The following is a 141,797-nucleotide window of genomic DNA, read 5'->3' as shown; positions in this document are numbered from 1 at the left end:
ATTGGCGAAGGTCACATGATTATGTGGACACCTATACAGAAACGGGAGAAGACGACGGCAGCCCAGTCCGCAAAGTTAAAATGAGACGACACTGAGGCGGCCACTTTTCTGATCCCAAGAAGTTCTGACTTTTTCAGACTTTCTGATTTTTTGTTTCTCCCACTCGGCTCTCCACCGTTTCTCTGATATTGCCCCGTGGCTATGGGGGTGCATTGTAAATGATGGTTCCCCGCTGCTCGTGTTTATACCACCCCACCCGGGTCTGATTGTCCTCATCACACAACAAAAATTGGAGGTGTGCAAAAGCCAAGGGGTACCATGAATACTGTTGGAGGGGGACACAAGTTACCCTGAATACTGTTGGAATCGGTGGCTGCCAGGAAGTCTGTCAGCGCTGTGAGTTAAAAGCTGCACCTTGGCGTATAGTAAGGATCCCCATTGCTTGCTTGGCAGCTGCAATGAGGGACCAGAGCGCGTCGGAGTACAATATACAAAGACTCCCGTGGAACAGTCGGTTGATGTTTCAATGTTTTGTTTAGCACAGTTTCTCCAACCCTCACCCCTTTCTTCTGTTTCCCCCTCCCCCTAAATAAAAGAAACCATTCTAATCACTAATCAGGGGAACAACCCATAATTATTGATGCAGTTCTGCTTAGGCAGATTTCTGTGTGTTTAACACCCCCTCACCCCCCAGCTGGAAGATGCTGTATGGTTGTGACAAGGTGCCAGGGGGTTTATGGATTGCTGACTTGAGAATACAGCTGGCCAAGTCACTCACTCTCTTCTGCATCCTTTAAAGGGAAACTACAAGTTCTTTATATGAAAAAGCACTCCCTGCCTCGAGTGTACACAGTTGGATGTGGCACTTTTTTCATATGGGAATATTTTTTAAATTTCACCTCGGACTCCATTCTGCCCGTTTCTAAGCAGCACGCGGTTTGAGCATGTCCGATTGGCCGGGTAGGTCCAAGGGTACCCACCTCTGTGCTACATTTGCAGTTTGGAAGCTGCCGCTGCTTTCAGGGCCAATGGGCAGGTTTTACAAACCACTAATGGCTTTCTATATTTTTTATTACCTTCTTTTCGGTATGCTAGCCACGTCTGAAAGGCTTTAGTGCTATAAAAGTCATTATTCTCGCCCTTGTGCTAAGCACTAATGCTATACAAGCAGAATTTTTTTTTGCAGTGAGCAGAAAACCTGCTGCCCCCCAGCAGTAAGGAAGACAGGTACATACTGGTGGCATTTAAAGGCCCCCTTGCTGCAGAAATGTGCAATATATGTGGCCACTGTAGTTCAGCAACATCTATGGACCCTGAGATTTGGCATAGCCCTTCTCTAGGCTGGATGACTCCACTCTGTGTAATGTTCATGACATTTCAATGGTCTCTTGGTTTCTTCCCAAATGTTTAGGAATATATATTTGCATTTCCATTAGCTCAGGGCTAAAGGAAAGTGAGTGCTAAAATAATCATTGGTTTTGTATAAAACATTTGATCTTTGGCTCAGTTTAGAGTGTAAAACGCAAGGTTTACGGTATTGTAATGGCGGCTTTCAGCAGGATGAGGGCGTTTATTTCCTGTACAGATCTTTTTCCTATTCGCTCGACTTCTGGCATAAAAGTACCAATAAATTCTGTTTTTCACACCTTGCTGGAAAACATCATCTACATTCCTCGTTCTTTTATATTACAGTGGCCTTTGCCACTCATTATCGCAGGCCTTCATTTAACTAATACAATCTGCAGGTATTTTCTTGGTTGTGCCGTAAAGCAACATTGCCCTGCTGGGATGTCAAGGAAGGAGGAGTAGACGTCATGTGATCCTTGGAATAACATGCAGGAGTACGTTTCAAACCTTGGAGATCAAGCATTCCTTCCAGCATTGCCTACCCGAGGGTGCAGGGAGTTGTGCCATGTGATTGAAATGATTGTCGACTTTGGGGGCTCATTTATATACACTGGGCAAGTTTACACCTGGGCAGTAACTCATAGCAACCAGTAAGTATGGCCTTTTCAGCCAGCTTCAGGTTGAACACTGAAAGCAGTCATCTGATTGGTTGCCACGGGTTACTGCCTAGTAGCAAATTTGCCCCGTGTTTATAAATTACCCCTTGTGTGTTTTACAGATGCTACTCCCGTACTACATTTGTTGTCCCCCCAATTTGTCTTCAGTGTTCCAATGGGTACAGTTAAACTGTCCATGGTTAAAGGAGAACTAAAGCTCAACAAAGTATTAGGCTAGAAATGCTGCATCTTTTATTATATGCAGGAAAGGTCTGTACCTCTGAAGATGCCCCCAGTAGCTCCTCATTTTCTTTCTCTAGGCTGGTCAGTTGCCCTTTGGGGGCAAACTCTCGATATACAGTATAAATATATCATATGAAAGTTGTAGGCTTATTAGCCATTACTAAGCTGCTTAGAACAGCTCACTGACCATGTGCAGTGTCACTGACACACAAAAAATGGGTGAACAAGATCCAAGATGGAGTGCTGCTGGGGACAACACTGAGGGCCTGTTGCAGTCGTGTCTTACAGTGACTAGTGCAGCTGTGCTTCTAAATTATACAGCAAGGCTATGGCCCTTTACTATCAGCGCTACTGCAAGCCTTCATCATCAATCATACAGGTTCATCTCTGCTTGTAGAACAGAGCTGCTAGTGAAGGCAAATTCATGTAGCCAGCAGGTGGCGCTGTTTCCAATTCATTTTTATCAGCAGTGCAAAAAGTGCTAATAGCTTGAAACCAAGACAGGGGGAGCAGTACTAATACGAATATCAATTTACATTCTTCTTAGGGTGCAGAACAGTATACTTGCTGCGTTTATGCACCCCTAAAATGAGACAGCTGTAGAAATACACATAGGTGGGCCCCCATGGGGGCCCACCTATGTGTATTTCTACAGCTGTATCGTTTTAGTGGTTTAGGTGATAGTGGAGAAGGGTTAAAGGGAATATAAACCCTGCATTTTGCCTGATGAAAGAAAATAGAATACCATAAATCCATGCCCTGCCGGTGGGTGCTGCCCTATTGCTTGCTATCGAATGTGCCCATCTGTAGTAAGGTTCCGCAACAGCCATTGCTATTTGGCATCTCAGCTGCTCAGTCTATAGTCTTAGGTCCTACCAAGGATCCTTAACCCACGAGTAACTGTTAGAAAGACTGTGGATCCTTCCTTTATGCTATGAATACTGATTTGGCCCATGTCTGCTAAACAACATTATTCCTCTGGGGGGTTTCTCTTGTGTGTTCAGCACTTTGCTATGATTCTGATTACTTTTTTTTTTTGCTTTAAAGAATAAATCATGTAATATATTATTTTGAAACAACCCGGCTTCGGCGTGGTGCTTTAACAGCAGGCAGGGAGTTAATGTCTAGTTTGCTGCGGTCATTGCAATATCCGGTCACTAGGTGGCGCTCGATAGTTTAAACAATGGTAGTACAGTGAACCCAGGGGATCTAATATAAAGGCTAGGATTAGAGTTCTGTTTCCTTCCCCCTCACAAAACAGGACAGGTTGTTCTAAACAACCAGCCATTTTATGGTTAATGTATATCCCTGCCTTTAAAGGTAAACTTATATTTATGGAAACCGAATTATCAAAATATCCCTAAAAATAACCCCTTACACCTGTGCAAAGCCGGCTTGCTGTGAATGCTCCAACAGCTGCTTTAAGACGAATGCTGATACCCCCCACCACCACTCTTCGGACCTCTGGTTGGGCCGTCTGTAGCACTGGGGCTGCTGGGAATGCTATACCAGGTGACCAATTTGTCCCTTGTTAATGCCCAGCGAGCTGCTGATCTACACCAAGCACCCACACCAACACCCCAATAAAAGGATTCAAAGCAGTGTTGGTTCATTAAAGGGGAAGTTAACTTTTAGTATGTTACAGAATTACCAATTCTGAGCAACTTTTCAATTGGTCTTCATTATTAATAGTTTTTGAATTATATGCCTCCTTCTTCTGACTCTTTCAATATTCAAAATGGGGCTACAATGTTATTATTGTTTTTTATAACTTATTTTCCTGTACAGGTTCTCTTCTAATCATATAGCAGTCTCTCCTTCCAACCACACCCTGGTTGCTAAGGTAATTTGGACCCTACCAACCATATAGCTGCTGAAACTCCAAACCGGAGAGCTCCTGAACAAAAAGGGGAATAATTTAAAAAAAAAAAATAATTAAAAAAAAATGAAGACCAATTGCAAATTGTCTCTGAATATTATTCTACATCGTACTAACAGTTAACGCAAAGGTGAACAATCCCTTTAAAGCACGTGAAACATAATTTTAGGAGAATCGCTTCCAGCTGGAACTCACGGACCATTCCCCATGATGATAATGTCCATGTTTATTGTTACTGAACTCGGGGGGATTGTGGGATTTGTAGTCCCAACAATAACAACTTCGCTGGGAAGGTGTGTAACATTTTTTCTCCCCCTCTCCTTCCCTCGAACACTCAAAGTAGCAAACCGCCAACCCACCAGCCTTGTGTGCCATAAAGGAGTTAATCCACGGCCGGTGAGGCCCACGCCTGGTGAAATTCCCATGCACCCCAGAGGTCAGCTGACCTAATCAGAACCCCCTCTTGTGCTATTTATTGTGGCTGCACCCAATGGCTCACTTGTTGTCTGCACCAAGCTGGAGACTTGCCAGGGTTTAGAAACCTATATGCCCTGTGGGTTATGCCAGTGTGCCCTACAGGTTATGCAGGGTACATAGGGCTGGTTATGTGCCCTGCAAATGGGACAAATGCATTTGCTGCAATGCCACTTTTGCCCAGCAGATGGTGCTGTGTATACACTGTATTGGTGCACTAATCAGCATTGTGATTCATACAAACTGGGGGTTATTAAAATAATAGATAAATTATACAAAGTATAACAATAAATACAAGGTACAGTTGCTATAAGGGTTAGACAACATGCAGCCTCAAATATTCCCTTCTCTACTTTGCTTGTTGGTGGGGTGGTGAGACTCGTAGTTCAGCAACATCTGTTTGGTCTCTATATATGAAGTTATACAGTACAATGTGCATCTCTTTGGAAGCAGTCTTTATGGACTGGCGGTGTGAATATACTGACATTGGAGCACACAAAGGGCGCCGGCCCATACCCTAGAACTGGATATTAGGGGTCCGTTATTACTATGAGCCCCTAACAACCAATGACCCCATGCCACACTTGCTGGTGGAGGAGTTGGCCCCCGACAGACCTTTGGCACAGGAGTTGTGCTGGGATGAGCAGGGCCATGGATAGATTTATGGGCCTTAGGCATTGTAGGGACCCCATTCTAAAAGGAAGGGGGGAATGCAATTTTGGGAGATACCACAACTGTTGCTGAACTACAATTCCCAGCATTCTACGGCAGCCTGAAGGCCGGGGTTTGAGGCAAATTTCTACCCTAAATCAGGGTGGGACTGGGCCAGCGGGACACCAGGAAAAGACCTGGTGGGCCCCGCTGACCCAGACCCAATACCTGTAAGTACTGTCGATGCACCGCTGCTTTTCCTCATTGCGGCAAAGTAAGTCTAGGTCGGCATTGGGGGGGCATGAACCAGCAGCCAGGGGGGCCCCTGAGTGGGTGTGGGAGCCCCTGAGGCAGTAGCTGTCCTAACACCACCTCTGAGACTAATGTAAAAGGCATGAGGTCTAGTAACCCATAGCAACCTGTCAGATGTTTATTTTTAAACAGGTGACCAATACACGATTCGTGCAGTCCAGCCGCCCATGCAGAGACTTATGGCTAATAGAAATATATGCCCTGTAGGGCCTCAAGCTAGTCCTTACATGATCCTAGAGAGGGGTCCAGGTAGATTGAGGGCGTGTCTAGGCGTAACTGGGTGTGGTCTGGACAAAAAGGGGGTGTAGCTTACATTTTCCTGGGGGTTTTTTTATTTATTTTTTTTGCAAAAGTCACATGACCAAGTGGCTGAGCCTTTGTTGACTCCAGATACAACAGTGGAATAAATAGATTTTTAACTTTTATTGCCGCTAAAAATGCAAACACGGCAGTCGTGAAGCCGCAGCGGGCAGCGTGGAAATGAAACGCAACCACAAAGAGTCCTCGGAGCTCGTTAAGTCTCTGCCTCTCCTACAATCAGATGCAGATGTTGACCTCAGCCTGCAGGAAGCAGGGGGGCTCCATTCCACAAGCCAAATGGGTCTCACATTCAGCATTAGAATATTCGGCCAATCAGAAATGATCTCATTGGCAGACATGGGCGCTCCTCTGGCGCGTTGCACCAGCGGCGGAACGTTCCAAAATGCAGCAAGGCCATTGGCCGGTGACGTTGGCATGGATACACTAAAACGGAGACCTTTTTTCGATCCCCGGTTGCCTAGACGACGCCTGGAATGTTACAGTCCCTTGCATCCACAGGGGGTGCGGGGAGTTCAGATTGTATCTGTAGCTCTTTCTACAACAGAACAAGACTATCCCAAGAGCAGGGGAAGCAACCGAAATCCATATTATTGCTATTGGGTCATTTCTGACTTTCTCCAACATTTAGTGCCGCCGTTCTACACATTCCACTGGTTTTAAAGTTATTTGTAAATGTAATTGCTATTGAAATCAGGTTCCGACTCCTGAAACAATGCAGCAGAAATCAAGTTCTCCCCCGGGCCTGTTTATCATTTGGCTTCTGCTACATTGTTTCAGGAGTCGGAGCCAGCAGTGCAGGGAATGGAAACAGACACTGTACATTTTTCAGTTCTGTGACCATTATAAAGCAGCAGAATGACTTCCTAATTATCGTAGGCGGTGCCTGGGGTGGGTATTGGCACATTAGCACTTCCTGCGCACGCGGCTATCCCAGACATTGTTCTTTATCATTGTCATGTCACGCGCCTGCTGCTTCGACACCCAGACCGTCGTGCTACTGATTCACACGCCGCGTGCAAGGAAATCACAAGACTGTTGTTCTTCTCACTGTTTCCTACAAGTAAATAACAGATCTCTGATACGGAATGTTGGCTTTGTTTGGTGGGTTCTGCCTGGTGCTTATAGCTGGGCCGGTTGCCCTCGGCACAATGGCAAGTACAGAAAGTGGTATTGGCCAGGGTAGGACTGGGGGGTGCGAGGCCCACCGGGGCTTCTCCATGGGCCCCCACAAACCCCCGTGGGGCCCTTGCAGCCAACCTCCTTACCCACTACCAGCCCCTACCCCCTGCCATGATTGGAGGAGGGAGGGCAGTGGGAGATGGGTTCTGTCCCGGTGACCCAGGGGCCCAGTCCGACCCTGCTATTGGCACCCAATCAACCCCTTGCCACCCCTGCTGTGGGATCTTTTATTTACCATCTAGGCACCCAAGTGCTACCCCCCCCTAAAGCTGCTGCCCTCGAGTGCCTCTATAGCAGGTACAGCCCTGGGCACGGGCCCTCGAGTGCCTCTATAGCAGGTACAGCCCTGGGCACGGGCCCTCGAGTGCCTCTATAGCAGGTACAGCCCTGGGCACGGGCCCTCGAGTGCCTCTATAGCAGGTACAGCCCTGGGCACGGGCCCTCGAGTGCCTCTATAGCAGGTACAGCCCTGGGCACGGGCCCTCGAGTGCCTCTATAGCAGGTACAGCCCTGGGCACGGGCCCTCGAGTGCCTCTATAGCAGGTACAGCCCTGGGCACGGGCCCTCGAGTGCCTCTATAGCAGGTACAGCCCTGGGCACGGGCCCTCGAGTGCCTCTATAGCAGGTACAGCCCTGGGCACGGGCCCTCGAGTGCCTCTATAGCAGGTACAGCCCTGGGCACGGGCCCTCGAGTGCCTCTATAGCAGGTACAGCCCTGGGCACGGGCCCTCGAGTGCCTCTATAGCAGGTACAGCCCTGGGCACGGGGCCCTCGAGTGCCTCTATAGCAGGTACAGCCCTGGGCACGGGCCCTCGAGTGCCTATATAGCAGGTACAGCCCTGGGCACGGGCCCTCGAGTGCCTCTATAGGAGGTACAGCCCTGGGCACGGCCCTCGAGTGCCTCTATAGGAGGTACAGCCCTGGGCACGGGCCCTCGAGTGCCTCTATAGCAGGTACAGCCCTGGGCATGGGCCCTCGAGTGCCTCTATAGCAGGTACAGCCCTGGGCACGGGCCCTCGAGTGCCTCTATAGCAGGTACAGCCCTGGGCACGGGCCCTCGAGTGCCTCTATAGCAGGTTCAGCCCTGGGCACGGGCCCTCGAGTGCCTCTATAGCAGGTACAGCCCTGGGCACGGGCCCTCGAGTGCCTCTATAGCAGGTACAGCCCTGGGCACGGGCCCTCGAGTGCCTCTATAGCAGGTACAGCCCTGGGCACGGGCCCTCGAGTGCCTCTATAGCAGGTACAGCCCTGGGCACGGGCCCTCGAGTGCCTCTATAGCAGGTACAGCCCTGGGCACGGGCCCTCGAGTGCCTCTATAGCAGGTACAGCCCTGGGGCACGGGCCCTTCGAGTGCCTCTATAGCAGGTACAGCCCTGGGCACGGGCCCCTCGAGTGCCTCTATAGGAGGTACAGCCGGGCACGGGCCCTCGCGTGCCTCTATAGCAGGTCAGCCCTGGCACGGGCCCTCGAGTGCCTCTATAGCAGGTACAGCCCTGGGCACGGGGCCCCTCGAGTGCCTCTATAGCAGGTACAGCCCTGGGCACGGGCCCTCGAGTGCCTCTTATAGCAGGTACAGCCCTGGGCACGGGCCCTCGAGTGCCTCTATAGGCAGGTACAGCCCTGGGCACGGGCCCTCGAGTGCCTCTATAGCAGGTACAGCCCTGGGCACGGGCCCCTCGAGTGCCTCTATAGCAGGTACAGCCCTGGGCACGGGCCCTCGAGTGCCTCTATAGCAGGTACAGCCCTGGGCACGGGCCCTCGAGTGCCTCTATAGCAGGTACAGCCCTGGGCACGGGCCCTCGAGTGCCTCTATAGCAGGTACAGCCCTGGGCACGGGCCCTCGAGTGCCTCTATAGCAGGTACAGCCCTGGGCACGGGCCCTCGCGTGCCTATATAGCAGGTACAGCCCTGGTCACGGGCCCTCGAGTGCCTCTATAGCAGGTACAGCCCTGGGCACGGGCCCTCGAGTGCCTCTATAGCAGGTACAGCCCTGGGCACGGGCCCTCGAGTGCCTCTATAGCAGGTACAGCCCTGGGCACGGGCCCTCGCGTGCCTCTATAGCAGGTACAGCCCTGGGCACGGGCCCTCGAGTGCCTCTATAGCAGGTACAGCCCTGGGCACGGGCCCTCGCGTGCCTATATAGCAGGTACAGCCCTGGGCACGGGCCCTCGAGTGCCTATATAGCAGGTACAGCCCTGGGCACGGGCCCTCGAGTGCCTATATAGCAGGTACAGCCCTTGGCACGGGCCCTCCGAGTGCCTCTATAGCAGGTACAAGCCCTGGGCACGGGCCCTCGAGTGCCTCTATAGCAGGTACAGCCCTGGGCACGGGCCCTCGAGTGCCTCTATAGCAGGTACAGCCCTGGGCACGGGCCCTCGAGTGCCTCTATAGCAGGTACGCCCTGGGCACGGGCCCTCGAGTGCCTCTATAGCAGGTACAGCCCTGGGCACGGGCCCCGAGTGCCTCTATAAGCAGGTACAGCCTGGGCAGGGGCCCTCGAGTGCCTCTATAGCAGGTACAGCCCTGGGCACGGGCCCTCGAGTGCCTCTAGAGACCCTGAGCCAGGTAGCAGCCCCTGGGCACGGGCCCTCGAGTGCCTCTATAGCAGGTACAGCCCTGGGCACGGGCCCTCGAGTGCCTCTATAGCAGGTACAGCCCTGGGCAACGGGCCCTCGAGTGCCTCTATAGCAGGTACAGCCCTGGGCACGGGCCCTCGAGTGCCTCTATAGCAGGTACAGCCCTGGGCACGGGCCCTCGAGTGCCTCTATAGCAGGTACAGCCCTGGCACGGGCCCTCGAGTGCCTCTATAGCAGGTACAGCCCTGGGCACGGGCCCTCGAGTGCCTCTATAGCAGGTACAGCCCTGGGCACGGGCCCTCGAGTGCCTCTATAGCAGGTACAGCCCTGGGCACGGGCCCTCGAGTGCCTCTATAGCAGGTACAGCCCTGGGCACGGGCCCTCGAGTGCCTCTATAGCAGGTAAGCCCTGGGCACGGGCCGAGTGCCTCTATAGCAGGTACAGCCCTGGGCACGGGCCCTCGAGTGCCTCTATAGCAGGTACAGCCCTGGGCACGGGCCCTCGAGTGCCTCTATAGCAGGTACAGCCCTGGGCACGGGCCCTCGAGTGTCTATATAGCAGGTACAGCCCTGGGCACGGGCCCTCGAGTGCCTCTATAGCAGGTACAGCCCTGGGCACGGGCCCTCGAGTGCCTCTATAGCAGGTACAGCCCTGGGCACGGGCCCTCGAGTGCCTCTATAGCAGGTACAGCCCTGGGCACGGGCCCTCGCGTGCCTCTATAGCAGGTACAGCCCTGGCACGGGCCCTCGAGTGCCTCTATAGCAGGTACAGCCCTGGGCACGGGCCCTCGCGTGCCCTAATATAGCAGGTACAGCCCTGGGCACGGGCCCTCGAGTGCCTATATAGCAGGTACAGCCCTGGGCACGGGCCCTCGAGTGCCTATATAGCAGGTACAGCCCTGGGCACGGGCCCTCGAGTGCCTCTATAGCAGGTACAGCCCTGGGCACGGGCCCTCGAGTGCCTCTATAGCAGGTACAGCCCTGGGCACGGGCCCTCGAGTGCCTCTATAGCAGGTACAGCCCTGGGCACGGGCCCTCGAGTGCCTCTATAGCAGGTACAGCCCTGGGCACGGGCCCTCGAGTGCCTCTATAGCAGGTACAGCCCTGGGCACGGGCCCTCGAGTGCCTCTATAGCAGGTACAGCCCTGGGCACGGGCCCTCGAGTGCCTCTATAGCAGGTACAGCCCTGGGCACGGGCCCTCGAGTGCCTCTATAGCAGGTACAGCCCTGGGCACGGGCCCTCGAGTGCCTCTATAGCAGGTACAGCCCTGGGCACGGGCCCTCGAGTGCCTCTATAGCAGGTACAGCCCTGGGCACGGGCCCTCGAGTGCCTCTATAGCAGGTACAGCCCTGGGCACGGGCCCTCGAGTGCCTCTATAGCAGGTACAGCCCTGGGCACGGGCCCTCGAGTGCCTCTATAGCAGGTACAGCCCTGGGCACGGGCCCTCGAGTGCCTCTATAGCAGGTACAGCCCTGGGCACGGGCCCTCGAGTGCCTCTATAGCAGGTACAGCCCTGGGCACGGGCCCTCGAGTGCCTCTATAGCAGGTACAGCCCTGGGCACGGGCCCTCGAGTGCCTCTATAGCAGGTACAGCCCCTGGGCACGGGCCCTCGAGTGCCTCTATAGCAGGTACAGCCCTGGGCAGGGCCCTCGAGTGCCTCTATAGCAGGTACAGCCCTGGGCACGGGCCTCGAGTGCCTCTATAGCAGGTACAGCCCTGGGCACGGGCCCTCGAGTGCCTCTATAGCAGGTACAGCCCTGGGCACGGGCCCTCGAGTGCCTCTATAGCAGGTACAGCCCTGGGCACGGGCCCTCGAGTGCCTCTATAGCAGGTACAGCCCTGGGCACGGGCCCTCGAGTGCCTCTATAGCAGGTACAGCCCTGGGCACGGGCCCTCGAGTGCCTCTATAGCAGGTACAGCCCTGGGCACGGGCCCTCGAGTGCCTCTATAGGAGGTACAGCCCTGGGCACGGGCCCTCGCGTTGCCTCTATAGCAGGTACAGCCCTGGGCACGGGCCCTCGCGTGCCTCTATAGCAGGTACAGCCCTGGGCACGGGCCCTCGAGTGCCTCTATAGCAGGTACAGCCCTGGGCACGGGCCCTCGAGTGCCTCTATAGCAGGTACAGCCCTGGGCCCAGGGCCCTCGCGTGCCTATATAGCAGGTACAGCCCTGGGCACGGGCCCTCGAGTGCCTCTATAGCAGGTACAGCCCTGGGCACGGGCCCTCGCGTGCCTCTATAGCAGGTACAGCCCTGGGCACGGGCCCTCGCGTGCCTCTATAGCAGGTACAGCCCTGGGCACGGGCCCTCGAGTGCCTCTATAGCAGGTACAGCCCTGGGCACGGGCCCTCGAGTGCCTATATAGCAGGTACAGCCCTGGGCACGGGCCCTCGAGTGCCTCTATAGCAGGTACAGCCCTGGGCACGGGCCCTCGAGTGCCTCTATAGCAGGTACAGCCCTGGGCACGGGCCCTCGAGTGCCTCTATAGCAGGTACAGCCCTGGGCACGGGCCCTCGAGTGCCTCTATAGCAGGTACAGCCCTGGGCACGGGCCCCTCGAGTGCCTCTATAGCAGGTACAGCCCTGGGCACGGGCCCTCGAGTGCCTCTATAGCAGGTACAGCCCTGGGCACGGGCCCTCGAGTGCCTCTATAGCAGGTACAGCCCTGGGCACGGGCCCTCGAGTGCCTCTATAGCAGGTACAGCCCTGGGCACGGGCCCTCGAGTGCCTCTATAAGCAGGTTACAGCCCTGGGCACGGGCCCTCGAGTGCCTCTATAGCAGGTACAGCCCTGGCCAGGGCCTCGAGTGCCTCTTATAGCAGGTACAGCCCTGGGCACGGGCCCTCGAGTGCCTCTTAGCAGGTACAGGCCCTGGGCACCGGGCCCTCGAGTGCCTCTATAGCAAGGTACAGCCCTGGGCACGGGCCCCCCGAGTGCCTCTATAGCAGGTCAGCCCTGGGCACGGGCCCTCGCGTGCCTCTATAGCAGGTACAGCCCTGGGCACGGGCCCTCGAGTGCCTCTATAGCAGGTACAGCCCCTGGGCACGGGCCCTCGAGTGCCTCTATAGCAGGTACAGCCCTGGGCACGGGCCCTCGAGTGCCTCTATAGCAGGTACAGCCTCTATAGCAGGTGCAGCCCTGGGCACGGGCCCTCGAGTGCCTCTATAGCAGGTACAGCCTCTATAGCAGGTGCAGCCCTGGGCACGGGCCCTCGAGTGCCTCTATAGCAGGTACAGCCCTGGGCACGGGCCCTCGCGTGCCTCTATAGCAGGTACAGCCCTGGGCACGGGCCCTCGAGTGCCTCTATAGCAGGTACAGCTCTGGGCACGGGCCCTCGAGTGCCTCTATAGCAGGTACAGCCCTGGGCACGGGCCCTCGAGTGCCTCTATAGCAGGTACAGCCCTGGGCACGGGCCCTCGAGTGCCTCTATAGCAGGTACAGCCCTGGGCACGGGCCCTCGAGTGCCTCTATAGCAGGTACAGCCCTGGGCACGGGCCCTCGAGTGCCTCTATAGCAGGTACAGCCCTGGGCACGGGCCCTCGCGTGCCTATATAGCAGGTACAGCCCTGGGCACGGGCCCTCGAGTGCCTCTATAGCAGGTACAGCCCTGGGCACGGGCCCTCGAGTGCCTCTATAGCAGGTACAGCCCTGGGCACGGGCCCTCGATAGCAGGTACAGCCCTGGGCACGGGCCCTCGAGTGCCTCTATAGCAGGTACAGCCCTGGGCACGGGCCCTCGAGTGCCTCTATAGCAGGTACAGCCCTGGGCACGGGCCCTCGAGTGCCTCTATAGCAGGTACAGCCCTGGGCACGGGCCCTCGAGTGCCTCTATAGCAGGTACAGCCCTGGGCACGGGCCCTCGAGTGCCTCTATAGCAGGTACAGCCCTGGGCACGGGCCCTCGAGTGCCTCTATAGCAGGTACAGCCCTGGGCACGGGCCCTCGAGTGCCTCTATAGCAGGTACAGCCCTGGGCACGGGGCCTCGAGTGCCTCTATAGCAGGTACAGCCTGGGCACGGGCCCTCGAGTGCCTCTATAGCAGGTACAGCCCTGGGCACGGGCCCTCGGTGCCTCTATAGCAGGTACAGCCCTGGGCACGGGCCCTCGAGTGCCTCTATAGCAGGTACAGCCCTGGGCAACGGGCCCTCGAGTGCCTCTATAGCAGGTACAGCCCTGGGCACGGGCCCTCGAGTGGCCTCTATAGCAGGTACAGCCCTGGGCACGGGCCCTCGAGTGCCTCTATAGCAGGTACAGCCCTGGGCACGGGCCCTCGAGTGCCTCTATAGCAGGTACAGCCCTGGGCACGGGCCCTCGAGTGCCTCTATAGCAGGTACAGCCCTGGGCACGGGCCCTCGAGTGCCTCTATAGCAGGTACAGCCCTGGGCACGGGCCCTCGAGTGCCTCTATAGCAGGTACAGCCCTGGGCACGGGCCCTCGAGTGCCTCTATAGCAGGTACAGCCCTGGGCACGGGCCCTCGAGTGCCTCTATAGCAGGTACAGCCCTGGGCACGGGCCCTCGAGTGCCTCTATAGCAGGTACAGCCCTGGGCACGGGCCCTCGAGTGCCTCTATAGCAGGTACAGCCCTGGGGCACGGCCCCTCGAGTGCCTATAATAGCAGGTACAGCCCTGGGCACGGGCCCTCGAGTGCCTCTATAGCAGGTACAGCCCTGGGCACGGGCCCTCGAGTGCCTCTATAGCAGGTACAGCCCTGGGCACGGGCCCTCGAGTGCCTCTATAGCAGGTACAGCCCTGGGCACGGGCCCTCGAGTGCCTCTATAGCAGGTACAGCCCTGGGCACGGGCCCTCGAGTGCCTCTATAGCAGGTACAGCCCTGGGCACGGGCCCTCGGTGGCCTCATAGCGGTCAGCCTGGGCCGGGCCTCGAGTGCCTCTATAGCAGGTACAGCCCTGGGCACGGGCCCTCGAGTGCCTCTATAGCAGGTACAGCCCTGGGCACGGGCCCTCGAGTGCCTCTATAGCAGGTACAGCCCTGGGCACGGGCCCTCGAGTGCCTCTATAGCAGGTACAGCCCTGGGCACGGGCCCTCGAGTGCCTCTATAGCAGGTACAGCCCTGGGCACGGGCCCTCGAGTGCCTCTATAGCAGGTACAGCCCTGGGCACGGGCCCTCGAGTGCCTCTATAGCAGGTACAGCCCTGGGCACGGGCCCTCGAGTGCCTCTATAGCAGGTACAGCCTGGGCACGGGCCCTCGAGTGCCTCTATAGAGGTACAGCCCTGGGCACGGGCCCTCGAGTGCCTCTATAGCAGGTACAGCCCTGGGCACGGGCCCTCGAGTGCCTCTATAGGAGGTACAGCCCTGGGCACGGGCCCTCGAGTGCCTCTTATAGAGGTACAGCCCTGGGCACGGGCCCCTCGAGTGCCTCTATAGCAGGTACAGCCCTGGGCACGGGCCCTCGAGTGCCTCTATAGCAGGTACAGCCCTGGGCACGGGCCTCGAGTGCCTCTATAGCAGGTACAGCCCTGGGCACGGGCCCTCGAGTGCCTCTATAGCAGGTACAGCCCTGGGCACGGGCCCTCGAGTGCCTCTATAGCAGGTACAGCCCCTGGGCACGGGCCCTCGAGTGCCTCTATAGCAGGTACAGCCCTGGGCACGGGCCCTCGAGTGCTCTATAGCAGGTACAGGCCCTGGGCACGGGCCTCGAGTGCCCTCTATAGCAGGTACAGCCCTGGGCACGGGCCCTCGAGTGCCTCTATAGCAGGTACAGCCCTGGCACGGGCCTCGAGTGCTCTATAGCAGGTACAGCCCTGGGCACGGGCCCTCGAGTGCTCTATAGCAGGTACAGCCCTGGGCACGGGCCCTTCGATGCCTCTATAGCAGGTACAGCCCTGGGCACGGGCCCTCGAGTGCCTCTATAGCAGGTACAGCCCTGGCACGGGCCCTCGAGTGCCTCTATAGCAGGTACAGCCCTGGGCACGGGCCCTCGAGTGCCTCTATAGCAGGTACAGCCCTGGGCACGGGCCCTCGCGTGCCTCTATAGCAGGTACAGCCCTGGGCACGGGCCCTCGAGTGCCTATATAGCAGGTACAGCCCTGGGCACGGGCCTCGAGTGCCTATATAGCAGGTACAGCCCTGGGCACGGGCCCTCGAGTGCCTCATATAGCAGTACAGCCCTGGGCACGGGCCCTCGAGTGCCTCTATAGCAGGTACAGCCCTGGGCACGGGCCCTCGAGTGCCTCTATAGCAGGTACAGCCCTGGGCACGGGCCCTCGAGTGCCTCTATAGGCAGGTACAGCCCTGGGCACGGCCCTCGAGTGCCTCTATAGCAGTACAGCCCTGGCACGGGCCCTCGAGTGCCTCTATAGCAGGTACAGCCCTGGGCACGGGCCCTCGAGTGCCTCTATAGCAGGTACAGCCCTGGGCACGGGCCCTCGAGTGCCTCTATAGCAGGTACAGCCCTGGGCACGGGCCCTCGAGTGCCTCTATAGCAGGTACAGCCCTGGGCACGGGCCCTCGAGTGCCTCTATAAGCAGGTACAGCCCTGGGCACGGGCCCTCGAGTGCCTCTATAGCAGGTACAGCCCTGGGCACGGGCCCTTCGAGTGCCTCTATAGCAGGTACAGCCCTGGGCACGGGCCCTCGAGTGCCTCTATAGCAGGTACAGCCCTGGGCACGGGCCCTCGAGTGCCTCTATAGCAGGTACAAGCCCTGGGCACGGGCCCTCGAGTGCCTCTATAGCAGGTACAGCCCTGGGCACGGGCCCTCGAGTGCCTCTATAGCAGGTACAGCCCTGGGCACGGGCCCTCGAGTGCCTCTATAGCAGGTACAGCCCTGGGCACGGGCCCTCGAGTTGCCTCTATAGCAGGTACAGCCCTGGGCACGGGCCCTCGAGTGCCTCTATAGCAGGTACAGCCCTGGGCACGGGCCCTCGAGTGCCTCTATAGCAGGTACAGCCCTGGGCACGGGCCCTCGAGTGTCTATATAGCAGGTACAGCCCTGGGCACGGGCCCTCGAGTGCCTCTATAGCAGGTCAGCCCTGGCAGGCCCCGGGCCTCATAGCAGGTACAGCCCTGGGCACGGGCCCTCGAGTGCCTCTATAGCAGGTACAGCCCTGGGCACGGGCCCTCGAGTGCCTCTATAGCAGGTACAAGCCCTGGGCACGGGCCTCGAGTGCTCTATAGCAGGTACAGCCCTGGGACACGGGCCCTCGAGTGCCTCTATAGGAGGTACAGCCCTGGGCACGGGCCCTCGCCTACAGGCCCGCCCTGGGCACGGGCCCTCGCGTGCCTCTATAGCAGGTACAGCCCTGGGCACGGGCCCTCGAGTGCCTCTATAGCAGGTACAGCCCTGGGCACGGGCCCTCGAGTGCCTCTATAGCAGGTACAGCCCTGGGCACGGGCCCTCGAGTGCCTCTATAGCAGGTACAGCCCTGGGCACGGGCCCTCGAGTGCCTCTATAGCAGGTACAGCCCTGGGCACGGGCCCTCGAGTGCCTCTATAGCAGGGTACAGCCCTGGGCACGGGCCCTCGCGTGCCTATATAGCAGGTACAGCCCTGGGCACGGGCCTCAAGTGCCTCTATAGCAGGTACAGCCCTGGGCACGGGCCCTCGAGTGCCTCTATAGCAGGTACAGCCCTGGGCACGGGCCCTCGCGTGCCTCTATAGCAGGTACAGCCCTGGGCACGGGCCCTCGAGTGCCTCTATAGCAGGTACAGCCCTGGGCACGGGCCCTCGAGTGCCTATATAGCAGGTACAGCCCTGGGCACGGGCCCTCGAGTGCCTATATAGCAGGTACAGCCCTGGGCACGGGCCCTCGAGTGCCTCTATAGCAGGTACAGCCCTGGGCACGGGCCCTCGAGTGCCTCTATAGCAGGTACAGCCCTGGGCACGGGCCCTCGCGTGCCTTAAGCAGTACGCCCTGGCACGGCCTCGGTGCCTCTATAGCAGGTACAGCCCTGGGCACGGGCCCTCGAGTGCCTCTATAGCAGGTACAGCCCTGGGCACGGGGCCCTCGAGTGCCTCTATAGCAGGTACAGCCCTGGGCACGGGCCCTCGAGTGCCTCTATAGCAGGTACAGCCCTGGGCACGGGCCCTCGAGTGCCTCTATAGCAGGTACAGCCCTGGGCACGGGCCCTCGAGTGCCTCTATAGCAGGTACAGCCCTGGGCACGGGCCCTCGAGTGCCTCTATAGCAGGTACAGCCCTGGGCACGGGCCCTCGAGTGCCTCTATAGCAGGTACAGCCCTGGGCACGGGCCCTCGGTGCCTCTATAGCAGGTACAGCCCTGGGCACGGGCCCTCGAGTGCCTCTATAGCAGGTACAGCCCTGGGCACGGGCCCTCGAGTGCCTCTATAGCAGGTACAGCCCTGGGCACGGGCCCTCGAGTGCCTCTATAGCAGGTACAGCCTGGCCGTATTAGCAGGTGCAGCCCTGGGCACGGGCCCTCGAGTGCCTCTATAGCAGGTACAGCCTCTATGCAGGTGCAGCCCTGGGCACGGGCCCTCGAGTGCCTCTATAGCAGGTACAGCCCTGGGCACGGGCCCTCGCGTGCCTCTATAGCAGGTACAGCCCTGGGCACGGGCCCTCGAGTGCCTCTATAGCAGGTACAGCTCTGGGCACGGGGCCCTCGAGTGCCTCTATAGCAGGTACAGCCCTGGGCACGGGGCCCTCGAGTGCCTCTATAGCAGGTACAGCCCTGGGCACGGGCCCTCGAGTGCCTCTATAGCAGGTACAGCCCTGGGCACGGGCCCTCGAGTGCCTCTATAGCAGGTACAGCCCTGGGCACGGGCCCTCGAGTGCCTCTATAGCAGGTACAGCCCTGGGCACGGGCCCTCGCGTGCCTATATAGCAGGTACAGCCCTGGGCACGGGCCCTCGAGTGCCTCTATAGCAGGTACAGCCCTGGGCACGGGCCCTCGAGTGCCTCTATAGCAGGTACAGCCCTGGGCACGGGCCCTCGAGTGCCTCTATAGCAGGTACAGCCCTGGGCACGGGCCCTCGAGTGCCTCTATAGCAGGTACAGCTCTGGGCACGGGCCCTCGAGTGCCTCTATAGCAGGTACAGCCCTGGGCACGGGCCCTCGAGTGCCTCTATAGCAGGTACAGCCCTGGGCACGGGCCCTCGAGTGCCTCTATAGCAGGTACAGCCCTGGGCACGGGCCCTCGAGTGCCTCTATAGCAGGTACAGCCCTGGGCACGGGCCCTCGAGTGCCTCTATAGCAGGTACAGCCCTGGGCACGGGCCCTCGAGTGCCTCTATAGCAGGTACAGCCCTGGGCACGGGCCCTCGAGTGCCTCTATAGCAGGTACAGCCCTGGGCACGGGCCCTCGAGTGCCTCTATAGCAGGTACAGCCCTGGGCACGGGCCCTCGAGTGTCTCTATAGCAGGTACAGCCCTGGGCACGGGCCCTCGAGTCCCTCTATAGCAGGTACAGCCCTGGGCACGGGCCCTCGAGTGCCTCTATAGCAGGTACAGCCCTGGGCACGGGCCCTCGAGTGCCTCTATAGCAGGTACAGCCCTGGGCACGGGCCCTCGAGTGCCTCTATAGCAGGTACAGCCCTGGGCACGGGCCCTCGAGTGCCTCTATAGCAGGTACAGCCCTGGGCACGGGCCCTCGAGTGCCTCTATAGCAGGTACAGCCCTGGGCACGGGCCCTCGAGTGTCTATATAGCAGGTACAGCCCTGGGCACGGGCCCTCGAGTGCCTCTATAGCAGGTACAGCCCTGGGCACGGGCCCTCGAGTGCCTCTATAGCAGGTACAGCCCTGGGCACGGGCCCTCGAGTGCCTCTATAGCAGGTACAGCCCTGGGCACGGGCCCTCGAGTGCCTCTATAGCAGGTACAGCCCTGGGCACGGGCCCTCGAGTGCCTCTATAGCAGGTACAGCCCTGGGCACGGGCCCTCGAGTGCCTCTATAGCAGGTACAGCCCTGGGCACGGGCCCTCGAGTGCCTCTATAGCAGGTACAGCCCTGGGCACGGGCCCTCGAGTGCCTCTATAGCAGGTACAGCCCTGGGCACGGGCCCTCGAGTGCCTCTATAGCAGGTACAGCCCTGGGCACGGGCCCTCGCGTGCCTATATAGCAGGTACAGCCCTGGGCACGGGCCCTCGAGTGCCTCTATAGCAGGTACAGCCCTGGGCACGGGCCCTCGAGTGCCTCTATAGCAGGTACAGCCCTGGGCACGGGCCCTCGAGTGCCTCTATAGCAGGTACAGCCCTGGGCACGGGCCCTCGCGTGCCTCTATAGCAGGTACAGCCCTGGGCACGGGCCCTCCAGTGCCTCTATAGCAGGTACAGCCCTGGGCACGGGCCCTCGAGTGCCTATATAGCAGGTACAGCCCTGGGCACGGGCCCTCGAGTGCCTATATAGCAGGTACAGCCCTGGGCACGGGCCCTCGAGTGCCTCTATAGCAGGTACAGCCCTGGGCACGGGCCCTCGAGTGCCTCTATAGCAGGTACAGCCCTGGGCACGGGCCCTCGCGTGCCTCTATAGCAGGTACAGCCCTGGGCACGGGCCCTCGAGTGCCTCTATAGCAGGTACAGCCCTGGGCACGGGCCCTCGAGTGCCTCTATAGCAGGTACAGCCCTGGGCACGGGCCCTCGAGTGCCTCTATAGCAGGTACAGCCCTGGGCACGGGCCCTCGAGTGCCTCTATAGCAGGTACAGCCCTGGGCACGGGCCCTCGAGTGCCTCTATAGCAGGTACAGCCCTGGGCACGGGCCCTCGAGTGCCTCTATAGCAGGTACAGCCCTGGGCACGGGCCCTCGAGTGCCTCTATAGCAGGTACAGCCCTGGGCACGGGCCCTCGCGTGCCTCTATAGCAGGTACAGCCCTGGGCACGGGCCCTCGAGTGCCTCTATAGCAGGTACAGCCCTGGGCACGGGCCCTCGAGTGCCTCTATAGCAGGTACAGCCCTGGGCACGGGCCCTCGAGTGCCTCTATAGCAGGTACAGCCCTGGGCACGGGCCCTCGCGTGCCTCTATAGCAGGTACAGCCCTGGGCACGGGCCCTCGAGTGCCTCTATAGCAGGTACAGCTCTGGGCACGGGCCCTCGAGTGCCTCTATAGCAGGTACAGCCCTGGGCACGGGCCCTCGAGTGCCTCTATAGCAGGTACAGCCCTGGGCACGGGCCCTCGAGTGCCTCTATAGCAGGTACAGCCCTGGGCACGGGCCCTCGAGTGCCTCTATAGCAGGTACAGCCCTGGGCACGGGCCCTCGAGTGCCTCTATAGCAGGTACAGCCCTGGGCACGGGCCCTCGAGTGCCTCTATAGCAGGTACAGCCCTGGGCACGGGCCCTCGAGCGTCTATATAGCAGGTACAGCCCTGGGCACGGGCCCTCGAGTGCCTCTATAGCAGGTACAGCCCTGGGCACGGGCCCTCGAGTGCCTCTATAGCAGGTACAGCCCTGGGCACGGGCCCTCGAGTGCCTCTATAGCAGGTACAGCCCTGGGCACGGGCCCTCGAGTGCCTCTATAGCAGGTACAGCCCTGGAGCAAAGTGATGGGTTATGCTGAGATCCTGTACCTTTGGGAACATTACAGGGGGCCTTCCCAGGCACCTCAGGGACTTATCTGCCAACTCAGCTCCATAGAAATCAACCTCCTCCTCCTCCTCCTCCTGGGAACTGAACATTTTGGTTCATGCCAAGTACACACCCTGGCCATGCCCCTTACTCCACCCATTGTTATAAATATGGGTAACTCCCAAAAAATCAATCTGTTGCCTTCCCTTTGCCATAGGCTACATATAGATGGCCACTTATTGGCTGTGTTCCTAACATGTGCCCATCTGGGGGTCGGACTGGGGTGTCAGGGGCCGCCTGGGGCCCCCCCAGCCCAGTCATGAGCTCCTGCTCTGCACCACATACTGCACCCATCTGAACCGGTGCACCCAGTTCCTAGCAGGAGGAGCAGCCTGGGTCAGTGGGGGCTGTGGGGCCCCATTGGGTCTGACGGCCCAGTTCAACCCTGAGCAAAGCTTCCTCTAGTTATAGAGAACATTGCTAATAATCAGCAGAGAGAGCTCTATACCCATTGGGGGGGGGGGATTCTCTACAGAAAAGGAAACAAAAAAAGTCCCTTTAATCTTCATATTTCTCACATGATCCTGTTCTTCTTTCTGATGCCCATAGCTGCCAGCCATCATGTCCCAGTACCCTGAATCCCTGGCCAGGCCCGGACTGGCAATCTGTGGGTTCTGGCAAATGCCAGAGGGGCTGCTGTAAGATGCCATAGGGAGTCACTATTTATTGGGCTGGGGGGGGGGCTGTTTGGGCCTCTGTGTACTTGGAATGCCAGGGCCTATATTGTATCACAGTCCGGGCCTATTCCCTTTGGGAATCATCAGCACCCCTCAGACATCATGAAGATAAGTGGTCTGTATGGCTGTGAATATGACGGGGAGGGGGGGTCTCAGTATTCAGCGCAAAGTTCCCCTGTAGAGAGTGAAATGTAAGAGGGGCTCCAAGCTCTTGTTTTCTACTGAACCCCCAAAGGAACATTCAGTAGTTGAAGCAGTAGATAAGGAACAGCCAATATAGAAGGTTGTTTATGAATTGCTGAGATACCTGTAACCATGCAAGAATATTATGGGATGCAGCGCTGCTGCCTGGGGAAACCCCTGTCCTAGTTTAGCCGTGGGTGTAGAATCCATAATTAAAATTCCATTTTTCTATTTAACTTGTGGAACAAAATGAACACTAAATATAAAGTAGGGGTGTTCCTAGACACCTGGGACTTTACTGTTACCATCTTATGGCCGGGAGTTGCCATGTTGGTTCCTTCTTTCATTGGGAGTTAGCTGCAAGATGGGCAGTTGGTCCCTTACGATAATGGAACATGGGGAGATTAGTTGCCCACACCAGCAGAAATAAGGGGGGCCCGCGTCAGCGTGAATAAGCACATAAAGCTGTCTAGCCCACCCCCAACCACGATTGGCCAATAATGCTGCTATGGGTTCTGGGAAATGAAACACAAAGGGGGCGCTGTATTCATACTGCCACCCCAGGGTCTCGATGTGTATAGTGTGCTTGAGGGGCCAATAATCAGACTCTATATAGTCAGTGTGTCAGTGCCCAGTGCCTGGGGGCCACATTGTGCCATGAAATGTTGGGGGCCAATGGAATGGGCGAAAGAGAGGGGAAAGGGAGGGTTACAGCATCAGGCACAGAGCGAGGGACAGGGACTATTTGCCCACCCAGCCCTGGGACCCTGTGCCAACTGCCAACACCTTGTGTAGGGGGCCCCACCAAAATGGTCGCAATTGGGTCCCGCAGTTTATAAGATGGGCCCTGCTGGGGAGCTCATTGGCCAAAGAAAGCAGTAATAATAACATGGAATGTTAATGGCAAGGCAATCTAGTAGAGCCCAGATATCTCTGGATTGGACTAAGCTGTGCCCCTTTCTGTGCCCTGTGCCACTCCCCGACATATGTACAGTATGGGCAGCAGTTCTGCCCGCGCCGTTCCTTCTGATCCATCAGGCAAAGCAGGTCCAGCAGCTGTTAGCTCTCTAACCGAGTGGCAGAACTACAGGGGGGGGCACAGCCACTCACCGCTACGGGTGCCACCTGGCAGGTGTTTAACTGACTTGGCTGCTGAAAGTGATGCCTGATGCCAATGTGAGTAATAGGGCAGATAAGTACATAGGAAAGCCGGTATACTTTGCAGAAAAGGTAGCAGAGAAAGAGCTGGGGGGCTGAGCGTGTTTCCCCCATTCCCATCCATGTCCTGACCCCCACCCCTGGATATAAATGGATAACGGGGGCACTGAGGAGGCACAGGGCTTGCAGGGGTGAGTGATGTGGGGGGCCTGGGGGCCCAAGCTGGAAATCACATGGGCATCTAAACGCAGCACTGTCGCTCTAAATGTAAAGTCAGTAATGTTTGGGCTCCTCTCGGGTACCCCCAGGCTAAAGTGGCGCAGGATGTACTGATCACATGGTACTGGCACCCACATTTATATAGAGTGCAGTTATATATTATATAGGTATATATGCATCATTTGTATATCTCACTCTAATTCCATGCCTGGCTGCCCTTCCCAATGCAATTGCTCCCCTATCACTGTCAGTTTTCCCTCTCACCTAGCCATCTCTGCCCCCCCACAGCCGGCCCGGGGGCCCCAGTCAGTTTATCAGTAGGATTGCATGGCAGGTCTGCCTTTCATACATCTCCATCTCTGGGGTTATAATGTGCTGCCATACTGATCTCACTAAATAAACAGCTCTGCTGACTCCATGCAACACTTTCTTTCATTTTAAGGAGGATGTAGGGAGCCTTATTTGCCTTACTATACACTCTTTCCCACAGTTACATACCACTTCCGCTGACACCCAATTTGCCTTACTATACACTCTATCCCACAGTTACATACCACTACCGCTGACACCCATTTTGCCTTACTATACACTCTATTCCACAGTTACATACCACTTCCGCTGATACCCATTTTGCCTTACTATACACTCTATCCCACAGTTACATACCACTTCCGCTGACACCCAATTTGCCTTACTATACACTCTATCCCACAGTTACATACCACTACCGCTGACACCCATTTTGCCTTACTATACACTCTATTCCACAGTTACATACCACTTCCGCTGATACCCATTTTGCCTTACTATACACTCTATCCCACAGTTACATACCACTTCCGCTGACACCCATTTTGCCTTACTATACACTCTATTCCACAGTTACATACCACTACCGCTGACACCCATTTTGCCTTACTATACACTCTATCCCGCAGTTACAACCACTTCCGCTGACACCCATTTTGCCTTACTATACACTCTATTCCACAGTTACATACCACTTCCGCTGATACCCATTTTGCCTTACTATACACTCTATCCCACAGTTACATACCACTACCGCTGACACCCATTTTGCCTTACTATACACTCTATCCCGCAGTTACAACCACTTCCGCTGACACCCATTTTGCCTTACTATACACTCTATTCCACAGTTACATACCACTTCCGCTGATACCCATTTTGCCTTACTATACACTCTATTCCACAGTTACATACCACTTCCACTGATACCCATTTTGCCTTACTATACACTCTATCCCGCAGTTACAACCACTTCCGCTGACACCCATTTTGCCTTACTATACACTCTATCCCACAGTTACATACCACTTCCGCTGATACCCATTTTGCCTTACTATACACTCTATCCCACAGTTACATACCACTTCCGCTGACACCCATTTTGCCTTACTATACACTCTATCCCGCAGTTACAACCACTTCCGCTGACACCCATTTTGCCTTACTATACACTCTATCCCACAGTTACATACCACTTCCGCTGACACCCATTTTGCCTTACTATACACTCTATCCCACAGTTACAACCACTTCCGCTGATACCCATTTTGCCTTACTATACACTCTATTCCACAGTTACATACCACTTCCACTGATACCCATTTTGCCTTACTATACACTCTATCCCGCAGTTACAACCACTTCCGCTGACACCCATTTTGCCTTACTATACACTCTATCCCACAGTTACATACCACTTCCGCTGATACCCATTTTGCCTTACTATACACTCTATCCCACAGTTACATACCACTTCCGCTGACACCCATTTTGCCTTACTATACACTCTATCCCGCAGTTACAACCACTTCCGCTGACACCCATTTTGCCTTACTATACACTCTATCCCACAGTTACATACCACTTCCGCTGACACCCATTTTGCCTTACTATACACTCTATCCCGCAATTACAACCACTTCCGCTGACACCCATTTTGCCTTACTATACACTCTATCCCACAGTTACAACCACTTCCGTTGACACCCATTTTGCCTTACTATACACTCTATACTACAGTTACAACCACTTCCGCTGACACCCATTTTGCCTTACTATACACTCTATCCCACAGTTACAACCACTCCCCTGACACCCATTTTGCCTTACTATACACTCTATCCCGCAATTACAACCACTTCCGTTGACACCCATTTTGCCTTACTATACAATCTATTCAACAGTTACAACCACTCCCCTGACACCCATTTTGCCTTACTATACACTCTATTCAACAGTTACAACCACTTCCGCTGACACCCATTTTGCCTTACTATACACTCTATTCAACAGTTACAACCACTTCCGCTGACACCCATTTTGCCTTACTATACACTCTATTCAACAGTTACAACCACTTCCGCTGACACCCATTTTGCCTTACTATACATACTATCCAACAGTTACAACCACTTCCGCTGACACCCATTTTGCCTTACTTTACATACTATCCTGCAGCTGCAGCCAGTCCCAGAAAGGAGAGAAATCTTTCCATTCAGGGAGGTTCAGGTATTCTCCCCAGTTTGCAGCCCCAGAGAGTCCAAGAGGAATAGAGAGTAGATTACTAACCTGCCCAGAGCCTGCCCTGCTCATTGTCACTTACCTGCGTGCCGGGCCAGCTCCAGTACTGACAGTTTATAGGGCAGGTGTGTTCATTTGCCTCATAACTATGTCCCTGGCTCCCCCCTGCCCATATACTTGGCCTCGGTACCTCCAGTGTATATACATTATCCAACCTATGGCCCTGTTGGCCCCACACTGGGCCCCAATCACAAGTTAAACTGTCTGTGAGCACGAAACTTAAAAATATGAGTTACAGAGACAAGGTGATTTATTTGTCAGTTATCTCTCAGATACTCTGCGCTCTCCTCTCAGCCATCAGTTCTGTCTTTGTTATACTTGTTTTTCTGGAATCCGCTCCCACCATAAGTCATCTGAGTGCCCAGACTATTGTCTGTCTCCCATCGTGACCTGGCACTGGGGAATATGTAATGTCTAACGGTCGCTGCTGAGTAACAGGGCAGGGAGTCTGATTGCAGGTACTCCCCAAATATCCCACAAAATTGTCTCCCATTAGGAGAATAGCTTCTAATATCCTTATCATTTACAGTAGGGGGTACATTATCCCTTATAATACATGAGTGATACTCAGAGTTCCCTGTATAACTCAGCCTGCAGCCTTGTGCCTTTATATGGGCACAGAACCCCTCAGTGACTGCTAATATCCTTATCATTTACAGTAGGGGGTACATTATCCCTTATAATATATGAGTGATACTCAGAGTTCCCTGTATAACTCAGCCTGCAGCCTTGTGCCTTTATATGGGCACAGAACCCCTCAGTGACTGCTAATATCCTTATCATTTACAGTAGGGGGTACATTATCCCTTATAATACATGAGTGATACTCAGAGTTCCCTGTATAACTCAGCCTGCAGCCTTGTGCCTTTATATGGGCACAGAACCCCTCAGTGACTGCTAATATCCTTATCATTTACAGTAGGGGGTACATTATCCCATATAATACATGAGTGATACTCAGAGTTCCCTGTATAACTCAGCCTGCAGCCTTGTGCCTTTATATGGGCACAGAACCCCTCAGTGACTGCTAATATCCTTATCATTTACAGTAGGGGGTACATTATCCCTTATAATACATGAGTGATACTCGGAGTTCCCTGTATAACTCAGCCTGCAGCCTTGTGCCTTTATATGGGCACAGAACCCCTCAGTGACTGCTAATATCCTTATCATTTACAGTAGGGGGTACATTATCCCTTATAATACATGAGTGATACTCAGAGTTCCCTGTATAACTCAGCCTGCAGCCTTGTGCCTTTATATGGGCACAGAACCCCTCAGTGACTGCTAATATCCTTATCATTTACAGTAGGGGGTACTTTATCCCTTATAATACATGGGTGATACTCAGAGTTCCCTGTATAACTCAGCCTGCAGCCTTGTGCCTTTATATGGGCACAGAACCCCTCAGTGACTGCTAATATCCTTATCATTTACAGTAGGGGGTACATTATCCCTTATAATACATGAGTGATACTCAGAGTTCCCTGTATAACTCAGCCTGCAGCCTTGTGCCTTTATATGGGCACAGAACCCCTCAGTGACTGCTAATATCCTTATCATTTACAGTAGGGGGTACAGATATGGTAACTATTGTGCTTGTACAAGGAAACCTTCCTGTATTTAACAAAGCAGCATTTCTTCCACACTTTATGGTAGAGGTTCAAGCCCTCTATAACAGAGTACAGAGACGCAATGGTCCTTTCTGAAACCCATTGTTAACATCATTCACCTCATAAATCTGAGCTTTCACAGAAACCGATTGGGATAAGAAAGCCTAGCTAAGCAAAGGAACCAATTGCACAGTGTAAATAAAAGATATTCGGATAAATTCACAAAATCCAGCCTTGATTATCCAAAAGTTAAAAAAGTTGAAAGAAAACTACAAACGTAAGAATTTTCCCACAAAGAACTACAACTCCCAGCCTCCCCTGCTCCATTCCGCGCAGGCGCGATGCCTGTACTGATGCTCTTAAAGAAAAGGGGCAAAGCGACGCTCCCTGGAGAGTTCTGTGATTGGTCGATAAGAACGCCAATCAAGCGGCGGGCTGGATCAAGTTCCCCAGCCGCCTGTGTGTGTGTGCGCTAACTGTGGCTGCAGAGAGGGGAGGCTGCTGCTGTACGGGCAGCGGCTGCGTCAGCTCCGGGCCGCCGGCAACATGATGAAGTTTAGGTTCAGGCGGCAGGGCCATGACCCGCAGAGGGAGAAGATAAAGCAGGAACTGTTTGCCTTCAACAAGGTGGGTGTTGTTGTGCGGGGAGCCCTAGTGCGGCTGTGTGCTTTGTGCTGCACTGGCTCTGTATGGGGCTCAATTATTAACCCCCCCCCGTGTAGTACTTCATGGTATCTCCCTTCCCCTAGGTCTATGGGACCCCGTTTTCCCCTCTGTGTATGGAACCCCCTCCCCATTTACTGGGGATATTACTCTCTGTATGTCCCCTATACACCCCCTAATTACTGTAGGTATTACTCTGTATGTACCCTATACACCCCCTAATTACTGTAGGTATTACTCTGTATGTCCCCTATACACCCCCTAATTACTGTAGGTATTACTCTGTATGTACCCCTATACACCCCCTAATTACTGTAGGTATTACTCTGTATGTACCCTATACACCCCCTAATTACTGTAGGTATTACTCTGTATGTCCCCTATACACCCCCTAATTACTGGTGTTATTACTCTGTATGTCCCCTATACACCCCCTAATTACTGTAGGTATTACTCTCTGTATGTCCCCTATACACCCCCTAATTACTGTAGGTATTACTCTGTATGTCCCCTATACACCCCCTAATTACTGTAGGTATTACTCTGTATGTACCCTATACACCCCCTAATTACTGTAGGTATTACTCTGTATGTCCCCTATACACCCCCTAATTACTGTAGGTATTACTCTGTATGTCCCCTATACACCCCCTAATTACTGTAGGTATTACTCTGTATGTAGCCTATACACCCCCTAATTACTGGTGTTATTACTCTGTATGTACCCCTATACACCCCCTAATTACTGGTGTTATTACTCTGTATGTACCCTATACACCCCCTAATTACTGGTGTTATTACTCTGTATGTCCCCTATACACCCCCTAATTACTGGTGTTATTACTCTGTATGTCCCCTATACACCCCCTAATTACTGTAGGTATTACTCTCTGTATGTCCCCTATACACCCCCTAATTACTGTAGGTATTACTCTCTGTATGTCCCCTATACACCCCCTAATTACTGGTGTTATTACTCTGTATGTCCCCTATACACCCCCTAATTACTGGAGTTATTACTCTATATGGCACCCCCATCTTCAGTTACTGGGAATATTACTCTGTATGTTGCCTATGCACCCCCTAATTACTGGGGATATTACTCTCTGTATGTTGCCTATGCACCCCCTAATTATTGGGGATATTATTCTGTGTATGGCACCCCCTTCCCAATTACTGGGGATATTACTCTGTCTGTAGCCTGTGCACCCCCTAATTACTGGAGTTATTACTTTACTTTGTGTATGGCACCCCCTCCCCAATTACTGTGGATATTACTCTCTGTATGAAGCCTATGTGCCCCTAATTACTGGGGATATTACTCTCTGTATTTAGCCTATGTGCCCCTAATTACTGGGGATATTACTCTGTATGAAGCCTATGTGCCCCTAATTACTGTGGATATTACTCTGTATGAAGCCTATGTGCCCCTAATTACTGGAGATATTACTCTCTGTATGAAGCCTATGCGCCCCTAATTACTGGGGATATTACTCTCTGTATGAAGCCTATGCGCCCCTAATTACTGGGGATATTACTCTCTGTATGAAGCCTATGTGCCCCTAATTACTGGGGATATTACTCTCTGTATGAAGCCTATGCGCCCCTAATTACTGGGGATATTACTCTCTGTATGAAGCCTATGCGCCCCTAATTACTGAAGTTATTACTCTGTATGGCACCCCCTTACCAATTCCTGGGGGTGTTACATGCTGGTTGCTGAGAACTAAAATCCAGTCATGTACAGGAATTGCTTGTGAGCAGCTCCCCAATACTGTGAGCGTTTGTACTTTCCCAATCCTTCTATGGTGACACCCCAATCAGATGTGCATTGGCTGCTGTTATGTTAGGGCCCCCCCTTTAGTGCCGGATTCTGATGTGTACGAGGCGCTCCTCTCTTCTGTATCAGCCCCATGTTGTGTGTGTGACTCCCCCCTCCTTTAGCAGTGGAATGGAAAAGAGACCCCTCCGCTATTGCTGAAGTATGTGCAGGAGATCCAGTTAGTACTGATAAGTAACTGTCTGTGATGATATTGTGTAACTAGTATTTACACAAGGCACCAACTAATTCCGACGGGGTGGATACATGAAACAGATAACCTTTGTATAACAACTAATAATGGGGGCAGTGAGGGCCATGCTCATTAGGGCTCTTTCCACCTTGTTACCCCCAGATACCTCATACCTAGTGTCGTACCCCCAACCACCTTAATATGTAAGCCTGATACAACCCAAACTTAGAGCAGTGATGGGTAACAATTGTAATTTCAGGGGCCTCTTATGTGGCCCCCAAAAGGGCTTGAACATAATTGGAGTTGAAAGCTGTATCTGCACTGCTGGTCTCCACTGTTGAAACAATGTAGCAAGCACCAGCTGATTTACAGACAAGTTTATTTATGGGTTAATACAAACTTTTTTGTTGTTGTTGTGAAATACGTGCAGGGTTGATTGGGGGGAGGAGTCTCATGGAGCTGCAAATGCTTCCGCAGCCCCATAGGGGTTAATGCTAACTTCATTCACTGTTGTGTTTTGTACTCACTGGGGAAAAACAAAAGGCATTGTGTGCTTGCACTAATGCGTCACATATTACCCTCTACTAATAGTGACTTGCACAGTGCCCTCTTCCATGAATGGATACCCCCCCTGCTGTGTTGTTATTCACTGGGCTGGCTCCTATTGTCCCCCTCTTATCCTGTATAACCCATTGCTATAGTTGGGTCAGTATGGTGCTTTTATTTGCCCCCTCTTTCAGGCTGTATGGGGGGGGGGACGACTTTGCATCTTCTGCACAGTACAGTAGATTATTTTAAAGGGACAGTAAAGTTGGCCGATTGTAGCTGCTGATATCGCTCCCTTTGGATCTATTCGGCAGTTTATCGGCCCGTGGAGGAGCATGCCCGACCGTAATCGGCCCTGAAATCGGGCAGATATCGATCGGGCAGGTTAAAAGATTTAGTTGAATCCGACTAACCGACTGCCCCATTGCCGCCATTATAATTTGATCGAATTAGCCTACATGTTCCCCGGTATCACCCACCCATAGGTGGGAATATCGGGTGAAGATCTGCTTGCTTGGCGACCTCACCAAGCGAGCGGATCTTCACGTGTATGGACACCTTAACGCCAAGAATGAAAGTGTTTAAAAGTAATTAAAATATAATGTACAGCTGCTCTGCACTGGTAAAACTGGTCTGTTTGCTACAGGAACCCTACTATAGTTTATATAAACACAGCTGCTGTGTAGCCACGGGGGCAGCCATTGAAGCTGGGGAAAAAAGGAAAAAAAGGCACAGGTTACATAGGAGATAACAGATAAACTTTCTAGACTATAATGGGGTTTTATGTGGTATTTGCTATGTAACCTGGGCCTTTTCTCCTTTGAATGGCTGCCCCCATGGTTACACAGCAGCTTTTGTTTATATAAACTATAGTAGTCTCTCTGGGGCAACAATACATTATATTGTTATTACTTTTAGACTCTTTCATTTTTTTTGGTGTTACTGTACCTTTAAGAAAGCGTCGGATGCCTATTTTTGTCTGTTAAAATTGGCACAGTGGTGTAAGCCCTTTCCCTTACTACATTAGCGGTGACTGACAGCTAAGTACACAGCAAGCCCCCTCATTAGCACAGGAAGTCGTTAGTCCCTTTTAATGGCAGGAGCTTCTTTCCCACACTGTATCCAGAAGCTCCTGCATTTGTAGCCGAGTTGCTGGATTTGCTCAGGTCCCGAGACAGAGATTCGCTGTGGCCCCGCCGCCCATTGTCGCTGCCGTCACTCCCTGCGCAGAATAAGACCTTCACCTTTCTATTAAATCTCATTAGTAAGACTGATTAAAGGCACGCCGCTCCTGGAAGGTAACCTGCGTGGCTTAAATCCCCTCCTCCTCCTCCTCTGTCTCCGTCCTTCAGTAATAAATATCGATCTGTGTGTAACTGCAATCCCCTGACTGCAAATCAGACTTTAGAAACCATGTAGCAGAAGCCAGCTGATTAACAGGCCTATGTCTGTGGGCCGAGCTATGGCTTCTGTAACGTCGTTTCACGAGCTAGAACCAGCAGTGCAGAAATGGACCCATGAATATTTGTAATGAACGTTCATTGGGTGGGCATGAGATTATTTCTGGGTTTATATTGCCCTTTAAAAGCCCCGTGTAACGTTTCCGGTATTCGCAGTACAAACTGGTTGGGGAAAAATCGGATTTCGATTTATCATGTGACTGACGTTTCCTTCTGGTCAATAAATAGCGGCCTGGTTATGCTGCATGGCAGAGCTGTGCGTTGGTTTACAGCCAGCCAATAGTTATTGACATGCATTGCTGGGCTGCGCTAGCGGGTCTAATTAGTGGGAATAGTAGGGATATTGAGTGCAGATAGTGCTTTTATATTGATATGGCTGCTAGTCGGGGGGCCAGTGCTTTCCCACCAATAAGCTCAAGGGCCCAGGAAGTGTACAGTACAATGTAATAATAATAATATTATAGCATTGATATACTTGTCTGGGTCAGTGGTCCGATCAGAAGTGAGTTGGAGCTGCAGCCCCTCTCCAGCTTTCTCATTAGCCAATGATTGGTACAGGATTCAGTTTGGCCAGACTGACTGCAATGTGATTGGATAGCTGGTTGGCCTGTCAGATGGTCGGTCCAACCCCCGTCACAGCACTATATGGGTGAAGATACACGGAGCTACTTAGTAGCAATTACTTGTCACGGCTACTAAACTTCAGAAAATCCCCTGCCATAGACAATACTGAGAATTGCCTCTGCTAAAACACACGTAGAGACAATTATTAGTAAATGATCAGCATTCTGTTTCTGTAGCCGTGACAAGTAGTTGCTACTAGTAGCTCTGTGTGTCGTCGCCCTATATGTCCACACAAAGTTGCCATCAGGAATTACCCACCTGGCTGTGCCTGATCCACCCAGATCCTTCCCCTTTGGCAAAAATAGACCCAATCACCGTCTCACAATATACTGGGCCCCTGACCGGATTCTTCCCTTTTTCTCCGCCCCCAAGCTGAGCCCCTCCTCTGATCAGCCCTACCCTGCCAGCCCCCAAAAGCAGGCCACTCCCCTCCAGTCTACCAAATTACTGCCACTTAAGCAGAAAGCCCCACCCTTTTCCCAAACTTCCATTTGATACGCCATGACTGCGTGCCTGCAAATACTTCTCCTTCCTTTCTCCCCAAGCAGCAGTGCTGTCACGCTTTACGGCCAAGATTCTCGCTATTTCAGTAAAGCTGGCCATACACATTAAGATTTTTAAAAGATCTTTCAGTTATCGAAGTAAGGAAACTTTGGGCGACTTCGGAGAACCAAAGCGATGCTTATGCCATCCCACGGTCTATTTAAATTCTTGCTGGTGGGATGGCATTTCGGGGAGATTAGTCGCCCGTGGTAGCGAAGATTTATCATGGGCGACTAATATCCCTGTGTGCCGCCTCCCTAGTAAAGACGTATGGGGTAATTAGTCGCAGCGGCTAACTCTTTTTTAAGTCACAGCGACTTTCCCAGCATAGGTTGCTGTATAAGCCGATGCGCCAGTGTGCTGGCGGATTAGTCCCTGCAACTTTTTAAAAAGTTGCGGCAACTATTCGCCATGTGTGTCTTTGCCCTAACCGATCACTCGGAGATCCTATAGGAAAGCCACTGTTTGCATTGCTGCGGCCCTTATCATTGGGCTCATTAGCAAGCAGGCTGAGATCAGAAAGCTCAGCAAGGGAAAAGGAAACGGTTCTGCTGCGTTTTTTTTTTTAATTTTATGGGAACTGATGTATATATATATTGTACACATAGGAATAAGTTGATGAGAGCAGCTGTTGTATAGAGGGTGTGTGCGTGTATTTATGCATTTATGGGGGTGGGAATGAAGGGTTTGGCTGGAAACCATCCCTGAGTGTCCCTAGACTCCCTCCAGCTGCAAGGTATTAATGGCCTCGGCTCTTTAAAACTGCAAATCATGTCAGATTTGGAGAACATGAAGAAATCCCTCTGGCTGATCCCGTGACTAATCATTTCCCTGGAAACACGTGCTGCTGCTGGGGGCCCCTGGGCCGGGGAAAGGGTTAAGCTGTGACGGCAGAGCCCCCTGTACTTGGAAAGGTTCCCCCCTTTGCTTTTGTTTGTGGGACCCTTTGTTTTATTTATATTGCTTTATAAAACCCATCTCCTCTGTTCCTTCCCCCGGTGCCGCCGCTGCTGCCCGACGCGTTTCTACTCCCTCCCACACTCCGGGCCTTACTTGCCCCAATCTGCACTGGGAGCTGTAACCGATATTTACTAAGCAGCTGGGAAGTTTTTCTGCCTTTATGTACCTGGTGCCCCAGACAATGGGAGTGGGAACAAAGCAACAGATCATTTCCAGGCCTCCCTGTTTCCTGTGCTCTATATTAGGGATTGGGCGCCCCGGCAGGGCCAGGTGTAATACTGAGCTGGCTCCATATCTGGTTTCCTTTTGTATGCATCACACCTCGGCTGCTTGCAAGCAGGAATTTAAGGGGTTCCCCCCCCCCCCCCCAAAAAAAGCGAAAGTTCTTCTTACATTAACTTTCTAGTGTCTTAGAGATGGGACCTATTCTAAGCAATGTTTCAGTTGGTCTTCCTTATTTATCTTGAGTATTTTTTGAGTGATTGTCTATCCTTTTCTAGTTATTTCCTGCCTGCAGCTGACAAATACTGTCTAGTTGTTGGTTCACTGACCCCGGCTTGACTGTGACGCTTCATATTTGTTGTTCTTATCATTCTCTTCTGGCTTTCTCCTATTCCTCTTCCATTCTTAATTCAAACTTTCCTGGTTGCTAGGGAAAGTAAGCCCTGGCAACAGAACGTTTCCTAACGGCTGCCTAGAGCAGGTGTGTTATCTGGCTGTTAGGTTAACCAGTCCATAGCAACTGCCCTGCTGTTTTGAAGTTAAAATAGAATAGACTCCTAGGCATCTTTTTTTATTTTTGTTTTATTTTTCTTATTTTATTTAGTTGCTGGGATCAGTGACCCCCTTGACCACTGTAAAGGTCCCCATACACGTTAAGATTCGCTTGCTTGGCGAGATGGCCAAGCGAGCGGATCTTCACCCGATATCCCCACCTATGGTTGGGCGATATCGTGGAGCGTGTAGGCTAATTCGATCGTTTGGCCCTGGCAATGGGGCAGTCGGTTCGGGGACCGCATCAACGAGTCAGTGCGGTCCCCGATCCGACTGAATTTTCTAACCTGGCCGATCGATATCTGGCCAATTTCAGGCCAGATATCTGGCCAATTTCAGGCCAGATATCTGGCCAATTTCAGGCCAGATATCTGGCCAATTTCAGGCCAGATATCGGTCGGGAATGCCTGTTGTTGCTGCCCCTACACGGGCCGGAAAGCTGCCGAATCAGTCTAAAGGTGGCCATACACGCACCGATATTATCGTACGAAACCTCGTTTCGTACGATAATCGGTGCGTGTATGGCATGTCGGCGAGTCGACCGATATCGCAGGAAGCTGCCGATATCGGACGACTCGCCGATCGGACAAGTTTGAAAATTTTGATCGGGCGCCATAGAAGGCGCCTGACCAAAATTCTCCCTTCAGAGCTGAATCGGCAGAAGGAGGTAGAAATCCTATTGTTTCTACCTCCTTACCTGCCGATTCAGCCCTGAATGGTGTGTGGCGGATCTTACGATGTTTCGTGCGACCGATGGTCGTACGAAACATCGTCGGATCGCCACGTGTATGGCCACCTTAAGGGACCGATATCTGCAGCTAGAATCGGCCCGTGTATGGGGCCCTTTACAGTTTCAGCTAAAGACTGTGTCCCAGTTTATTAAAATGGGAAGCCTTTGCTTTCATGGCCTGGGTTGGCCAACATATGACCCGATGCTATGTGAATCGGCCATGTTCTGCTGCATTGTTTCAGGAGTCAGAACCAGCAGAGAATATAAGCAGCCAGAGAGCCGTTACCATTATGCATTCACTGAACTTTTGCAACAGTTTTAGAAGCTCGTTTTATTTCTTTAGGCAAAAAAAATGTTTTTGGGTAAAGTTCCCCTTTAAGTGGAGAATGAGCACTCCATCACCTGCTTTTTTTCCCCCCACCCCAGCTGTATATCTGCCACCTCCAGCACATATGGAGGCTGTAAATCCTTTTTTCCAGTAAAAATGTGTAAAATGTGGAGCTGCCAGTGTATTTTCCTCTCCCATCTGTCCCTCACATTATGGGCGAACGCGCACACAATAATGCGTGCCGCCTATTAAGGTCTCGTGGCAATGCCTCTTCCTGGGGCCCTCCGCCTGTCTGTACACTTTGGAGAACTTTTAAATGCTCCCTGGCTGACGCAGAAGGAGCGGTGACCCATGGACCTACTTGGGAAAACACGTCCAACTGTCGCCTCTCTGTGCCCACATCATCCCCATGGGATATTGCAGACTGATTGGACCTTTAAAGGGGCAGATTTCAGCTGGTTCTGGTCCTTCAGACTGATTTGGCAGCTTCTCTGCTTGTGTATGGGCACCTCCGACAGGCCCACCTGACCAATATTTGGCCTAAAATTGTCCAGATCTTGTTCGGGCAGGTTTGATTATCCGTTGTTGAGGTGACCCTATGGCCACCTTAGCTTTTGGGGTTGTGCCATTGGCCTCCCCTACAGTCCAGTTAATCACAGTACAGGAATTGCTGCCTATCCCATAATCCTCCTTCAGTGACTGTGGGCCCCCATCTTTGTTCTGCTCCATGTATAGGGAGCCTCCTCCCTTCTTTACGGTTTTGTCTCGCTTTTTTTGTTTTTTTTTTGAAGACAAAAGCCCCCTTTTCCACAGCAGCGGATTAGATGCTCCGTGCTAACAATAGCCGACCCTTCCACCCCCCATCCTCCTTCCCTAATTTATCCATTGTTTGCTTGGGAAGTTGTAGATAAATGGGGCCCCGGCTCTCTGAAGTCTTGGTCAAATACCCAAGTGTTTGTAATGACTGGGGGGGGGGGGAGCCGCAAAACCTGTGCACGTCAGAGCTTCCTCGCTGTTTTGGTTAAAGTTTGCACGCCGCATCCTTCCATTCTTCTGTTGAATGGTCGGGGGTTTGTGTTTATATGAATGGGGAGGCTTCCTTCTATAAACAGGTGGCCAGTGCGGCAGTGTAGTCGGGCATTCTACGTGCCTCGGCACTGCATGGCTGAAAAGGGGGTTTGTTTATTTTTGCAGCTGGAATCTGGGGATAGGCCCTCCCTCCTCTTATGGACCTGGGGGGGAACAAAAAACGGAAGGGCAGTAAAAGTAAAATATATTGTGTAATGTGCCCCAATGTTTGGGTAAAAATTTCTTAAACTTTGTTGCACTGCATGGAACTAGCCAAATGCGTGAGTACCAGCAATTCTCTTACTAGCCGTCGGCATAACAGAATAGCCATCCCATAATGATGCCACAGGGGGGGGGGGCACCTGCTGCCCCTCTCTCCCACAGTCCAGTCCCTCTGCCAGTCTACCTGCTGGAAGAAGTTGCCCAGCCAATCCAATCATCGGCTAACTCTGATGTATTTCATTAACCTTAACTGCATGTAAGGAATTATCTTATTGGCTGCTGCATATACAGTGTTGGTGCCCCCTCCCGTGGGTCCACACAGGGCAGCTGCTTTAGGAATTTTCTGTTTAAAGGATAACTTCTTCAATTAGCCTCCCTCTTTCCAGCTTTCAAATGGGGGTCAGTGACCCCAGCATCCAAAAAACTATTGCTCTGTGAGGCTACAGTTTTATTGTTACTTTTTATAATTTTACTTTTCTATTCAATTCCTCTCCTAGTCATATACGGGTTCTTTTTCAAACCACTCCCTGGTTACTAAGGTCATTTGGACCCTAGCAACCAGATAGCTGTTGAAATTCCACGCTGGAGAGTTGCCAAACAAAAATAGAAAGAATTTAAAAACTACAAATAATAAAAGTATTATATTATCAGAATATTAACTTTTAGTACGATACAGAGGCCAACACAAAGGACCCGTTTGATGGAAGGATTCTGCTGGAGACCCTGGTATGAATCCCAGCTTGCTTTGGATAAGTCATTGTTGGAAAATTATATATCTAATATAGTGGGGACTGTAGGAGTTTCAGTGCTTGATTAATTTTCCTACTTACAGCCACATATTGGCGGTGCTGTTGGCGCAGGAAGTTGTTGCTTTGCGTCCTGTTGCAGGGAGGGTGCCGAGCTTGCCGGGAGTAGGATGGGAGCGCAGCGAGCCGGGAGTAGGATGGGAACGCTGCTAATTAGAATCAGATTGAGAGGGAGATCATTGATTCCTAGCGGATGCAGCTGTTATGTGATCTCACCCAACGTGAGGATAGCATCGCTCGGCTCCCACCCCGACCCATTCAAATGAGCCCTTCTGCTTGTGCTAGGGTGGCCCCTACCAGAACCGGAGGGGGGTGGGATCCCACAATCCTCATTTATGGGACCGCAATATATCCTTTTTTTGGCCAAAACCCCCTGGAATGTTTCCATTCCTCATTTTCTCTTCTTGTTTAGATCCTTTAGTGAGGGAAAACAACACTTTCAGCGATGGGAACGCAGCCCTAGCAGATGGGGCGCGCCTGTTTGCTTGCGCGGGGGCAAAGGGACATCTGCTCATTAGTGGCAAGTAGCGCAAACTGCCTCCCCGGCCAAGATAAGAGACCGCTAGATAACACTTTGGCCTTCGCATTCTCAAGCGGGTTTCTTTTTAATATGGAATATGGCGCGTGGGGGCAACCGGTTGGTAAGCGAGCAGGTGCTTTATTAGTGGGGGAAACGCTAACTGAGACTGACCTTCAGTTTAATAAATTGTGTAACCTTGTTTCCCCCTTGCTGGGTTCTGCCAGCCTTCCTCTCCTCGCATCAATATATATATATATATATATATATATTAATATACAGTAACACTTTACAGTACCGCCACCAGTAACGAAACTAGGGGTTTTCCAAGTCCTGTAACCCATAGCAACCAGATAGAAGTCCTAGTGCCAGACTGATCAGATAACAGTTGATTGGTTGCTTTGAATCTTCTATGACCCTTCTTTGTCCAACATAACTCATATTGGGGGCTTATTTGGTAAGATTGCGTGATTTTGCCACCTACATGTTGGGCCAGACTGGGCTGAACAATCACAAGGCCCCTGGCCCAACCAGCAGATTATGGGGCCCATTGGGAGAGAATAACGTCATTGAGCCAATAGTCCGTAGGGGAGGGGGTATTGGGTAGGGGCATTGGTACCCAGGGTGACTTGATTGCAAGCGTGTAAACAAGGCCAGCCGTGCCCTAAATAAGACTTTTCTTTCTTTTTTGCAGACCGTAGAACATGGATTCCCCAACCAGCCGAGCTCACTCGCTTTCGACCCCTTACTCCGAATTATGGCGATTGGAGCAAAATCGGGAGCTGTTAAAATGTATCCTTCTTTCTGATTGGTGCTTAGATGCCCAGAAGATAAGGAATGGGGGCTACGCATGGGTTTGGTCTATTCCAGGGCTGCTGTGCCATTGCGCTGTGTGTATAGAAACTGCCACTCCAAGTTGGTCTTTATTTGTTTTGGGTTTTTTTTCTTTCTATCCTACAGTTTATTTGTAGTGTAATTTGCCTAAACTTGTGCTCATTCTCTGGTTTCATGGGTAATTGGTATCACCTTGGCTGGGGGAAGGAGCCACAACAATAGCAGCTCCCTCATTTTCCCACGATGTGTCGGGGGCAGGGCTATCTCACTGCTAGGGATTATTAACCCATTTAGGCATCACCCCCCCCCCCCATATGGGCTGATTCCTTGTTGCACTGTATCCAGTGTTGTCTGTGGGGATCTGAGTATCCCTTTCCAATACTTGCCATATGTGTGATAATGTGTATAATCCACGTTAGGGCCGACAGGGGGAATACTGCCCTTGCCCCCATTTATAGTAGAGGGTGACCCTCAAGGGGGCCACACACGTGGCAATCTGACGATGTTTCAGTCGCACGAAACATCGTCGGATCCGCCACACACAGTCAGGGGTGAAACAGGCAGATAAGGAGGTAGAAACAATAGGATTTCTACCTCCTTCTGCCGATTCAGCCCTGACGGCAGATTTTGGTCAGGCACCTTCTATGGCACCTGATCAAAATCTTTTAACCGGTCTGATCGGCGAGTCGACCGATATCAGCAGCTTCCTGTGATATCCGTCGACTCGCCGACATGCCATACACGCACAGAATATCGTACGAAACGAGGTTTCGTACGATAGTATCGGTGCGTGTATGGCCAGCTTTAGGATGAGCTGGGGAACATAGCTTTAAAGGGGATGTAAACCCTGCTGCACTGCCCTGCTCAACCAAACTTAACTCTGTTGTTGCTGGACTACAAATCCCAGAATAATGTAACCTAGTGCACTTAGAGGCATGCTGGGAGCTGTAGTCCAGCAACATCAGGGTTGTAGTCTAAAATCAATATTGCACAATAAAACTTTCCCTAAACTTTTCCCCAAATCCCCACAAACAGCAACTTCTATTAAATGCAAAAAATCCCCCAATGAGAATCCCAGCTGATCTGTGTAAATCCGGCTCCCTGTTCTCTGTTCCTGCAATTGGAGTTGGGAGCATTAAGCCCAGTTTCCCAGCACTGAACAAGTCTGTCCCTTTATCCCCATGTCTGATTCCTGTGCCATATAATGAGGGGAAATAATGATATAATTATCTCTATATGTAAGGTACCAGCAAGATGCCTGACACAGTGCTGGGAATCAGCATTCTCATTGGTCAATTCTCTTGCATTTATAATGAAGGTTTTGATCAGTAGAATTCTCATTGGTGAATTTTCTTGCATCTATAATTGTTTTTCAGCAACTTCTATAGCAAAACTAGGGGGCACAGTGGGACAGTGTTATGGTTGGGTTTATAACCCCATTAAATACAAATAATATATTAAGTATATTTAGATGTTTTCACTATGATACATACAAGACTGGAATAACCAGTAAAATATGCTTTCTACAGATTTTGCTTAGTGATGTCATAAGTTATAAACGGTGCGTTATGATGTCACAAGTGGCACGTGACTTATTGCTGCTTGAAATAATCTACTGCCCTGTTACAATATGGGGTTGTTAGAACTTGCGAGTAGAATTTACGGGCACATTTATCAAAACACGAGTTTAGAGCTCTATACATAAAAACTCACCCAAGTTCTATTTATCCCTCTAGGATTTTTGGAAGCGTATTTATTAATGGGGGGAAAGTATTAACCATTTGATAAATACGCTTCTTAAGATCCCATAGGAATGAGAACATTGGTGAGTTTTTACTGTAATGTATTAAGATTGTAACTCAGATTTCTATGAATTTGCCCCTTAAAGTTCATTAAGAAGCCATCGTAGAAGTAGCATATACGGTATAGCTCCATGTGGTTTCCACGGCAACCATGACCATGGGTCATGGTCATGTATTGATCCCCAGTCTCTCTTATTCCCATTTATCCATGTGACTGATTGCTGTGGCCCCGCCGGCCCTGTATTTAGCTGTGACACCCTTGTAACATTTTCATTGGCTCTCGGCCTGTTCTCCCTCACGTGAGGTCATGGAGTGACAAATTGTAGATGGCTTGACGGGATATTTGCCATGCTGCTATATTTACCCCCCCCAGTCAGGGTAATTGCCGCAACAGCCATTGGTAACTTTCTGACCTTCCTTTCTAATTGCGTTGGCTCCGGGGCAGGGTTACTGTGGGGCCCCAGGGCTCAGCTTGGACCGGCACCAGTGGCCCTCTACACTCCTGGGCTTTCTGTGTACCCTAAAGGAACCAAGTTGTGGCATTTATATGGATCCTGGTGCATTGTGGGAACTTACTGCTTAGCTGCAAGCTCTTTGTTAGGCAGAGGGAAGCAATGCCCCCCCCCCCCCCCCCCAATAAAAGCTACTGTCTTTAACCCTTTGCATGTTGTATAGTGTTTCGATCATGCAGAACAATGCTTGGCCGGTCCTGTTTATCTCCTGGCTCGGGTAAGGATGGCAGTTTTAGAGAGGGGAGGGGGGGGGGATATAGCCGTCTCCAAGCAACCTCCCCTCTGAATAGCCACTCTATGCTCTAACATAAGGGATGGAATGTGCCCCCTCTCTCGAGCTGTCCAACTGAGTGCAGTTCCCATGGCGATGCCTAGAAGTATGGGCTGAGGGGAGCTGGGTGAGTGGAGTCCCTTACCCACTGCTTTGCTTTGCCTGGGAGACTTTATTATTACTTCTGGGAAAAGGGGGCAGGGGCAACTATTTAGAACTTTGAATTTTAGACTAGGCCTCCTGCCCCCCCCCCCTTCTAAAGTTGCAAAAGTATAATCCCAACTTTTCTTGGGAAGGGGGTTGGCAGTTGTACAACTGCTGCAGTGATTTCTTACCCATTTTTATTATGCTGCACCATCTAAATAGCTACACAGTTGCTATGATACTGACCCTAGCAACAGGCAGGAGCTTTGCATCCATATGAAAGCTCAGAAGGTGTCCATTTGTTCCGCAGCCTTCACATTTTCTAAGAGGCTGTAGCAGATCAGCAGGTGGCTTCTGGTAGGCGGCTAATCCATGTCTGAGGCGCGCAGGGAATCCTCCAATGGCCGGCCTGGGATTATTCTTCTTTAGTATATTGGCTGCCCTGTTGCTGGCGTAACGTGGCAGCAGCATCTGTCTATACTTCATATAGCACCAACATATTCCGTAGCACTTTATAGAGGTGACATATCAGTCAGTCCTTGTACTGGTGGAGCTTACAATCTAACCCTGTTACACAAAATATGGAAGGGCCAGTTCACTTTTGGTGGGGGACACTGCTCAGGGCCCCATTTTATATACAGGAATTACTAATCTGTAGTAGGATCCCAAATATCGGGTGGCGCTGGATTTATATAATCCCCAAATATCTTTTTTTTTTGTTTTTTAATACAGGTATGGGATCCCTTATCCGGAAACCCTTTATCCAGAAAGCTCCAAATTACGGAAAGCCCATCTCCCATAGACTCCATTTTAAACAAATAATTCAGAATTTTAAAACTGATTTCCTTTCTATCTGTAATAATAAAACAGTACCTGTACTTGATCCCAACTAAGATATAATTACCCCTTATTGGGGGCAGAACAGCCCTATTGGGTTTATTTAATGGTTAAATGATTCCCTTTTCTCTGTAATAATAAAACAGTACCTGTACTTGATCCCAACTAAGATATAATTACCCCTTATTGGGGGCAGAACAGCCCTATTGGGTTTATTTCATGGTTAAATGATTCCCTTTTCTCTGTAATAATAAAACAGTACCTGTACTTGATCCCAACTAAGATATAATTACCCCTTATTGGGGGCAGAACAGCCCTATTGGGTTTATTTCATGTTTAATTGAGACTTAAGGTATGGAGATCCAAATTACGGAAATACCCTTGGTCCCAAGCATTCTGGATAACGGGTCCTATACCTGTAAAGGCCTTTGAAGGGTGCTGGGAGCTGTAGTTGAACAGCAAAGCGTATTATGGGCTGTGTGAGCAGAGGATGAATGAGTGCTGCGGTGCCAGAGTATCTGCAGGATTGGTGCAGTGTGTAAACCTTTTTTTTTTTTTTTTTTTGGATCCAGAATTCTAGGTCGGAGTGCGGATATTTGGAAGACAGGGAGTTAGGAGCCGTCCAATAGGAGCTGAGCAGGTGGGCGGGCACACAGAGCTGCCTGTGTGCTGGGAATATCCAGGTCAGAATTCCTAAGCACGTTCCTACCCTGGGCACAGCCCGGCTTCCCTCGCACAAAAGGGGAGATTGTGTTCTTGCAGCTGGGGCTGACAGTGTGTGAGTAATGGGGCCTCTGTGTCGGCTCATGTCGGCTCCAGGGCCCCTGGCTCGGCCGCCTTCTGCTGGCGCGGGGCCCTTACTCACGTACAGCTGAGCCGCACTCTGCCCAACTGTATTGGCCCCCGTGCACCATCCTATCATCCCCAGTGAGTAGGCAGAAATGGCTCAGTGGCAAGCACTCTTTCTTAAAGGGGAACTGCACTCACAAACTATCTCTTGGCTAATGAAGGAGAATCTAATTGTAAGCAATTTCCCAATATACATTCCCATTGGCTTCAACATTATGTAACTTCTATTGAAAGCAACTTCCTGTCTGGCCATTTATATTCTCTGGTTCTGTCTCTCGGAGGACAATGGACTTTTCTGGTTCTGACCCTTGGAACATTGTAGCAGGAGTCCGCCCTCCTCCGGGCCTGATAAATCGGCTTCTGCTACATCGTTACATTGTTCTGGGACTTCATAAGGCACCTGCAGGATGGAGGGAAGATACGGGGCATCTGTTTACCGAAAAAAGTTTGTTTGGCGTGATAACAAATCCCCAGATTTCAGTATGACGCTACCTACAGCCTCCGCTCCAACTCCCTGGTCTGCTTTAACTCAGCAGCTGCTATTTATTGGTGTTCTTCCCTCTTCTGGCTCCCCATCAGAATGGCTGATAAGTCATATTGGCTCATACTTGGTGCAGGCCCAGTACAGGGTGGGAGCAATTTGGTACGGGTTCTGCACAGGGCACTGAAATTTGGTACGGGCCAATACAGAGTGCCAATATTTGTTACGGATGTAGTGCGGGGCCGGAGGCCGATGGCTGCTGGAGACCGTTGCCGGAGGCCGATGGCTGCTGGAGACCGTTGCCGGAGGCCGATGGCTGCTGGAGACCGTTGCCGGAGGCCGATGGCTGCTGGAGACCGTTGCCGGAGGCCGATGGCTGCTGGAGACCGTTGCCGGAGGCCGATGGCATGTACCTGGCTCTCTGCTGGATTTTCCATACTCCCACTCTCTGCTGGATGAATCCCCTCCATTAACTGGTCCTTGTTGGTGCTAGAGGGTGCTGCACCCATACCTTGGGGTGTATCCGTATCTCTTTAAAGGAAGCATCAGTACATACATATAGTATAAAGGGCCAGTAAGGCCAGTGAGGCTGTGTGTGGCACCAAGTCTTCCCCTTAAGACTGGCAGATAAGACTAATGCACAGTGCTGAGTAAGTGGGACCTGTGCCTCACATGGATAACTGCCCTCATTTAACCTCTGTGAATGTCCTGCCATCAGCGTATTCTACTGCTCAGTGAGGAACGTGTGTGAGACGATGGGGCTATTAATGCCCCCCCCAGCCGAAAGCCTCATTTGTCTTTTTTTATACAGTGCATTTCTGCTACAGTCCCCCAGTATTCACATACTGTGAGATCAATAGTTTTTTCGCTACTGGGGGCGGTGGCAAAGAGTTGGAAGAAGGCAAATAATTCAGAAACGATAACAAAAATAAATAATGGAGACCAATTGGCCATTCTATAACATACTAAAAGTTAACTTCAAGTTGAACCACCCCTTTAAAGGAAACTGAACTTAAGGTGTAGTGTATATAATGGCAGGTAAATTGTGCTCCTTTCTGCTGGTTGCTAGGCTGCCTGGCCCTAGCAGCCTGGTGGGTGTTACAGACATATATTGGGAAGATACAATTTTCTACTAGCAGTTTGTTGGTATCTGACCCGTCGCTGGCTGGAGTCCTAGCCGGGTATCCCTAACACTATTTCTGGTACAGAGGAGCCGGTGCCTCCTTTTCTGCTTGTGCTGGTCGGGCCCCGGCCCCGCATTGCTGAGGAGCCCTCCCACTCCATTCTTTTTGTCTGGATAATTGCCAGAAGCGTTTGAAATTCCATCGGGGCCTGGAATCTAATCTGGGCCCTTCCTTACAGTTAAAGGGACGTTGGATTTGGGGGGGAAAGGATGAAATGTAACACTAGCAGAATATAAACCTCCCAGGCTTAAAGTAAACAGCGGCGTCATCCCCGAAATAATGTCGTATATCAAATAATAGTGGGTGGGCCGGCACAACTGCCTCTCTCTGTATCAGCCTTGCTGGCCTGTAGTAGTTCCCATATCCTGTAAATGGCATTTATATACTGTCTGCAGGTATCTATAGAAGTGTGAGCTGCCAAATTGCTTGCCTCGCTTGGGACACCCCCAGGCAACTGCTTTTTTTGCAGTTTTTTTCCCTTAACGTCTGCCTTTCGTAGATATGGCGCCCCAGGCGTGGAGTTTACAGGTTTGCACAAAGACACAGCCACCGTGACCCAGATGCACTTCTTACCCGGACAGGTACTGGGTCCTTACAGCCTCACTGGGGATTTTAAAGGGCATGTAAACCCCAAAAGTTTAACTACCCCCCCCCCCCCAATTAAAGCAAATGTAATCTTTCTGTTTTACTGGTTATGACCCTTGAGACTGTGTGGGGGGGTAAAGCTCTTTCTGCAACATTGTTTCAGGAATGAAAACCCACAGTGCAGGGGAAAAGATGACCAGTTTGGGTTTGTGCCGTCACTGGTTAAATAGCTTGGCTCTTGCAAATGTCATCGTATTTTTTTTTTTCCTTCTATTGAAGGAAATTTACTGACAGGGACTAAATCTCTTGATGGCATGGCACTGCTATGTGTTTATTGCCTGAGCCTTAAGGGCAAGGCAAGTATCCAACACTGTGTATTGTAGTAGTAGTAATAATAATAATAATAATAAAAATAATAATAATAAAAATAATAATAATAAAAATAATAATAATAAAAATAATAATAAATATAAATAATGTTTGTCTCGCTGCCCCAGGGTCGCCTCCTTTCTCTGCTGGACGATAACACCATGCACCTATGGGAGCTGCAGCAGAAAGATGGCAGCTCCCACCTCGAGGAGACCCGCAGCTTCCTCCTTCCTGGCAAGCCAGGGTTCGACTGTGCTAAGTACTACGATGCCCTTCTTTCTCTCTCACGCTTGTCTGGGGACGGGAGGGCTCGGGGGACTGGGTTGGAGTAGGGAACTATGGACTGGGTATTCCTATAGCAACCCAAATGGGCCCCACAGAATTGAAGCTGTAACGTTACCCCCTATGAGCAGGAAGTTACCTTTGGGGACTTGGTGTCATTGGATGTGTTTAGCACCGTACATGGGCCAGTAGGTCTCCGACTCAATGGGTACCTACATCATTCTGTGGGTGCATTTCTCTCCGCAGTTGGTCCCCAATTGTGAAGCAGCCATTGAGCCAGGGACCAAATGATTTAATCAGTCCCTGAAACGGCCAATTAGCTCATTTGGTGGTTTTGCCAAATGTTCTTCCTGTGGGTACAGAGCCACATTCTTAGGAAGAGCAGTTTAGCCGCTGTTTGCGCTCAGCCGCGGTCACGGATAATTTTCCCATTAGACTTCTGGGAAATACTGGAATGTTTGACCTTTTTTCCCATATGAGGGAGTTGTAAGGCTTTGGAAGTTAGTAGTTACTCAAGCGTGGGGGTGAAAGGCGCACTGTGGGTTGGGTATGGAGGTGGCTGGAGAAGGGCTTCGCTTCCGTTTGTGGCACTGTGGTGGTTGGTAGCCCATTGTCTCCCTCACCAAGCCAACAGCAATCTATGGAATGCACTTGCACCTACTGAGCTGTATATCAAGAGTAGGACATAGCCGAGATGCAATAAATCCATCATTCTTCAATTCTGGTTGACTACCAAACTAGAGACTAGAGCCTAATCAGCCCAACTGCGCCACCTATGGACAAAAATATTATTGCCGTTATGAACATGGCGTTGTAATGGTGCCGAGTTTGCTCCACTTCTGGTAACTCATTGAAATCAACAACTAGATCTGCTGGTCTATTGACACCTACATCATTTATTGTCACATGACCATGCTTAAAAAAAAAAAAAAAAAAATGGGTGCAAATGCTGACCAGAACTAATTATTTTTGGTGGGTCAAGGGCCTTAGATATCTGACGCTCTTTTTAATGCATTTATTGCCATTTGCAGCTCTCCCCCGAGTTTTACACGAGTGACTGTCATACTGATAACTGCCTCGTGCGAGGTGGCCGGCCTCGGGACAGAAGGAGGAGGGGTGTACTTTATCCAGATCCCCAGTTTAAAATTGCTGGAGGAGAAGACTTTGCTTCAGGATGAAATCGTTAAAAGGTATAATGGTAGTTACCCCCCCCCCCCCCCCCCCCGGCATGCTCTGGCACACTGTACTTTATCCCTGCCCCTTTGAAAGTGGCTACTGGGTGCCATATTGTTTCCTCTGTTTTGCCAGCCTGCCGGAGGAGTACAGGTGCGGGAAAACTCTAGGACCTGTCGAGTCTTTGCAAGAGCATCCGTGCCAACGCGGGACGATCCTGATTGGCTACAGCCGGGGGCTGGTGGTTTTGTGGGACCAGGAGGGTCGGAAAGTGGAGCATCTGTTTCTTGGGAACCAGGTCAGTAGGGTTAGGGGCTCTGCAGGGTATATGGCCACTTACAGGCTGTTCACAAAACAAAACCAGAGACGATGCCATGTAATTTTTGGTGTTTTTTAGCCATTTTCAGGGAAAACAAGCCCGTGGGGTTCCATGGTTCAGTAGAATGTTGCAAAACCCTTGATATGCTCATTAGGAGGTTCTTGATTCCTTGCTGGTATATCTTCATTCCTCTCATGCTATATCCTTTGGCTTGTCTGTACCCTACAGCAGTTGGAGAGTGTCTTCTGGGGGCGCAAGGGGACTTCATTCATCAGCTCCCACAGCGACGGAGGGTATATGGTATGGGAAGCGGCTAGTGATTCCAGCACCACGTCGCAGCCAGTCACCTCTAAAATACCATATGGTGAGTAGCCGGAGGCTTTGGTTACATCATCTTTTGCTAAGGGCCAATGTACACCACACCCCCTAATCTGTAAAACTGAGACACAGGCAGGAACTTGAGCTAGGGAGGGTCTCTTGTAGGGTAAATGTACACAGGGTGGTATAGAGTGTGTCCAAGGTGTATATTTCCCCTTTTATATAACTGGTCCTAATTTCTATCTACACATTGAAAAGCCAATCTAATCATGTCTGCCTCCTCTCAAGGTCCATTTCCCTGCAAAGCCATCAACAAGATTCAGTGGAGGTCCAGCAGTTCTGGGTAAGTGTCTGTCGCACGTAGGGGGTCTGTGGAGGTGCTAGCGCTCCGTTGCCTAGAGACAAGGTGTCCTCTGTGTGGCTATTGCCCCTGACTGGTCTTCCGTGTCCTTCATCAGGAACCCATACATCATATTCAGTGGAGGAATGCCCCGGGCCAGCTACGGAGACCGTCACTGCGTTACTATCCTTCAAGGGCAGAACCTGGTTACCCTGGATTTCACTTCTCGCGTTGTTGACTTCTTTACAGTGTGCCCTCTCAAGAGTGAAGATGGTAAGCCCGGGCTCTGTGTGCTTGTGTGCCCTTAATGGCTCGCTAACGGCAAATACATGGAGCTTCCAAGTTGGGAAAACTAACGAACTGATGAATTTTTCTAAAGACTACTTCCCCCCTCTTTGAGCGAAGCTGGCGCCTGCTTTATTAGCCATGGGTGCCCCCCCATGTTGCTAGCATTCTTCAGCATATAATAAGGGGTTTATGTATGCTGATAGTTCATTGAACACTTCCCCGGGCTGCTCTTTGTAGGTTTTGCCGGTGTCCTGTGCAGTCTTGGTCTTGGCCCTAATTTATAAGCACTTGTTTTAAAGCTATTAAATGATTCTCATATCCTGAGTTGACTTCAAGAATTGAGGGGCCCCAGTGCCTGCCTGACCATGCCCTGCTCAATGCCACCCCTGATCCACCCAAACTCTGCTCCATTAGCATTAGCCCTCCCCACTTGTACTGGGTCCCTGATAGGACTCCTGCCTCCACAATGATGGTGTTGCCCATTTTCCATCTCTGCTGGGATTGGACTTCCTAGGACCTTTTGAAGATCCTGACACTGAGGTCTCAATCTCATTGTCTGACTGGGCCTCTTAGGGCCCACCGGGGAAGATACCATTGAGAGCCTACACGTAACAGGTGTCCTATAGTAGTATGACTGAGCGAAAAGGGCTGATATCCTAGGCTGCTTCATGGAATCTGCTTATGAACGTCACCCCTTATGTTCTGTGCTCCCTTTGCAGACTCAGACAATCCCACTGCTCTGGTAGTGCTGGTGGAGGAGGAGCTGGTGGTGATTGATCTGCAGACCCCTGGCTGGCCGACCGTTCCCACCCCTTACTTGGCCCCCCTCCATTCCTCCGCCATCACCTGCGCCTATCACATCTCCAATGTCACCACCAAGCTGTGGGAGAGGATCATCAGCGCGGGGGAACAGCAGAACCCCCAGTTCTCCTCTGTGGTGAGTAACATGCAGTGGTGATATCTACCATGGAATACCCTTAGGGGGCGCTGCTTTGATAAGTAGGTGGCCATTGGCTTGGAGTCTGACTTCTGTAGTCACTATGCTATATGTCCCCTAACTGCTGTGTGCTCACTTATGCTCTGTCCTGTTTCAGAACTGGCCAATAGATGGAGGAAGGAATTTAGCGGAGGAACCTGCACAGAGAGGGCTGCTTCTTACAGGGTAAGTATGGTGGCCCAAGTACAGTATCACTGAAATCGCTATACAGCTTAGTCTCTTGCTATATAGATAGCCATCACAATATGCTGCAAAAAGACACACCTTGAATCCCACAACTTTTCTTGGTGGAAAATTCTATAACCTGACTGCCCTTACAGCAAAGGAACCTTTTATATGCTGATTGTGAAATCTCCTTTCCTACAATGTTAATGGATGTCTTCTGGCTTGAACTGGATCGGAGATTGGATAAAATTTATTGTACTTTAGTGTTGATAACATCTCCGCCAGAGGTCTCTCCCTTCTATGGTTAATTAAGCCTCTTCTCATTTGAAGTGGTCCATTCCCTTATTTAATTTGGTTGCAGTTTTCTGTACTTTTTAAAATCCTTCCACACTGTGAAATTGTTATCTTCGGCACTGATGTTCCTCTGCTGTTTGGTTAGGAGGGGCGTGCATGCAAAGATGATGTTTCTATATACAAATGTAAGTGTTGCAGGAGATGGATGAGTAGTGAGTCTCTCTGTATCTCCCCAGTTGGGCGTGGGATGTCTCTCCTGTTTCATTTGGCCTCTACTGGGAGGAAGAAAAACAAAAATTGGAAGGATTTTGTTTTGGGAGGGGGAATCAAATCCAAGCAGTGGGATTCTGGCAATACCCAGGAGCGTGATAGGGAAGTGTGAGAGTACAGAGCCGTGTCAGCACAGCGCCAGATGTGTGTGGGGGGGAGCGCGGGGAAGGTTATCCTCCCTCACATTGGCCCTTATTGCTGGCTCTGTGTATGAGGAGAATTTTCCCTGCATGCATTGCAGCACATTGCTCATTCTGACTCTCACACCATCATGGATGAGAGATTTGATTGGACAGTCTGGATAATGAGGACTTAACCCCCTTTGGTATCCCCCTTAGGACATGCAAGGCCTTGGGGGGCTGATATAGGGCAATGATACTTTGATATTCCCTTTAATCATTCTCACATATCCACAGACTGCGTTGGCTCATTGCACAAAGTAATCAGACTTGAGACTTTTTTCTTAGTGTTAAGTCTGTTCCACCCATCTGCTCTCTCTGCCTGGCCATATGGACAGAGATAACCTCTTAAAGGTGGGGCTGTTATGACCCTGGTGCTCCCAGAGACTGGGGCATATAGGGACCGGCCTGTTTCAGCGTTTAATTATATGGCACCAGTTAAGCAATATTTAATTGTCCCTGGTTTCTAGATGAATGCCGTTGAAGGGGGTCAGTGACCCCGGTAACCAGGGATTCCTGAACAGAGCTCTGAATATAGAGCCAAACAGATAAAATCCTAAGGGAAAAGTGTATTTCTCACTACAGAAGCAGCACCCTTTGCTCCCCAGTCACCTAAAGGAAAACTATACCCCCAGAATGAATTTTTAACCAAAAGTTTATATTATATATTATATTAAAGAATCTCTTCAAACTGGAATAGATATATAGATATATAGATATATAAATATTATAAATAAATATTATAAATAAATAATATTATATATATAATATAGAGAGATATGAGAGATAGATAGATATGATATGGGTAAATATTGCCCCCTTGATCCTCCATTTAGTGATGGGCTGTGTGCTCCCTCAGAGATCAGCTGACAGGAAATAATGGGAGTAAAAGGCAGAACTCTGCCCATTCATTGGCTGATGGGGCCTAGCATGTATGTGTGCCTTGGCTTGTTTGTGTGCACTGTGAATCCTATGATCCCAGGGGCCCTTTATTCTTAAAATGGCAGTTTTCTATTTAGGATTACCCAATGGCACATACTGCTAAAAAAGTATATTTTTATGAAAATGGTTTATTTAGATGAAGCAGGGCTTTACATATGAGCTGGTTTATTCAATACAGTTTTATGAAGACCTACATTGTTTAGGGGGGTATAGTTTTCCTTCAATACTCTATTACCTAGCCTAGTATGGGCACTAAGTGGCTTGGTGTGGATGTGACTATGAAGCATTCCCTGTATCCCAGGCATGAAGACGGCACGGTGCGCTTCTGGGACGCCTCCGGCGTGGCGCTGAGACCGCTGTACAAATTAAGCACGGCTGGGATCTTTCAGACAGATTGCGACCACAACGAGAGTTTCAACCAAAGCAACGACGAAGAGTGGCCCCCCTTCCGCAAGGTACGGACCAGGTCTCCTAGCGCAAGCGTGCAGGGATATTGTATCAGGGCCTTGGAAGGGTTAAACGCACTCAGTGTTCAGTTCTGGCATCTGCTCCGGGGAACTTTGGCTGCACTCGGGCTGGGGATCCTTTACAAAATCTGTGCTCCACCCGAAAATCCACGTCTTGTAGGCTGACTTGTGTTTGGCTCCATTCTCTGCCCCCAGTGGCCCTAATCCATTTACAGAAAGCGCAGTGTGTTTAATCACGCAGAGGGGTGGATAAGGTTGTAACTGTCCAACAATCATTAGTTTTTTTACCCTTCATTGGAAAAGCCTGTCGTTCATGGGCCAGTGGTTCGGCATCACCCATTGGCCTATACGTTGCCTCAGCTGATCTTCAGGTTCCTCCAAAAACAGCTGTTGCCTGGGGGATATGTAAACCTCTGCTGAGTTGCCGTATGGCTTGCTCCCATTTATATCCATAGATGATAGGAATGTTCTGTATATGGAACAGTCCATTCAGACTTGGGTGCCCCCCCCCGCCTTGCATACAGATATTGCTGTGCCTTTTTGGGTGCAATTTAGGTTTCGGGCATTTATGCTGCTCCTGTTCTGTAGGTCGGCTGTTTCGACCCTTACAGCGATGACCCGCGCCTGGGCATACAGAAGATTGCCCTTTGCAAGTACAGCGGCAAGATGCTGGTGGCTGGCACTGCCGGGCAGGTAAGTGGGGCCTGTGCCTTTTTGTTATAAAACTGAGAAACTGCTTTTCCACCCCAATCATAGCTGCAAGTGGAGCTAATAAAAAGTTGTGACTTTCTGCATCATGTTAAAGGTGCACTTTCCCTTTAAAGGGGTGGTTCACATTTACGTTAACATATGTTATAGAATGGCCAGTTTTAAGGAACTTTTCAGTTAGTCTTCATTTTTTTATTTCTTATAGTTTTTGATCTATTTGCCAATTTCTTGTAACTCTTTGCAGCTTTCAAATAGGGGTCACTGACCCCGGCAGCCAAAAACTATTGCTCTGTGAGGCTGAAGTTTTATTCTTATTACTTTTTTTTTTTTAACTTGTTTTTCTATTCAGGTCCTCTCCTATTCATTTACCACCCTTTCATTCAAACTGCTCCCTGGTTGCTAGGTTATATGGACCCTAGCAACCAGATAGCCGTTAAACAAAGATTAGTGTGAGATGTTGAGCCTATTTCCTATGCCCCAGGGCCTTTTGTCAATATCGCTATTCCCTTCCTGCAGGTTCTGGTCATGGATCTGAACGACGAGAAGGTGGAGCACACCATCAACGTGGCCACAGTGGATCTGTTACAGGAAAGGGAGGGATTTACGTGGAAGGGCCACGATAGGCTGACCCCAAGGAATGGCTCCCTCTTCTTCCAGCCTGGTTTCCAGACCATCACGTTGGTGCAGTGCATGCCCCCGGCCGCTGTCACTGCCGTCGCGCTGCATTCAGAGTGGAACCTGGTGGCGTTTGGCACTAGCCACGGCTTTGGGCTCTTTGATTATCACCGGAGGAGCCCTGTGCTTGCCCGGTAAGAGAGGAAAAATAATTGCACATAAAGGTTAAAATAAGGAGGTTTAGGGTAAGAAGGTATCCATCTTCCCTTTTGGATTTTGCTGGAGAGAAAGTTATGTAATCATTAATTGAAGTGATACTGATAGGTTCAAGATTTGATAGGAACTTGTTGAAAAACCTGCCCAGGGCCAAACTAGCTGCCAGCATAGGGATTCCCCTGTACTAAGCACAATTCAGCAGGAACAGCCCCCTAAGTTTGCCCATAGCCTGTACAGAGAGATCCCATAAAACTATGGCAGCATAGGTATTCCCCTGTACTAAGCACAATTCAGCAGGAACAGCCCCCTAAGTTTGCTCATAGCCTGTACAGAGAGATCCCATAAAACTATGGCAGCATAGGGATTCCCCTGTACTAAGCACAATTCAGCAGGAACAGCCCCCTAAGTTTGCTCATAGCCTGTACAGAGAGATCCCATAAAACTATGGCAGCATAGGGATTCCCCTGTACTAAGCACAATTCAGCAGGAACAGCCCCCTAAGTTTGATCATAGCCTGTACAGAGAGATCCCATAAAACTATGGCAGCATAGGGATTCCCCTGTACTAAGCACAATTCAGCAGGAACAGCCCCCTAAGTTTGCTCATAGCCTGTACAGAGAGATACCATAAAACTATGGCAGCCATGTCTGAGAAATGATCCATTCATTAGTGCTTTGGAGCAGAATGAAACCCCCTGCAGAGCCAAGGCCCTATGAATTCTAAGTGAATGTATAAATGTTTCAGTGATTGGCAGCACTAAGTGTATAATTTATGAATGCCATATGCAAAGCCTTCAGTCTGCCCCAGGGGCTGCCAGCAGGGCTCCTTCTCCCTCTCGGGGTGCTGTGTGTTTATCCAAAGGCTTTTTCCAGTGTATAGAGATTTAATTGTGGTGCGGGATGAGCGGTGTGTGGGATGTATCTGGCACCGCAATCCTAATTCCACTTGATGGGAAGTCAGTGTGTGTACAAACCTGCCATGATCGTCTCCGGATCCGATCGATGGACATGAAACCCTGGAATCAATTGGTTACTCATTAATAATGCAGGGTGATGTCTCTGGGATTGTAGTTGGCAGTCTCTCTGTAGCCTGATACCCTCTGGGTTGTACAGGGGGGTGCTAATGTCGTTTGGCTTCCCCTGCCGGGAATATCACTGCTGCCGGGAGTAACTGCCATCCTTCCCTAGATATTGGGGGGGGGGGCACCATCACTCTGTGTGATTTGCCTGGAAGTGGGGCTGAAATGTCGTCTTTCTCTAGGTGCACTCTGCACCCCAATGACTCGCTCGCTATGGAGGGTCCCTTATCCAGGGTGAAGTCCCTGAAGAAGTCCCTACGGCAGTCGTTCCGCAGGATACGGAAGAGCAGGGTCTCTGGGAAGAAAAGGCCAAACACAGGCAGCCCCCCCAGCAGGGTAAGGAGCAGTTAATGAAAAATGTGCATATTGGTGAAATTTGGGCTAATCGGCTTATAAAACTGCTACTGTTTCTTTGTTGCTATTAGCTACAGGAGGCCAACGCTCAGCTGGCGGAACAAGCTGGGCCACATGACCTTGACATTGCCCCCGTGCAGAGAAGGATTGAGCCCCGCTCGGCCGATGATTCCCTGTCGGGTGTCGTGCGTTGCTTGTATTTTGCAGACACTTTCCTACGGGACGGTAAGGAATTAAGGCTCATCGTGCACCGTACAAATTCTCCCCCATAGTTGCCTGTCAGTGGATTTAGGCAATGGTTCATATATTGGGGATGGGGTCTGGAACATGAACCCTGGTACTAGTATCGATCCTCTTCTACTCCATCAAGTCACCCCACGAGCCAATCAGATTGTGGTGTGGAAGTGTTGGGTGCTCCTGTCTTTCACTGTCAGACTAAACACCCATTTTTGTTATTTAGCGATCCATCACGGCCCCACCATGTGGGCAGGCACCAATTCCGGCTCTGTATTTGCGTACGCTTTAGAGGTGCCTTCGAGGGAGAAGTTATCGGACCGCTCGGCAGAGGCTGTGTTGGGCAAGGAGATCCAGCTCATGCATCGGGCCCCGGTAGTGTCCATCGCAGTGCTGGACGGGCGGGGAAACCCCCTGCCTGAGCCCTTTGAGGTTTCCCAGGATTTGGCCAAAGCCCCGGACATGCAAGGGACCCACTCGGTGCTCATCTCTTCCGAGGAACAGTTTAAGGTCAGTTTTGGATGAAGCTGCATTTGCCCTGCTGGCACCACATGGGCTTCATGGTGCGCTGTGACCGGCAGAACTGCACTGCTCTAGTGGCCTGTGGGCTGATTGGCCAGATTGCTTAAGGGTGAAGACACACTGAGCAGCTACTTTTTCACGGCTACTACACTCTAGAAAATCCCCTGCCATAGACAATAGAATAGCTCTGTGTGCCTTAACCCTAAAGGAACAGTAACCCCCAAAAAATAAAAGTAATTAGAATATAATGTACCATTGGCCTGCACTGGTAAAACTGCTGTGTTTGCGTCAGATTACTACCTGCTGTCCAGAACCAGAATCACCTCAGATGGGAGTAGGGAGAGTTGCATCTACGTTTGGGGTGTCTAATTCGGACAGCTGGGGGTTTGTGTCTCCTTTAAAAAATAAAGTAACCCAAATTTGTACCTTGTACAACCCTCCTTTACTCCAACCAAACAAAGGAAACCTGACCTGAAAAGACCAAGCTGGATAACTGGGTTGGTGCAAATGGGGCAGACTGGCTGCTTGGAGCATTCTGCTTCATTATTGGCAGTGCTTTGCCTCACTGCAGCCTTGCCTTACATTCTGAGCAGCTGCTGCTTTGTTATAGGAAGGAAGTGGCGCGGGCTGTGATTCAGCGGAAATGAGCTTCCCACAGCAGTACACACACACACACACACACACACACACACACACACACACACACACACACACACACACACGGGTATAATATTGTACTGGCAACTTAGTTACTCTGGTACACAGGCGGGTATAGTATTATGGTATATATGGTTTATGTATGTGAGGGGATAGATAGGTCAGTGTGGGTCTGTATGGGAGTGGATAGATAGGTCAGTGTGGGTCTGTATGGGAGTGGATAGATAGGTCAGTGTGGGTCTGTATGGGAGTGGATAGATAGGTCAGTGTGGGTCTGTATGCGAGTGGATAGATAGGTCAGTGTGGGTCTGTATGTGAGTGGATAGATAGGTCAGTGTGGGTCTGTATGTGAGTGGATAGATAGGTCAGTGTGGGTCTGTATGTGAGTGGATAGATAGGTCAGTGTGGGTTTGTATGTGAGTGGATGGATAGGTCAGTGTGGGTCTGTATGTGAGTGGATGGATAGGTCAGTGTGGGTTTGTATGTGAGTGGATAGATAGGTCAGTGTGGGTTTGTATGTGCTAACTATGTAGTGACTTGGTTACTTGGGTGCTGGTGCACAGGTGGGTGTAATGTACCTGTAACTTGCAATGCACAACATTATGGCATCGGGAAAGTAACTAAGAGGAAAACCCTGGTTTATATTTTTTTTACCTTCTGCGCTCGCCAGGTATTCACGTTGCCCAAGGTCAGTGCCAAGACAAAGTTTAAGCTGACTGCCCACGAGGGCTGCCGCGTGAGGAAAGTCGCCCTCGCCACCTTCACCAGTGCCACTTCCGACGACTACTCCGAGAACTGTTTGGCGTGCTTGACCAATCTGGGGGACATCCACGTGTTCACTGTGCCGGGGCTGCGGCCTCAAGTGCGCTACGACTGCATACGGAAGGAGGACATCAGTGGCATCGCCTCCTGCGTATTCACCAAGTACGGGCAAGGTGAGGCCAAGGCAGAGGGGTAACCTGATTGGCAGATGTAGAACAGTCATGGCTGAAGGACATAAGTGGCATATCCCTGTAACCAGACCTAATGGCGGTTCTTTGCTGACCCCCAGGCTTTTACCTGATCTCCCCCTCGGAGTTTGAACGCTTTTCTCTGAGTGCCAAGAACATCACAGAACCCGTGTGTCTGGTGGAGTTTGATCGGCCCCACGATCCATTACACTTCAGGTAAGAGGGCTCCGCAGTTGCCCTTGGTGGCACAGGGGTTGCCATTGCTGCCCAGCACTACACTGGTCTGGTTAAACTACAGGCAAGTTTCCTTCCATGGGCCAGAAGCTTTCTAGTTGCTTCATTGGTCAGGGTTTGCTGGTATTCCGTGGGAGGGTCCGTGGCCAGGATTGGCTGTAGATGCTGATTATAACTTTTCTGTCGCAGCAATAAGATGACTCCATCTCCGAAGGGCAACCAGGCCAATGGGACGCACATACTGAGGGACTCTGAAGCGAGCCAGCAGGCAACAGAAGGTAGTGAGCTGTAACCAATCATATATAACTATACTGTGAGGCCAATGCAAAAGGGGGATATTTAAAGTCTGTTGGTCCTTAAAGATTCTCATGAAACGCCTCACTTCTCTCATGCAGGGAACGGGTGTGAGCGTATGGCAGAATTCTCGCCCTCTCCTCTCGACTCGCCGATGAACAGCATGGATACCACTCTGGACACCACGGGAGACATAACGGTGGAGGACGTGAGGGATATACTGGGGTGAGCCTTGTGGGGGCCGCTCCGAAATGATGGCTGCCATAGTAGTATGAGCATTGCAGTTCCACGGGGTGGGCAGGATCCATTGCAGGGTGTGTTGTCTGTGTCTCAGGCTTACAGAGAAGGAAGAGTTTGTTTTAAGGCGGTGCTTATCAGTGCAATTGCAAAAGGAAGAGAAGGCAGATGAAGAACCAGTTGGGATTAAAGTACTTTTCAATTGTACTGTTCGGTTGAATATACAGTATAGTCGACACAGGCCCCATTCATTGATCTCTAGTCCCCCATTTTAAGCACCTTGCATGGCCTGTAGGGGGTGTGGGGTGGAGCTTGTACATCTTGAGGGCATTAAGCTGAGGGCGGGATTTTAATTATAATGTCCTCATAACGGCTTCTTTCTATAGATCAACAGAGGAAGCTGAAAAGAACATGAAGAATTCCGCAGACGACCCCCTGCCCTCTGAGATACTGATTAAATAAGGTAAATGGGTGGGGCTTTGCTTAAGCAGATACAAAATGGCTGAACGCAGACCAGATTGCAAAGGGACTTTATCTGTACCAGATGGCAAACAAACTACAATAATATTCAGGGCTTCTGCTGCATAAGATCAGTGTACAGGACTTCATTTTGGGGTTTCACTGGTCTTTATAAATATTTTATTTATTTTCTTTTAACCCCAACATACACTGCAAAAATGAGTCTGGATGTAAGTGTGCGCCACTTTCTCCCGTTTGCAGGGACTATAGCCTTTCAGAAGCCCCTCCTGTTCCTACTACTGGTTCTTGATGCTGATTTTGGACCATTTCTGGAAGAAGTGATGTTCTTGGTTGAATCCACCTGTAGAGGGAAATGGATTGTTCCAAGGAGGCCGCAACCGCAGACCAGTTGGCTTTTCTACTAAATCTAACGAAGTTTCCATCTGCAGCCCCACCCGTTCCTCTTGCTATAACCACTGGAGCACCGATGGGCCTTCCCACGGGCTCTTCTGTCCCTTCACGTCATGACCTGGACGGTTCTGCTACCAAGAACGACTTTCGGAAACCCCAAGTCTGTCGGTTGAGGGCACCAAAGGCTCACTGATATGCAAAGGGCTCATGGGATTATTTTTTTTTGTATATTTTATAGAACACTTGTAGGACAGATTCTCTTCTCTGCAGCAGAACCCTTTGGTGCTAGAACCCTAGAACTCTGGCAGAGACTCATTCCTTCTGACCAAACCCCCGTTGGGTTTGCACTTAAGATGTTGTACAGAATTCCCGGAGGACTCGCTCGTGGGCGGAGCAAGCCGGCCGGCCATGAATATAAAGACACATGTTGCACGAATAATTCTTTGAGTGCCTTTGGGGTGGGGCAAAGTTAAGGGAACAGCACAATTATTCACAGGCAGATACTGCCCCTCCCAGAATGCTTCAGTCATTTGGTTTTTAATGTTTTTTTTCCCCACAATGGTGGTTGGTTTCCCCCACCTCGTTTCCAAGACTGGTGAAGAAAAACAAAAATGGAGCTCTGATTTACAATAGGACACGGTTAAACTGCAGTGATTGGCTGTGGCCATGATACAGCCTAGGCCCCTCCCTCGAGGAGCCATTCCTGAGTATTCGGAATGTTTGTATCTTGCACGTCTGTTTTCTTTTTTTTATATCCTTTTGTTACCACTGGGGCCAGAAAGTGTATTGCACCACTATAAAACCGTTTCCTACAGAGCTCCGCCCCCAAGATGGAGGAGTTCTTATTCCGGCTGTGTCGTTGGGGGTGGGGTTGAATGCAAACGCTGCCAGTTATTGTCTTGCCCGCTCTGCTGCAAACGAAAGGCTGAATATTAGGCTAGCTGACTCCTGTCTATGCCCATCGGGGCCACAGACTGCTTTCTAACACAAACTGTGATTGGCCGATTCCTGCTGCACTCTAGGGGGCTCACTCTGAACATTTATAGCGACTATGGCGTGTTTAGAGATATTTTTGTATGTTTCTAAGGCTATTTTGGTACTTCCCCCCCCCCCCCCCCCTTCTCCCCATGTAACTCTGTTCCAGGGGGGCGGGGCCAGAAGCAGAGGGTGGGGCTCGCTAACAGTACGGTTTGTCTCTGACAAGTTTATCTTTGAAGAATTATCCAGTTTACATGGATTTTATTTTTCTGTTTAGAAGTTTTTCATTTTTTTTTTTTTTTTTTTTTTTTGTTAGGGGGTTTTGTTAGGTAAAGAAAAAATCACTGTTTTATTAAAAAAAAAAAAGTAAAGAATAAAGTATTTACTTGTCCGTCACTTTATTGCGCTGTCTTGTCAAACTCATTGCTGTTTTGTAACTGGCCTGCGGGGGGCGCCAAAATCCATCAGCTCCTCAAGCATTCTGGGAGAAATAGACCTTCCCTCTCGGGTTGTTTCCAGTTGCCATGTTACACACACCCTTGGGTGGGTCGGCCTTAATTTGTGAGAAACATTAATTAAAGCAGTCGCCCTGCTATAATGTCGTAGATTGTATTCTGTAAAACTCACTCAACTCTCGAAATTATCTGCCAATGAAAATCTGGCTTACTAACTGTATGGCGGCCATATTGCCGTTACCTTGGATATAGAGCTTGTGATAAAGGCAAGTTAAAGGGGATGTAAACCCTGCTGCGCGGCTCAGTCAAACTTTAGTTCTTGCTGAACTACAAATCCCAGAATAATGTAACATATAATGAAGGTAGAGGCATGCTGGGAGCTGTAGTCCAGCAACATCAGGGTTGTATTCTTAAAGCAATATTACACAATAAAACTTGTATCCAGCCAGCGACTTTAAATGCAAATAATCCTCCAATGAGAATCCCAGCTGATCTGTGTAAGTCTGGCACGGGGAGTGGGCACTGTCCTAATGTTGGATCTCAAAGGTTAGGGGGATGCCCCATGTTACTGCTGGATGTCGACCCACAACGACCCCTAACCGGCCCCTCCTCAACCCGAACTGTCCCATGCCCCCCGGCTATGATGTCATGGAGGGGAGGGGCACCTATAAATACATACCATTGAAGCAGGGCTTATTTAAGTTGTGGATGGGGAGGGAGGCAGAAGGCCTGGTTGCGCTTTTGATGGGCAGATGTTGGCCCCAACCTGCCCGCACATCACTATTATCCAAGGACCCACCCCCGCTTTTCCTTTAAGAAGTCAGGGTTGGACTGGGCTGGTGGAACCGGAGAAGAAACCCGCTTGCCCCACCAACAAAGTCCTGCGTCCTGTCCCAGCCAGGAGCCGTGTGGGTGCTTCCCACTCTACTATTGATCATGGCCATAAAGAGGCAGGTGTGAGTATGGGGGAGTGGGTGCAATTAGCACTGATCCCTGGGGAGAAGCTCATGACTAGAATGGGGGTCCCCTGAGGTGGCCATCCCCCCGGCACCCCCAGTCCCACACTGGATGAAATTCAAGGTGATTACAAAGGTTGTAGCTAATAGTCTGAGGCTTATTACTGATTGATTAACCTTGACCAGCCACGTTCTGCGCCTAATGGACCCACCACTGTGTGTATTCACAGGCTATCAACAAATATCCACTCCGACTGCGGCGCCCACTTGGCTATTGCTGGGTGCAGATAAAGCCTTTGATGACATAAAATGGCTTTGATGGAGTTCAGTTTGGGAGAGCCAATGGGTGGGTCTCTTGTGTCCTGCTTCCCGGCATGGGTAAAGGTCCCACCAATTAAATGTTGCTTTGATACATTATTTTTCTATGGACCAATTAACTTTCAAGGCTTGCTAAAGACTCTCAAAAAAGGGGATGCGGCTCCCAAGTGGCCGCCCACTCTGTCTGGCAGTCCGAATGTGCTTTATCAGCCTTATCCCTGTTCCTTCAATTGCAGATTTTGCTTTTCAAGCCACAATAGTGGGCTCGTTGGATCCCTCACCATAAGCTCTCTGATAACTCCACCAAGTATGTGGCCGTACTAATGCCCTATAGAGCATAGATGGAGGCCCTGAGCTTGCCTTATCGGATCGGAGACCTGCCATATTTTCCAGAAAATGTCCACTCAGGGCAACCCCAGTCTCTCTGTTGCTCTTCAAATGGATAAATATGCTTGAATCCATGAATCCGCCCCATATGGTGAGAGGATACCCATGGATATAGATGTTTGGCATGGCTGGATAGATCCCACCTCCTCACCTGAATTGTCCTTCTATGTTAGAAACAAACACCAAAACTATATATCCTGAAAGCTGTTTCATGCCGGGAGAATACTCACCTTGCTCTGGTGGAAGTACCAGGCACCCCCAAAAACCCAAGAATGGATAAAGGCTATGGATGAGACAGCTGCGCTAGAGGAAACTATCCTGGACAAGAAAGGCAAAATGCTAACCTTTATACAAATTTGGAACCATTGGACAGACTGCCTCAGCACCCCAATTCCCTTCCCCCCAGGAGACACCCCCCCACCCAGTCCCCAGCACTAACAGGAGTACCCATGGCCTAGACCCAAACAAGTACTAGCCTACAGGAGCTGGGAAGAAGCGGCATCTCTGGTCCAAGTGCCTCAAGCTGAGAAGCCTTCCTCCTGGCTGCCCAGAGCCAACAGATATACTAAACCCCTACCCACCAGGCAGGCCCCAACACAACAGCTAGTGAGGACCTCACCCTGTGAATCAGAGTTCAGTTAATGTTTTTTTAGGCACCTAATGGGTGGCCATGGGTCCCAGGCAGGCACCTATAATAATCTGACACCGGAGAGGGAGAATCTGCTCATTCAAAAATAAAGAACTCCAGAGAAGATCTATGTGAAGTGCAAATTTATTAAAATAGTATAAAGCTCATACAGTAAATATCTGTCCCCTCCCACAGCCGAAACTGGACCCGCCTCCCACTCCCCTTAATACAATGCTATCCAACCAGAGGATCCCCCACACCTGCCCTGAGCATGGGAGGTATTTAGCCGGGCACCCACAGTAGGATAAGGTGTGACCCTGATAGATTGGAGGCCAATTCCATTGCTAACCACGAGGCATAGGCTGTATTTAGTGTGCTCTCAGGGCAGCAGGGTCATTAATGGACCCCGACTGCCACAGTCATGACTGTAAATAAGAACCTGCTGCTTTGTGAGGTCGCTCTCATCTTTATTGAGTTGGTCCAGCCCAAGGCCCAGTAGCCATCTTCAGTACTAGGGGCAGAATGATGGGGGCTAAAGGCTGGGCAGCACCCAGGAAGAGGCAAAAAAACAATCCAAACTATAAATCACTGAATCTCATGTGATGTTGGTGCGAGTGGTGATAGCCCTATCGCTGTTCTACAGTGCATAAGCGGTAAAAGCAAATGCAACCCACCCTCGGTTTTAAACCTCTCTCTGCCACCCTAGGGGGCGCCACTGTGCCACACCTCCTCCTTTTCATACAGGCGAGTATTTAAGATCATTGTAGAGAAATATATATGTGTATGAATAAAACAGTATATTGATGACATATTTATGGTTCTTTTGAGCTGCTCCATTGCCTGAGGGGGGATCATTCTATAGAGACAAGTGTTTCTTCATGGCCTGATGGAGCGAGAGGTCCTCTGTGATTCACGTCCACTAAAGAACACCTACCTACCTACCTAGAGTGAAGGGCCAGTGGCGACCTAGTGCTTTTTGGTGGCAGACACCATACAATCAGGGTTATAGAAATGGCTATAGAAAGGGGCCACTTTACACTCTGTATTACAAACCTGCAGCCCTAGAGCCGAGATGTGCAGCCGCCTCCCTCCAGATCACATTGAAATACAACTCCCAGCACCTTCGGCTGTTGGGGTATACAGGGAGTTGTAGCTTAATGTCATCTGGAGAGCCTACCCTCGTATAACTACCAACCAGGGGGAACGTAGAGTGCCCCCCAATGGTGTAATAGTGCTTTACAGACCAAACCACGTTATATTATGAAACCACACACACAGTAGCAGTGAGTGCCAGTGCCGTTTGGAGAGTCGGACTTGACGGTATATAAAATATTTTCCCCACTAAGGTGCAGACGCCTTCAGAATGAGTCTCTGATGGGAGGTGCCATATAAACTCCCGCGGGGGGGAAGAATCACTTGGCAGAGCTCCATACAGCGAGGGCAGACACTCATCTCCATCAGGCGCTAGGACAACTTGCTATAAAGTCTCGTGTATGGCGGGACGGATCTAGGATGGCGGTTTGCGGAAAGCTCCCCAGGCGTGGAAGCAGCGCGTGAAGGCGTGAGGCTCGTTTCCCTTCCGGACCAGACGCAGTTTGCGAGGGTGCTCGGCGTCTTTGGCTCTCATGTGCTGGATATAAACCTGGGGAGAAGGCAGAGTTGTTACAGTGCGGTCAAATGATGTGCCCAGTGGGACCCGACCCCTTTATTCTCCCATTCCGACCTCTGTCTATCTGCACCTTAATGAACAAGGTCATAGCTTACTGGGCGCTCACAACATTCTATAAGAATTTGTGTTTATATGCAGGAGTGGGAGCTGCCATAATGCTTAGGCCTCAAGTAAGATATTCTGCACCACCTTCAATAAAACTGCACCCCCTGGTGGTAAAAAAATAGTAGGCGCTGCTCCATGAATGAAAGGAAAATAGGTCAGAACTAATGAACAGAACATGGAGGTTTCTATGTATGAATAAAATCCCTCTCACGTAACTGTATAGTAAAGGGAAGATCAAGCAAAACTATAATTAAGTTTAAATGTGGGACATAAAACTTGTAGATTATAAGCTCTTTTGGGCAGGGCTCTCTTCCCCTCTTGTATTGGTTATTGATTGCTTTATATGTTACTCCTTGTAGATTGTAAGCTCTTTTGGGCAGGGCTCTCTTCCCCTCTTGTATTGGTTATTGATTGCTTTATATGTTACTCCTTGTAGATTGTAAGCTCTTTTGGGCAGGGCTCTCTTCCCCTCTTGTATCGGTTATTGATTGCTTTATATGTTACTCTGTATGTCCAATGTATGTAACCCACTTATTGTACAGCGCTGCGGGATATGTTGGCGCTTTATAAATAAATGTTATTAATAATAATGAAACTGTCCCAGCTCTGATTGGTCAGCAGCAGTGCTGCTATTAAAAGCCACTTCCTACATGATAAAGAACGGTATTGGGGAGGTGCGCCACCTGCAGGACACTTGCAGAATTTCGTATTGAAACAAAAAATGACCGTTTTCTAGGGAGATGCCATTAAAATGAATGCACTAAAAAAATCTAATGGCAACACATAAACACCCGGGGCCACGAGGGCACTTACCTGGCAGGCCTTTAAACTCAGCTTGATCTCCACCTGACTGGTCTGTGTTCCCACCCACATGTAAACCTGGAAAGGGAAAGCAATGGAGTTAGAACAAGAAAGCGGCCATTGTGCAAACCCCATTGGTTTGCTTGACGGCAAAGGAAAGATTTGCCAATTTCATTTTACCTCCTTGCCGTTGTCCAGCAGCATAATGTCATCGTCTGCGAGGTCGTCCTGACAGAAGTCTGAGCACTTCTCCGACACTGAGAAATAGCCCTTCTCATTGGAACACCTGGGGGGGGGCAAGAGGGAAGGGTTAATGGCAGAGCCCACCATGTCAGATACACAGTCCTTCTATGAGGCTGATGGCTGGAACCAGGCGAGGAGGCAACAGGGAATCTACTCTGTGGTTCTGATGGAACCCCAGGCTCCTGTGTTTGCTACAGATCTAGCAACCAATCAGAAGTTAGCATTTATTTGGTAGCTGTCTGAAAGCAAATACCTGGTTGTTACAGGTTACAAGATCTGTGCCTCCTATTATATTACCCCATAAGGGTTTCTGGAACACAAATTGCCACCTACCGGAAGAGACGGGCGTGCTTCATGTAATCGGCATCCTCATCGTAGGCTTTCTGACCCCCAATGCCCACCCAGAAAAAGTTCTCAGGTTCTTCCCCTTCGTTTATCACCTAAAAAAAAAAATGATAAAAAAAAAAAAAAATCAGAAAATTAAGATATCTGTGAGAATCCAGTGCTGGGTCAGAAGGTCCATAGAAGACGGAGTACAAAAATGGTTTGTCCCGTGGACAGGGAGCCATGTTACACTGGGCTGCCTCTGATTGAAACTAATTGGCCAATAACAGACCCTCAGCTCTGGCCGAGAGCACAAACGTGTGCTGCCTCCTAGTGGTGGAAGATGTACATTGCATCTACGGAATAATACTCAGGGTACAGGAGTATTTTCCAGAATCCTCGGCCTTTGGGTCAGTCCCCACCTGTTTGCTGTAGGTGTCATCGAACATGTGATTCATGATGTCTTCCGAGAGCTTGGCTTCGTCCGGATCTGCGGCTCTGCCGACCCATGTGTACACTATGCCCTGGTTGTCGATGCTTTCAAAGGGGACCTGGGAACAGTGATGGGTTTTATGCATTAAAGCAAAGCAGAAGCGGAATGAAACCATATGGGGAGGAATAGTACATATTGTAGATTTTCAGACTCACTTTGAGGATGAAACAGAACTCTGAGTTCAGCAGGCTGCAGTCTGTATTAATCTGGATGCACCTAGAGAGAAGGGAGAGCGGGATGAGCGAGGTATGACACGGTGGCCCCCGGCAAATACAGGACACGGTGGCCCCCGGCAAATACAGGACACGGTGGCCCCCGGCAAATACAGGACACGGTGGCCCCCGGCAAATACAGGACACGGTGGCCCCCGGCAAATACAGGACACGGTGGCCCCAGCAATATCTTCCCATCCATTTTTCTACCTGGTGCAGAGGGCACTCCCATTGGTGCGCACGTGGTACAGGCTTGGCTGAAGCCCAACGTCCTTCGATTTCCTCTTCCCCTTGTGAATTATAAACTTCCTCTTAAAATGGGAGAGGAACTTTGCATTTTCCTGCTGCTGGGTCATCCTGACCACCTATAGAAAGGAAAAGCTGGTCAGTTTGTGTGGAAATACATGGCACGGTGGCCCCAGCAATACGCGGCACGGTGGCCCCAGCAATACGCGGCACGGTGGCCCCAGCAATACGCGGCACGGTGGCCCCACAATCACAGGGAAGAGAGAGCCGGAGCTCTGAAGCCAATGGCACGCACCTCCAGCTTTCCTGGGAACAAGCTCTCAAACTTCTTCTGAAGGCTGAACGTGAAAGTCAACCAGCCCATATTGGAGGCCTCTCTGCCCTGCCAGAAATACACCACGCACTGGAAGTCTTCTTCTGGCTGCTTGTCTTCCTCGTCCTCCTCGTCTTCATCCTCTTCTCCGTCTCCGTGGATTTTCCTCTTCTTGCTCTTCTGCTCCTCCTCTTCATCCTGCTCTATTGGAATCCAGTACCTGCAAGGGCCTGAGTGTCAGTAACTATACACAAGGCTTCATTTGTGCTACATTGGATCAAAAGGAGGTGACTGGTGTTATCCTATCACATTCTTCCTTTAATAGGACTTCATCAAAAACTTAATCATACCTGGCCTTCACATTGGGCCCACCCTTGCTGTAGCTCTAGGCACCACTAGGGGGAACTACTGGGCTACAGAGAAAAAGCTCACAGCCACACATCCACAATGAGAAAACTAAACACCTGAGCCAGGTCTGAACTGAGACTCAAAATAGACCCTGGCATTTCCAGTACCCAGAGGCCCAAACAGCCCCCACAGGCCCAATAAATAGTGACTGTCACCTGAATGGCACCTTACAGCAGCCCCTCTGGCATTTGCCTGAATCCACAGATTGCCAGTCTAGCCCTGAGTCTGCACATATACTTGGTTAGCTGTGCTAGTAACACAAGCCGCTCATCCTGCCCACCCTTTGAAGAACGTTACCTGCACAGGAACACGTAGCAGTCCTGGGTGTTAAAGTGCCCAAACTCTTCCTCGGGTAGGCGGGCAAATTTCTTTCCTTCCAGTACGAAACCTTCCATTCCATCCAGATCTTCATTCCACTCTTCGGTCAGCTGCTCTGCCTGTAAGATTCCTGGGGTCAGCACTAGCCTACTAGTTGTATAACCAAGCCTGTTAGGGACCCCAAGACAATTCTCACCTCGGATATTGGCATCGGCGGCTGACGAGGGAGGAAGAGTGCAGTTAGGTCAGCTTTCATCTGGTCCTTTTCTGCGTCTTTCTTGACCTTGCCCGTCAGGCCACCACCCTGTACCACGCTCTCAGCGTTCCTTGTGTAGTCAACCTTTAGAACGTCATCCCAGTTCCTGAACTTGGACTTAAACACCTGGTTGGAAAAAAAAAGTTACTTCAGAATATCTGCCGAGGAGTTCAGGATGCAAAGAATAATACCAGGCAGCACCGGGCACATTACCTGGCACTCCGTCCCCTCAAGGTTCCGGATCACCATGGCATGTTTGGGTCTGTGGAGCATACTGCATAGCTCTTGTCCCAGCTTCAGAGCCGCCGCCCGGACCAGCCGGGAAGATTTCCTACCGATCCAGATGAAGATATCAGAATGGCAGTCCAAGATGTAGACGCTCTTTGTGTCCAACAGGGTGTGGAGCTGCAGTGCAGTAAAGAGATTCACAGGGTTACCTGGGGGAGCCAAATTACACTCGGCCTAATTTAACTCAGGAAGGGTTAAAGCTCTCACCAGCCTCATCTCTGGCATTAGTTCAATCTTGGGCCTCTTCTTGTGCTCCACGGAAATCTTGTAGTTAATCTGAGGCAACTCCAGGTAGCCCAGGCCGAGCCCAACCTAGGGGAAAGCAGTAGTTTAGGTGCCAGACAGGGGGGCACAGAATACATTGCCAAAAGAAAGACTACAGATCTGGTCAATAGTATGGACTGCAGTCAGTACCACACTCATCATAGAGGCTGTGCCCACAACCTGGCATACGGTACCTTGTAGAGTTTGGGACGCGGCGGTTGGAAGTCATCCGGAACACAGGGTTTGAGCTCCTCAGGCTGCCCGCCCAGCAGCTCCCAGAATTCGGCCGTCTCCATTTCATGGGTGAGGAGTATGATCTCTGCCTTCCCCTTTCGCTCATTCTTATTGATCTTCTCAGCAAACAGCCTGAAGGAGAGAGAAAGGGAACAATTGGTGATCCTGTGGCTCTCCAGGAGGTTGTGGGGTGCTACCCAAGTCCCCAAGCTTGTGTGAGCGCTGTAAGTGCAGCGACCCAGGCCTGAGTTCCCTTCCCCGGGCCCCCCCTTACCTGGCTTTGGTAGTGTTACTGAGAGTGGCCTGAGTCCCCTTCCCCGGGCCCCCCCTTACCTGGCTTTGGTAGTGTTACTGAGAGTGGCCTGAGATCCCTTCCCCGGGCCCCCCCTTACCTGGCTTTGGTAGTGTTACTGAGAGTGGCCTGAGTCCCCTTCCCCGGGCCCCCCCTTACCTGGCTTTGGTAGTGTTACTGAGAGTGGCCTGAGATCCCTTCCCCAGGCCCCCCCTTACCTGGCTTTGGTAGTGTTACTGAGAGTGGCCTGAGATCCCTTCCCCGGGCCCCCCCTTACCTGGCTTTGGTAGTGTTACTGAGAGTGGCCTGAGTTCCCTTCCCCGGGCCCCCCCTTACCTGGCTTTGGTAGTGTTACTGAGAGTGGCCTGAGATCCCTTCCCCGGGCCCCCCCTTACCTGGCTTTGGTAGTGTTACTGAGAGTGGCCTGAGATCCCTTCCCCGGGCCCCCCCTTACCTGGCTTTGGTAGTGTTACTGAGAGTGGCCTGAGATCCCTTCCCCAGGCCCCCCCTTACCTGGCTTTGGTAGTGTTACTGAGAGTGGCCTGAGTCCCCTTCCCCAGGCCCCCCCTTACCTGGCTTTGGTAGTGTTACTGAGAGTGGCCTGAGTCCCCTTCCCCGGGCCCCCCCTTACCTGGCTTTGGTAGTGTTACTGAGAGTGGCCTGAGATCCCGTCCCCGGGCCCCCCCTTACCTGGCTTTGGTAGTGTTACTGAGAGTGGCCTGAGATCCCTTCCCCGGGCCCCCCCTTACCTGGCTTTGGTAGTGTTACTGAGAGTGGCCTGAGATCCCTTCCCCGGGCCCCCCCTTACCTGGCTTTGGTAGTGTTACTGAGAGTGGCCTGAGATCCCTTCCCCGGGCCCCCCCTTACCTGGCTTTGGTAGTGTTACTGAGAGTGGCCTGAGATCCCTTCCCCAGGCCCCCCCTTACCTGGCTTTGGTAGTGTTACTGAGAGTGGCCTGAGTTCCCTTCCCCGGGCCCCCCCTTACCTGGCTTTGGTAGTGTTACTGAGAGTGGCCTGAGATCCCTTCCCCGGGCCCCCCCTTACCTGGCTTTGGTAGTGTTACTGAGAGTGGCCTGAGATCCTCTCCATACATAGATGTCCATGCCATGGTCCAACAGGAACACAAACCTGGGAGAGAAGGGCAGAGTCAAGCCACGCTCGCTGCTAAAAATGTATAACCGGCTCTGGGTTCTAATGGGGCTGAGAGTACAAACCGGGGATCCAGGGAGGAGGATTTCAGAGGCATCGGCTCCAGGCGGATATTCTTCTTGCCGTAGATTCTGTAAAGCCTGAGGGAAGAGAGGGCCAAAGTGATACCTGAAGGGCTGCCTATATTGGGGTGGGGCCTGCTCCCCTCTTCACTCCCCTTTCTTGTTACAATTTGTAACCTCAATGTTTTAGTCCTTCCTCCCCTGCCAGGATTTCAAATGATGCAAAAAGAGAAGAACTATTTTGCAGCTGCATTTCAACATATACAATGGTATTTGTTTATACTTTTTGAAGGAACAGATCAGTGATAGGGGTGTCTGTACTGTGTGGGGCTCTTTAACAAATTTTGGTTCGGAAGCCGGAGTTCCCCTTTAATCTCTCCACTCCAAATGCAGCATATTAACAGGAGCCGGGTCCTTACCTGGTGATGTACTGAGTATCCTCTACTGTATAGAAGCCACTGGCTGTGCCTCCTTCTATATAACTGATATCATTGTAAAACACCTAAAGGGGGAGGGAAACAAACAGAGGCTGATGCACAGCCGCCACAGAGAGCGATCGCTCTGTCAACCATAGTGTGTCACTGCAACACAAACCACTCTGCACGTCTCCTCCTGCCTCCTCCACTCCAACGCCACCAAAATCCACTGAAACATATTGGCAAGAGTGGTGTGCACCAAACGCGTTGTGCCTCGCTCACCTGACTGAACTCCTCGCTCTCATCTCCCATCTCCTCCCGAATTGTACGACCTTCGGCGCCCAGATAGTTGCGCAGGTTGACGGCGTGAATGGCAGAACAGGCTTTCTTGTCCAGCGTGGCCTCTTGGCCTATCCAGTAGTAGATCTCCCAATGAAGAGCGCCGTTGCTGTCCAGGTACGTCTGGTTTGTAGAAAAATACAACATACTGATGGTCAGAGTTAATCCAGAGTGGGATACAAAATAGGCCCTGGCATTTCGAGTACACAGAGGCCCAAACAGCCCCCCCATAGGCCCAATAAATAGTGACTCCCTATGGCATCTTACAGCAGCCCCTCTGGCATTTGCCCAAACCCACAGATTGCCAGTCCAGGCCTGCCCTGCAATTTTAGGCAATTCTGATCGAGATTCGGTGCTACCTATAAGGAACTGGTATTATTCGTATTGCAGCGTTCTTTACCTTTAACACAATGTAGCAGTCTGCCTCGTAGAATCTCCCATGGAAGGTCTCGTCCACCTGAGTGGGTATAAAGTTCTCGATCTGCCAGACGGTCACGCCCGGAATCTGCCCAACGTCCTCAGTGAAGAATTCAGAATAGTCCAAGTGGGGCTTCTCCAGCCCCTGATCCCAGCGCCTGGCCTTCAGGTCCGTATACTTCATGTCGCCGTTCTCCTGAAGAGAGAAAAAGGAGACCAGTCATGAGAGGAACATGGCGCCCCCTGCTGGATTAATCACTTGATGAGGTAGCCATGTTTGGCTTTCTGGTTCCAACCCACCTGTATCTTCTTGTTCTTCTCTTCTGCCACATCCGACATTCCCTTCAGCACTTGCTTGGCCTGGTCATCTTGCGAGGTGTCCTTTCTCCTGCGTAGGCGCATCTTCCTGGCTGAGGGGTCCTTTGTAGCACTGCCTGGTGGGAGAGGAGATTAGGAAACGGTTAAGGCAGAAGTGCAGAGTATCTAGCTGCCGACCAGTAGAACTTAAGAGCAGAGGATGGTTGGCAAAGAGGTCCATTAACTCACCCAGGAAAGTCTATGCTAGACCCACAGGGTATCACTGGGGAAATGGCCCATTACCAATAATAATAACAGACCCAGTGCCCTAAGAAACTACTGCAGTGCATAACAAACTGGGCAAGCCAGGGATACAGCTCCTCTTACCCCCAGCAGCAGCGGCGGCAGCGACAGTTGCAGGGGAGGCCCCAGCGAGGCGGAGTTGGTTCTGCAGGGAGAAGTCTATATTGTAGAATTCAGATGTGCGGTCAGCTGGTTTCGGCGGCATCACCAAGCTGGGGTTTTCTCGGACATCCAGAACCTGCAAAGCAACAAAGAAGCTGCATGGAAGGGAATGAAAGACGCTCCACCGATTTGTTCTATAGCATCCTGCCTTTTGGGGCTGTTCCACGCCACCCATTTTTATCTTGAGAAATGATAACCCAAACCAAGTGCAATGGCACTGTATGACCAAAATGAGTCCTCCCAGATTAATAGATAGGCTTCCTGTCTATGGTCTGTGCGCATAATGTACAATAAGTGCCAAGCAGCTGGCACCACCTAGTGGCTGCAGAAAGGTATCTCCCTCTAAAGGTGGGAACAAACCTCCAAATCAGTCAAGAAGTGGACGGCCTCGGGCAGCGTGACCAGACGGTTCTTATTTAGGACCAACTTCCGCAGTTTGCTGCACCTGTGATAGAGAGAAATGAGCAGTGAGGCAGGGGAACATGGGTTTTTTTTTTTTTTTTTTTTTTTTTTAGGAGTTGACCTAAGTGGATAACCCTGGTTACCTGCACAGGCTCTCCGGGATGAGTTCCAGGTTATTGTTGGCAGCCATAAACTCCTCCAAGTTGGACAGCTTGCCAATCCCTGAAGGGATACCGTCAAAATCCATCTTGTTGGAGTTCAGATACAGCTTCTTCAGCTTGGCCAGCTTGCAGATAGCCGACTAGCAAGGGAAAGGAACAGAGAGAGGAATTAGGCACCTGAAACAAGAGCAGGTCCCACCAATGCCACCATGTGCGGCTGGGACCATAACCCCAAGATCTACTGGGTATGAAATGCCGAGAACCAGTAGCAGCTCTGTGGGCACAGGGACTTGAAGGGATCTGCTGCAGGATCTGTTGTAGGAAACAGGATGTAGATGCAGTAGAGCAAGCTAGTTCCACCGGCCCAAGGGAGTGAGGGGATATCTAGGCCAAGAAACTGACAGGGTAGGGTATGAAAGGCATTTTATTCCCATAGATTAGCCACAATAGTGCAAGCTACAACGCTATATATTTATTCTTCAGAAAGCATTACCATACCTGAGTAAACAGCCCTAGAAGCTCCCTCTGCTTGTTTAAGACAGCAGCTGCCATTTTAGTTTGGTCTGACTTCCCTGCCTGATCATTTTCCTGAAACAGCTCTAAACGAAGATTACACAGCAGAGAAGACAGGGGGAGAGATAGAGAGATAGGAGGAACCACTCCCGGGTTGCTAAGGTAAACCCTAGCAACCATATAACTGCTTAAATTCCAAACTGCAGAGCTGCTGAACTAAAAGTGAAATAACCAAAAAACCACGAATAATAAATAAATATTACTCTTTCCATCATACTAAAAGTTATCTCAAAAGGTGAACAACCCATTCTCAGCCAGGGGACTTACAGGGAGTGAGGTGAGCTGGTTCCGAGCCAGGTTGAGGGTCTCTAGCTGGGCCCACTGGTCGATGCACAGGGATATCTCAGAGATCTGGTTGCTGCTGAGGTTCAGGCGCTTTAGGCTAGCGAGCGTGTAAAGGCACTCGGGGATCCGCGTCATCTCATTCATGGACAGGTCCACGTCTAGGAGGCATAATAGACAGGAATGAGCAGGAAATAGACTTGCACACTGTCGATTGGTCCTTGGGATTCAACATGCTGCTTCTATTGGAGTCCGTGGGTGATTAAGTACCCTTGGTGGGCTCTACTGCTGGCCAATATCCATATGGGGCACTGCAGCTTTCAAATATATAAACATGGGGGTTCTCTTTTGGCCTAAGGTGCTATGAACACAGATCCATTTCATATTCCTCAGATCCAAATGATACAGGAACCTGAGAATCCCTGCTCACCTGATAGACAGGTCAGGACTTCCAGCGAGGTAGGCATATTGCTCTGGGTGCGTTGGGTATTCCTCAGGTGAAGGGTCTGCAAGGCGGTCATTGCAGGGAGTTGCCTGTTGAAAGGGCAGGGTGGATTTATTGTCACACGACTAAATGCCAGTGCGCTAACCTCATAAGGAAGGGGGGGGGGGTTGTTTATGCTGACCTGAGCTGGGCATGCAAGAGCGGGTTGTTATTCAGGATGAGGGTCTGTAGGTGCACCAGTCGGCGCATCTGAGGGGGCAAACTGTCCAGCTTGTTATCACTCAGATCCAAGTAGATCAGGTCAGTCAGGTTTATGAACAGCTGGTTGGGGATGTTGTCAATGCTAAGAAAACACAAAAAAAAAAGTCTTTAAGAAAGAATTCTGCAATGCAATAATAATAGGGACTAAAATAAATAAAGGCAGGCTCCCCCTGCTGGCTACAAGTGCAACATGCACCCTCAGCGGGATAAAGAGCCTATGCTGCACCCACTGTTTACCAGTAGCTTTATTTCTCACCTGTTGTGGCTGAGGTTCAGCACCAGCATGTTCTTGGCGTTCTCTAGCTCCCGCGGGCACTCCGTCAGCTGATTGTAACTGAGGTCCTACAAACAGATAATGACGGGATACAGTGGTCTGTAAATGTGGGCCCTGTGGGCCCCATCTCCACCCCTTCCAGTGAGGTGGGCACAGGTTTTAAAGTCTTTAGAAGTTTGAGCCACATTTGGCAGGTTGTGTGAAGGGTGGGTCAGGGTTATTAGGGGAAACAGCATTAACCCTAAGCGCACCAGGAAGTGGTCAGTCCATTTCTTTTTTCAAAATGGCCAATATTGCACCTCTGATGTTAAGGGTAAGTTGGCAGCGCCAGCACAGGCGTCTGTGCCGCCATATTTGCCATGTATGCAGGTATGAATTGCCTGGCACTTTGTTAATCATTATAGGGGGCAATTGAGATTCTGGGTGTTCAGCAGTCAAGACACCACGGAGCATATTTATCATAGTGTGTAAGCTTACATCACCGGTGATGTTGCCCATAGCAACCAATTTTAACAGTCACTTACGAGTTAGGTAACAAAAGCAAAGATCTGACTGGTTGCTATAGGCATCACCATAGATGTTGGCTTACACACTATGCCCCAAAGTCTGCCCCAAGAAATCCCACCCCGCTCTATATGGTATCACCCTCTACTAGTCCTAATATGGAACAAACTGACAATTGCTCTATAAAACTTGATATATAAATATAGTGCCATTGCTGTGAGCGCTAGCTTTTGGGTCCAGGCCTAAAATGACATATTAAAATGTGAAAGGGGAGATGAGAGAAATCTTAAGCCTTACCAGCACGGAGAGGTCATCCAACTGGAAGATATCGTCGGGAATCCCTGAATTCTTAAGGCTGTTGGCACGTGCCACGATGGCCTGAGAGAGGGGAAAGAGGAGATCAGTCAGGGGGAATAAAGGCCAAGCTGCTCTGCTGACCAGGGGCACCCATACATACGCTCTAACTACAAAAAAAAGGGGTGACTAACAGCTTCCTGAGCTTCATTTATACCAACAATTCCAAAACCATAGGGAGGCCCAAAGCTGAAGGGGGGGGGGGGGGGGGGGGGGTGTCAGAACAAAGGCCAATCCAAAATGAGAATCAGGGGAAACTCTTATTTGCTGATCTAAAAAGGTAGATATTGCTGGGTGCCCAGTCTGGTTTGAACTAGGGGTGGCAGAGTTCTGAATCCTCCACCAAATATATGGCCAAATACTGAACTAAAGCCAAGGCCGTGGTTGGCCTGAAGTGATGAGGTGGCACCCTGTGCAATATAATATTCATCTGTGCAAAGTGCCTGGCACTGGGAAGCAGATAGAAGCAGATGGCGCCATTTTGGTTGCCACCCCATGTTGCCAGTCAGACCAAAGCCCAGAACATAATAAGACTCACGTTATAAACAGCAAATGATGCTGAGACACTTCCCCTTTAACCACATCCTAAGAGCAGTGTTATCTTTGCACATGGGAGTGGAGGGCTTTGCTATTGTCCCATTAAACACACAAGAAGAACTGGTTCTGTGACTTCCTGCGACCTCCCAGCAAAGGGGCGGCCATGCCCGGCCTAAACTGCTGTCATTCAGTCGGGAGGGACACACAGACACAAAGGACAATATTGGGTTTTCCAGTTGAGGGCAGCATCCAGCAGGCAGCAACCAGCAGGCAGCATTGCGACTCCTGAATGTAGCAGAGGGGTTGGGACATTGCCCCAGGTACTCACCCGCAGGCACGGGAGGGACGACAGCTCTCCATGTAAGGTGGTCAGGCTGTTGTGGCTGACAGACAGGTGCTCCTGGGTGGGGGGGGGGGGGGAAGAGAGACAGAGGAATGAACAAAAAGGAACCCAGATGCATCACACTGAGAGCAGCTGCTTGTTCCCCAAATAAACAGATAATTACCCTCAACCTTGTGCATAGGGGGCTATAATAACTGAATCACAGAGAGGCACCCAGTGCTAAGGGTTCACTCAGGAACATCTACACTGGGTGCCCCCTGCCCAAAAAGTGGGTACTAGGTATCCAGTGAAGCATTGGTCAAAGGCAAAGAAAGTGAGTGCAGAACTGACTCCATTTAGGCATTAGTTGCCCCCTAAGAACATGGCTTTCTGCTCATGGATCACTATGTACTATTGTGGGCCATTGGGGTCTCACAGGCTGGGGGGCTGCTAATCTAAATAGTGAGAGTATGACAAGTGGATAGCCCCATGTAGCACCACCTTATGGCGGAACCACCCCCCTGCATGCACTCTGCTGAGGAGCTCTCCATCGAATCAGATTCTGGAAAGATATGAACATTATCGAACTAATACAACGTGGTCACATGGAAACACGAAAAGTCCATTCAGAAAACACATGCTGGGGCATTAGAGCGGGCAGCGAGGGTAAATACTGGGTGGGGAGGATTACAGGAGAGGCTTCGCTTTTCCCGTACAGAGACGGTTGCATAACGATATTGCAACACTGCGTTTCAAGCGCAGCAGCTTCTGTTAATTGTAACGGAGCTAAACTCCCAGTAACTGACCACAAGCCCAGGATGCTGGGAGTTGTACATGTGGGTATATAAGTATAGCAGCAAAGTCCTATACAGGTCCTTTTCAAAAAATTAGCATATTGTGATAAAGTTCATTATTTTCTGTAATGTACTGAGAAACATTAGACTTTCATATATTTTAGATTCATTACACACAACTGAAGTAGTTCAAGCCTTTTCTTGTTTTAATATTGATGATTGTGGCATACAGCTCATGAAAACCCAAAATTCCTATCTCAAAAAATTAGCATATTTCATCCGCCCAATAAAAGAAAAGTGTTTTTAATACAAAAAAAGTCAACCTTCAAATAATTATGTTCAGTTATGCACTCAATACTTGGTCGGGAATCCTTTTGCAGAAATGACTGCTTCAATGTGGCGTGGCATGGAGGCAATCAGCCTGTGGCACTGCTCAGGTGTTATGGAGGCCCAGGATGCTTCAATAGCGGCCTTAAGCTCATCCAGAGTGTTGGGTCTTGTGTCTCTCAACTTTCTCTTCACAATATCCCACAGATTCTCTATGGGGTTCAGGTCAGGAGAGTTGGCAGGCCAATTGAGCACAGTAATACCATGGTCAGTAAACCATTTACCAGTGGTTTTGGCACTGTGAGCAGGTGCCAGGTCATGCTGAAAAATGAAATCTTCATCTCCATAAAGCTTTTCAGCAGATGGAAGCATGAAGTGCTCCAAAATCTCCTGATAGCTAGCTGCATTGACCCTGCCCTTGATAAAACACAGTGGACCAACACCAGCAGCTGACATGGCACCCCAGACCATCACTGACTGTGGGTACTTGACACTGGACTTCAGGCATTTTGGCATTTCCCTCTCCCCAGTCTTCCTCCAGACTCTGGCACCTTGATTTCTGAATGACATACTTTGGACCACTGAGCAACAGTCCAGTGCTGCTTCTCTGTAGCCCAGGTCAGGCGCTTCTGCCGCTGTTTCTGGTTCAAAAGTGGCTTGACCTGGGGAATGCAGCACCTGTAGCCCATTTCCTGCACGCGCCTGTACACGGTGGCTCTGGATGTTTCTACTCCAGACTCAGTCCACTGCTTCCGCAGGTCCCCCAAGGTCAGGAATCGGTCCTTCTCCACAATCTTCCTCAGGGCCCAGTCACCTCTTCTTGTTGTGCAGCGTTTTCTGCCACACTTTTTCCTTCCCACAGACTTCCCACTGAGGTGCCTTGATACAGCACTCTGGGAACAGCCTATTTGTTCAGAAATTTCTTTCTGTGTCTTACCCTCTTGCTTGAGGGTGTCAATGATGGCCTTCTGGACAGCAGTCAGGTCGGCAGTCTTACCCATGATTGCGGTTTTGAGTAATGAACCAGGCTGGGAGTTTTTAAGAGCCTCAGGAATCTTTTGCAGGTTTTTAGAGTTAATTTGTTGATTCAGATGATTAGGTGAATAGCTCGTTTAGAGAACCTTTTCATGATATGCTAATTTTTTGAGATAGGAATTTTGGGTTTTCATGAGCTGTATGCCACAATCATCAATATTAAAACAAGAAAAGGCTTGAACTACTTCAGTTGTGTGTAATGAATCTAAAATATATGAAAGTCTAATGTTTATCAGTACATTACAGAAAATAATGAACTTTATCACAATATGCTAATTTTTTGAAAAGGACCTGTATACGGTTATTATACTTGGTCTCCTAAAATGTACTTTTTTTTTCTCAACACCAAATAATGCACAGGATGCCCTGCCGCCCCAAGCTGGCGCTGTCAGGTGACTGCACTGGGCTCTGCAGCGATAGGGCAGCATGATCTGCGTAAGGCCAGCACAGGGGGCGGGGCCTGCACAAACGTGTCTGACCAATACAGCCTGTAGGAGAGGGCTGGGGAGGACGAGTGGGAAGGATCCTGGCCCGTAGGCCGCCCAGAAAGTAAAGAGTTGGTGATGCAAGGCCAACCTTCTGCCCTCTAGTGGCAGCCGGGGTGCTGGGAGTTGCAACCGATTCCAGAATGAGCCTTACCAGCTTATGTAGGGAAGAGAGCTCCTCGGGCAGGTAGCACAGGCCGGTCCTGTTGAGCTTCAGCCATCGCAGACTGCTCATAGACTTTACGTGCTCAGGGAAATAGCCGCCCTGGTGAGGGAGAGAAGGGCACACACTGATTAGAATTAGCAAAGATTCTCATACTGACCCAAAGAGCGTGCAATCTAATGAGCATCAGGGACCGGCATATGTTTTATAACGACGTCATTTTGATGACAATTGCAGAGGGGCACATGGAAACCCAAAGCACGGGGACTGATATTTGGATCCTGACCCTCATACTGGGGGGCCCCTCGGCGCTTCTCTGACATAATACAATACACACAGAATAACCCGACAAGACCGAAGTGGAAACAAAACCTCTGAAACACAATTACGTTGCAATAGGATCCTATAGTGCGTCTCTATCGCCATGGTTACAGTGTGAGTGCACTTACAGCACTGCAGTGCCTAATAGAATCACGGTGCATACGGGCTGCCCGGGTCGCTAGTACCAGCACCTACCAAGCAATAGCTGCCTGGAAATAACATCAGCGGGCACCCCAAAAACAATCCTTGTAGCATTACCCCCCCCCCAATTCCAGGGTGCACTTTGGTACCGTGCTGTAAAGCTCCTCTGCGTTTACCTGCCCATTGAGCAAAATAAAAAAAACCTAGAAACTGGCAACCCTAACCCACCTAACCCTGCCCCAAGGGCCCCAATAAGCTATATACCTGCCCCACCCACCACTGATGTCACAAATGGGGGCGGGGGGTATCTGAGATACAAAATGTGGAGTCGGCCCAAGCCAGAAGCAGCAGTTCCTTTAGGCAGGGCACCAAGGTACTCAGGCCTGGAACACTGGATACATTGTTAAAGTCGCAATGGAAAATGTGCGGAGAGAGGGATGACTCAAAGGAGGAGCGGCGGTGCCACACACACACAAGCTTCCCAGCCCTGTAATCAGCATCACGGCTAATTTTAGCCCTAGAGTCCATAGCCCTTTACAGCCAAAATAGAAAATGAGAATATTAAAGGGGAACTCCACCCAAAATGTTTTTTTTTTTTTCATAATAAAAGAAGATATCATTCTAAATATATATGTTCTTTGGGTCCGATTCTTGAAACAAAGTAGCCGTTCAGTTCTCCTCCCCAAAGTCAGCCGGCTTCCGCTACATTGTTTCAGGAGTGAGAAGCAGCAGTGCTGAGAATATAAGCAGCCACTGTGTGTTACTGTAGCAGCCACTGATCCCCGTGTTATTGCACTAGCGCCTGAAGCACTTTTAAAGAGGTTGTTCACCTTTGAATTAACCTTTAGTATGATATAGAGGGTGTATGCGGAGAGAAATTGCAATTGGTCTTTTTTTTCCCCATTATTTGCGTTTTTTTTAATTATTTAGTTTTTTGTTCAGCGGTGATTGTGGGTAAGAAACATGGCAATTGCATCCAAGAAGTCGAGTAGGCACTGAAGAACTGCATTCCTTCAATAGTCAGAAGCAGCAGTGCAGAGAATAGCAAAGAACAGACACTGCTATATTGTATATTGGGACATTGCTTGGAATGATGTTGTTTTCACTGGGCAATATTTTGATTTACTTCCCCTTTAAAGCGCTATAAAATCCTCTTTCTTTATACCCCCACCCAGGAATGTTCTTGTATTGTGGATCCTGCATCTTTCACAAGAACCACAGGACCGGAGAGATTTTATTTTGGGCCGGGACCCGGTGCCCACACTTGCCTTGGCTCAGTGTACATAGAAGATACACCATTTTTATGAATTTGGGTGCCTACAGCCTGTGACTGTTGGGGTGACTATAATGTTGTTATTAGAGAGGCGGGGCCACAAGTTGGATGGAGGAGGAGCTGCCCTGCATAGTACAGGAGGCTAATTATATCCAGTACAACAGAGGGGTGGGGTATGTACCAAACAGGTGTCATCCTTACAGCAGTGTGGCCTGGCGCTTTAATTAGTTGCCTGATTAGAGAAAACTGCTGATTGGTTACTATGTGTCACTGTCCCTGGGTAAAGTTACACCAGTCTTGCAAGTCTGCCCCCCCCCCACAATACCAACCCAGGGCCCATCTCCTACTCAGTGACTGGTGAATATATTCTGCCCCCCCCCAATACCAACACAGGGCCCATCTCCTACTCAGGGACTGGTGAATATATTCTGCCCCCCCCAATACCAACACAGGGCCCATCTCCTACTCAGGGACTGGTGAATATATTCTGCCCCCCCCAATACCAACACAGGGCCCATCTCCTACTCAGGGACTGGTGAATATATTCTGCCCCCCCCCCAATACCAACACAGGGCCCATCTCCTACTCAGGGACTGGTGAATATATTCTGCCCCGCCCCAATACCAACACAGGGCCCATCTCCTACTCAGGGACTGGTGAATATATTCTGCCCCCCCCAATACCAACACAGGGCCCATCTCCTACTCAGGGACTGGTGAATATATTCTGCCCCCCCCCCCCAATACCAACACAGGGCCCATCTCCTACTCAGGGACTGGTGAATATATTCTGCCCCCCCCCAATACCAACACAGGGCCCATCTCCTACTCAGGGACTGGTGAATATATTCTGCCCCCCCCCCCCAATACCAACACAGGGCCCATCTCCTACTCAGGGACTGGTGAATATATTCTGCCCCCCCCAATACCAGCACAGGGCCCATCTCCTACTCAGGGACTGGTGAATATATTCTGCCCCCCCCAATACCAACACAGGGCCCATCTCCTACTCAGGGACTGGTGAATATATTCTGCCCCCCCCCCAATACCAACACAGGGCCCATCTCCTACTCAGGGACTGGTGAATATATTCTGCCCCCCCCAATACCAACACAGGGCCCATCTCCTACTCAGGGACTGGTGAATATATTCTGCCCCCCCCCCCCCAATACCAACACAGGGCCCATCTCCTACTCCCCCCCCCCCCCCCCAATCCCAACACAACTCTTGGGCCAGGTTCCTGGGTGCCAATGATTGAATATATCATGCTTTGGGCAATGTAACCCAATTCTAGTTCGCCTGGGTGACACACACTGGTACCCCTATGAGAAACTCAGCTGGGAAACACATAGCAGTCTCTGACTGGCCTATAGAGCTCAGGAGATAAGGTTCTACTGACTCTGTACTAGTTGAACTATAAGCCCTACTCCTCCGAGAGTCAGCCACTGAGAGACTTAGTGAGTTGTAGTTCAGCTACAGGCAGCATTCCAACTCAATGGGCACTTTCCACCTCTTACTACTTGCCCCTCTAGGCCCCCAAACATGGTATAGCCCACAGCCCCACCCCCACCTTATTGCCTCACCACCTCCCTTCTGTCCCAGGGACGATTTACCCCTGTGGCTTTCTTGTCCCTTACCTTGAAGTCATTCCCACTCAGGTCTACCCCTCTGATGAAGGGCAGTACCCCGGTAGCCGCCATGATCCACTGCCCGGCTGCTCTCTCTCGGATTAGGGCACTGGCTATAGATAGCAGCAGGAAGCGGCCAGGACACGCCCCCTCCGGACAGACAAACTTGAGGCACCACGCCCGCTCAGCTTTCAGTCACTGCTCATTGACAACCAACCCCGGCGCGGAATGGACTCTCCGGCCACGCCCATTCCACCCTTTCATCGCCAGCGGCAGGTACTGACAAGCCGTCAGGAACACAGGCCTCTGATTGGTTGGAAGTGTGAGCAAGTGACAGGTCCGGCAGCACTGGGGAAACTATAGGGGGGCCCGGACAGCGGGGTACGCTCCCCCTGTAGTTTAACAAAATACCCCCTCTGCTACATAGGAGGCTGCAGGCTGAGTTATACAGGGAACTCTGAGTATCACTCATGTATTATAAGGGATACTGTACCCCCTACTGTAAATGATAAGGATATTAGCAGTCACTGAGGGGTTCTGTGCCCATATAAAGGCACAAGGCTGCAGGCTGAGTTATACAGGGAACTCTGAGTATCACTCATGTATTATAAGGGATAATGTACCCCCTACTGTAAATGATAAGGATATTAGCAGTCACTGAGGGGTTCTGTGCCCATATAAAGGCACAAGGCTGCAGGCTGAGTTATACAGGGAACTCTGAGTATCACTCATGTATTATAAGTGATAATGTACCCCCTACTGTAAATGATAAGGATATTAGCAGTCACTGAGGGGTTCTGTACCCATATAAAGGCACAAGGCTGCAGGCTGAGTTATACAGGGAACTCTGAGTATCACTCATGTATTATAAGGGATAATGTACCCCCTACTGTAAATGATAAGGATATTAGCAGTCACTGAGGGGTTCTGTGCCCATATAAAGGCACAAGGCTGCAGGCTGAGTTATACAGGGAACTCTGAGTATCACTCATGTATTATAAGGGATAATGTACCCCCTACTGTAAATGATAAGGATATTAGCAGTCACTGAGGGGTTCTGTGCCCATATAAAGGCACAAGGCTGCAGGCTGAGTTATACAGGGAACTCTGAGTATCACTCATGTATTATAAGGATAATGTACCCCCTACTGTAAATGATAAGGATATTAGCAGTCACTGAGGGGTTCTGTGCCCATATAAAGGCACAAGGCTGCAGGCTGAGTTATACAGGGAACTCTGAGTATCACTCATGTATTATAAGGGATAGTGTACCCCCTACTGTAAATGATAAGGATATTAGCAGTCACTGAGGGGTTCTGTGCCCATATAAAGGCACAAGGCTGCAGGCTGAGTTATACAGGGAACTCTGAGTATCACTCATGTATTATAAGGGATAATGTACCCCCTACTGTAAATGATAAGGATATTAGCAGTCACTGAGGGGTTCTGTGCCCATATAAAGGCACAAGGCTGCAGGCTGAGTTATACAGGGAACTCTGAGTATCACTCATGTATTATAAGGGATAATGTACCCCCTACTGTAAATGATAAGGATATTAGCAGTCACTGAGGGGTTCTGTGCCCATATAAAGGCACAAGGCTGCAGGCTGAGTTATACAGGGAACTCTGAGTATCACTCATGTATTATAAGGATAATGTACCCCCTACTGTAAATGATAAGGATATTAGCAGTCACTGAGGGGTTCTGTGCCCATATAAAGGCACAAGGCTGCAGGCTGAGTTATACAGGGAACTCTGAGTATCACTCATGTATTATAAGGATAATGTACCCCCTACTGTAAATGATAAGGATATTAGCAGTCACTGAGGGGTTCTGTGCCCATATAAAGGCACAAGGCTGCAGGCTGAGTTATACAGGGAACTCTGAGTATCACTCATGTATTATAAGGGATAATGTACCCCCTACTGTAAATGATAAGGATATTAGCAGTCACTGAGGGGTTCTGTGACCATATAAAGGCACAAGGCTGCAGGCTGAGTTATACAGGGAACTCTGAGTATCACTCATGTATTATAAGGGATAATGTACCCCCTACTGTAAATGGTAAGGATATTAGCAGTCACTGAGGGGTTGGCAGAGTTGGTCTCTTTGCCCTGGAGCGCCTAAAAGTCCAGTAAGAGTTTCTAATGTGGAAATGAGGCCACAGACATACAACTTCATCCAATTAAATGAGCGTCCTTTGGCTTTCCAAGCATTCTGGGAATTGTAGCCAAGTACAGCTTTGTATGACTTGTAGGTCATATAAAAGCGCAGGCAGAATGTAAAGTGATTAGTAATCGGCCATTTATTGTGTGTGTATTGGCTATGCACTTCGTGCTCGCTTTTCATACTATCCTTATGGATTAACAGCTTTGTATGTATTTATATTGCAATTAAAATGTTCAAGAATCATATATAAAAGAAAGGGAGGGAACTACATCGGTACGTTTGGGTGGGCAAAGGGTTTTTTTTCCAGCAGCCTAAGGGTTAAGAAAAACGTCTTCCTTCCCTGGGAGCGCAGCCAAGTGACGTCTCACTGACGCTACAGTACCCGCATGCTGATTGGTTGTACGTGTTCGAGTATCTGAGTTTGTTTTTTTTATCCCCCTGTGGCTTGTTTTTAACAGAGCGACGCCTGATTGGCTGGTCACTCTCAAATTGTCACCGCTGATTGGTTGAGTTGGAGGTTAAGCCTCCCGATTGGCCTATGGCTTGTAAGGCTCCGCTGGACTGGGCAAAGGGCTGAACTTGAGAACTCCTGGTTATTAGTTGGTGCGGAGGAGCGGCGGCCTAGCCGAGTGTAGGTGAGTGCGGAAAGTGAGTTGCAGCTGGGAGCAGACTCGGGCGAGTGCTTGCTGTGCCCCTGTGGCGCTGTCTCTGGGTTTCCAGTTGTTGGTAACAGCGCGGAGTCCCCGGCCTGGAGGGATATGGGGGTGTCAGGGGGAGGTGTGGGGGTGTCAGGGGGAGGTGTGGGGTGTTTCCTTAGGTTAGTTGGGGCCCCTGGAGCTTGTCCCCCTGGGCTGTGGCGGTGGGGGGCTAGCTTGTCCCCCTGGGCTGTGGTGGTGGGGGGGCAGCTTGTCCCCCTGGGCTGTGGTGGTGGCGGTGGGGGGGCTAGCTTGTCCCCCTGGGCTGTGGTGGTGGGGGGGCTAGCTTGTCCCCCTGGGCTGTGGTGGTGGGGGGGCAGCAGCTTGTCCCCCTGGGCTGTGGTGGTGGGGGGGCTAGCTTGTCCCCCTGGGCTGTGGTGGTGGGGGGGCAGCAGCTTGTCCCCCTGGGCTGTGGTGGGGGGGGGGGCAGCAGCTTGTCCCCCTGGGCTGTGGTGGTGGGGGGGCTAGCTTGTCCCCCTGGGCTGTGGTGGTGGGGGGGCTAGCTTGTCCCCCTGGGCTGTGGTGGTGGGGGGGCAGCAGCTTGTCCCCCTGGGCTGTGGTGGTGGGGGGGCTAGCTTGTCCCCCTGGGCTGTGGTGGTGGGGGGGCAGCAGTTTGTCCCCCTGGGCTGTGGTGGTGGGGGGGCTAGCTTGTCCCCCTGGGCTGTGGTGGTGGGGGGGCAGCAGCTTGTCCCCCTGGGCTGTGGTGGGGGGGGGGGGCAGCAGCTTGTCCCCCTGGGCTGTGGTGGTGGGGGGCAGCAGCTTGTCCCCCTGGGCTGTGGTGGTGGGGGGGCAGCTTGTCCCCCTGGGCTGTGGTGGTGGGGGGCTAGTTTGTCCCCCTGGGCTGTGGTGGTGGGGGGCTAGCTTGTCCCCCTGGGCTGTGGTGGTGGGGGGGCAGCTTGTCCCCCTGGGCTGTGGTGGTGGGGGGGCAGCTTGTCCCCCTGGGCTGTGGTGGTGGGGGGCTAGCTTGTCCCCCTGGGCTGTGGTGGTGGGGGGGCAGCTTGTCCCCCTGGGCTGTGGTGGTGGGGGGCTAGTTTGTCCCCCTGGGCTGTGGTGGTGGGGGGCTAGCTTGTCCCCCTGGGCTGTGGTGGTGGGGGGCTAGCTTGTCCCCCTGGGCTGTGGTGGTGGGGGGCAGCTTGTCCCCCTGGGCTGTGGTGGTGGGGGGGCAGCTTGTCCCCCTGGGCTGTGGTGGTGGGGGGGCAGCTTGTCCCCCTGGGCTGTGGTGGTGGGGGGGCAGCTTGTCCCCCTGGGCTGTGATGGCGGTGGGGGGGGAAGCTTGTCCCCCTGGGCTGTGATGGCGGTGGGGGGGGAAGCTTGTCCCCCTGGGCTGTTGTGGGGGGGGGGGCAGCTTGTCCCCAGGCTTACAGAGACTTATAATATTACCACCACCACCCCCCCCCCCAATCTGCCATTAGTTGCCTCTGTCTCAGGCTTACAGAGAGGGAGGAGTTCTTTAGTACAACAAATAATATCTAGTTAGGGCTCATAATCCATCTCCTGACCATGGTGTTCTCCCTGTGCAGGGTGAAGATGGCAGAGCTGCAGGTCCGAAAGAAAGAAAAGAAGTCTGGCGATGGTATCGGAACAATGGTGGACTTTCTGTTGGCCAATGCCAGGCTGGTTCTTGGCGTAGGAGGAGCTGCCATGCTTGGCATAGCCACACTGGCTGTTAAACGGGTGAGTGGAGATTCCCTGCTTTATTTTGTGTATTGGGAGCCCATTGTGCTGCGTAGGGAGTAGCTGTGTGTTCCTGTAATATTACTGCACCGCATCTGATCTGGGTCGTCTGGCTCGATACCTGCTGCCCAGGGGTGGCCCCCCAGTGTATTGTTATGCCACTTTGCTCTGAAGCTCAGGGTGAGTTGCTTACACCTTGTGCCTTTCTGCAGCTGATCGATCGAGCGACTTCACCCCCCAGTGACAAAGAAGCGGAGGAGAAAGCAGAGCAGAAATCCATAGAGGAGAGTTGGAAAGAGGCCGTACTGAAGAAGGCTTCACCTACACTCCGAAGGAAGGAAGACCTTGGGCTTCATTGTGCTCCTTTATCTCTGCCGGATCCCAGCCAGCCAATCCCAGGTCAGAGCCATCAGTACAGGGGAATCCCTGTTCTGCCGAAGTTTTATGGTATCTCCCTGTACAGGCTATGAGCATACTTAGGGGGCTGTTCCTGCTGAATTGTGCTTAGTACAGGGGAATCACTATGCTGCCATAGTTTTATGGTATCTCTCTGTACAGGCTATGAGCAAACTTAGGGGGCTGTTCCTGCTGAATTGTGCTTAGTACAGGGGAATCCCTATGCTGCCATAGTTTTATGGTATCTCTCTGTACAGGCTATGAGCAAACATAGGGGACTGTTCCTGCTGAATTGTACTTAGTACAGGGGAATCCCTATGTGCCATAGTTTTATGGTATCTCTCTGTACAGGCTATGAGCAAACTTAGGGGGCTGTTCCTGCTGAATTGTGCTTAGTACAGGGGAATCCCTATGCTGCCATAGTTTTATGGTATCTCTCTGTACAGGCTATGAGCAAACTTAGGGGGCTGTTCCTGCTGAATTGTGCTTAGTACAGGGGAATCCCTATGCTGCCATAGTGTTATGGTATCTCTCTGTACAGGCTATGAGCAAACTTAGGGGGCTGTTCCTGCTGAATTGTGCTTAGTACAGGGGAATCCCCATGCTGCTCTAGGTTTATGGTATCTCTCTGTACAGGCTATGAGCAAACTTAGGGGGCTGTTGCTGCTCAATTGTGCTTAGTACAGGGGAATCCCCATGCTGCTGTAGGTTTATGGTATCTCTCTGTACAGGCTATGAGCAAACTTAGGGGGCTGTTCCTGCTGAATTGTGCTTAGTACAGGGGAATCCCTATGCTGCCATAGTTTTATGGTATCTCTCTGTACAGGCTATGAGCAAACTTAGGGGGCTGTTCCTGCTGAAATGTGCTTAGTACAGGGGAATCCCTATGCTGCCATAGTGTTATGGTATCTCTCTGTACAGGCTATGAGCAAACTTAGGGGGCTGTTGCTGCTCAATTGTGCTTAGTACAGGGGAATCCCCATGCTGCTGTAGGTTTATGGTATCTCTCTGTACAGGCTATGAGCAAACTTAGGGGGCTGTTGCTGCTGAATTGTGCTTAGTACAGGGGAATCCCCATGCTGCTGTAGGTTTATGGTATCTCTCTGTACAGGCTAGGAGCAAACTGAGGGGGCTATTGCTATTCTCGTGGGGTTTATAATGCCCTTACAGTGTTTCTGTTCATCCATACAGAGGCAGCTGGCACGGTGCAGGATAAAGCGCCCGATGAGATGAAGAAGATTCCCATTTGCTTCACGCTGCAGGAGCGGCTGCAGGACTATCACTCACGCCACGCCAGTGTCCCGGAAGCGCAGAGGGAGGAGGCCAGGCAGCTGGTACTAGATATAAAGGCAGAGCTGCAGGGCTTTCTGCGTGCCAAGCTGCCCGAGATACCCTTCCTTGCCCTGCACCTTGGCGGCTCTCTGGGTAACCAACTCCCTGTGTCCTGCTTGGACCATGCCTGCCTGCTAATGCCTTTGGTTCCGGAGCCGGATTTGTGGTGTTTTATTCCAGGACAGCAAACGATCCTCAGCGACCCCAACTTCTGCATGGTAAAGAGGACTGACCTGGAATACGCGGCGCGGGGGAGCAGCCCCTGGGACAGGTTTCTGGTGGGTTCCTACCTTTCATCCAGGACCATCGTGCAGCTCTTACACAAGACCATAGTCGGGTCCATCAATTGGCCGGCCATAGGGACGGTACTGGACTGCACCATTAAACCAGACATCACCTCTGCTGAACTCAAGCTGGATGTGGCGCACCCCAACGTTCGGATGATTATTCGGATCCTACCGATGGTGGTCATTAAAGATGCCGAGCTTCTCGCCCATTGCAGCGCCGACGCTCCCGCCGATAACCTTTGGCAGCAGACTTTCTACAGGCAGGAAATCTCTCGGCTTCAGGAACTGGACAACTCCGAGTCGGGCATCCGGCTGCAGTGCTTCCAGATACTGAAGGGGATCTGTAGGGACTGTCCTGCCCTCTGCCATCTCACCTCCACCCACCTCAGGCACATCATCTTACACCTCAGTACAGAGACACCTGATTGGACAGAGGCCACTCTGGCTGACAGATTCCTTCAAGTACTAGAGGAGTTGATTGGTTACTTGGATAAAGGTTTCCTTCCTTCTTATTTCAATGACAAATTAAACTTGTTCTCTGCTCTAAAAGCCGAGGACATCGACGAACTGGGGTACGGCCTGTACCAAGTATTTTCTGAGCCCGATGCCCTCTTAAAGAGATAGGTACCTGCTCTAAGCACTGGAATCATTGCAGTATAGGTTGCCTTTTAAGGGGCCCTGATGGGGTGGCAGTTGGCAGGAAGGTGTCTGAGGGATTCTCATCAGCATTTGAGCTCCACTTCTTACAAGAGATTGTTCCGTGTCTTCCTGAGCACCTTCCATTTACTCCACTCAGCGGGTAAGATAGAAGTAATGATTTAAAGGGCAAGTATCGGATAAAGTAGAGTTTCTTTGATCTGTATTTGGTTGCCAAATGTTACTACCAGCTTGCCATCGCTTGTAAGAGTTGTGCCAATGCCCTAGGCCCTTCTGAGCCATAGTACTCCATCCCTCGCCCTGCTGGATGGCTTCTGTTGGGCAATGCTGCTTTGCAGGGTGCCATGAATACTACTGAGATGAATTGCATTGGCCCCCGGTGTCTTTATCATAGATGATAGGATAACATTGCCCCCATAGGGGGCAGTCATTTCATGTACAAGAGATTAAATCAAATGATTTATATTTTTATTGATATGGGATATTTGGGTGGGGGGGGGTCTTATAGGGGCAGCTGTAGGTACCACTATTCTATATGCTTTTTATTTACTATGTCACACATCCGCCACTGGAATTCGTAACCCTTTAAAGTAACTGAAGGCTGATGTTCTGGGGCTTATTTACTACCTCGGGCACTAAATTGCACCGGTGATCTTTCACCGCAACCAGTTCTTCTGTTTCCTAAGTTGGAGTAGATGCTAGCTGGTTACCGTTGGCAACTGCACTGGTGCAATTTAGAACCGACATTCATAAATCTGCCCCTCTATAGGAAGTACTCTTACCGGGTCTGCACAAACCTAATGGGATAATAAAACTGGACTTTGCACCTTTTCATAAGAAATGCACCTTTTTTAAGTTAAATGAATTGTATTTTTATTTAGGTGACACTTTACCTCCCCCCCCCCCCCCCCGCCAGATTTTGATTGGCTGGAATGTAACCAGCCCTTCTACGTATGAATGAGATGTTCTCTTTGCCAACCCAATGAATTTCTTATATTTTTTTGGTGTTATATCGTAATATAAACATGGCTGAGTGGATATATAGCACAGCTGTACCAAGCCGCAGGGATTGGGCTGTGAATGCTGCTTTAAATTCTGTATTTTTTAAAGAAAAAAGTATCAAAAATGAATTGTTATAATAAAATACCTTATTTTGGAAGCACGAGTGGTTTGTTTGCCGGTTCCAATGCGTTTTCTACCTTGGCTGCGCGGAGCAAACCTATTTCTTTCCCATTGCCTGGGGGGCACAGTAACTGCAGGTTTAGCTTCCACCACTGGGGGGCAGTGCACTAGACAAAGTCTCTGTTGGGGGCAGAGTTCTTGCTCAATGACAGATGGAGTAAGAGATACTGGGAAAGGTTTGCAGATTGTGCAATTCATATCTCCTTAATGAGCAGAATGTGCCCTAGGCGGGGTTGCTCTATGCAATGCAGCACAACTTGTCTCCATAGAAATGAATTAAAGGGGAAGTAATCCTCCCATTAAAGTGTGTATTAATGTTGTTGTTGGACTGACCGCATAGTGTAATACATAGTGTCCAGCTGGAGACCCATGGGCCAAAAACTGAATGTCCTATTCCTAGCAACATTACAATGGGTCTTTCTTATTTTCTATAGGTTTCTGAATTATTTGCATTTTTCCTCTACATCAAATGGGGGTCGCTGACCCCAGCAGCTAAAGACTGTTGCTCTGTGAGCTTACAATTGTATTATTGTTACTTTTTATTTATTATATTTTCCATTCAGCCCCCGTCATCTACCAGTATCTCGTTCAAACCACCGCCTGGTTGCTGAGGTAAGCAAGACCCTAGCAACTTCATAGCTGCTAAAAATTCTAAACTAGAGCTCTGAACAAAAAAAATCGACTGAAAAACCACAAAGAATAACAAATACAACCAATTGCAAATTGTCAGCAGAGCAAGACGTGGCTAACGTGCCCAATACATAGGATGCAGAAAGACACACACAGTAGCTACGCAAATGGTACTCTGATCAACCAATCAGCTGAGGGCTGGGAGGACCTGACACTACTTAAAAAGGAACATTGAATAACAAGGTGCTATGGCCACTAGAGGTGCCATTGTCATTCCCCATATAGTCACTTCTCAGGCCTGATGGTGCCAGTGGATCTGCGGCTGCCGGGCAACCATCCCAGACCACTTCACATTTAATAGGAATTTTGCTCTGTGTATCTTGGAAATTTATTTGCTTTTCTCTAAGCCCATTGGCCCAATGAACACAAGTGAATCATCCAATGAGAATTGCACAGGATCTGTGTGAATCTGCCGCCATGTTCTTTGTTCCTGGAGCATCGGGCACAGATTGTCCGGCACCGACCTACTAAACAGTATGAGCTCTGACGTTGTGTTATTCAGGCTCCTCAGGCCCAACCTTGGCTCCGGTCCCCACTGATCTAATAACAAGGTCACAGAGATTGGAATCTTATCCTAACGGTATCCCAAGTTCAGCCCCCCTACCACTGCTTCAAGACCCTCTAAAGGGGACAGCCCCATAGTTTGGGAACCAGTACTCCAGAAACTCTAGTTATAATAAGTAAATTAATGAGTGCTAATCCAAGCACTTTTGCAGTTTACATTCATTATTTATTTATTTTTAATTCCAAGATATTAAGGCTAAAAAGTGCTGTTAATATGAATGCATTTTGTTACAACAGCACCCCCTGCTGGTCTCTTTCTGAACATGAAGTAGTCAAGGAAGCTGCCAGGAGAAAGAAAGAGGGCTGGGCTGATGTTCTTCCAGTTAGGGAAATCATTACAAACCTCGTAACATTTTTCACATCTTCCCTAACCAGAAGAACATCAGATCAGCCCTCTTTGTTTCTCCTGATGATTTCCTTGACTGCTTCATGTTCAGAAAATGATCAGTAGGTGGCACTGTTGCATGGCCTGAGTTCAGGGGTGTGGCATGATATCAGCAGGGGTGTGGCCAGATGAACTAGGTCATGCATGGCATTCCCAAAGGGAGGAAGGGCATATGTCCCAAAAAGTTTATCTAGATCACCCCTTTGCAAATCATCTGGTAAGTCTACGTTCATCTTTGTGCACCATATTGGTCCCTGGTGGTGAAGGAGGCCAGTGGGGTAACCCTCCTACCCCTGATATGTTTATTCCCTAGGGCAGGGGTGCCCAACCTTTCTTACTCGTGAGCCACAGTCAAATATAAAAAGACTTGGAGAGCAACACAAGCACCATAAAAGTTCATGGATTGTGATTGTGATTGGCTATTAGGGGCCTCTATGCACCCTATCAGCTTACAGGGGGCTTTATTTGGTAGGAAATCTTGTTTTTATTCAACCAAAACTTGCCCCCAAGTCAGGAATTCAAAAATAACTCCCTGGTTTGGGGGCACTGAGAGCAACATCCAAGGGGTTGGGGAGCAACATGTTACCCCCGAGGCACTGGTTGGGGATCACTGCCCTAGGGCAGGGGTCGGGAACCTTTTTGGCTGAGAGAGCCATGAACACCACATATTTGAAAATGTAATTCCATGAGAGCCATACAATATGTTTGGCCGCGGATGCTGCGGGGCAAGGTAGAATGGGTCCCAAGGATGCCGGATGTGAATGCGATGCAGAGGAGGGTGTGGCCTGCACTCAGCGGATAGAAGACGTGTTCTAAGGCTTAGAACACATCTTCTATCCGCCGAGTGCAGGCCACGCCCCCCGTTATTTTTTTTATTAAAGATTTGGCAGCGAGCCAGATGCAGACATAAAAAGAGCCACATCTGGCTCCCGAGCCATAGGTTCCCTACCCCTGCCCTAGGGTTATAATCTATAGCTTGTATAGACCGATGCCCTCAATCTATGTCATTCAGGGCCAGACTGGGTCTGATCCACCATGTGTGCTCAGGGGGTGGGGGGCCCTGCAGGGAGGTGTGTGAAGGCTGCACTGGAGGCCATTTGGGGGCGCAGGGGCCTCTGAGGCAGCAGCTCTGGTGAGCCCTGCACCCCCCAGTCCGACTCTGATTCATTATAGATTTCCCCCTGCAGTAAGGAATTCTGCATGAAATGTGTTGGGGCGGAGAGGAGCTTTAGCTGTGCCCTGAGGGTTAGGATCTATAGGTGGGCTTGTGTAGGGGAGTTGGGCCCAGGAGAGCCATGGGATAAAGCAGATCATGTAAGGAATATTCACAAGGGAGGCGCTAAAGCTCAGGCTCCCTGCCCATATGGCGTGGGATTGGTATTTGGGGCAGTGAGTGGGAAGGTAAGTACAGGCCAGTCTCTGGCTGAGTGAAAGCCCAATCCAGCCTCTACATCAGGCTTCATGTTCTAATATACTGCCCATAGCAACGGGACTGGGGCACATTACTGCGCTACATCAGCGGCCACTTTGTATGGGAAGTGATCAGACCTTAGTGTTGGGGGGGGGGGGCAATATTAATACACAATTTGCACATTTTATAGGTGTCGGGGGCAGCAGATATCGAGAGGGCCCCACAGAAATACCATCTAAGGGCCTCTAACATATAAATGAAACTGCTAGTGCCCTGATACCCCCCCCCCCCAAGCAGTCTGTTTCCTCTATATATTTATGCCCCTGGTTGCAGCCCCTCTGTGGGATATCTGTATGACAAGCCGCAACTCTGCAGGAAGAGCAGCATCTGGGTTAAGGGCTCTAAATGTCTGACTTTCTACCCTATTTAGAAACAACAGTCATTTTTATAATTGTTAATGTACCCCCTACTGTAAATGATAAGGATATTAGCAGTCAGTGAGGGGTTCTGTGCCCATATAAAGGCACAAGGCTGCAGGCTGAGTTATACAGGGAACTCTGAGTATCACTCATGTATTATAAGGGATAATGTACCCCCTACTGTAAATGATAAGGATATTAGCAGTCACTGAGGGGTTCTGTGCCCATATAAAGGCACAAGGCTGCAGGCTGAGTTATACAGGGAACTCTGAGTATCACTCATGTATTATAAGGGATAATGTACCCCCTACTGTAAATGATAAGGATATTAGCAGTCACTGAGGGGTTCTGTGCCCATATAAAGGCACAAGGCTGCAGGCTGAGTTATACAGGGAACTCTGAGTATCACTCATGTATTATAAGGGATAATGTACCCCCTACTGTAAATGATAAGGATATTAGCAGTCACTGAGGGGTTCTGTGCCCATATAAAGGCACAAGGCTGCAGGCTGAGTTATACAGGGAACTCTGAGTATCACTCATGTATTATAAGGGATAATGTACCCCCTACTGTAAATGATAAGGATATTAGCAGTCACTGAGGGGTTCTGTGCCCATATAAAGGCACAAGGCTGCAGGCTGAGTTATACAGGGAACTCTGAGTATCACTCATGTATTATAAGGGATAATGTACCCCCTACTGTAAATGATAAGGATATTAGCAGTCACTGAGGGGTTCTGTGCCCATATAAAGGCACAAGGCTGCAGGCTGAGTTATACAGGGAACTCTGAGTATCACTCATGTATTATAAGGGATAATTTACCCCCTACTGTAAATGATAAGGATATTAGCAGTCACTGAGGGGTTCTGTGCCCATATAAAGGCACAAGGCTGCAGGCTGAGTTATACAGGGAACTCTGCGTATCACTCATGTATTATAAGGGATAATGTACCCCCTACTGTAAATGATAAGGATATTAGCAGTCACTGAGGGGTTCTGTGCCCATATAAAGGCACAAGGCTGCAGGCTGAGTTATACAGGGAACTCTGAGTATCACTCATGTATTATAAGGGATAATGTACCCCCTACTGTAAATGATAAGGATATTAGCAGTCACTGAGGGGTTCTGTGCCCATATAAAGGCACAAGGCTGCAGGCTGAGTTATACAGGGAACTCTGAGTATCACTCATGTATTATAAGGGATAATGTACCCCCTACTGTAAATAAGGATATTAGAAATCTTTTTATATTGTGTTGTGTAAACAAACTATAGAGCAATCATTATTTATAAAAATGTATGTTTAATAGAACATCTCTGAACACATGTATTGTATAAAATTATTTCTCCATCCAACATAAAAAATATACAAACAAGTTCCAAAACAATTATTTTACATTTGAATGTACATATAGACTCGCCATGCCTTGCTAAAAAGTCTGTGATAACAACGCTTTTTGTTGGAATCTAAACTTCCCACTAATTGACGCTGTAAAACGTTCCAATAAAAACTCTTAGTTTCTCATCTGTTCTGAGGGCAGTTGGTTCTGTTGTGCCCCGGTTGGTGGCAGATCCCACAAGATCTCTGCTTCTTTGCTACTGGGCCCGAGAAACTGCTCTCAGAACGTTTGTTTTTCTTCCCAAAGCCTCGTGGGGCCCCTGATCCTCCGCTGAATGAACTTCCCCCGAAGGAACCGGAGAATTCACTGGAGGAGGCTGGAAGGAAAGATTCTGCTTTAGAGCATCCATTAGAATACATGGCTGTCCCTAACGGGTTATTCTATTGGTCAGTGCTGGGCAGTCAGGAGACAAACAGAGAACTGATAGGTACAAACAACAGAAAGGTAGGGGGCAGTGTATATATAGATAGATGGATGAGATAAAATAGATTAGACAGACAGATGGATAGGTAAAGAGATAGAGCGGTAGATAGATAGATAGACAGATGATAAATAGATGATGATAGACAGACGGATAGGTGGATAGACAGGTGGATAGGTAGATAGATAGATGGATAGGTAGATAGAGAGATAGAGAGAGATAGATGATAGATAGATGGATAGAGAGAGAGATAGATAGATGATAGATAGGTAGATAGATGAATGATAGATAGGTAAATAGATAGATGATAGATAGATAAATAGATAGATAGATAGATAGATGATAGATACGTAGATAGATAGATGATAGATACGTAGATAGATAGATGATAGATAGATAAATAGATAGGTAGATAGATGATAGATAGGTAGATAGATAGATGATAGATAGATAAATAGATAGATGATAGATACATAGATAGATAGATGATAGGTAGATAGATGATAGATAGATAAATAGATAGGTGATAGGTAGATAGATAGATGGTAGATAGATAGATGATAGATACGTAGATAGATAGATGATAGGTAGATAGATAGATGGTAGATAGGTAGATAGATGGTAGATAGATAGATGATAGATACGTAGATAGATAGATGATAGATACGTAGATAGATAGATGATAGATAGATAGATGATAGATAGATAGATAGATGATAGATAGATAGATAGATTCAACACATGAACACAATCACCAGGGTTACTTGCTTCCTTACCTGGAGGAACGTTCTCATCGGCCCACTGGAAGAAGCCGCACTGCTGCTCTCTGGGTTTGGAGCAGGTATGGAACTGCCGCCCTTTGTTGGCGCCATCCTTCTGGACAGTACGGGTGACGGCGGGTTGGTTGCACATACACACTGCCTGCCCCTCAGATCCTGGCTCGCTGCCCCCTCCTGCAGGCCTAAAGCTATCGGATGCCCTCGGGTTGCTGAAGGCATTGGAAGGACGCCCTGTAGTGTGCCCACCCTGAGCATTCGGACTGCCACTATCGGCCTGATCCGCCCATAAGAAAAAGTTGCAGGCTCCGCCGTTGCACTTGTAGAAGGGCCGGCCCTGGTTGGGTCCTTCCTTACGTACAGTCAGCTGCACGGCCGCTACACCACAATTACACACCACTTCATTGCTCTCACTGCTGCTGGGGGTGGGGGCAACTCCTCTGGAGGCAGAAGGTTTGGCCACAGGAGGTTTCAGAGTTTTAGCCTGCGGTTGGCGCCCTCGGCCATCCCCGCTGTTCCCCATACGATTACTGGTCTGGTTCACCTGCAAGTGGTTGCTCTCTCGTGGGGCTGCCTGGGGGGCCCTGTTACCGCCATGCAGATATTTCAGGTCCAGGATTTCCCGAAGTGTTTCGTCGCAACCGCCGATGCAGCCGACAAACTCCAGCGGCATGAGGGGCGGGACACTGCCGCGCTTAAACTTCATCTTCAGCCTGCCGCAGGGAAAGAGAGAGCACAGACAAACGGTAAAAACTGTTCTGCACCCCGAGTGCCATTATGTGACAAATGCCCCCCCCCACCGAGGTCCCTCGCTGACCACTTACTTGTACACTGGGTGTGGCTTGCACGTGCCGCAGATACTTTCATCCCTTGAGACCTCCAAGACAAAGCTGGGGAACCAGACGGACGACTTACAGCCGGGATACCCCACGCAGGAAAGGAAGAACCTTGGCAGAGGGAAGAAGCACAATAACAGTTGCGGACAAACGCCGGGGGCAAGATGGCTGCATCCCCTGTATCAATACCTACAATACTAAAGCTGGACCAGGTAATAAATCACTTACCCTCCATCCCTCTTGGTCTTCAGCACCATGTCCTTGTTGCACTGAGGGCATTTCCGTACAGGAAGTGGGGTGTCGGCATAGATTTCCTCCTGTGGCACCGGCTGTGCTGCTTGGCCAAAATACTGAGACAAGGCCTCGTCCAACCTAATGAGAGAAGCGCAGGGTTGGGCGCTACTCAGTAAGACAAACTGTAGTTATTCCCTTGTTACCCAGAATCCATCACAGAGGGACTTACTTGGTGGCTTTGGCTGCTGCCTCCACAAAGACCTGCTTGTACTTCTGTACCTGCAGTCTCAGCACTGAAAATTTATCCTTCTTCCCTTCACAGATCAGCTTCAGGTCCGACTCCAGCTCAGCGCGCAAGTCCGGTTTTGACATTTCAAAGCCCATAGAATCATACCCTGCAGAACAGAAGGTCCAGGAGTAAAGATTCATATCCAATCAGATCTCTGCTGTAAGCGCAGTATCCCAAAGCCCCAATACCCCTTGGTACAACAATGTAAGGGCCAAGACACACAGAGCTACTTAGTAGCAGCTACTTGTCACGGCTACTAAAGTGCAGAAAATCCCCTGCCATAGACAATACTGAGAATTGCCTCACACACAGAGACAATTATCAGTAAATGATCAGAATTGTCTGTTTTAGTAGCCATGACAAGTAGCTGCTACTAGTAGCTCTGTGTGTCTTCACCCTAACATCACTCAGAGTGCCCTTCAGAGCTCATTTGCTGTCCCCATTATTATTTATTCCCTTAGTTTCCATGATTTTAGCTGCCAATATCATGCATGTGTATCGCTACTGCCCCCTGCTGCCCTGCTCAGCACTGGACAAATCTTCAGAAGCTTAAACCGGTTTTTCGACAGTTGTGGAGAGTAATATTCTGAGACCAGTCTTCATTTTTTTAATTATTTGTAGCTTTTTATTTATTTCAAGTTCTGTTCAGCAGCTCCCCAGTTTGGGGTTTTAGCAGCTGGTTGCTAGGGTCCAAATTACCTTAGCAACCAGTGGTTTGGATGTATATTTACAATTACAATATTATTGTAATAATAAAATATGAAAAGGAGACGGACTGAATAGAAAAATAAGTTACATTAAGTAACAAAAAACAAACTAGTTTATTTTGGATGCTGGGGTCACTGACCCCTATTTAAAAGCTGAGGAGAAGAAGAAGAAGGTGGAAAATAATTCAAAAGCTCTAAAAGATAAAAAACAAAGACCAATGGAAAGCTTGCTTAGAACTGGCTAGTCTGTAACATATTAATAGTTTATTCAAAGGTTAACTACCCCTTTAAGTTACTGATGCAGGAATCATCTCCTGATGCTTCTCTGCTCCGTTCTATCGCTGAAAAAACTGCAATAAGCAGAGAAAGGTTATGAGACACTTCCTGTGTCAGTCACTTGAGGTTCTGTGTCGAGCCAATGCCTGAACAGAACCACGAGATGCACATTCATGGGCAGTGATGGACTGAGAATATCATGGGAACTAATAAGAACAAATAAACAGCATAAGGGTGGGGCGGCACTAGGCCAAGTACAAGAGACTGTCCCATACATAACCACATAGTTGGCCTGTCTCTTACCTTCCACAAGCCCCATTCCAAGCTCCCCAGGAAGAAACCTCTGCTCTGGTGTGAGACCCACATACATGCGCGACTTGATGGTCTCAATGTGCTCAGCGTGGGTGGCATCAGTACCTACAGGGGAAGCACAAAAGCTCAGACGATTGGTTCCTATCTGTCATATTAAGGATCTACTGGACAAGACACAATCACGAAACAGCCAAACCGATGGCAAAAATAGGGGCAAAATAACCTTCTCACTCACCAATCCCATGCTTTTCCATCAGGGAAATGAGATCGGCTTCTGTTAAAAGCTGCGGGGGGCTGGTCTCCCCGTCCACCATCTCCACCGTGCTGGGCTGAAAGCGGGTGCCCATCTCATAGACGGGGATGATCTAGGGAAACACAAGCAACAGCATCGTCAATGCCGTTATTGCTTCTTAATTCAAAGGGCAAAATATAGATGAAAATGAAATTACAAACACAAAGGAATAATGGCTAAGCAGAAGGCGTCTAATAAAAATATTAAAGGGAAACTCCAGCTTCTGAACCAAAATTTGTTAAAGAGCCCCACACAATACAGAAACCCCTAATATCCCTATCACTGTAATCTGTTCCTTCCCAAAGTAGGAATAAATACCATTTTATATGCTGAAATCCAGCTGCAAAACAGTTCTTCTCTTTCTGCATCATTTGCAATCCTGGCAGGGGAGGAGGGACTAAAACATTCATGTTCCAAGTTGTAACAACTTCTCCACAGCTTACAGACAGCATGCAGCAACTACATAACCCACAATGCATTGCACTGGGATGTTCCTTTCCTTATTGACATCACGTGTTCAGGGGATTGTGGGATTGGGAGGATGCAGACTGAAAGCAGGCTGAGGACAGGCGACTACTGTTACATTTTATTTGAGTCTCAAAGTAGCCAACCAGATCAGCAGGGGAACAGGGGGCGGGGCTTAGGGAACTGTTCCAAACCATATTATTACATTAAATATCATGAAAAGGCTTAATTATTTTTTAATAGTTGTGTTTGGGTGAAGTTTCCCTTCATCTATCACCTTTGTATTCCATTTATCATAGGGATAGACATCTAGATAGTTCCTAGCGATGATCATCAGTCCATGAGCGACAAAGCGCTCGGCAGCAATGTCGATCTCCACCGTGGTCTCCTGGCCCTGTGCATCTTGGGAGCAACATGCCAAGAAGTGGCGCACAATAAACTCGTAGATCCGCTGTTCATTTCCCTGAAACCAAAAAAAGGGACCAATTGTATTTACTAGTTTATAAACAACAACGGGTCACGATGAGAGCTGCCTTCCCATATCTGCCACTTATTGAGCAAGTGTTAAAGGGGTAGTTCACCTTTAATTGAAGTTTTAGGAAGATGAAGACATTGATTCATCGATAAGGCAATTTGGATTTAGTTATTTAGCTTTTTTTTTTGTTCAGCAGTTCTCCAATTTGGAATTTCAGCCGCTGCCTGGTTGCTAGGGTCTTGCATACCTTAGCAACCAGGCAGCGGGTTACATGAGAGACTGGAATATGAATAGGAAGGGGACTCAATGAAAGTAAATGATAAAAAGAAACAATATCAATAACATTGTAAGTTTAAAGAGCAATAGTTTTTTTGACCCCCATTTAAAGGGGAGGGGAGGCAAATAATTCAAAAACCTATATAACAAACAAAAAAAAAATAAATAAACTACAAACACCAATTGCAAAACTGCTAGGAATAGGACAACATGTTGCTCCCCAACCCCTTGGATGTTGCTTTCAGTGCCCCCAAACCAGGGAGTTATTTTTGAATTCCTGACTTGGGGGCAAGTTTTGGTTGAATAATAACAAGATTTACTGCCAAATAAATCCCCTGTAAGCTGATAGTGTGCATAGAGGCCCCTAATAGCCAATCACAGCCCTTATTTGGCTCCTCCATGAACTTTTATGGTGCTTGTGTTGCTCTCCAAGTCTTTTTACATTTGACTGTGGCTCACGAGTAAGAAAGGTTGGGGACCCCTGTTCTATAGCATACTGAAAGCTAATTTAAAAGGTGAACCACCTTTTTCCCCATGAAGGAAAGGGGCAGATGTGAGCTGACCTGCAGACTGTTGGTGTATTTAGTGGGATGGATGGGAGGGTGAGCCTGATCTGTCTTGTTGCCGTTCCGTGGGGTCGGCCCACCCCTCTCCAAGATTCGCTGCGCGAAGCCTCCCCACTGATGGTCGTGCGTCTGCTGCTCAACCAGAGATGTCAGGTTAAGGTCCTTGGGGAAAATGTTGGTTTCTGTGCGGGGATAACTGATGAATCTAGAACACAAAGCATCAGGCAGTTAATGGGTGCAGCCAGCTTGGTATCCCAAACAGATACAGACAGTACTCCAGCAAAGGGCAACTAAACTATATTTGTGTTAATAATGCTGCCTCTGCGTCCACAGTGATCATTCTTAAAGGGGTGGTTTACCTTTAGGTTCTCTTTTAGTATTATAGAATGGCTTAATCTAAGCTACTTTTCAATTGGTCTTCATTATTTATGGGTTTTTAATTATTTGCCTTCTCCTTCTGACTCTTTGCAGTTTTCAAAAGGGGGTCAAGGGATTACTTAAATTTTAGTAGGATGTAGAGAGTAATATTCTAAGACAATTTGCAATCGGTCTTCGTATTTTATTGTTTGTACTTTTTTTTCAATATTATTTCAGTTTTTGTTCAGAAACACTCCAATTTAGAAATTCAGCACTTATCTGGTTGCTAGGGTTCAAATGACCTTAGCAACCAGGGAGTAGTCTGAATAAGAGACTGATATATGTATAGGAGAGGGCTAAATAGAAAGATAAGTAAATAAAAAGTAACAATAACAATAAAACTGTAGCCTCGAGGAGCAATAGATTTTTGGCTGCCGGGGTCAGTGACCCCCATTTGAAAGCTGGAAAGAGTTGGAAGAAGAAGGCAAATTATTAAAAAAAACTATAAAAAATAAATAAAGACCAGTTGAAAAGCTGTTTAGAATTGGTCTTTTTATAACATGCAGGGGCAGTAAAGACGATACATATATAACAGCTATTAATATAGGTGGCAAGGGGGACACATGGGGAATTAAAGGATCTACAATTCTGTTGCCAATCTTTTTACCCACGGGGTTCAGTAAATACAGGGGTGTATTAATAACACAGACTTACCCTTGAGTATAAAGCTTCTCTGCCACCTTCATGGTTTCCTTGGCTCCAATTTTCAGCTTGCGGGATGCCAGCTTTTCCAGCTCCTACAGAGCACAGAGAGGGGAGTGAGAACACTACAGAACTGATTACTTTATAAGCAACATGGCCATGGGCCTGTCTATGCTGAATCTATAACATCATGTGAAGCTATGAGACCCACTGGCAGACATTACTGAATATATCACATAACAGCTCGAGAAAGTCCAGCGGTTTATACAAAAGAGCCCATACCACAGTGTCTAAAGCCACAGGTCTCCACTTGCTCTTTGGTTTACTTCCCACCTCCATCACAGTAGCCATAGGATCCTACAAGCACAATACAGTTTTGGATCAGTTTTAATGAATTCAAGCTGAATATAATTAGCTCTGTATCAATCCTGTACCTCCATGCAGATCTGATAGAGAACCAGGCAAGCCGTGTGGTTAAACAGACGGTTCCGTTTCCAGCTAAACTCCACCAGTCCATCTTCGTGTTCATGAGTCACTAAAGAACCAAGAAAACTAGAATAGTGATAAAGCCAAGGATGGGTTATTGGACTGGGCAGTCTGCATGTTTCTAGCTGTATTTAAACCACAGTACTCTCTATCAATGATGTCGGGCCGGGCCAAAACCTGTGGCACTGACAGGTGGGTCCATTGTGGCCAAATCCTGGAAGGTACAAGCAAAGTTTCAGGGCTCAACCAGCCTTTTTTGAAGTTTGAAAGGCCAGTTGGGGCCTGAAACTTTGCTTGTACCTTCCAGGATTTGGCCACAATAGAAAAAAGGCCTTTTATTACCAAAGAAACTCTCCTCATTGGTGCTGTTCATTACAGACTTGGTAAATATTGTAATACGTGATTACTACAGAAATTTGCACCAGATGAGGAAGGGTGTTGTATCGTTCTATTGAGTAGGTGGGATTGGACTGACAAACGCATGTGATTTCCAGATTGTGGTTCAGGCTATGCTCTCCCTTTTGCCCTCTCTGCCTATGACCTTACTCGCCTGGCTTCTGCCTCCAGCAGCCTCAATTTACAGGTGCATGCACCCGGCCCCCTTTGTAACATCAGAGATGGGGCAGGTCAGCTCAGTGACTATAAATAGAGGTGACTTGCCAGGCATGGGTCGACCCACACATGACCATTCTCTATGGGTCAGATACCCGGTTACCAAGGTACGGATTGTCATATAACTAGTGGCAGATAAAATACCAGCTGTTGACTTTAGCAAGCACACCATTATTAGAGACTGTACAAGATGACTAAAGGTGGCCATACACGTAGCAATTTTCGACCAATGGTTGCAGGAAAGATTGTTCCCACCCTCCACTGACGTTCAGGGCTGAATAGTCAGATATGGAGATAGAATCAAAATCTTTTAACCTGGCCGATCGACAAGTCGACAGATATCTGCACCCTTTTGCGATAACGGTCGCCTCATCAAGCTGCCATACACGCACCGGATATCGCATGAAACATATCATCGGTGCGCGTATGGCCAGCTTAATGGAATTGAGAGCAGCATGAATAATTCTCTCCCATGAGTAAGCACCTTTAATCTTGTAGAAGGTTTCAGGAATAAAAGCCTGGATGGCTTTAAATCTCTCCACCACGAACCCCAAGGTGGGAAACTGGCAGCTGCCGTAGCTGATGAGCTGATTGGACAGCACAGAGGGAAACATCTTCTGAAGGCGGAGGGTTTGGAACCTTGTGAAAGCAGCACCTGCATTAACAATCAATAAAACAATAGAATAGAGTAGAATGAATACATTCACGGGTGATAAGGGACGAAACAGATGGCTGATTCTCACCTATCCGCAGGTCAAGCTCCATTCGTACATCTACCGCGTCGCTGATGTTCTGGTCAGGTTGTACCAGGTGCTCACAAGCCATCCGGATGGAACGAGGAGTGATCTCGGAGAACCGGGCCCGGAAAACCTGCAAGTTTGGCTTGACTAGCGCAGAATGAGAGACACAACTAAGCACAGGCACTGTATGGGTGTTTAACACCAAATATAGCTAATAACTCACAACTGTGTCTATCTGGCCCATCATAAACAAACACCTGACAGCTCCAGGACTGTATGGCAGCCAAAGCTACAGATGTTTATTCCCATCAAGTTATACCCTGCACTGAGCTCATACATTCTAATGCAGAGAAAGATGGAAGGGGCTGTTTATTAGAGTTCTCCTTCAAGGTGCAGTTCACATTTGAGTTAACTCTTGGGAGTTATAACAGCTATCTGGTTGCTAGGGTCCAAATTGCCTTAGCAACCAGGAAGTGGTTTGAATGAGAGACATTATTAATATATTAATAGAGATATATTAATAGGAGAGGCAGTGTTGGACTGGGGAGCCAAGGGCCCACCAGAAAACCTTAGACCTTAGGCCCACTCTCCCCCTTTCTTTAGTCCCTGAATTACTTCTTTTTACATACTATTATCTATCCTTTCCTCCATTTCTTCTATTTATTCTCATATAGAATTGAGTAACGGCCATGGTATAGGCATACAAGGCAAATGGCTGGGTGAGCAGAAGGGCCCACTGACAACTGGGCCCACCGGGAGTTTTCCGGGTATCCTGGTGGGCCAGTCAAACACCGAGAATAGGGAGGGACTGAATAGATTAAAAAGTAACAATAAAACTGTAAAACAGAGCAATAGTTTTTGGCTGCCAGGGGGTCAGTGATCCCCGTTTGAAAGCGACAAAGAGTTGGAAGAAGGCGGCAAATAAAATAAAGTGAACCACCCCTTTAAGAGTTCGCCCTGCTTGTACAGCAGCTTACCTGATTTGCAGACATGGATGATCTCAAAGCCAATGTTTTCTCCCTCTCTGTCACAATCAGTCCATATTATGAGAGCCTGACACTGTCGCACCTCCCGCTCCAGGGTCCGCTGGAATCAATAGGACAGCTTGCTGTAATTCTCATTAGGGTGGGTGGGTAGGGACCAGGTGATAGAGTTTGTATCATATGCAAGACACAATATCTATGTACCTTTATGTTTACAAAGTCATCAGGGCAGTACTTCTGCACCTCTGCCTCAAACAGAGACACCGGGTTGCAGCTGTGCCTGGAAAGGGAAAGAACAGGAAGATATTACTAGTTCCACTGATCAAGGTAACACCCAGCCTTGTATTAGCAAGGATGATAATATATTGAAAAGGATGTTCCCCTTATCTTTTAGCCTTCAAATTCTCCCCCCACCCCACTGCCCAGGAGCAGCAACCAATAAGATGATCACTGACCAGTAAATGCTACCTGCTGATTGGTTGCTATGCCTTTTACTACATAACCCCCTTTCCACCACGCAAGCTTTGACCATGAAAACCAAAGGACAAATTGACTGTAAGGCCCCAGTTATACTGCTATTCTTATTTATTATTGTGTATGTTTTGGCTCAGGCTTTTAACTACTCATCTGCCATTCTCAACTGCACAGTGACACCTGGTTGCTAGAGTATGTCATCCCTAGCAACTAGATAGAAGTTACTCATTAATTTACTGCCTTTACAGTTACATTTCATACCAACCATTTTTTCATGTGGTCCTGGAAGTCGAGAGCTAACAGATGTCCTGATACAGAAGTCATCACCACAGTCACGTCCTGAGCAGAAAGGGGAAAAACATGCGTGTAATTAGCGCAGCATTAGCAGCAACGGAGCAGCCATTCGGGGCTGAGGCAAGTCTCAGTCACACAACAAATATTCTAGGCGAGTAGTAAAAGGACATGCGATCCTTACCTTTCCAAACAAATGATATTCATATTCATAAATCTTGTTAAACTTGGAGAAACCTTCCCTCTGCAAACAGAAACAATGACAGAAGGGAAAGCAAATGGTCAATCAATAAGCCAGTAAAGTACAGTATATTGACAGATAGTTAACAGATACACCTGGCTGCTCTCCCAGCAGAACCAATGCTATATCAACATTAAATACATGTATAGATAAAGAAAACAGAAGGACTTGATGGCAATGGCCACAAGACCAAGTCTGTCCTCTTGTAAATACATATACTATATATTCACTGTAACTATACGTGTGTCTGTAAGAGCCTGTCCTGCCTGTTTTCATCTTGGTCCAAGAATTTGGTTCAGCAGCTCTCCAGTTTGGAATTTCATCAGCTATCTGGTTGCTAGGTTTCAATTTAACCTAGCAACCAGGCAGGGGTTTAAAAGATAGACAGGAAAGCCTAAAAAGATAAGTAATAAAAGGTATCAATAACGATAAATTTATAGCCTCACAGAGCAATAGATTTTGGCTGTTGGGGTCAGTGACCCCCCATTTGAAAGCTGGAAAGAGGCAGAAGGAAAGCATTAAGACCAATTGAAAAGTTGCTAAGAATAGGTCATTATAAAACATACTAAAAATTAACCTTAAGGTGAATTTACATACTCACACTCTACCTGCCCACCTCTGCCATCTCTGAAGGGAGGGGGGCAGGCATAGGGCTGGAAAACAAATACAGGTATTATTAACATTGGCAACAACCATCTTTTTTACCGGCCAGGCTGGTAAAATACTGGCCATTTGGCAATTGAATGAATACATAATAAGCAACCTGAAGATAACTGGAGATGAAGTAGCAGCATGTTAGTGCCCCAGGCAGGGGATTATGGGCTAAAGTAGAATTTTGCCAGCCCGTGGGCAAACTATAGCTTCAAGTACCCACAGCAACACAGCATAACTGGTCTGATAGTGTAACAGCCACAGTGTCACATGATGCATTCCCCAAAATACAATGCAAGAATTGTAAGTAAACACTATAGAGCATCACAAACTAACAGAGCTAAGAAAAAAAATGTAATTCTAAGCCACTACTTAAAATACATTACATAAAATAAATTACATTACATTTACACATAACTTACATTCACTGAACATTTTAATTAAAATGTTCAGCGAATGTAAGTTATGTGTAAATGTAATTACTACTGAAAGCCGGATCTACAGTGGTGTGAAAAACTATTTGCCCCCTTCCTGATTTCTTATTCTTTTGCATGTTTGTCACACTTAAATGTTTCTGATCATCAAACACATTTAACTATTAGTCAAAGATAACACAAGTAAACACAAAATGCAGTTTTTAAATGAGGGTTTTTATTATTTAGGGAGAAAAAAAATCCAAACCTACATGGCCCTGTGTGAAAAAGTAATTGCCCCCTGAACCTAATAACTGGTTGGGCCACCCTTAGCAGTAATAACTGCAATCAAGCGTTTGTGATAACTTGCAACGAGTCTTTTACAGCGCTCTGGAGGAATTTTGGCCCACTCATCTTTGCAGAATTGTTGTAATTCAGCTTTATTTGAGGGTTTTCTAGCATGAACCGCCTTTTTAAGGTCATGCCACAACATCTCAATAGGATTCAGGTCAGGACTTTGACTAGGCCACTCCAAAGTCTTCATTTTGTTTTTCTTCAGCCATTCAGAGGTGGATTTGCTGGTGTGTTTTGGGTCATTGTCCTGCTGCAGCACCCAAGATCGCTTCAGCTTGAGTTGACGAACAGATGGCCGGACATTCTCCTTCAGGATTTTTTGGTAGACAGTAGAATTCATGGTTCCATCTATCACAGCAAGCCTTCCAGGTCCTGAAGCAGCAAAACAACCCCAGACCATCACACTACCACCACCATATTTTACTGTTGGTATGATGTTCTTTTTCTGAAATGCTGTGTTACTTTTACGCCAGATGTAACTGGACACGCACCTTCCAAAAAGTTCAACTTTTGTCTCGTCGGTCCACAAGGTATTTTCCCAAAAGTCTTGGCAATCATTGAGATGTTTTTTAGCAAAATTGAGACGAGCCTTAATGTTCTTTTTGCTTAAAAGTGGTTTGCGCCTTGGAAATCTGCCATGCAGGCCGTTTTTGCCCAGTCTCTTTCTTATGGTGGAGTCGTGAACACTGACCTTAATTGAGGCAAGTGAGGCCTGCAGTTCTTTAGATGTTGTCCTGGGGTCTTTTGTGGCCTCTCGGATGAGTTGTCTCTGCGCTCTTGGGGTAATTTTGGTCGGCCGGCCACTCCTGGGAAGGTTCACCACTGATCCATGTTTTTGCCATTTGTAGATAATGGCTCTCACTGTGGTTCGCTGGAGTCCCAAAGCTTTAGAAATGGCTTTATAACCTTTACCAGACTGATAGATCTCAATTACTTTTGTTCTCATTTGTTCCTGAATTTCTTTGGATCTTGGCATGATGTGTAGCTTTTGAGGTGCTTTTGGGCTACTTCTCTGTGTCAGGTAGCTCCTATTTAAGTGATTTCTTGATTGAAACAGGTGTGGCAGTAATCAGGCCTGGGGGTGACTACAGAAATTGATATTGAAATTGAAAATTGAAATTGATAAACCACAGTTAAGTTATTTTTTAACAAGGGGGGCAATCACTTTTTCACACAGGGCCATGTAGATTTGGAGTTTTTTTTCTCCCTTAATAACGTAAACCTTCATTTAAAAACTGCATTTTGTGTTCAATTATGTTATCTTTGACTAATAGTTAACGGTTTTTGATGAGCAGAAACATTTAAGTGTGACAAACATGCAAAAGAATAAGAAATCAGGAAGGGGGCAAATAGTTTTTCACACCACTGTACCTGTTCCTCTGTCCCTTGTTATGTAATGTAGCAGAGACAGGCTGACTAATAGACTTGTCCTGGCTGATTTCTATATTTTCTATATTCAATATCATGAGTGCAGAAAGGGGACAGAAGAATACTGCATTCAGCTGAACTCTAAACCCCATGGAAATGTTTAATGAATGTATATTGAAAAATTACTAAGCATTTCCTTTTCTTTCATTGGTTTTTGGGTTTACATTCCTTTTAACTGTATAATATCTGAGTGTGTGCCCCCTGGGCTTTAAAATTGCCATGTTTTCTGATTCAGTGTTTCTAGTTAACCAGTGAGAGGTCTTAGGCTGAGAATTGATAATCCCTCAAGTCCAGGTTAAAATAAATACACCGGCAAGTATTTTCTCTTACATTGCAGCGGCCAACCTCTGGGTAACACTAAGGGAGGCGACAGACGGGGAGATTAGCCGCCTCTCAAGGCAACTTTGGGCGACTTCTGGAAGTCACAGGGACACGTATGCCATTCCACTGGCCATTTACAATCTAGCCGGTGGGATGGCATTGCGGGGAGATTAGTCGCCCGCGGCAACGAAGATTTGTCATGGGGCGACTAATCTCCCCGTCTGTCACCTCCCTAAGAGTTGCTAGTAAACAGAGTCTGTAAGTGCAAAGTCCTTAAAAAACTCCGCCTGAGTTTATCTGCCCGTGAATGGGGCCCCCCGACAGGCCTCCCCGATCAATTTCTGGCCAAAAATTACCCAGATGTTGATCAGGCAGGTTTGATTTTCCTATCAGATTGAGGACCGCATTGGTTTATTGATGTGGTCCTTGGTCTGACAGTTCCTATACGCATCTTTATAATCCAATTGTTTGGCCCTAGCGCCAAACAATCATATTAACCCAATATCGCCCACCTTACATGGGCATATCTGGAGAACATCTGCTCGTCTTAAATCTAGATAGAATTGTAGGAAAGAAACCTCACCCTCCGCATTCTGCTATTGGACATAAGATCTGCAATCCCTTTGGCAGCATCGTTCTTTTCCGCCACACACAGAACTTTATTAACTGGGATCCTCAAGGCCATTTCTGCTGCGGCACGATGAGAGCAGAAACGAACTGCAGGACGAGCTGCAAACGTAAACTTGCTGAGGGCTAGAACCCTGCTCAAAATAACCATCACCGGAGCACAGAGACGTTCCTACTCCCTGCAGGAATCATGGCTGGGAGCAGTGATATCCCACAAACCAGCTCTTCTGTCAAAAAAGGCACCTGGGAAATAGAGCAGAAACAGAAGTTTACTTATTAACTGTAGAAGTCCTATGAAAGATAAGAAATTCTCAACTTGTGAGCGCAGATGTGGCCACAGATTCACACACGGTGTCCAATCTAGACCTGCGCCTGTCTAAAACTTTTCCATTCATTCAAGGTCATGATAAATTGCATTTCCAACCATCTCTATAGGGCTGCATGGAGTCTCCATGTAAATAGATTTCCAAGTGACCCTTAAATTCCAATCTTACCCTGGAAAATCTTAGCCTTTTATAACCAGACTACATTATGTTGCATTAAAAATGGCATTATAAAGGTGGCCATACACGCTAAGATCCGCTTGCTTGGCGAGGTAACCAAGCGAGCGGATCTTCTCCCGATATCCCCACCTACGGGTGGGTGATATCAGGCTAATTCAAGCGAATTCAGTTCCCGAGGGCCAAATGATCGAGTTAGGACGACTGGTATAGGTGTCTGTCATCAGCGTTCCCCGATCCAAATACATATTGAAACCAGTCCGATTGAGATCTGCTCGATTTCGGGCCAGATGTCGGTCGGTCAGGCCAGTAGTTAGTGCCCCTACACGGGCCGATAAGCTGCCGAATAGGTCTAAGGGACCAATATCAGCAGCTACAATCAGCCTGTGTATGGCAGCCTTAAGTGCAAATATGCAGGGGCCCACAACAAAGGAAGTAAACCTTGTAACTGCTGGGGGACCCAAAAGATACAGGGGCCACTGCAGGTTTAGTACACATTTATGAGATAATGTTTTTTTCTGTCTTCCCACATCTCTCTATGGGCCCTTAAGGAGAACATGACAAAAGGATGTTTGTCCCATTTTAGTGAAATGCCAGGACTACATGATTTTGGTGGTTGCTGGCCCTTTGAATGCAGAATTGTTGGAAAATGATAAGTCATACAGTCTGAGGCTCCGCTACACTAGACATTCGTTTCATATATATATATATATATATATATATATATATATATATATATATATATATATATATATATATATATATATATATATATAAAGAAGAAGGGTAGTAGATAAAGAGACACACATGGTATCTCGTGCTCTGCCTCAGGCTGATGAAGAACTGTAGTAACTCAAGCGAATCACACGGTAGCCATCGTATAAACACAACTTGTAGGGACCCTTTGTAGCGGAGTTCACCCAGAAAGTGGTGCAACAGTATAAACTGTGACTGGGAAATGCTATGTGGTTGTTAAGGTCAGTGACCCCCAGCAACCAAAATAGACAGATTGATGGACCCATTTTATTCTCTTGTTTTCAATAGCTTATCTTATCCTCTCATACTGATCTTCTACTTTGCCCTCCAGACTCTTGGATGGTTGCTAAGATTAAAAAGCCCTAGCAACAGAACTGGCCTTCCATGTCTGATAATTTTATTATCTTGTTTTCAATAGCTTATCTTATCCTCTCATACTGATCTTCTACTTTGCCCTCCAGACTCTTGGATGGTTGCTAAGATTAAAAAGCCCTAGCAACAGTACAACTGGCATTCCATGTCTGAAACCTGCAGAATAAATATGTAAATATTTCAAAAGCCACGAAAAAAAAAAAGAAGCCAAATTGCAAGCTGTGTTATAAAACTGCTGTTGATTGTAAGCACCCAGGTGGGACACATGACAGACCCAGATGGGGGGGGGGGGGATATAAATGCTTAAGTGCTTGTGGGTGCCAGTAACGGCGCTCTACTTACCGGCAGTTCTGTGGGACAGAACCTATGGTATTATTTCCCGCGTTGATTGTCACTGACCCATTCCTTCTGACCTCTCTCGCTTTCCGTACTCCGCCAGATCCCACGCTGTCAGGTGACTTTGCCGCCCGAACTACAATCCCCAGCATGCATCGCTTCTCTGTTTTGCGGCTACTTTGAGCGCAAATGCAGCGGCGGCTCTTATTTATGTGAAAAAACACACATTATTTCTGCCGCAATGTATTTTCCCTGGGTTTGGACGTGTTAGAACCGGACTATTATTAAGTTCGGCCCGGGCGTGACGTCACGTGATTATCACGTGTCCCGCCTTCCAAGATGGCTTCCTCCCTGTTTATTTGAGAGAACAAATCGTTCGGCGTCCCGGGGGGTTATCCGCCGGACCACCCCCCCCCCGTAGAAAAGATGATAGGCTCTCCGGACCTGGTGCCTTTTACAATGGAGGAGGGGTATGAAGAGCCATTTCATGGCGCCTCTGGGCTGCCGGAAGAATACACGGTGCCTCTGTTTCCCTTTTCCCAAGCCAATAGCAGTCCCTGGTCCAGGCTGTGTGCTGCCAAATTCAGCAGGGACTTTATTCTCATCTCAGAGTTCTCTGAGCAAGTGGGGCCCCAGCCTCTTCTTACCATCCCTGATGATCAGCGGATTTGTGGCGAGTTTGACCTGAACTACTTCTCCCTGCGCATCATGTCGGTGGACTACCAGGCATCCTTTGTGGGCCACCCCCCGGGTTCATCTTACCCGAAGCTGAATTTCGTCGAGGACTCTAAGGTCGTCTTGGGAGACTCCAAAGAAGGAGCTTTTGCCTATGTCCATCACTTGACCCTGTACGACTTGGAGGCGCGAGGCTTCGTCAGGCCCTTTTGCATGGCCTATATCTCCATGGACGAGGAAAAGATAATGAGACAGTTCTTGGAGCTTTCCAGCGACTTCTCAAAAGCGTCCAAGTGCCTGAAAACCGGCAATAGGAAGGCGTTTGCCAACGAGCTGGAAAAAAAGCTCCGAGACCTTGATTACACCAGGACCGTTCTACAGAGAGAAATGGAAGAACAGATGAAGGCCGACGACAAGGGATTTTACACGACACAAACCATCGATAAAGCCAACGAACTTGCCAGTGTGGAAAAATCCATTATAGAGCATCAGGATTTACTGAAGCAGATCCAGTTATACCCGTACAGGAAAATAAAAGAGCCGGATTTTCAGCCGTATGAGCCAGAAAGTTTACAAGACTCCGATGTTCCGAATGAATCTGAGCAACCATTGCCCCCTTCTAACCCAGAAGAAAGCCTGGTGGAAGAGGAGAGCAGTCTTTACCATCCCAGGTCATCCTACACTCCTAAATTCATAAAGGCAAAATCCTCAAAATGTTTTGATAAGAAATTAAAAACATTGGAGGAACTGGTTGATATTTATTTCTTTACTCAAACAATAGACCTACTGACTAGTATAGAAAAACGATACCGGGGTGACTTGAGTTATCTCCTAATGAAGCAACTTGAAAAGGGACTTTTAGAGCAACAGACGGTTTCCAATTTCTTGTTTGAAGATATTGCGACTTGGGATGCAAAGCTGTCCAGCATGCATTGTTCCAATACTTTGGCGCTTGTTCAGGCTTTGCAGAATCCTACATTTTTGGAAGAACCGGGAAACCTTAAAAATTCAGCAAGTCTGGAGTCGTACAAATCAAGCGTGGAATCTGTCCCTATTAAAATTGAACAGGAAGTATTTGAAGAAGGAAATCATCAAGAGACGGCTGAGCGCGGTGTTTCCGACATCCCAGATAACTGTGAATTTAACGATGTGGATTTTAAAGGGAGTGTTAGTAGCAGCGACAGCATTGAAGTCTTGAGAACAGAGAAGTCAGTTGCGTTGCTCACTCATTCTGAGAGCCAGCCATGTTTGCGACTTAGCCCCCAACCGCCCAGGAGGAAGGTAGGTAGCAGAAGAACCATTAGTGAGGACAGTATTGAAGTTCTAAGCACGTGTCCCTCTGAAAGTGTAATTCCTGAGGATTTTAGACCAGCATATCAAATCGCCATTCATGAAGAGGATCCTGATGGAGTAGATGTGGATGGAGAACAGCCTTGCAATTCCACCAATAATGAGGAGAATGAGCCTTCTCCAAATGATTTATCAGGCGACCCAGCTTGTTGCATGGGGGCAGAAACACTTTTAGCGCAGACAGGAAATGTGACCCCTGTACCTAATGATGGGGACATTAATAAAGTGGTTAGTGTCCCGCCACAGTCGTACAGAAACATGGATCATGCCTTTCAAGTCAAGTTCTCAGTAGACAGGGCTGAGAACCATTCTAATAAAGTGAGTCCCCATGGCCTCTCTAGTCCTGAAGCAGAGTCAACATACTTAATGAGTAGCGGAGAGTCTGTAAGACTAAGCATTGAGGAGTATTCGGACTCTACAAGTTATAGAAGCAGCACGTCGACTTGTTCTGATAGGACACCCTCCCCGGCCCCATGTGTCAGTGGCCTCTCTGAACGACATAGAAGGAAAGCCGGCCAGAATGCACTAATGTTCATTAGACAGTACCCCTTCTCCCACCCTGCCATATATTCTCTTCTCTGTGGAAGGACCCTCATAGTGCTGGGTGAGGAGGAAGCCTTTGTTAGAAGGCTTGTGACGGCACTATCAATTTTTGTGCCCAATCATGGACATGTTGCCAAACCCGTTAACACATGGATGACTTCCCCACTGCACATAATGGATTTTCAGAAGTGGAAACTAATTGGACTTCAAAGGTAAATTATTTGCCATAAATGTATGTTGTGCTGACTGTTAATATGCCCTTTACTTGTTCTTTATATTATCTATAGTTGTCTTTTCTCCGCTCATTTATGCCTTTCCTTCATCTTCTCTTCACTTCTTTTTTTCATTTCCTCTTTGTGAATAACAGTTTTTCTTCTCTAAACTTAGTTTCTATCTTAGTTGTTTCCGGGAATCTCTCTTCTTGCATGTTTGTGTATGATGTTGGGCTAGGCAGTGTAACCAATAATGCTGCATCTTTATTTTCAATTAGCTTTCAAATGGACAAATTGTTTTTGCAGAGACACCACCCTTTGTTGTCATTAACATTATCAGATTGGGGGTGACCAGGGCTGCTGCAAAGCCATGGCACAAAATGGTCAGTAGTAAACAAAACACTCACTGAGTAGAAGCGGTGGTCCTGGGGAACCAGCCCCACACCCTCAGCATAGGGTGCAAAAAGCAACAACCACTATGGGCATATAGGCACTTAGAAAACTCCACAGGTTACATTAAAACATCTCCAAAGGCCCTACGCGTTTCATGCCATAGGGGCACTTAGTCATGGGCTAAATGTGAGCCACAGGAAGTAAATATGTATTGAAAATGCAACCAATCAAAAAAGGGTAGAAAAAAAGGTAGATAAAACATATGTGACAGAATCTAAAAGAGACAGTGTCTGTCCCTAATGTCCAGCGGCCTCCTACCCGAGTCAGGAACTGCTACACTCAATGTCAAGTCCCCCCACCGCATATATCCTCCTTGTGGCCGCAATGGGAATGGGAGCGCTGGCGCCCCCAGTTACCGGCAGGGGGCGCAGGCTTCACTAGGGGCCAGGGCCCACCAAGTTTTTTTTTTTTACAGGGGCCCCGTCTGCACCCCCCCCCCCCCTCGCTGCAGGTTGAAGGAATATATGGAGTCTCCCAGGCCAGCCCTTTAATCACAGAAGAACATTTTCAACTTTTTATAGCTTTTAATAATGTGTGGGTCACCAAACAGTTGACCTGTTCCTTTATCTGCCTTCTCCCAACCCTTGGCAAGCTGTCAGTCCTTTTATACCCATGCCAGTCCAACTGAAATGTACTCAAAGGGCCGGAACTATGGGTAGGCAGCAGGGGAGTATTCAGGAGTGTAGTTAGCGCAAGAGCATTTGGGGGGGATTTATTGAGCAGACTAAGTAGTGGAGGTGAGTAGTGAGTGAATAGGGGGCAGGCAGGGCATTGCCAACACTGCTTTTACCCAAGGCTGCCATTATAAATGATGACTATCTTTGTTTAACTAATGCCGCCTCACCGCACTGCTGTTTGCCAAGTTTGCAGGCAGTTTGGCACATTCTGTACATTTCTTGTACCTGCATCATAGTGCTGCTCTGTGATCCATTCACTAACTTGTACAGAGCGTCTGACTCCCTATAATTACTGCCGCCATTGCTTTTATTATTAGCTGGAAACACATTATCCAGAAGGTTCTGAAATATGGCACACCTGTTAATCATAGTCTTTTATTCCCACAAGCCTTGTGCCTTTATATGGGCACAGAACCCCTCAGTGACTGCTAATATCCTTATCATTTACAGTAGGGGGTACATTATCCCTTATAATACATGAGTGATACTCAGAGTTCCCTGTATAACTCAGCCTGCAGCCTTGTGCCTTTATATGGTCACAGAACCCCTCAGTGACTGCTAATATCCTTATCATTTACAGTAGGGGGTACATTATCCCTTATAATACATGAGTGATACTCAGAGTTCCCTGTATAACTCAGCCTGCAGCCTTGTGCCTTTATATGGGCACAGAACCCCTCAGTGACTGCTAATATCCTTATCATTTACAGTAGGGGGTACATTATCCCTTATAATACATGAGTGATACTCAGAGTTCCCTGTATAACTCAGCCTGCAGCCTTGTGCCTTTATATGGGCACAGAACCCCTCAGTGACTGCTAATATCCTTATCATTTACAGTAGGGGGTACATTATCCCTTATAATACATGAGTGATACTCAGAGTTCCCTGTATAACTCAGCCTTGTGCCTTTATATGGGCACAGAACCCCTCAGTGACTGCTAATATCCTTATCATTTACAGTAGGGGGTACATTATCCCTTATAATACATGAGTGATACTCAGAGTTCCCTGTATAACTCAGCCTGCAGCCTTGTGCCTTTATATGGGCACAGAACCCCTCAGTGACTTCTAATATCCTTATCATTTACAGTAGGGGGTACATTATTTAAAGTCTAAGAAAAATCAAAAAAATTCTATTAATTGTGATCAAAACCTTGTTGCCTTTAGTTGCCCAGAGCTTTAAAGACACATGACCTTAAGAATTCTGATTTGGTTCAATCATGTGGTGTTAAAATTGTAACTGAAAAGTATCTGTTTTCTCCTTACAGAGGGGGTTCTCCGTCCAGTACCAACATCCTGCACTCCTTGAACCGCTACAGCCGCTACGCCAGCGTGTTGGACGCAGACCATAAAACACTACGCTGCCCCGTATATAAAGGAGCCTTCCTGCAGAGACTGGCTGATCACCGCACACAGATCAGGCGGGGCAGTACCTACTACATGCATGTGCAAAGTATGTTGACTCAGCTCAGCGCTAAGGCCTTCCTCTTCACTTTTTGTCACCACGCGCACCTCCCCATCCGGGAAAAAGAAAGCGAGGAGTCCATCGCCCAGCGCAGAGCCGCCTTCCTTCGGCAGCTGCTCGGCCTCTCCGAGGAGGACAGCAAGATAGTGGAATATCTCTCAGAGCTTCTCAAGATGCATTATCTGAGGGAATCAGGGACCCAGCTCCTCCCAGTGCTCAGGTTTGACTATATCCCCAACTTTTTATACAAGATCTAACCCCCCCGGCAGCCTTCATTCCTATGGAGAGAGGCTGCCATGGACTCGAGAATGTAACCGTAGCTGAAGGATGCCGACCTCTGCGCCTCAAACTAGGAAACGTCTTTGGGAAAACCTTCTTAGCGTTCTGTTGGCTTGCTGTCTCTGTTGTGTTCCCGTGTACATGGATTTTTGTTTTATACCAGCCTCCTTAAACCACGAGACTACTGAACAGCTTCTCCCAACCCCCGCATGTTATATATACAGGAGAATTTGGTAGTGCTAGGAAGCTGTATGTAGAAAACCTTAATTAGGGCAGTGTCATCGACAGCAAAGTCATGCCTGGAAAGATGTGCAAGGGTAACACATTTGTGTTGTATGTGCAAATATCAGTGTAGAATACCTACCTACCCACCCTATACCTTCCTACCTACCTACCCAGCGGTGCAAGTAGCAGCCTACTCCAATCACAACGGACCTCTCCTATCTTTAACATTAAAGTTCCTTATCTGATTGCACTGAGCAATGTAACGAGCAGTATTTTCAAAAAGTCTCGTGGGTGATAGGCTTCAAGCATTAATGCCCCTAATAGCTTTACCTCCAGAATTGAATTCACTTATTTGCTGTTGTGCCAATGAAGTTCTGCTGCTGCTGCTGCTCCTTCACAGTGGGAATAACCTTATAGGTCACAAACCCAAGGGTAGTAATCTAATACAAAGGGACTGGTGCTACTAGCTGGTTCTGAATCACTACTACGTGACCCAGTTCTGCCACAGACTGTGATGGAGGTAAAATATGGTTATTTTTGTATCTCACATTACTAGGTTTAATGTGTTTTTTTCACATCAATAACAGATCCCAAGTTTTCATAGGACAGACCTATTGTAGCATCAGTAGATCAATGTATGGGACTATAATATACAGCATTGGACTGGCCCACTGGGAGACCAGGAGATATCCCGTTTTACAGGTTTGTGGGCACCGGGTTAGGGCGGTCGTTGTTGGGAAAAGGGTCATTTGTAGCTTTGAACCCCTTGAAATCCCCTGGTGGGCCTTTGGGTCTCCAGTCCGACACTATACTGATACTATAGCCCCTCTTTCATGGACCGGGCGATATTCACTGTGCTAGTATTACACGACCCACTGATCCCTCGTACTTTTCACTGCTTCGTAATCTAATTTGCCACTGACTGTGCCGGCTTTGGCCACCTGATATTTCTAATGCTGCTAGGAAGCTCTTCCGTGTGTTTCTTTCCGACTTACCTGATAAATCATAAACGGTTCTATGTACGGTGCGATACTAACCGAAAGCCATATTACTGCATTGATACGTCTGACTTGCACTTACGGGAGGGACTTCACGCTTTAATCATGTTATTTATCAAGAGAATTGGTGCATAGTTTAATTATGAGTCGTACAATTAGCTATGCAAACTGCCCATAGTGTGTATCTGAAATATTTTTGATTTGTTTTATGGAATATCTTTCCTTTCTCAAGAAATTTGTTTTTGGCAGGCCAAGAACGTCCCTGGGGTGGAAGGGTAATATAGTTCTTAATTAGGTTTATTCCGTATTAATCGGCAAACGCATCATGTTGATTTTGGTGGAATTTTAATAGAATTGCCAAAGCTAGGAGAGCCATTGTTAGCTAGTTTAGCTATGAATTAGTGGATGGGCTGCCTCGAATCTGGAAATGTATCTACTCTGTCCATTTCATTAGATGTCTGTCCACATGATGACTTTAAACTCCTGGTTCCTGATTGTTCTTGACTGTCCACCTTACTGTCCTGTTGTCTACATGATTACGCTACAGCCCTGGTTCCTGATTGTCCTTGACTGTCCACCTTACTGTCCTGTTGTCTACATGATTACGCTACAGCCCTGGTTCCTGATTGTCCTTGACTGTCCACCTTACTGTCCTGTTGTCTACATGATTACGCTACAGCCCTGGTTCCTGATTGTTCTTGACTGTCCACCTTACTGTCCTGTTGTCTACATGATTACGCTACAGCCCTGGTTCCTGATTGTCCTTGACTGTCCACCTTACTGTCCTGTTGTCTACATGATTACGCAACAGCCCTGGTTCCTGATTGTTCTTGACTGTCCACCTTACTGTCCTGTTGTCTACATGATTACGCTACAGCCCTGGTTCCTGATTGTTCTTGACTGTCTACCTTACTGTCCTGTTGTCTACATGATTACGCTACAGCCCTGGTTCCTGATTGTTCTTGACTGTCCACCTTACTGTCCTGTTGTCTACATGATTACGCTACAGCCCTGGTTCCCAATTGCATACATTAAATTAAGGGGCAAATATACTGGCTTGTTTTGAATAATACTTTGGGGTTTATTTATGAAAAGTTGCTCAGTCTGCTACATGTTTAGGCTCATATAGCAACCAATCAGCAGGCAGCACCTGTATAAAAGCAAACATCTTAAGGCGGCCATACACGGACCGATTGTAGTTGCTGATATCGGTCCCTTGGACCGATTCGGCAGCTTATCGGCCCATATAGGGGCAGGAACGAGGGGCCTGGCCGACCGATATCTGGCCTGAAATTGGGTAGATATCGATTGGGCAGGTTATAAGATTTAGTCGGATTGGGACCGCATTGGCTCGTTGATGCGGTCCCTGAACCGACTGTGCCCCGTTATAATTAGAATTAGCCTACATTTTTCCGATATTGCCCACCCAAGCGAGTGGATCTTAACGTGTATGGCCACCTTTATTTTTGTGCTGTGGGTTAATGGGAGGAGCTTATTCATACAATTCTCATTGTCTCTGTTTAAACAAACTGTTCTGATTACAGATGGGATAGAATTAGCAAGGGTTAAAAAAAAGATAATGTTTGTATTGGTTGAACACGTCTGTGTATTTCCCCTTTAATTAGCCATGCACCCTGTGCCACCCGTGCTTATAGCCATTCTGCGCTTTCCTGACAATGAACATGCACTTTGAATTTTGATTTGCACAGTTTTTGTTTTGTTGTTTTATAGAAAATGTTGCCATCGAGTCTTCGTTTAGTTAGTGATTAGTGATTTGTTAAGAATACGGTGTACGGTGAAGGTTTTAGTACCTTTTTTTTTTTCCTTATTTGCTAATTATATATATGAACATGCCGCTGAATAGAAATCTGACCTTAGATACTACTGGGATATTAATGTAAATGATTGGCTTCTCCAGATATCACTTTCCTAAAGTCTTGCCTCGTGCCCCTATTCCTTTTCTCATTTTGGCACAACAAAATCTTAGTTTGTACTAACTGTCATTTGATTCCATGAGAATTTAATTGGGCCTCATTCACAATACAAACTTCATGCAACTTGCACAGAGCAGACCTTAAGGTGACCATACATGTTAATATCCGTTCGCTTGGCGATCTTCTCCCGACATCCCCACTTACGGGTGGGCAATATCGGGCAAATTAAGGCTAATCTGATTATTTGTCCCTGGTGCCAAACGATCGAATTATAGTGACGGTGATGGGCGCAGTCGGTTCGGGGACCGCATCAACGAGCCGGTGCAGTCCCCTGATCCGACTAAATCTTTTAACCTGCCCGATTGATATCTGGCCAATTTCAGGCCAGATATCTGTTGGGCAGGCCCGTCGTTCCTGCCCCTACACGGACATAGATCAGGAAGGTCTAAACATTTCATCTGCTGATGCCCCATGTTGGCCGGTGCATGGTCATTGGCTGATGAAGTTTAGGGGAGCCACGGCTGCCGACCCTAACAGTGGGACAATAGAAAGTCATAACAGCAGGGCTCTGTAGCGTTCAAATGTAGAGTTACTATAACTATACCTGCGGGAACCAAGTAAGGGCTGTGATTGGTTAATTGGTAGCCTATGTGGCCTACAAGAGTCTCTGTTTGTCAGTACACCTGGTTTTTAAAACTTGTCGCCAAGCTTTAAAAATAAGCAACTGTACAGGGTCGGCCATTGTAAGGTCATCTTTAGTCTGATTAGAGGTGGATAGGATAGAGAGAAAAGTATAAATACAAGCAAGTTGCATGAACGTCTCTATTCTGAACGAGGCCTTGCTTTGTCTTGATCGATAATCCAGTTGGTCTCTTCAGTGGGATTTACCAGATGAGGAATGGGAGAAGCTACAGTTTTCTCTCATCTCCATTGTACAACCCCTGTATCAGATAACAGAGCTTAGCAATAAGGCTTATAAATTTAAAGCAGGGCATAAGGGGCAAGATCTTCTCATTTGGCAAACAAGTGGAACTTAGTCCGGTTTGTCCATTCAACTGCTGAGCCTGATTGGGCTGATCTGATCATTTGATCCCATTCAAACAACTGGTTCGTAATGGAACGCTATGCTGCCCTGTTGGTTGAAGGCCTGCCGACCCTAGCAATCAGTTTATGCCATATTTGCCTAATTATCATTGTATGGTGAGCTTCATTGTAGCTTCAGTAGGATTAGAAACCCATTGCAGGGTGCTTATCCAAAGATTGGCGGCTGCCGACCAATGGAACATCTCCATTGCTTATACTTTTGTCTGGGGTAGAAGTACTAAGAAGGGACTCTTAAGATGTAGGGGGGGCGTTTATTAAGAATGGAGATAAATATCACCGGTGATGTTGCCTGTAGCAACCAATTAGGTCTTTGCTTTGATTTCTAACTTTTAGGTGACTGTTCAAATCTTACTGCTGATTGGTTGCTATGGGCAGCATCACCGGAGATATTTATCTCCAATCTTAGTAAACACGCTCCGAAATGCTTAGTTGTGCCATATGTATATAGGCTCTCCTACGTTACTCCTCTCCTGGGCCCTTTTGCTCCAAATCAAAGGAACTCCCATTTCTCAGATGTGCATGTAAGAGGAATACTAAAGGAGTTTAGAAAGGAATGGGTGGAAAGGGTATGTGGTTGGGCCACCCGAAGGGATAGCTCAATCATTGTTTAAGCATTATTTCCCCTTTAATCCTGCAAAGGGCACATTTTTATGTATTTTTTTTTTATAAATACACTGCCTGCTTATTTCTGAAAATAATATTTCTCCTCCGTTTGCCTGTGTGACTGGATGGGACACTGCTCCCTCTCACTCCGATACCCTGAATGGTGCAGGTTTATTAAAATGATTATAGAGCTGAAGTAGAAAACTGGAAACCATATTTATTATTTTTATGTATCCACGCCATTGTGATCTTGTAGATCCCCTACCCCCCCCGCACTCACCTCTGTGCAAATCTACAAGTTTCAGATTCTCCTGCCGGAGGCAGCACCTCCCATTGCTGGTTGACTTGGCCTTGAATTTAGGTTTTGCTAATTCCACGGCTGTACAGTCCGACATCTTGTTTAACGTGTGATTTTAATATATAAATCAATGTGAATGACTCTTGATTTTGTTAATCTGTGAAACTGCCTGTAAAACCCAGAATTCTTCATCTCAAGCGGATGCTGTACTCTTGAGAACCCGTTAATACCCACCTCAAAGCAGATAGATACCGCGCGCTTTTGGTTTAACTCAATATGAGCTGCAGGGATAGAGAACTGGGAATTGTCCTTATTTTCCCCCAATCTGTGCCCTGGGGCCGGATCATGTGGTTTCTTAGTAACGACATGGTCAAAGCAGGTACATGCTGTGGTGGTTTTGCTGGCTCCCATTGGCTTAGACGTCAGGAGCAGATAACTTCATTGGACACCAACACGTATCATGATGATGATCATTGTGGTGCCCGTGGGTGGATCAGTCACCATTATGAGTGACGTTTGCTCCATCTGTAAGCCGTTGCTCCATCTGCAAGATTATGCCGTTAAAGTCACGTAACACTCAGGGTTTACGTTGCAATGAAAACACAAAGGGGCAAAGCAATACACTCGTTTCATTACCGTATCCTCACGAGCAGCGTAGGGATTAATCTGCTTTATTGCCTTCATCCTGTTATCGTTACCCAAGGTGCAGACCCACCTGTTGGTGATCACTCCATGCTGCATGAATTTATAGTGGTGTTGTCTAATCTGTGTCCGACTGGCGCTCCGAATGAATAAAGAATGATACAGCCTCTGCCGTTTATTACCGCTGCCTCATTTACTCATCATGTTTGCCATTCAGAAATGTGTACCAAGGGGGGGGGAATGAAGACACATCAGGCTTTTTAGCTTCTTTTGCTGGTGAGACGTCTAAACAAGTGTCAAACGGGGTCTGCTAGGGCCCACCGGAGACCCTGATGCCCTGGGCCCACTTTTTCAATAATTAGATGTAGATAATGCCAGATGGTACAGGTTTATATATATATATATATATATATATATATAATTATTATTAACATTATAATAATTAACATATTCCGCAGCGCTGTACAATAAATATATATATATATATATATATATATATTAGTACACAGGGAGGAGCACACCCTATACAAGTCCAAATGCCCTTGGTGCAGGTCAAAAACAAAAATATAATACAAAGAGTGCCATACTCACATGGACTTGATACAAAAGAAAAAGTGTTTTTATTGAGAAAATTCCAATGTTTCGAGCACAACCAGTGCTCTTCCTCAGGGACAAACCCGATATATACAGTATATATAAAGCAAAAGTGTTGAAGAAATCAAAGGTTTATTGAGATCATTGAGACCAACGTTTCAGCTCCACACAGGAGCTTTCGTCAGGCACCCAGGTATCAGCATAACCAGGCTAGAGCCCACCAGGAGATCCTCTGCTTCCCTGATAGGCCAGTACAACCCCATAAAGTTTAACGGCAGAGCGGAAGAACATGCAAAGAAGAACTCCTATACACAGAGGCACACAACTGATATTTTATAAACATTCACCCTGCATTACACAAACATAGAAGCACAGAGAGAAAGTACCATTGATGAGATGTTCCCTTTATTGGGAAAATATAAAAAACAGAAAATAAGCAGCCCATAGGCATACTCTAAATTGAGTGGTATAAAAAGACACCCCCTAGTGATCAGCAGAGGGTAAAGCAACTACAAACATAGAAACTCATAAACCACTCTAAGATAGTTAAAAAGATATACATTTATTTCAATACATTTTTTCCTAATGCATTGCATACTTAATAATAGGCTCCAGGGGGGGAAGCACATACATAGAGTATATATAGAGATCAGACCCCCCCCCCCCCCCCCTATTTACTGCTTTCTTGCTTTTTATTAGCTGTATGATATGTAACCCCATAATGTGTATGTTCTATACCAGGAGTGGACAAACTTTTTGGCTCGGGCCAACAGATGGGCCGGGCCGGTGTTACGCCATCTCCGCTCGTCAGTCCAAGACTCAATGAGACTTGCGGAGTCAGCAGGCTGGATTAAAAAGACCAACTGGCCGGACGTGGTCCGTGGGCCGTAGTTTTCCCACCCCTGTTCATGACTCTGCTCAAAAACATCTATTAAGTTGAGCTTGTGATCTGTGAGTTATGATTACGCGCTGGATAAGCATGAAACGTGTTAGGCAAAATCAATGGGGTTGCTATTGCTTTTAATGTATTGAAATAAATGTATATCTTTTTAACTAACTTAAGAGGAAAATATACACTTAAACATGGCAGGTGTCTAAACAAAAAAACTGTTTCATATAAATAAAGCCTTTTAATAAAAAATATTCTTTTCTAATAGTAAATGCCATTGGATAATCCCAATTGGAAAATCTGCCACTTTAAGTGCTAAGCTCCACCCTCTGGCCTGTAAAACTTACTGTGCTCACACACAAACCAAGGGTGCACATACATGATGGGTGACATCGGCCAATGGACAGAGGTGTGAGTTTTTTTTCTACACATCTTCCTGTTACAGTTAGAGCTGCATTATTTCCTGTCAGCTGACCTCTGAGGGAGCATACAGCCCATCACAATATGGCGACGGATTCATATGTACATTGTTAAAGCCAAAATGCGTTTATCAGATATATACTGTATATACTGAACTTACTGTCCCAGCCCAGAGGTGCAGCAGCCCTATAACAGTAATGAGCGAGGCCTTCAAAGTTGTCCCAAGCAGCTCCCCATCTTGGGTCTTGTTAGGCCATCTTTTGTGTGCCGGTGGCACTGCACATGCTCAGTGTGCTCTGGGGCTGCTGTTCGGAAGCTCAGGTAAGTGCCAGCAGCCCACACAGAGGGGCTCAGTTATTAACACTGGGCAAATTTGCCCGTGGGCATTAACCCATAGCAACCAATCAGCGATTGGCTTTTTTTCAGCCCACTGCAGGTAGAACAATGAAAGCAACAATTTGATTGGTTGCCATGGGTTACTGCTCACAGACAAATTTGCCCAGTGTTGATAAATGACCCCCAGTATGTGCAATGAATCAGTAGAAAGAAGATGGGGGGCTACTGGGGAATCTTTGTGGCACAGATTTTCCTTGCTAAATGGCTGTGGTGGCCTTGGGCTGGTACAAAACCCTAAAACATAATGTGAAACATTTCTAGCCTACTCCATTAAGCTGAAGTTCTCCTTTAAATCAAGTAAATCACAGTGTGGAGTTAATTTAAAATTGTCTTTTTGGCAGATATAATTCATGTTCCTTCCACATGGGGATTATATTCGGGAAAGACCATGGATATCCATAACTATTTATGTGCTATAACCATAACTATTGAGTGCTCTTCTTTACATTTAGGAACGAGCTGAGGAATTAAGGGCCTTCAAATAAGATATTTGTTCTGTTATTTTCTCGAGGGCAGAATTAGGCAGTTATAGGTGTTCCAATAAAGTTGTTAGGTATAAGCTGGATGGTCCGAACCAATATTAATTTCCATTGCTGACAGCCCAAACGATCAATACTGTTGGAAGTGTAGGGAAGCCAAGGATAGAGAGGTGCTCATGATGTTGGGTCATCGCCTGTGAGTCCTGCCCAAAGGTATGGGCTCCGATGCTCATGTATCCAAGGCTTTCGCCAATAAACAGCATGTGCGGGCAGATCCACCTTCGCCGAAGCTAGGGTGAGAACCACCAAGTCTTGGCCTAGGGTCAAGCCCAGAGGACTATGACACCTATCCAGGGTGCACAAATCAAACACAAAAAGGGTGCAGATGTGTACGGGTGCAATGCCGTTAATCGCCTTGGTAAGTCTCCAGCTGGCAGCTGGAAGGAATAAAAGTAAAATACCTCCCGCCCGCCTAATGGCTGTGGCAAGGAAGTGAAGCATGATTAAACATAATGAGCATGTGCGACGCCCCCGACAAAAAGTCAGCAGCTCTTCCCTAATGGGAACACAGCCCCTCCGCTTTCATCAAGCTTCAGCTTCATCACAATTAGCAATAATCGGTTTGACCTCATTGGCTATGATACTGCCACTGCGCAAAGCTCATAGAGAGGTGCTCATACTGTATCTTGCCACTTGTATCGTAACTATTATTACTCTCTAAGGACCAATTCCTCTTTATTGTGATGCTTTCTTCCTTATCAATAAAGAAAGCTGCATGAAGGGGCTCTGTGAAGGTTGCCGTGAAGGTGTGTAGGTGCCTGATGGGAAAACTAACCTCGTAAAAGGAGAGATGCCCAGCGTCATAATCAAGGTAAATTCCAATGGGTTCATTTTGGAAATTGCTGTCTATAGAGGTTGAGCTGAAGTTAAACATGGCTGACAGGTCCTTGTCACACACACACAGACACCAGGACTTTTCATTTAGCCCCAGACAAGCATCCATAGACCTTCTTTTTAAACTGGGATAGGCGACGCCAACACTCCAGCCCCTCGACAGGCTGCACTCCACTTCCCAGTAATGCCGGCCTCCATCGAAGGATCTGGTACTTAGAATCTGGTTGTTGCCGAATCTGTCGGGGGTGCATGAGCGGCTTTGGCTTTCAGCACAATAAAAAGCAGTTTTTCGGTTATCGGACACAGAGATATGATTGCCGGCTGTGCCAACGTCAAAAAGCACATCGGTGTCTTCATAAACACAAAAGCCTCTTTTTGCTTTGAAACCGGACACGATATCGGTTAATTTACAAAGATTCCTCTGCAAAGTAATTGAGATCGCAATATCATCCAGATGTCCTACGGAATATGTCCTACGGATATCTTCTGCCTGAGCACCATCATCCTCCTCATCACATCTCAGCTGGCCTTCTCTCAGTACAGTTAGGGGATCGGTTGCGCTACAAACCTCCTCAAGGTGGCGCATTTTTTCACAAAGCTCAGCTTTCTTTACTTCCAGTTGTTTGATTAGTTCAGAAATTTGGAGTAATGCCTCATCTTCCTGCAAGGATACCTCTAGCTGGATTTGTCTCTCTAGGACTTTCAGATGTTCTCTGATGTCCCCAAAAAGGGCAGTGATTCTCTCTGCAACACCCTCAGATCTTTTATGAATGTCTCTAATTCGCTCGTTTAGAGTCTTGACCTTCTTTATAATCCCCTCCCTCTCGGTTGTCATTTTGGAAAGCATACTTGCCAGTTTCGTCTTTATCTTCTCCGAGGACTCACTGAGCAGCTCCAGCTGATGACCTTTGTGGTCTCCGACGAGGCAGCAGGACACACAAATGCAGGCCGCATCGTCCAAGCAGTAATACTTTAGCAGCTCTTTGTGGGTGGGGCATTTCCGGTTATCCAGGGATGCGATTGGTTCACATAAGATGTGCTCGGGTGACTTGGTGTGCTTCTTAAGGTGGCTTTCGCACAGAGAAGCTTCACACTGTAGACATGTTTTCACAGCAGGCACAGGAGAGTGGCAGTAGGAGCATATAATCTCTGTTTCTGACTGAGAAGAGTGGAAATACCCGGCAATGTTAGACAGCTTCCTGTTCCTGCAGATAGCAGGACGAACCTGGAACTTCACTCTGCATTCAGGGCAGGTATACGCTCCGGTGTTTGCCTGGGAAGCCAGCACGGATTGGATGCAGCTCAAGCAGAAGTTATGGCCACATGGAAGCATTACAGGATCTGTATAGATATCCAGGCAAATGGAACAGTTCAGCTCGTCCCTCAGATCTGTCGCTGCAGCCATCTTTGAGGTTAATGAGAAGCCAACAGGCTCGGCAAGGTGGCTGCAAGAAATGAAACTGAAAGCCGTTCATCTCCCTGAGCAAACGCGTTCAGCACGTGACCTGCATTTCCTGTGTGCAGAAAACAGGCAGTTAGAACAGTGCAGCCAGTAAGGACATAAAGGGACATACACTTGAATGCAGGAGTTTGGGCACCCCTGGCCCAATGACATATTTAGTTATTATTATTATTATTAACATTTATTTATAAAGCGCAAACATATTCCGCAGCGCTGTACAATAAGTTTATTCTGTTAGCGAAAAGTAGCACGCAACTTTTGTCTTTGTTCCTATGTAGTTGGTGGAATAAAATGTAACAATTACGGGTCACAAAATAATAAAGTTCTTTGCCCCCTACCGACCCAGCCCTGCCCTGGGATGGACTCACTTTATGGCTGTTACCGGTCTCCTATGCAACACAAAACCTTAACTCTAAATATATCCCTTCTACATACTTTTTTTTTTTTAAATTTAAAATTAGTTTATTAGTGTGCATTTCATAGTAAGGATAATAAGAGTTGCCACTTACTTTATGTTATACAAGGACACATGCTGTATATACATAAACTCTGTTTCACATCCATCGCCGGTATGGGGCCACCGGGGTACCGGGAAAAAACCTGGTGGGCCCCAGAGGTCCAGATACGATCCCCCCCAGGGCGCTCCCACGATCCGCCGCCTCCCTCCCCCGACGCACCGCAGGGGGGGTTAAAGGTGGCGGGGTTTATTGGAGGGTGCAGGGGCCCCCGAGGCAGGAGTCCCGGTGGGCCCTGCACCCCCCAGTCTGACCCTGTTCAGGTCCTGTAACATCTTATACATATAAATATGTTTATATGATAGACAGGTACCGCAGAGTACTACATAACACAGAAGGGCATATGGTATACGAGTTAGCCCTTAGGCTCAGATTATTCTTCTGTAAAGTTTATCAACTGAAATGCATCTACCATTACATATTGCCTAGGAACAGAATTCATTTATCTTGTTGTTCACTGTTGCAACTTTATGTCTGCAGAATATGCTTTCCTATCTTATAGAACAAAATTCAGCGCTGAGATGTGTCCCCACAGGACTTGAAAATAGTTTTTTCCTGTAGTGTTCTGCCAAGATAACCTGGCACTGGAAATTATATTAAGAGGGAATTATTGCAATATTATAAGTGGGTTTTGAATGAAATACATTACCACTGGTTTATAGGGCAAAGCTTCAAACGGAGATCTGGCGACTACTTGACTTCTGGGTTAATCCGGAAGTTCATTTACTGCATGAAGAGTCCCTCCTGTGAGTTTTATTGGGGTTTTCAGCGATGGTGCTGGGAGAGGGATAATAAAGCATTTCTACTTCCTACATAAGACTGTCTGCTTGTAGGAACAGATCGCCATCTGAGCCTGCAGGGGGAATGGAGGGGGGAGAAAGTGCTATGACAGTTGGGAGAGAGCTGCTTCTTGAGCTCTATAAGGTTAATTTTCTTAAAAAGCCCTTTTTCTATTGATATTTTACTATGATGTATTTACTAATCAAAGTATTTATAGAAGATATTTTGAATGTGGAAAAAATTGTTACAGTTCCCTTAAGGTACGACATAATCCTTATCAGTTCTAAACTTGGGGTTAAGCCCCTGCTCAGCGTTCTTTTTACTTTACGCCTACTGCCTTCTCATATTTCAGAAAGGATATTTGGAGTATTAAAATGCAAAGGACGGGAAGGAAGAGCTATCAGCTGGTCGCGGCTTCATGAAGAGATGGAAGAAGGGCTTGCTTGAACCTATAGGACGGAGAGGGGCCCTTTTTGCCATTCTTTCTATGCTATGATGAACTAAACTGCTGAGTGCAGTAAAGTTGGCAATACATACAGCTGGATTACACAGGGAGCAGTTGGACCAGCCTACTAGAGTACCAGCATCTGCAGGTGGGCTTAGGCCCGAGCCTAGGTGAAGGACCTTCAACCCATTCATACAGTATTTCCACCATGGTACTATATCTATCTAGTGGGTGGGCGAAGGGTGTAAAGGTGCCCATACACCTTCAGATCCGCTCGCTTGGCGATGTCGCCGAGCGGATCTTCTCCCGATATCCCCCACCTTCGGGTGGGCGATATCGGGAGAATCCAGGCTAATTCAATCGTTTGGCCCTGGGGCCAAATGATCGAATTATAATGACGGGTATAGGAAAAGCTGGTCCGGGGACCACATTGTCCCTGATCCGTACAGATTTTCTAACCTGCCTGATCGGCATCTGGACGATTTCGCCAGATATCAGTTGGGCAGGCCCGTCGGTAGTGCCCATACACGGCCGATTAGCTGCCGAATCGGTCTAAGGGACTGATATCGGCAGCTAGAATCGGCCTGTGTATAGGTACCTTTAGGTCCTCCGTCTGCACGCAACTCTTCCATGTACTAGAGCAGGGGGTCTTCATTTACCCATGAGCCATAATCAAATGTAAAACGAGTCAGGGAGCAACACAAGCATAAAAAGTTCCTGGGGGTGCAAAATAAGGGCTGTTATTGTGTTATATGTGGTAGCCCCTATATGCACTGGCAGCCTATAGGAGGCTCTGTTTGGCAGCACTTTCCTCCAAGTCAGAACTTCAATAATAAGCACCTACTTTGAGGCCACTGGGAGCAACATCCAAGGGGTTGGGGAGCAACATGTTGCCCACGAGCCACTGGTTGGGGAACACAGTCCTAGAGTCTACAAGAACATCCCTTCACCCTGCGGCTCCTGGTCACAGAGAAGGCAGGATGAATGTGTGGGTTAATATGCAGGCTCCTTATTACATAAGGGGTAAGTCTGGTCAGATGTTCAACTAACTCCAAAACCTATAGGGGAAATCTGACCAGTTGTTTCCCAGGAAATCCTGAAAAATGCATCAACCTGGGGCAGTTGTTAGCAGGGAGGACCACCAGCAGCAACTCAGGCATCCTGAAGTCAGACTTTCAGACTTGGCGCATGCATGAAATAAGCATTTTCTGGTCACTTCTGCACTCTAAATGCACAGTCTAAAGCGGCACAGAATGCCTGAGTAGGTAGAGGAACGTAGTGGTGGTGGAAGCCCACCTTGGAAGGTAAGTTAGGAGCTTAGCAATTAGGGTCACTGGTGGGTGCCTTTCAAATTGACCAAGGACCTTTCCTTGTCCCATAAGACCACAAATACAATTGGCCATCCCTCAGTACGTGTATGTAGCTATTGTTGTGTTCTCTGTGCATGTAGCATGTTGATTTTTTAGTCTGGAGCTAATAAGTTCAAACTGTGTTTAATCATCTGTGGGGCACATTGACTTTAGTGCTGTGGGTTCTACCTACTGATGTGGGTTCTAACTTTAGTAAAGTCCATGTGTCTGGGTCTGCCATCTTACACTGCCATGGAACATGTAACCATGGAGAGATAGTTTGTGTGCAAAATGTAAATATCACAATAATGGGAATAATGTGCTTTTCTGGTTACCAGCTCAAGATCTACAGATAGATCCCAATTCACCATTTGGGTATCTCCGCCCAAGGGCCTAGCTGTACTACAGCTCCTAGTAACACTTTCTTTCCCTTGTTACTTTGCTTTAACTCTTTGTATCGACCTTTGCTAGCAGGTGCTTTTACTTTTCCTTTACCCACATTTCTATGGGGCTGAACTTACCCAACTGAAGGGTTGACTTCTGCTATCAAAACCCCCATAAAGTACATTTTCTCTTGCAGCGACATCACTTCCCACGAGGGAAAGAAACTGCAGCAAACACAATTTCTACAAGAACTGTTTAATCAATTACTAAAATAAGTGTGAATTTGTTTTCTCCCCCTTAAAAATACAAGTGCAATACAGAAATCGCAAAGATCCAGACAAACCCAGGTAATGCGGTGGCTCTAAAGCCGGGGACTAAACGTGTAATGTTTTCACCAATAAAGTATTAAGAACACAAACACTCGTAGCTTTTTAAAGATCTTTTCATTATCATATGACCAAGGTTATTGTGAAATATCATCTAAGCACCGCCCCACACAAGCAGTGTTTGCAATCAATGGACAAACGTCATTGTTTAAAAGTTTAAGGAAAGTCATTTTGGCATTTTACTGCCAATAGATTAGCCACATTAGTGCCACCTAGAACACTATATTTATTCTTCAGAAACCATTACCATACCTGAGTAAAGAGCCCTAGAAGCTCCCTCCGTTTGTTTAGGATAGCAGCTGCCATTTTAGCTTGGTCTCACTATCTTTCTGCTGCAGCTCTAGGTACTGGTAGCATAGATCGCACATTCTGATGGGAGGGGGAGTGAATTCTTCTGGGAGTGGGGAGAAGTAAAAGGGAGAGAGAGAGCTGCGCAGACTCTGCCCCTTGGAATGAAGGATTTTCCTGAGAGAGGAAGTCTGATACAGAAGAACAAGTTTACACTAAAGAAGACAGGAAATCCTGTGAGTCTTTTGAGACTCAGTGCAGATTTTCAGTGAGTGCTTATGACTGTATTTACACAGACCTTTCTGTTAAAGCTTACTTAGTTTTTACCTTTCCTTCTCCTTTAAAAATGAAAAACTTTAAATGTGGGCAATTGATTTTCTGACTGATGTCGGATGAAAGATCGCTAGATGTACAATGGTTCGGTGCCCAACAACCTTACAATAATTTGACATTTTTGTCAGAACGAACTGAAATTGGTTGTTCAATAAAACTGTTACGTGTATGGCCAGGTAACAGTTATACAGTGGATATCAAGTTTCTAAAGGACCTTTAGCCTCTGTATGGCAGATCATTCGGCCCCTGACGGGCTTGCAGCATGCGATATGGCCACTCACTTAGCTCATCAGAATGCTCTGCACACTGAAGGGGGGTTGGGGATGTGGCCCTATGAAGGCAAAAATCTAAAGCACCCTGCTAGTAACCAAAGCAGATAAGGCACAAAGGGCTACTGTAGGGCTGCAACTCAATGATCAGGTACCGTTCCAAAGAATTCCAAAGCCAAAGGTGTCTCATAGAGCTCACTATTAGCTCTGGCCATTTCCCCTTTATCAAATGTATCGCAAACTGCCCCTAAAATGGAGGGGTGAGTTTATTACAAGAGCAGCAGCATATAGCCATGGGGGTGTGTGTTGAAATGAGGAGGGAGTTTGCTTTCAAACCGTTAGAAGAGATCAGTCACAGTATAATAGGATCCAGTCTAGAGTTTGTACTAAACAACTGTGTAAATTAAAAGATGACCAATTGAAACACTACAGAAAATCCCTGTTTACAGATCGGGAAGTCCAGGTATCGGGAAGGTACCAGCAAATTTCTCCACCTCAGCCCTCAGGGCCAACATTTTAGGGGTGTGTACATCTTCAGAGGCCAACTTCTCCTTAAAGTCCTTCAATGTGGCACCAGGAATCATTGCGTTCTGAATCTCCAGTGTCAGCTCTATGCCTGGGAAACAGAGGGGAGATTGTTAGATTAAAGCCGATAGGCTGAAAAAGTATTTTCTGCACCGGGGTATTTCAGCAGATGGAGAAATGACCCAAACCACCCCACCACCTCCTTTTGGTGACCACTTCAAAGCAGAAGTATTAGTTCCTGACCTGAAAGTGGGCACTGGTGCTGGGGTAAAACTCCCTTTAAAAGGTTTGCATTGCAGTTAATGTGGGGAGGAAGGGGTGGTTTTGTTCCCCTTGCGGCTTCATCCTTACGGCAATGAGTTACAGGGCTGGAAAGCTGTGACTGGTCACATATGGTCCCTCCAGGTGATTTTATAGGCCCCAGCTTGCTCAGCGGTATCCACAGTAACATAAGCCGGCACCTATAGGGGCAGTGGGCTCACCTCTGTGAATAAACTGTGCCACTTTCTTGAAGTCGTCTTCTTTGAACCCCCGAGAGGTCAGGGCCGGTGTACCAAGCCGCAATCCACTGGGCCGCAAAGCGCTCTTGTCACCTGTCATTAAATACACAAAGAATGAGGTTTTTCTAAATCGGTCTCAAATTTGAGACACTTTTTGCTTTTCCAGTTCCCAGAACACCAACAAGATACCTTATTAACCTTTATTTATACAGCACCGAGTCTACAGCACTGTACAGACAATTTTCAATTATATCAATACTTGCCCCACTGAGCTTACAATCTAGTATCTTTACCAATGTCACACAACACACACAGACCAATGTACCAATATGGTTGGAAACCCAATGAAATAAGGTGAAGACATAACTCCACAAAGGAAATGGCTTGGACAGAACTGAACCAGAGACCCCAGTTCTGAAGGGTAGCAATGCTAGCGTACGAGTTACAATTTCATATGCTGTGACAGGTGACAAAATGGTCCCTTTACTGAAGATTCTCGAGCCATCATAGCATCCTCTCTATATTACAGTTCTTAAAGGGGCTGTTCAGCTTTAAATTAACTTTTGATACGACGTAGACATTGATACAATTGAGCCAATTTGATATTGATTTTAATTTTTTATGGTTTTTCAGTTATTTAGCTTTTTGTTTAACAGTTTCTCAGTTTGGAATTTCAGAAGCTATCTGGTTGCTAGGGTCTTGTTTACCTTAGCAACCAGGCAGTGAGTTATATGAAAGACTGGAATAGTATGATCACAAGGAAACAAGCAGGTGAGTACATGTTCAGGGAGACCATAGAGATGTATAATGCAGCCCCTGGTGACACGTGACCAATTCCTTCCTGTACGGCTGGTATATTCCCTTTCTGCACTACTGACTCTAGATATGTTTCCCCACTAGTATTTAAATCATGTAAGATGTAGTTTCCCGTCTCCGTCCTGATGAAGCATAATATCCCCGACTCCATTACTCACCTGGACAGGTGTTCTTGTTGCAGGCAATGGCGCAAGCTTCAAGTACCTTCTCTGCTCTGCCCCCGTCAGTCTTCTGACCACGAAGGTTAACTAGAATTAGGTGATTGTCAGATCCACCTGCGAAGGCAAGAGCCAATGAGAATGTCAGCCCTCAGAACCGATTACCACGGCAATAGCCAACAAGAATCCCTTCCCTCCCCTTTCCCTGCCACAGTGACAGAAATTAAAGAGGCTCCCATCACCTGTTACAACATGGTAGCCAAGTTCCTCCATAGCCGACGACAGGGCCTTGCAGTTAGAAACAACTTGTCTCTGATAGAGTTTGAACTCTGGGGACAGAGCTTGTTTCAGGGCGACAGCGACTCCTGAAAGGAAGCAAAGCGACAGGTATGCAACAGAACTCTAATAATACGGGACAGGACATACATGGTCTGGTTACCTGCTCACCTGCAATGGCGTGATTATGGGGCCCTCCCTGCAGGCCAGGAAACACTGCCTGATTAATCAAACTCTCATAGTTATAGAGTGTTTCCTTTCCGGTCTTGGGATCCACACTGCGGACCCCTGGTATAGAAAAGACATACACAATTCATTAAGTTTTTATGGCTAAATATTAAACTTAAAGGAACACAACTGCCGATACCCAGCTGCACTATTGTGCCACGACATTCACACACCTTTCCGGTAGAAGATCATTCCAGAGCGGCAGCCTCGCAGCGTCTTGTGGGTGGTGGTGGAGACAACATCGCAGTGTTCAAATGGTGAAGGCACAACCCCGGCTGCTACCAGCCCGCTGATGTGCGCCATGTCAGCCATGAGGACGGCGTTATTCTCATTTGCAATACGTCGCATCCGTGCATAATCCAGGTTACGGGAGTAGCAGCTAACACCTGGAAATGGAAATTGGATTAGCCTTAAACTTAATCAGACTTTCCACTTTGGTTGCAATGAAGGTGAGAGCCTTCTTGATAAAAAAAATTCAAGATAACCCCATCCCCCATAAACATAGAATAATCCTCCCCCTATCATTAGTAATACTTTTATTCTGTATTTGTATTAATTTGCGATTACCAGCAATAATAAGCTTGGGGTGAAACAAACGGGCATTCTCCTCCAGTCTGTCATAGTCAATATAACCTGTGTCAGGGTGAACCTGAAAAACAAAGGGGACACTAAGCCAGGAGAATACTTGAGGGTGCAGTGGTTACAAACATTATACACATATATGTGGTTGCTACAAGCTATTCTTCAGTAGAATTGTTCCTTCTGGGTTCCCTTAGAGGTGACATTCTGCTGTGTGTATCTTCCTATTACTTAAGCATGAAATATAGGTAGGTGGCTGTAACATTCTGAGTGCCTGTAGGGTCACCTCTTACCATGCATTTTGTGCTAAGAATGGAGTTACTGAATGTCAAGCATCTCACCTTATATGGCATAGACTCGAAAAATATGGACGTGGCCGAGATTTTCTTCTTGTCGGTCATGAAGCCATGGGTCAGATGACCCCCGTCTGGTAGGTCTAAACCCATGATCCTCCCGTGGGGCTCCACCAAGGCCGTGTAAACGGCAAAGTTAGCAGGAGACCCTGCAGCAGAGAACAAATATGAGCTCATTAATGGCCTGGCCCTTGTACATCTGCAGAGTCTAAAAGCAGATTACATGATCAGCAGCAGCAGCTAAAAAAATAGACACACCATAATTTTCAAGCCTAAGGGAAAACCAATTTTCCAATTCCAGGTTACTCAATACACTGAGTTTTCTCAGTTACCTACCAGAGTACGGCTGTACATTGACGCCCCATTTTTGTGGGTCCAAACCATACACTTCCAGCGCCCTCTTCTGGCAAAGACGTTCCATCTCATCCACAAACTCGGTTCCACCATAGTACCTGGGAATGACACAAACACAGGTTATAAAAAGTCTTTTCTCATTTCACAACTATGCCACAATATTTGGCAAAAAGTTAATTTCTACCTCTCTCAGCTACTGCCCAAAAGCACGGATTGGGCACAGCACTGGAATGAGAACATTATCAGCACAGTACTAGACCGTACTAAACTCACAGCCCTGTGCGTAATATGCAATAACAAGCAGACTGGTTTCCCAGTGGGGCATACATGAATAGGGTTAGGAGTTAAAGTTTGGTACTGGTGTAGCTACCTATAGCAACCAATAAATTGGCAGCATTTACTTACTGTACCTGGGCAAACTCTGTGCTTTTTTCATGTTTTTAAGTTACTCACAGGCCCATAGAATAATAGGAAAGTCAAAAAGCACACATCTGTTTTAATAAAGAACCATGAAGCATTTGACCAGTGGTGATTCTATCCTAACACAAAATGTTACCATTCTCTCCGAATTAAGAATTACTAAAGGAGGCATTCTACTGCAGTAGTCTTCCTCTACAGCAAGAGGACACTTGGTCCCCTTCCCATTTTTGTCTGTCTCCTCTTCCTCCTAAACTGTAAGCTTTGTGCAGTGACTTCTTTCTGTGTCTTGAAACTCCTAGCATTTAAATGTGCATTTGTGGAGCTATATAAATATATACAATATAAGAAAACAAAGCCCCTCCCCCCGTCGTTTGGAGCCTGAAGGCTGCACACACAGCACTGAGAGAATCTAGGCTATAAATGAGGGCTATCTGGCATCCCTTCCCAGAAAATACTACTGGATCCATAGTCTACATCACCTTTGACCGTAGTGTGTGTACATCAATAAAATCGGTAGGTTGTGATTAAGGAAATCCCACAATGAGTGAATCCTTTCCCCACACCTCACATATTCAGTTCTCCCAAAACAAGGAATCACTGTTTGAAGGAGATTTTCTGGATTGCGAGTGGTGGAATTAGTGTCCCACATTAGGGAAGAAGCTCATATCAAGCAACCTTTTTTAACTTGTACGTAACCATTAACAAATTCTAGAGAATATCTCACCAGGCTGCTTGTGTTTCTGGTACAGTAAAAAAGAGCACATAAACTAACAGGCTGCATTTCTCACCTCTGCCCAGGGTAGCCCTCGGAATACTTGTTATTCAAACAGGAACCCAGAGCCTGCAGAACGGCGCAGCTGGCAAAGTTCTCTGAAGCGATGAGTTCTAGGCCGTACCGCTGCCTGTTTTTCTCTTTCCGGATGATGTCGTACACCTTAAGGAGATAATGTTGGATAGATTTGATGTCAAGGATTAAATATCTCAGGGCTAAACGATATAAGTTTGCTGGACAGGTCAGAGGTTCAATTAAACCTAAACTAAATTGTGGCATAATGTTTCAGGTCAAATGATTGCCGTCTAGGCAAGAACCACATCAATGAGCTGATGTTCTCTTCGCCCCAAACAGATTTTCAAAACCTGGACGATTTTTGGGCAGATATTGGGTGGGTAGGTCTGTCGGAGGGCCGAATACACAGGCCGATAAAGCACCGTCGATGTTCGTTGGCAGATTTTATCGCCCCTGTATGGCCACCTTAGGCTCTAAAACAACCCCAACAGAGTGGGTATAAGAGACAATACAGGGTATGGCCACCTTTGCATTGTTCCATACGTTCATGCCTTCACATCTTCTTCATCTGCCGACGCACCATGATCTGGCCAACATGGCACACCAGCAGATAAATTGTCAAACCTGCCCAATCCCCAAACTAACCTAATCCATAGTACACAGATATTGGTTGGTATCGGCGGGCCAGCATACAGGAACAGATAATCACATAAAAATTACAATTTTATACAAACAGCACAAACATCTGCACTATGAGAAGAAAAAGGGACCCAATAACAAAGGCGGGCAACATCAATACCACTCACCTCTGGATCATTGGTGTCAAGAGGTTCCAGTACCATCTTGTTGTGAGATTCCCAGGTTTCCTGGTGTGTGCTGCCATTGATCTGTGCAGAGTCTGCCATTGTGCTGCTCTTGCTTCAGCTGGACCTGAAGAAATATAATTCATAACACTAACAAAATGGCAACAAAAATATATGAAGCCCAAAGCCATTTCCAGTATCTTCCATTTATCTCCCCTTAAGCCAAACAATATATAGTACAACTTTAAAAGTGAAGGAAAGGTATAAACAATGGAGGGTGCAAAATTGTTAAGCACCGCCCTCCCTGCGATTCTAGCTGCCTGGTACTTTTTCTCTCAGAGCTGTGCTGCCACATATTTCCTGTGCCCCATTTTGCTTTGTCAAAACATGTGAAAAACCACAGAAAAATACACCAAATGGAGTCAATGGCATTTTTTCCTTAGCCTTTTTTTCTTATGTGAAATGCACTGGCATCAATGGGCGTTTATATTTATTTGCATGAAATGCACTGGAGTCAATGGGCATTTATTTTTAATTGTATGAAATGCATTGGAGTCAATGGGCCTTTATTTTCAATTGCATGAAATAGACTGGAGTCAATGGGCATTTATTTTTAATTGCTGGTTTATTTTTTAAATAAAATTTTCTGTACCCCAAGGGAAACTGCTACTGCAGTCGTTATTTTGCTGGAGGAAACATTTGCGTTCATTTCCTGTGTATGTGTGATTCTATACTGTACTAGCATGTTTATCGCTAGGCCACACTTTCCCATAACAGAAATTTATATTAAAAAAAAAAGGGGGGGGGGCACTAATAATAATAAAAAAAAAGTCACTTGAAATTGAAATGGGCACGTATAGATTTACCTTAATGGGTATGAGGCCTAAGTATAGCTGCTCTCCTTTTCTATAATTAGCCCGGCCTTATGCCCTTACTGCTACAAGTGGTGCTCATGTTCGTAGGCTGCAGCCCTGAGCAGGCAAGTCACTTTATTTATATATGTTCTGATGTTACTGACAATACAGCCCATGTGTCATTGCCCTTTAAAAAAAAAAAAAAAAAAAGCACCCAAAAAAGTTCAGGCTTTGAGTTCAAGCAGTTATCTGCTCTTCCCTCTACTCCTATCACCTGTTCTACAGAAGGCAGATATATATATATCAGGGCTTACACCTACTGCCTGCCTAACTGTGGAACGGTTCAGCTGCCCCAAGGCACTTACACAATTCTGCTCATATTGTAAAATACCTGTCATGGACAGCATCAGACTGGTTTGCCAGGGGCCCACCAGAAAACCTTAGCCCATAGGCCCACTCTCCAACTATTTTTTCTTCTCTCCTTACTCAACCTCTATATTCTCCTGGTCTCTTTTCCATTACATACACTATTTTCTTCCATCCATTTAGCCTCTTTGTTCCCAAACAGACGTTTAATAGCAGTAGGGCCCACTGAGAGTTTTG

The 141,797-nt window shown here is 48.4% G+C and overlaps 8 protein-coding genes and 1 long non-coding RNA gene across 13 annotated transcripts in view; 5 read left to right on the top strand and 4 right to left on the bottom strand.

The window, feature by feature from the left end:
• Window positions 1-615, top strand: part of alkbh5 (alkB homolog 5, RNA demethylase) — a 9,663-nt gene extending 9,048 nt beyond the window's left edge. Inside the window, 1 exon segment of the mRNA NM_001008037.1 lies at window positions 1-615. This exon segment is cut by the window's left edge and continues 92 nt beyond it. Coding sequence (NP_001008038.1) covers window positions 1-95 — 95 coding nt within the window. The 3' untranslated portion in view covers window positions 96-615.
• A 27,413-nt stretch (window positions 616-28,028) lies between these two features.
• llgl1 (LLGL1, scribble cell polarity complex component) lies at window positions 28,029-61,130 on the top strand. 2 transcript variants are annotated; one of them, XM_004918068.4, is made up of 23 exons: window positions 28,029-28,254; window positions 39,575-39,672; window positions 46,294-46,375; window positions 46,877-46,992; window positions 48,062-48,220; window positions 48,339-48,501; window positions 48,751-48,886; window positions 49,129-49,183; window positions 49,299-49,453; window positions 50,188-50,405; window positions 50,563-50,630; window positions 52,617-52,770; window positions 53,371-53,475; window positions 54,007-54,299; window positions 55,582-55,735; window positions 55,825-55,978; window positions 56,214-56,497; window positions 57,837-58,101; window positions 58,218-58,332; window positions 58,540-58,628; window positions 58,746-58,869; window positions 59,268-59,344; window positions 59,602-61,130. In XM_004918068.4, the coding sequence occupies exons 1-22, from the start codon at window positions 28,174-28,176 to the stop codon at window positions 59,341-59,343; spliced, it is 3,144 nt and encodes a 1,047-aa protein (XP_004918125.2). In that variant the 5' UTR covers window positions 28,029-28,173; the 3' UTR covers window position 59,344; window positions 59,602-61,130. The 2 variants fall into 2 exon arrangements, with proteins under 2 accessions (XP_004918125.2, XP_002935892.2); XM_002935846.5 differs by having other exon boundaries at window positions 46,877-47,007.
• LOC116407523 lies at window positions 41,101-46,280 on the top strand. The gene is made up of 2 exons (XR_004220386.1): window positions 41,101-42,245; window positions 43,853-46,280. It is a non-coding gene; the product is annotated as an uncharacterized LOC116407523 (long non-coding RNA).
• Window positions 61,131-63,588: 2,458 nt separating the features above from the next.
• On the bottom strand, window positions 63,589-83,491 carry flii (FLII actin remodeling protein). Its single transcript, NM_001015848.1, is given in 30 exon segments — window positions 63,589-65,115; window positions 66,061-66,126; window positions 66,229-66,334; window positions 66,625-66,731; window positions 67,038-67,166; window positions 67,264-67,324; window positions 67,531-67,685; window positions 67,862-68,099; window positions 68,585-68,724; window positions 68,802-68,987; window positions 69,075-69,266; window positions 69,357-69,461; window positions 69,608-69,779; window positions 70,984-71,067; window positions 71,154-71,228; window positions 71,570-71,652; window positions 71,849-72,028; window positions 72,306-72,518; window positions 72,623-72,756; window positions 73,007-73,160; window positions 73,445-73,529; window positions 73,630-73,787; window positions 74,488-74,663; window positions 74,933-75,036; window positions 75,129-75,290; window positions 75,465-75,550; window positions 76,284-76,364; window positions 77,206-77,277; window positions 79,995-80,105; window positions 83,375-83,491. Coding segments are annotated over 30 exon segments (3,813 nt in total). The 5' UTR covers window positions 83,438-83,491; the 3' UTR covers window positions 63,589-64,980.
• A 2,541-nt stretch (window positions 83,492-86,032) lies between these two features.
• Window positions 86,033-91,735, top strand: mief2 (mitochondrial elongation factor 2). 4 transcript variants are annotated; one of them, XM_004918069.4, is made up of 4 exons: window positions 86,033-86,166; window positions 87,751-87,904; window positions 88,117-88,303; window positions 89,492-91,735. In XM_004918069.4, the coding sequence occupies exons 2-4, from the start codon at window positions 87,758-87,760 to the stop codon at window positions 90,541-90,543; spliced, it is 1,386 nt and encodes a 461-aa protein (XP_004918126.2). In that variant the 5' UTR covers window positions 86,033-86,166; window positions 87,751-87,757; the 3' UTR covers window positions 90,544-91,735. The 4 variants fall into 4 exon arrangements, with proteins under 4 accessions (XP_004918126.2, XP_031749266.1, XP_002935891.2 ...); XM_031893406.1 differs by having other exon boundaries at window positions 86,033-86,174; window positions 87,745-87,904; XM_002935845.5 differs by having other exon boundaries at window positions 86,035-86,170.
• Window positions 91,736-96,511: 4,776 nt separating this feature from the next.
• Window positions 96,512-113,397, bottom strand: top3a (DNA topoisomerase III alpha). Its single transcript, XM_004918070.4, has 20 exons — window positions 113,204-113,397; window positions 111,190-111,476; window positions 107,383-107,442; window positions 107,173-107,246; window positions 106,638-106,713; window positions 106,428-106,536; window positions 105,454-105,597; window positions 105,195-105,365; window positions 104,047-104,147; window positions 103,895-103,969; window positions 103,625-103,707; window positions 102,551-102,758; window positions 101,514-101,699; window positions 100,715-100,844; window positions 100,471-100,584; window positions 99,125-99,290; window positions 98,890-99,033; window positions 98,650-98,772; window positions 97,826-98,538; window positions 96,512-96,944 (listed from the first exon to the last, which is right to left on the bottom strand). The coding sequence occupies exons 2-20, from the start codon at window positions 111,382-111,384 to the stop codon at window positions 96,751-96,753; spliced, it is 3,066 nt and encodes a 1,021-aa protein (XP_004918127.2). The 5' UTR covers window positions 111,385-111,476; window positions 113,204-113,397; the 3' UTR covers window positions 96,512-96,750.
• A 108-nt stretch (window positions 113,398-113,505) lies between these two features.
• Window positions 113,506-121,232, top strand: smcr8 (Smith-Magenis syndrome chromosome region, candidate 8). The gene is made up of 2 exons (XM_002935844.5): window positions 113,506-115,977; window positions 118,379-121,232. The coding sequence occupies exons 1-2, from the start codon at window positions 113,624-113,626 to the stop codon at window positions 118,830-118,832; spliced, it is 2,808 nt and encodes a 935-aa protein (XP_002935890.2). The 5' UTR covers window positions 113,506-113,623; the 3' UTR covers window positions 118,833-121,232.
• A 6,513-nt stretch (window positions 121,233-127,745) lies between these two features.
• On the bottom strand, window positions 127,746-129,855 carry LOC100488000 (E3 ubiquitin/ISG15 ligase TRIM25). Its single transcript, XM_002935855.5, has one exon. It carries the CDS (start codon window positions 129,733-129,735, stop codon window positions 128,065-128,067), a length of 1,671 nt encoding a protein of 556 aa, XP_002935901.2. The 5' UTR covers window positions 129,736-129,855; the 3' UTR covers window positions 127,746-128,064.
• Window positions 129,856-133,504: 3,649 nt separating this feature from the next.
• shmt1 (serine hydroxymethyltransferase 1 (soluble)) lies at window positions 133,505-140,469 on the bottom strand (the record flags this gene model as incomplete). Its single annotated transcript, NM_001015914.2, is given in 11 exon segments — window positions 133,505-135,157; window positions 135,549-135,659; window positions 136,541-136,657; window positions 136,783-136,905; window positions 136,988-137,104; window positions 137,218-137,430; window positions 137,612-137,693; window positions 137,965-138,125; window positions 138,313-138,428; window positions 139,539-139,684; window positions 140,344-140,469. Coding segments are annotated over 11 exon segments (1,458 nt in total). The 5' UTR covers window positions 140,443-140,469.
• Window positions 140,470-141,797: the final 1,328 nt, after the last annotated feature.

This window comes from Xenopus tropicalis, chromosome 9 (genome assembly GCF_000004195.4).
Source record: "Xenopus tropicalis strain Nigerian chromosome 9, UCB_Xtro_10.0, whole genome shotgun sequence".
NCBI classification, from domain to species: Eukaryota; Metazoa; Chordata; class Amphibia; order Anura; family Pipidae; genus Xenopus; species Xenopus tropicalis.
Note: the sequence above shows the minus strand (reverse complement) of the source record. Positions and strands in the feature narration are given on the sequence as shown.

Excerpts from the sequence above, each read along its gene's own strand:
- smcr8 (XM_002935844.5), top strand. The coding sequence starts at position 113,624 with ATGATAGGCTCTCCGGACCTGGTGCCTTTTACAATGGAGGAGGGGTAT. Across the intron at positions 115,978-118,378 it reads AAACTAATTGGACTTCAAAG|AGGGGGTTCTCCGTCCAGTA; the intron begins GTAAATTATTTG and ends TTCTCCTTACAG.
- LOC100488000 (XM_002935855.5), bottom strand. The coding sequence starts at position 129,735 with ATGGCTGCAGCGACAGATCTGAGGGACGAGCTGAACTGTTCCATTTGC.
- llgl1 (XM_002935846.5), top strand. The coding sequence starts at position 28,174 with ATGATGAAGTTTAGGTTCAGGCGGCAGGGCCATGACCCGCAGAGGGAG. Across the intron at positions 39,673-46,293 it reads AAATCGGGAGCTGTTAAAAT|ATATGGCGCCCCAGGCGTGG; the intron begins GTATCCTTCTTT and ends TGCCTTTCGTAG. Across the intron at positions 58,102-58,217 it reads ATTCACCAAGTACGGGCAAG|GCTTTTACCTGATCTCCCCC; the intron begins GTGAGGCCAAGG and ends GCTGACCCCCAG.
- top3a (XM_004918070.4), bottom strand. The coding sequence starts at position 111,384 with ATGGTTATTTTGAGCAGGGTTCTAGCCCTCAGCAAGTTTACGTTTGCA. Across the intron at positions 100,585-100,714 it reads GATGGAAAAGCATGGGATTG|GTACTGATGCCACCCACGCT; the intron begins GTGAGTGAGAAG and ends CTTCCCCTGTAG. Across the intron at positions 96,945-97,825 it reads CGATGAGAACGTTCCTCCAG|CCTCCTCCAGTGAATTCTCC; the intron begins GTAAGGAAGCAA and ends CTTTCCTTCCAG.
- mief2 (XM_004918069.4), top strand. The coding sequence starts at position 87,758 with ATGGCAGAGCTGCAGGTCCGAAAGAAAGAAAAGAAGTCTGGCGATGGT. Across the intron at positions 87,905-88,116 it reads CCACACTGGCTGTTAAACGG|CTGATCGATCGAGCGACTTC; the intron begins GTGAGTGGAGAT and ends GCCTTTCTGCAG. Across the intron at positions 88,304-89,491 it reads TCCCAGCCAGCCAATCCCAG|AGGCAGCTGGCACGGTGCAG; the intron begins GTCAGAGCCATC and ends TCATCCATACAG.